Source organism: Tauraco erythrolophus, chromosome 5, assembly GCF_009769465.1.
Source record: "Tauraco erythrolophus isolate bTauEry1 chromosome 5, bTauEry1.pri, whole genome shotgun sequence".
Taxonomy (NCBI): Eukaryota; Metazoa; Chordata; class Aves; order Musophagiformes; family Musophagidae; genus Tauraco; species Tauraco erythrolophus.
Genome location: NC_141469.1, coordinates 85437662 through 85562082, shown reverse-complemented (window position 1 = coordinate 85562082; position 124421 = coordinate 85437662). Strand labels below are relative to the sequence as shown.

Here is a 124421-nt window from a genome sequence, read left to right as displayed (position 1 = left end):
TGGCCCAGCGCAGCCCATGGTCAGCCGGGCCAGGCGGCCCCAGCCCAGTAGCTCCCAGCCGCTGGCCGGGCCGGGGCCGTCCCCCAGCCACACGCTGGCCTCCTCGACCCACGGGCAGACGGCACGGACGGCAGCCAAGGCGGGCTCCTCCACCTCCTCCACCCGCCGCAGGGGCAGGGTGAGCCGGGGGCCCCCCGGGACAGCCCCCCGCTGCTGTGCCAGCTCCTCCAGCGAGGGGAAGCCCTCGGCGTCCCCCGTGCCATCCAGCTGCTGCTCGTGGAGGAGGCGAAGGGCGTCCGGCACGGCGCCGTGTGCCAGGAACTCCAGGCGCGGTAGCGCCAGCAGCAGGAAGGCCAGCGCCGCTGCCATGCCGCCAGCCCCCGCGGGGTCCAGGCCGCGGGCCAGCAGGACGCGGAGCGCGGGGCAGCAGAGGGACCGTGCCAGCGGGTCGTAGGCCAGGTGCCGCAGGGCGCGCGGGGACACCTTCTTGCAGCAGGACACGTCCAGCTCCTGCAGGTGCCGGCAGCAGGAGCCCACGGCCGAGAGCACCTGGACGTTGGCCTGTGTCTCCGCCAGCCCCAGGCGGCTCAGCCGCGGCAGCCCCTCCGCCAGGTCCACCAGCACGTCCGCCGACAGCCGGCTGCAGCCGTGCAGGTCCAGGGAGCTCAGGTTCTGCCACCAGCACACGGAGCCCCTTTAGCAGCGTGGGGCAAAGGGGACTCACCTGCCCCTCTGCCCCGCCTGTACCCACCTGTGGTGGATGGGCACCCGCTGCCCCGCTCCTGCAGCCCCATGGAGCGTGGGCACCCCCAGCCCCACTCTCCCAGCCCCACTCCTGCAGCCCTGCAGAGGGTGGGCACCCCCAGCCCTGCTCCCCCAGCCCCAAGGAGGGTGGGCACCCCCAGCCCCACTCCTGCAGCCCCGCGGAGGGTAGGCACCCCTTGCCCCACTCCTGCAGCCCTGTGAAGGGTGGGCACCCCCAGCCCCATGGAGAGTGGGCAACCCCAGCCCCGCTCCCGCAGCCCTGCTCCCCCACCCCTGCGGAGGGTGGGCACCCCAGCCTGCTGACCGTGCAGCGCAAGGCGACGAGCTGGCCGATGGCATTGCTGGCGAGGCCGGGGCAGGGGCGCAGGCTCAGCTCCTGCAGGTGTGGCAGCAGCAGCAGGTGCAGCGCTGCCCGCGTCAGGCGCCGGCTCTCGCCCAGCAGCCGGATCAGGTCCTGCACCAAGCTGCCAGCTGCGAGGGGAGCCGGGGTCAGCCAGAGAGCCCGGGCACCGCTCGCCCGTCCTCCTCCTCGCCGAGGGGGTCCCCGGGCCCCACGTCTCACCCAGGTCGTTAAAGGGGCCCATGACGAAGCGGAACTGGTACTCGTCCAGGTAGTGGTCGCTGTAGTCCTTCACCCAGACGCTCTGCATGTGCCGGGCCAGGCTCTGCAGGCACAGGCTGCCCAGCGCCGGCACCTCCTTCCTCCTGGGCATCCGGCTGCTGCGCGGGAAAGGGACGGTCGGGCACCGTGCGCCCGGCCAGCCGGGTCGGAGCTGCCCACGGGCCCCCGCGGCTTCATGCTGGTCCCACTTCAAGGATCTCTGCGAGTTGTCTAAGGAAGCCCTGCCTTGGCATGTGCGGCCTCAGCCCGCCCAGCTGTGCTGCGGCACGGCCCGCGGCCCGGCGCCTGCTCTGCCCGGGGCTTGCCCGGGGTGACTGAGCCGCGTGGCGCCGGTTTCGGCTCGGCCTGGCTTTGTGCAGCGGCACGGTGTTTGCCCCCAGAGGAAATCCCACCGTAACCGGCGAGGACGGACCAGCACGGTTCGCTGGGGCACAGCACACCCCGAACCCGCCGGCAGAGCGGAGCAGGGAGCGGCACAGGCTACCCCCAAAGTACCCCCTCGCCAGGGGGCACACCCTAAAACTCACCACCACACGCACCTCCCAGGAGGCGGGTCCGGCACTGGCAGCCAGCCGCGGCAGCGCCGGGGACAGGAGAGTGCGGCACTGGGCAGGGGGCAGCTGCTGGGGAGATTAATCACGTTGTTAATTGGGACTGGGAACACTGGTTAATGGCACTGCGTTAGTGGCCCCACCAGTGGACGAGAAGTGGTGACTGGATCTCTGCCAGACGACCAAAGCACCAGCTGGACTAACACTGAATCCCAGTTCGGCGGGAGAACTGGGAGACACCCCAGTGCAGCCAGTGCGCTGGGGAGAGGTTGACTGGGATGGGGAGGGCTTCAGGAGAAAGGCGGGGGGGCCGGGAATGGCGGGGACGTCAGATCCCGGGCACCGGGAGGAGACGCTCCGGGAAACCTCCAGGCACACAACGGGTGAAAACGTGGCAGCTGGCACGGACGGACCACGAGCACACCGTGCCCCTCCAGCCGGGCAGCTGCCCACCGTGAATCGAGCTCCGTGGGCACAGGGAGGGCAGGGGACGTGCCACCCGTCACTTCGGCACCGTCCGGGGCGCATCTCGGTGGGCAGCGGGGGTGGCAGACGGGCGGCGCTGCCGGGACCGCGGTGCCGTGAGAGCGGAGCCGGTGCCCGCCCGCCCGCCGCTGCTCCGCGCCCCCGGGCCGGCCCCGCCCAGACACCGCGCCCGGTTCCGGGGTCCGCGGGGCAGGGGGGGCCCTGCCCGAGGCAGAGACCCCCGAGGCGCTGCCTCACCGCGGGGGCCGCCTCCCGCCCGGCCCCCGGCCCCGCGCTGGGAACAGGGAGCCGCTCCCGGCCCCGCGCTGCCTCCGGGACCGGGATCGGGCCCGACCCGCCGTGGGGCGGGGGGGTGTGTGTGGGGGGTGGGGGGCGACAGCCCGTCTCCATAGCAACGGGCCCGGGCCGCTCCCGAGACCAGCCCCGCCCGTGCTGCTGCCGGGCCGGGAGCTCTTACCGGCGGCTCCACGTCCCGTCCCGTCCCGTCCCGCTTCCTCCTCCTCCTCCTCCCTCCCGGCCCCACCTCCCCGCGGGCGGGAACCAGCCCCCGCCCCGCCGCGCCCCGTTCTGCCGGGCACAGGGCGCCCGCCCCGCCAGGCGGCCCTGCTCGCCGCGGCCCAGCCCAGCCCGGTGCCCCCCGCCGGGCAGAGCGGCTCCGTCGCCCAGCGCCGGGGGCGCAAGCCCGGCCCCCGCCCTCCCGCCCCTGCTACCCGCCATAGCGGGCCCGCCCGGCCTCACTCCCCTCAGGGCGCATGCGCGCTTCCCGGAGGCCCCTTTCCGCCCTTCTGCCCCCTGAGAGCTGCCCCATGCCATGCCTGAAGCAAAGCTCGGCCGGCGGCGCGGCCGGGCAGTGCGGCGGAGCGGCGGGCAGCCCGAAGGGGCCCCGCTGGGGCCTCGCTGGCGGGCGGTGGCCTCCGGCTTCCGAGAGCAGGAGGCGGGGAGCGGCGCTGGGGAGCGGCAGGTACCGGGCGGGGGGGCCCGGTACGGGGCGGGGGCTGGGCTCGGGCTGCCGACACGGGGAGGGGGCTCCCCCCGCTGCAGAGCGCGTGTTTTGGGGGCGGGGGTGTGTGGGGTCGGCGCGGGGCGCGGGGGTCCCCGTGAGGGGCGGTCGGTGCCTGGGGGGCGGCGGGTGCTGCTCCCGCCGCGAGGTGGGGCGGTTGGGTGGGGGATGGCGGGGGGAGCGTTTCCTGCCGTGGGCTGGGGGCGCATTGTTGGGGGGGGGGCTCTTCCCTCGGCGGAGCAGAGGCCGAAGGTCAGTGAGGGGGGGGACACCCCCGCCCCGTGGGGTGTCTGGGGGGGGGGGGGAGGGGGGGGCAGTGCAGGGGGACCCCCGCCCCGAGGGGTGTCCGTCGGAGGGGCGCTGCCTGTGCCCGCGCTGCAGCCCCCTCCTCTGCCGCGGAGCCCCCCGGCCCCTCGGCGGCCTGCGGTGCTGGCGGGGAGGTTGGGCAGCCCTTTGGGGGGGCAATGAGCATCTACAGCCGTGTCCGCTTTGCCCGGCTGTGGGGGGCACTGGGGGCGGGAGGGAACCTCCCCACACCAGTGTCGTCTGTCGCTTCGGCCGCCGTTTGCGGTTGCAGGTTTGGGGGTTGTTCCCAGTGTGATTCGCCGCCTTCCCCAGCGCGGTGCTGGAAACCCTCAGTCCGTCCGAGACACGGAGCCGTGGCAGACCCGTACGGGACGGGGGAACCCGCGCCACGGGAAGGAAGGGAAGCGGTTGCTCCGGGTTGCCTGCGGAAAGCCCTCCGTGGGCGCAGCGAAGATGGAATTCGGTTTAACGTTAACTTCGAACGCGCCCTGAGCTGTAGCTTCTAGTTTGAGGAGCACGAGGAAATCTGGCTTCCAAGCGGAGTGTGGTGTCCGGCCCTTCCCGGCGGCACGCACCGCGCAGAGCTCGTCCGAGCTGTGGTGGTTCCCGTGATGGCAGCCGGGGCATGTGTGCACATAAACTGGGATGGAGTGATGGAATATCGGTTCGAAATTAGAGCTGGAGCCAGGACGTTGTTAGGAGCAAAGGGGAGATCTCAGAGGTGGCCTTTAAGAGTTGCACAAGCCAGACGGGTCAGCGTCTGGATCGGGAAATTCGGGGTTGGACGAGGGGCGGGAGTGGCTTGGCCGGGATAACCGAGAACGGGTGACCCGCTTGTGGCGCTGCGGCTGTTTGGTGGCCGAGAGCGGAGCAGGGTTGTTGTGACCGGGCGTTTCCTGCCGGAGGGTCTGGCACAGGTTCGGCGCCGCTCCTCTGGCGACGGGTTCTGGCTGCTGGTGTGTGGGAGCACAGGCTGGAGCCCTCGTTGGTGTGCCGGACGGTTGAGGAATTGGCTGATGGAATCAAGACGGGGCCACACGGCTCCGCTCGTAGTCCGTGCTGTGAAAAAAGGGACGAAAGGGCTGGTGTTGAAAGCGGCACAGCTGAGCACCGCCGTGTCTAATCCCTACCTCGAATTTTTCCAGTCAATATGTGAACTTTTGCGTCCGGAGGAATGAATTTCCCCTCCCCGTGCCGCGAGGGGCACAAGCCCTGCGTTCGGAGTGTGCGGCACTGCCACACTCTGCGCCGCCGGCGCTGCCGCGGTGTCACCCCACGCCTGCCGTGGCCTCATGCCGGGGTGCTGGGAGAGCCACTCTGTGCCCTGGCGGTGCCAAGAGGCAGATCCGCAAAGGAGAGAGCGGTGCCTGTGCTCCAGGGGCGCAGTGGCACTCCAGAGGATGTGAGCCCTCAGAGCAGAGCCCAGCTCTGGCACCGCTGTGTTCCTGTCTCAGAGACGCCAGCATAACCCCGCGTCCCTGCTCACCGGCACCGAATCTGTGGAACCTCTTCTCCATAGATTAAACCTTTCCATGGGGCTTTGCTGCCAATACAGTGTTTTGGTAAATCACGGTTGGTTTTCCGGACAGGAGAGGCCTCAAGCGAAACCTGTCTGTGCGTGGACTCGCCGTGTTCCGCAGCGTTGCAGGGCCGGGCATGGAACCCAGCACAGCGTTCCGTGGTTTCCCTTTTTGGCCGGGCACGGAACCCGGCACAGCACTCCGTGGTTTCCCTTTTGGACAGGCATGGAACCCGGCACAGCACTCTGTGGTTTCCCATTTCAGATGGGCACAGAACCTGGCACAGCGCTCCGTGGTTTCCCTTTTCGGACGGGCACGGAATCTGACACAGCGCTCCGTGGTTTCCCTTTCCATTACCAGCAGCTGCCAGTTGGTCCGTGCGTGGCACACCATTCCCTGGAGCTGCTGGTTCCACCGGGAAGTGCTGCCCTGTAAGTAGGGTGTGATGTTGGGGGTTTTTAAGATCCTGTCAAGGTTTTCCCGTGTGACCTTGGACCAATTTCTTCTTTCCAAGCGCCGAGCTGAGGCAGTGCCGGACTGACTTCCCGGGCACCCGGGGGGTGTTTCCCTGAACTAAACACAAGATGTTTTTAAGTTCTGTGGCAGTGTTGGAGGGGAGCAGCGGGCAGTTTCCGTGTGTTTGGAACGGGAGGCAGCCTTCGGGAGCCACGCTGGGTGCTGAGGCTTCCCCTGTGTTGCGTAATGCACCGTATGGCCCCGGATCCCGAATGGAGCTGCGGGGGTTTGCACCATTCCTAAAGAGTCCGCAAATCCGTCCTGTGCGTTAGAAAAACGGCTGAGGAATGCCAAACAGTAGGGAAGAAAACGAACCGTAAACACGCAGGGACTGTGGCAGCTTGGCACAGAGCTCTTCAGCTCCATCTTCGGCACTGGCACAGGTTGCCCAGAGAAGCTGTGGCTGCCCCATCCCTGGCAGTGTTCAAGGCCAGGCTGGATGAGGCTTTGGGCAACTTGGTGTAGCGGAGGGTGTCCCTGCGCATGGCAGGGGGGTTGGAACCGGATGGTCTCTGAGGTCCCTTCCAGCCCAAACCAGTCTGTGATTCTGTGATCTTCCTCGTGGCATGATGAGGAATGTTCTTCTGCCGGGTTTTTGATGGGTCGATTGTTTTTTATAGATTGTCAGACAAGTCGCAGCCCCAGATGATGCCCGTGCAGACTGGTGTGAGGTGGCGGTGTGCCACGCCGTGGGGACCCTCAGGCACCTGCCCTCTGCAGGGAGGGGGGCTGGCTGGCCAGGAATTCCATAACGAGCGGAGAAGTCCGTTAAGGATGGTAATTGCTCAGGAAAGAAAGCAGAGGCGATCGTATAAATGCTGGAACGCTCCAGCTGCTGGTCAAAGCCTCACAAGGAACAATCAGTTTGGTTGTTGGAGATCTTGGAGCGATGAAGCGGAGCCGGCGTGTGTTAGAATCGGCTTTTTGGGATGTAATTAAACCCGGCGAGGGGTAGATGGCACAGACACGCCGACGGCTGGGACGCGGTGGCTGCGGAGAGGTGCCGGGCTGTGGAACGACGACTGGGTGGTTTTGGTGGAGATGAGCTACGATGCACTGACCTCCTCCTGCAAGCGGGGAGCCACGGCCGGTCCGCAGCATCCTCGGCTTTTCCGCCCGTTGCCATGGTTACCGCCTCCCGGCAGTGCTGCTGGTGTCTCGATGGCGATCCTGGGAGCTTCAGCTTTTCGCCGAGAAGGTAATTGTTAAATTCGTGCCCGTAACAAACGCCAGCCGGAGCGTGCTCCCGCGTCCTTGAGCGGCGGCGCTGCCCGGCTGCGGCGCTGCCCGGCTGCGGCGATGCAGCGGTGCAGGGCGCAGGCTCGCAGCACCCGTCTGCCGGGTCCTAGTGCCTTGGAGCGATCCTCGCTTGGAAATCGGGGCGGGTGCCCTGCGGCGAGCGCAGCGCCAGGCTCAGGTGGCTGCCGCGTCCCCTCCTCTGTCAGTCTGGCTGTGCCAGGGGCCGGCGTGCCGTGCTGCTGCACCGGGCACCCTGTTCCGGTGGCTTGGTTTTAAATAAGGGAGGGGTCCCGAGTGCTTTCTGCTGGTGCCTGGGTGGCAGCGTGGCCTTCAGCGCCCAGCTGCTGTCGTGCCCGGTCACAGGTGTGTTAGGCGCGGGGGTTCTGGCTCTCTCCTTGCCTGTACCTGCCAGCGCCGTCCCTTCTCGCCTGGCGGTGGTGGCTCGGGCCCCAGAACGTGGTGGTCTGTGGTTTCTGGGTGACAGAAGGGCTTTGTGGTGGGTGGCGAACGCCTCTCGTGGAGGGAGCGCTGAGCGCCACGCTCTGCACCAGCCCAGAACCCTCCTGGGCCGCAGGTGTGCGGGGCCGGCCGAGCACTGCGCCGCGCTCCAAAGGGATCACAGAGGTGGAATTTGAAATGGGCTACGGGCTGCAGGGAGAGCCCCTGGGCAGCGCTGGTCGGTGTGGGGGGCTTCAGTCTCCCTCTGGCAGCACAGTGTCTGTCGGTTGTTACTGGCTGGCATCGCACAGGAGAGCTTTAATGAAGGTTTCTAACGGCTCCGCAGGATTTTCTCCGTGTTGTTGGCCTCCCGTGGGTGGCTCTGGGGAGGGAGGAATAAGATTGTGCTGATCCCACCAGCAGTGCTGGAGGAGGAGCTGGGGTTGAGATCCAGCTCTTGCACCAAGCACGGGGTTGGCATTTGCCTTTCGTGCACCCGCCCGTCGCGCTGAGCGGCGCTGACTTCCAGAACCGAGAGCAAACTGGGAGGAGGCGGGAGCTGGTGCAGGTATAACCGGGCAGACGGAGTTCTCCGTGTGACCGTTCCGCTTGTCAGGCAAGAACAGAACCCCGGGGGGTTCTCCTGCCCTGGGGGCGTCCGCGTCGCTCAGAGTTGACTTAGAAAAGTCGTAAACTCCGCAAACTCGCTCTGGATTTATCCCGCCACGGTACGGACAGGGCCCTGAGGTGCCGTTTTTAGGATTTATTTTGTGAAACGGAAGTTTGCTGGAAAGCTGAGCTGCTCCTGGAGCCAAGGAGCCTGCCGAAGGCGTCGGGGGGGAGATGTGTGCGAGGAGGCAGGGAGGTACACGATGGGGTGGGCTTCTGCTCTTCTGAAGAAAGAGCGGGGAGTTTTCGGAAGCTTCTCAACCTCCTGCTCAGTTTGCTTCAACCAAGCTGCCGGTGCTCAATTCCGCAGCCCGGATTTCAGCAGGAAACGGGCCGGTTTTACACGGACTGTTCCTTGCCCCGTTGGTGACGGTTCATCCGTGCTGAGGCGTGTGACGTCGGGAGTTTGAGCTACCAGGGAGTTGTTGTGGGGCCCAGTACAGCTGCCAGCGGCCCACGGGGTGCCCTGGGTCGGAGCCCTCCGCCAAGGGTGACGTGGGGAGGTGTGTCAGGTGTGCCCCGTTTGTTGCAGATGAATGAAGGTTGCCCCAAGCTCGGGCAGGAGCCACCCCGATGTGTGAATTATGCCCCAGGCTGCTCTAGCGCAGCCTCCCGTGCCAATCCACGTGTGCTGCTGAGATCCTTGGAGCAGACACACGGGCAGCCTTCACGGCACGTGGTGGTGTCTGGGCAACGCCGGAGTGCCGCGCAGGGGCTGTGCTGCAGCCGCCGCCGAGTGCCCTGGGGTTGGCGCTGGCTGTGCCAGTCCCTTCCCCGCGTGCCGGCCCTGCTCAGCGTGCCACCTGTGCCTCTCCTCGCCCTGGAGTCTTTGGTTTTCAGCACCAAGTCCCTGCCTGGCACGCGCAGTGCCCTTTTGTGCCAAGGCATTTTCCTGCCGATACTCTTAGAGGTGGGTTTGGGTCGGGAGGCAGGTGATCTGCTTGCCGTGGCAATGAACTACGCCGGTGGTTTATCATCTGCTGCCGTGAGGTGAACTGGGCAAGAGCTGCCTTGGGTGCAGTTGGGGGGATTGGGCAGTAAGAGGCAGGAACGGCCCCAGAAATCGGCCTTGCTCAGGAACGAGAGGGCAGCGAGCTGCTCCTCTGCCTCCTGGACCTCCCCGTCTGCTGCTGGGACATCCCCTGTCAGTGCCAGAGCGAACTGGGAGCTGGTGGGGTCTGGTGAGCAGTGTCCAGGTAACACCAGCTCAACCTGGGCTGTCTCTTCAGCGAGTGGCAGTGGTTTGTCACCCCTCTGGGCACCACCCGGTGCCAATCCGTTGCCCGTTGCAGCAGAAGCACCCTCAGGAGAAGCTGTGGCACTGCTGGGACGGTGAAAAGGGGGTTGTATCCGCTTCAGGTCTAAGTGAAGGACAAGATGTGCAAAGATTGCAGCGTTTTCAGGAGCATGTTTAAACTGGGAAATTGAACTGGGAACTCACAGTATCTGTTTCGGGTGCAGGGGGGTTCCGTTTCCTGGGTCTGTGTCTGCTGGGCAGCCAAGGTGTCAGCAGACGAGGGTAACAAATAAATAAATTTTAATGTTAGCTTAAAAAATACTGAAACCAAAGTCTTTATTAAGGCTCCCATTTAGCCCACGTGCTGAACTAAATTTATTAAAGGATGTTAAACCGGGAAATTGATTTCCATGCTTCATACGAATGAGAAAATTGGGTGTTTTTGTGGAAAAGGGGACGCTGAAGTTCCTGGTAGCCGCGGCAGCCTCTGGAAGTGCCAGGAAGATTTATTCATCTCAGATATTTTGTCTGGCCGAAACAGCTGTTCTTCCAAAAGTGGCAGTTGTCTGAGTTTGGAGAGAAATTTAAATTATTTGCCTCTCTGCAGAGCAGGTTTTGGGCCGAAATCTGCTGGTCCTGCCGTAAGTGACACGAAATTGGGGCTTCTTCCCCGTTCTTTGTTCGCAGCTTTTGTATGGACTGTGGAAGCTTAAAACTGCCGCGGACGTACTGTCCTTCCTGGGGTTAATCGCGGGCTTGTTTTCCGTGTGAAATGTTTTCAGGTTTTCCATAACTATTTGTAGCTTTCCAGTGAAACTGTAATGAGTCGCTGATCGGATATTGGGAATTCCGTGTGTGCTCTTAGAATCATAGAATCATAGAATGGTTAGGGCTGGAAGGGACCTTCAAAGGCCATCTAGTCCAACCCCCCTGCAAGGAACAGGGATATCTCCAACTAGATCAGGTTGCTCAGGGCCTCATCCAACCGGGCCTTGAACGTCTCCAGGGATGGAGCATCCACCACCTCTCTGGGCAACCTGTTCCAGTGTTCTACAACTCTCATGGTAAAAAATTTTTTCCTAATATCCAACCTGAATCTACCTCCCTCTATTTAAAACCATTACCCCTTGTCCTATCACAACAGGCCCTCCTGAACAGCCTCTCCCCATCTTTCCTGTAGGCCCCCTTGAGGTACTGGAAGACCGCTATAAGGTCACCCCGGAGCCTCCTCTTCTCCAGGCTGAAGAGCCCCAACTCTTTCAGCCTGTCCTCATAGGAAAGGTGCTCCAGCCCTCTTATCATCTTCGTGGCCCTCCTCTGGACCCTCTCCAACTGGTCCATGTCCTTCTTATGTTGGGGGCTCCAGAACTGGACGCAGTACTCCAGGTGAGGTCTCACGAGGGCAGAGTAGAGGGGGAGAATCACCTCCCTCAACCTGCTGGCCACGCTCCTCCTGATGCAGCCCAGGACGCGGTTGGCCTTCTGGGCCGCAAGAGCACATTGCCAGCTCATATTGAGCTTCTCGTCCACCAGTACTCCCAAGTCCTTCTCCTCAGGGCTGCTCTTGATCCATTCTCCGCCCAGTCTGTATTTGTGCCTGGGATTGCCACGACCCAGATGTAGGACCTTGCATTTGGCCTGGTTGAACTTCATGAGGTTGACACGGGCCCACCTCTCCAGCCTGTCGAGGTCCCTCTGGATGGCATCCCTCCCTTCCAGCGTGTCTTGCTGGAAGTGTCTTCCTTGTGTGCCCATCTGCGTTGCTTCATTCACCCGGGTTTGATTTCCAGCATGTGTGGGTGACGCTGTGGGGAAACTGGGCAATTTGATGTTAGTTGGTCTGATGCCAGCAGCGGGAGCCCGGGGTGCCCGCGGTGCCCTGCTGCCTGCCGGGCAACTGCTGGTCGTTAGGGTCCCTCCTGGCTGCCGAGCTGACCGGTGGAGCGGCTCCGTGGGGATGCTTCAGGGGGAAAAGCTGTCTGTGTGTGTGTGAAAATTCCCTTGTGCTCCAGGTTTAATGTGGAAAACTTGAGGACTGGGGAGGAGGGAGAACTTAGCCAGTGTAGCATTTGTGATTTTCTTTTTAAATGAAAAAATACTCTTCCAGCTGCAGCTGCGTGCAGGCTCTGTCGTCAGGCATGTGCCACGCTTCCAGTCTCCCGGAGACCTCGGAGCGTGCTGCTGCGTCTCCCAGTCCGAGGGAAGCGCTCAGGGCTTGCCTGGTTCTGCAGAGCTGCAGCCTGTGGGTAACTCCTTCGTTGACAAAACTCAGTGGACCTTGGCTAAAAATAGTAGAAAAAAAATGGAATGGATGTGGTTTGTGCTGGAGAAGAGCACGGCACGTTGTCTGTTCTGGGCCGGAGCGGAACTCCGTGTTGGCCAGGAGCCTGGCTGAGCGGTGGCTGCAGAGGAGAGGGATATCGGGAAAAGGTGACGTACGGTGATGGTTCCCCCAGTGTAACCTCCCGGGCTCCGGCAGTGGGTTGCTGGAGACTTCCGGAGCTGGAGGTGACACTTGTGTCTGTGGCTAAAAGCGCTCGATGGATTTTGTGAAAGGGAAGAATTCTGGTTGTTAGAGAGGAACTGGGAGAGCCCCAGTCTGGGAGCCTGGGCAGCGCAGGGAGCCCGAACGCGTCCACGGCCCTTGCAGAGGAACGGGGAAAGCTGCCAGGAGGAATGCTTCTGGTCTGGGGGTCTGTCTGTCCCACAACCCTTGAATTTGTCTGCAGAGCGACGGGAGACTCCCCCGTGCTCCGAAACCGTCCTCGCTGCCAGGGGGCTGCAGCAGCGATGCCTCCCACCGCTTCCCTCCGTTTGTGGATCGGCACGGGGGGGTTCCGTGCTCCTCCCCCCAAAGCTGTCGGCTTTGTTTGTGGCACGGGCGGTGGAGAAAGGCAGAGTGCCCCGCTGTGGGACAAACTCCCAGTCTCCGATGCGCCAGTGTGTCCCAGTCTGGGCTCTGCGGCTCTGCTGGGGTGTCACATCGCGTTCCTCCCTTCTGGCCACCGCGGCGGTGTGGCCCCTGCTCCATGGGCTGGAGGTGTCCGTGAAGAGCTTTGGGACCTTCACCCATCGGGTTGTGCAGATGCAAAAACATGTTGATTCCGCGTGGGAAGGCTGGAGCCAGGGTTCCTCCGGCTGCGCCGGCGCAGCCCGCGGGCGCAGGGCTGGCACAGCTGGTCTCACTTTCTCAGAATTTCATGGTGTTCAACTGGTTTTGGTTGTGTTTGACTTGGGTTTTGTTCAAATCACGTGGGTTTTGGCATCCGGTGTCCCGGATCTCTCCTAGAGCTGACGGAGTCGAGGGGAGCGGGAAGATACTCCTGCCTTTTCGTAACTCTTGGGAGCTTTGGGGTTGGATTTCTGTGTGTCCAACTGTTTCCTTTAGTACAGCATTATCGGAGGAGGGGAGAAAGGACAGCAGCTTGGCCACCGGTGCCCCTGCGGGAGCCTGCTCCGGGGGCGACCGGCAGGTTGTAACTTCCCCTTCGTGCCGACATCGTGGCAACACGGAGCGGGTTTGTCGGCTGCGACGTGGGTATCTAGTGGAGAATTGAGCCTGTGCTTTCCATGGGAAATACAGCTGTGCCTTGACCAAGCACCCTGCAGCCTTTCCAAGCGGTGCCGTGCAGCTCCGGCAGCAGCGGCAGGGTTTTCCTGCCCAGCGAGGAGTGCCTCTCCCGGTTCACCTGGCAGCTGCGGTGGTTTGTCTGCTCACTTGCCCTGGGCAGGTGTCTCTCTGGTGACCAGTGAGCGTCGGGGGTTGCTCTGGTTGAGTTCTTGGTTGCCCCTGCGATCGGTGAAGGCCCAACTTCTGCCGAAGTTCTCTGCCGTTCGTCCCCGGGCATGCGTCTTGAAAGTTCGTTCCCTCGGATGCGATCGCTGTGTCCTTGAAGGCCACCAGGTTCGTTCTGCAAGATGTTCCAGTCTGCGTCTCTCTGGACGTGCCACCCCTTGTTCAGGGCCATGCTCTGATTTTTTGGTGTGTATCTGTGATTTTTCAAGCGTTTCTGCCTGATTCTACCACTCAGAGGGTGCTGAGGCACTGGAACAGGTTGCCCAGAGAAGTTGGGGATGCCCCATCCCTGGCAGTGTTCCAGGCCAGGTTGGATGAGGCTTTGGGCAACCTGGTGTAGTGGAGGGTGTCCCTGCCCGTGGCAGGGGGGTTGGAACTGGATGATCTTTGAGGTCCTTTCCAACCCAAACCCTTCTGTGATTCTATGAAAAATCCAGCCCCCGTGTTGCCCTGTCAAGAACTTCCCTGCCAGGTTCCTCCTCACCCTTTCAAAGACCTCCTGGCGACGCTGGGTTTTGCCCTCAGACGGCTCGTTGCCCTCCTTCTGGTCACTGCCATCGGGTGCCGCAGGAGGATGCAGCTGGTCGGAAAAACCCGTGGTGTGCCCATTTTGGGTCACGGGCACTTTGGTGTCCCGGGGCAGGGGACGGCGGGGTCCTGGGCTGCCGGTGGGTGCCGTGGCTTGCCAGGCCCCTCCGTTAGTCCCGCTCGCCGTTTCGCAGGCAGCAATTAACGCCGCAGACAGCTCTGAGGAGAGGGGCTGATGACTTTAATTAGGCACCTCTTCAGATCAGCCAGGGAAAGAACAATTATTGATTTCAAAAAATGCCCCACGGTTAACCGTTCGGTGTCCGTGCCTCCCATCCGCCCCTGCCGCGGCTGTGTTACCTGGCGGTGCCGCACGCGGCTGCGGGGTGCTGGGGAGGGAATCTTTGGGGTCCCTTCCAACCCAAACCGTCCGATGGTTCTGGCGTTATCCTGGACGCGGTGCCAGGGGAGACGGGCAAAGCAAGGTATGGCTGATAGGGGGGTGAACCTTGGGGACAGGAGGCAGGGTGGGGGCATGCCAGGTGGGGGCATGCCAGGTGGGGGCACGCTGGGTCCCGCTATGGTGCTGTCCAGGGGCGCCTGGGGGTGGGCTCCAGGCAGGAGGAAACTGGGGCGGCCCCTGCGCTGTGCCCGGCGGTGGGTGCTGCCCGCGCATAGGATGGGCAGGAGGAGGCTTCGTCCCTCCCGGTGCCCCGGCGCGGGTGGGCGAGCGGTGGCCGTGCCAGTGGCCGTGCCGGTGGGCGAGGCGAGGCCGGCCGCTGCTCCTGCTGCGGCTGCACCGGGAGCCGGGAGCGTTAGGACCCAGCGCGCTGGCAGCGCGGTGACAAGTCTGGAGCAGCACTGGCGCAGAGTAGTCTCCATCAGCCGGGCTGGATCTCGGTGTGTCCCTGAATTAAAGAATCCTCCGTCGGAAAAGGGCTTTTTCCCCATTCGGTGTGACCCGGCAGGGCCCCGCTGGGGGGGCGCAGGGATGGGTACGTCGGCTGGCACGTGAGAAACCTCTGCTGAATGACTGCTGGCCGTGAACTGAGGCCGCTGCCGAAAAATAATAAATCTTTGGAATCGAGAGGACCGCCGGCGGCAGCATGGCCCAGAGCAAGAGGCACACGTACAGCCGGGTGAGTCGGGGGGGGAAACTTATTGACAAACTCCTGGCTGTGCTGCGGGATGCCATTGTACTGCACCCGCGTGCTGGCTGTCGCAGGGAAAAATGCATCTGTTTTTATGCCGGAACCGAGAGTGTGCTCCCTGCGCTTCCGTATTTCTGGAATTTGCTGTCCTCATCGCTAACGGTACCCGTTGTGATGCACGGTGGGTGGATAAGCAGCCGGAATTGTATCAGGGCCGTGCCCTTTGGATTTAAGTTAGCCTGCGCTCGCCGTTAATTATCGCTGGTAACGCCGCGAGGCGTCAGCGGAGCCGCCGGCGGTGGCAGGATCTTGCCAGGGCTTTTCAGCACAAAGATTCGGGGTTGTTTTCCTTTCCGCAGCGTGTTTTCTTCTCCCTCTTTGCTTGTTTTCCAGGTCGCACGGTGAGGCACTGAGCTTCCGAGTGCCTGGCAATCGTTTCCAGGTTTTACCGTATTGCAGTTAACCCTGGGCTGTGCGGTGGGCAGCGGAACCGGCGCTGGCACCGGCCCTACAGCCAGGCCTTTCTTTGGAGTTTTTCTTTGTCGTTCCGTTCTCCCTCGCCGGCGCGGTGACATTGTGTCCCAGGCGCTCGCCGTTTCGGGGACCGGGCAGCGCGTTTTCAGCATCTCTGTTGGCCGGTGCTTGCCAACTTGGCAGGGTGCTTTGTAACTCCGGGGGCGAGAGGGCTGTGCTCTGGCAGAGCCGGGGAGGGCAGACCCCTTCCCACCACCCTCCTCGTGCCGGGGCTGCCCCAAAAAGCGCCGTGGAGGAGCGTGGCCTGCGACTGCTCTGCCTGCCTGGCAAGGGCACCGAGCCCGCCGCCGGTGGGGCGGGCGTGCGTGGTTTGGTGTCTGGCCGAAAGGGTCTGCTCGCGTAGTCATGGGCTGCCGAACGGAGCAGCTGCCGTTCGGAAAGGAGCTCGGGGCTGCCGGCGGCAGCGCGCGGCTGGGAAGTTGCGGTACCCACCCTGCGCGGGGCAGAGCGCGTTGCCGTGCGGGGATGCGGCTGCGGAGCGCTCCCTGGGCTGGGGGGCGATGTCTGCGGGCATAGCGAGGCGGGCTGCTCCAGCGTCCCGGGCTGAGCGTTTGCCAAACGCTGCTGGTTTTAGTGGGAGGGAGTGGAGCGAAGGAGGTGAAATTCCAAACTGGGCCCGGATGGTTCTGTCCCGATAGCTGCACTGGGTTTCGGTGCGGCCGTGTCTCCTGGACACGAGCAGCCTTACCTGCGTTTCACTCGGATTGCGTTCTGAAACGGGCACCGCGGGCACCGGAGCTGCGCCAGCCCTGGGGCCAGGCTGGACCCGCGGGCTGTCCTGGCGCTGAGGGACGTGTGGTTGGATGCCAACGCCGCGGCCGGTGTCGTGGCATTCAGAAACAGCCGAACCATCTGCGTTTGGCTTCTTGCTTCCCAGCCTCGAGTCCAGTCCTTGAATCCAGTACCAGGGTGGGGTTACCATGGTGGGGCTTCATCCTGGCTCATCGGCAGACCCGCGCCGCTCCGGCTTCTGCGGGGTGAGACGGCAGCCAGCCGCACCGTGTCACCGGCTGACGGGTCTGCTCCTAATCCCGGGGTAATCCCCTCCTTTCAGTAGGGACGGGCTGGCAGTGCCACGCACTATTCAGTAATAACTAGACTTTACAGGAACTGGAATTATTTCCCAGCCTTTCCTTTTTCCAGCTGCGTTGGGTCACGTCTTGAATTTGAGGCGCAGAGTGTTGTATCCCGCGGCCGCGCGTCTCCTCACAGCAGCTTTCCGGAGGTGGCTGCTGCGTTCGAGCTTCGCCCGGAACTTTTGATCTGTACTTTGAGCGACAGTTTGAGGCTCAATTAGTCACATCCGTGCAGAGGGAGCATCCCTGTGTGTCGGCATAACGGTGCGGAGCTGGCTTCTGGGAGGAACACGATACATATTCCTCGGGTTGTCCGCTATAACGGAGCGGAACGCTGAAACCATCGTGCTGGGATGAACCACGGCAGTGACCCCAGTCATGCTCCAGTCGCAAGTCAAGTCACTTGGAATCGCCCCCGTTTTCCAGTGGCTGATAACCAGGGCCTTCGAGTGACCGAGGGAATGGTCTGTAAATGTGTGTAACTCTTTAAATGGGATAAAAGTGGGAGAACGCGGCGTTTCCGAGCGGTGCCGGGGGGGTAGTCGACACGCAGCCCGTGCAGCTCACTCCTTGCCTGGAGGAGGTTTCTCCTCCAGCCCTGTCCCTGCCTGCCCGGGGAGCGGGACGAGGAGCTCCTCCTGGGCTGGTGGCCTCCTCCGAGCCACCTGCCTAAGGACTGTCCTGCCGGAGCCTGGCCTGGTGCTGCACGGGCAGCGACGGCTGCTCCGGTGGGTCAGCGTTCCTGGTTGCTTCTCCAGCTGCCCGATCCCCGCCGTGTCCCCTGTGCCCCTTCTCGGGGCTCCCGAGTTGGCCGTGGGTTCCCTGCGGTAGTGGGAGCGGGGTTTGGGAGGGTGAGGAGCACTGCCTCCGCTGGCGGCCTGCGCTCGTTTCTCATTTAATGTAATTTAGCGGCTTATTTCACCCTTCGGACCATGATGATTGAGCTGTTACGAGTTGTCCACGCTGACCCGTGTGAGATCTCTGGAGGGCTCCGGCCTCCTTCAGAGCCTGGCAGTGGGTGAGTGGCCCTGGGGGTGGCTCTGGCCTCATGTGTGTGCCCCTTCGCTCCTCCCCTGGGCTGGCATCTGTGGGAGCTTCCGACAGCTCTCTGCTCCTCCATCCTCTGTGCTCACCATCTGAACCACCATCTTGCTGCCCGTGCCCGGAATTCGGGTATCCAGAGCACCGGGGTGGTGTGCTGGAAAGGTCGGCGTGACTAGAAGGGATGCTCACGCCTCCAGTGTTCCCTGGGCACTGGCAGGAGGAGACCTTTTGGTCACTGGTGGTGGGGGAAGAGTGCCCGAAACTCAGCCCCGCCTGCAGTTTTGTCCATCGGTTTTCCTGGAGACGGAGCCCACCAGAGCCGGGGGCAGACCTGGCAGCGTGCGAGGTGCAGCTCTTGAGACATGTTCTGCTTCTTGGGAAGAGATCAACGAGGAGCTGGCACGTCGTACCGTGTCCGAAGACCCAACCGAAGTTGTGGGTTGTGTCACCAGCTGCTGTGTCGGGCTGCTGTGCCCTGGTGTCCCCAAGTTGGCTGTCTCTCACCCCCACCTCCTTCCTCTGCAGATGGCAAGGGACCGTGCCCACAGCCAAGAGGAGCGGCTGCAGGTGGGCACCAACCTCCTTGGCCCACCACCGCCCTGGCTCTGCCCTTCTGCCTCCGCTTGGGAAGGTCATCGGGTCCCCAGCCCGCGGTCATCCGTCTGGGAAGGTAGATGAGAATGACCATCCCACTGGGTAGGGGCACACTATTTCCAGCTTGGACGATTTCTCCTCTTTTGAGATCTGAAATGGTGGTTTTCGCGTTGTTTTGGATGTTTGAGAGTACCAGCCGTGGGTTTAGCCGGGCGACTCGAGCCTGGCTCGCCTGGGAATGCTGGAGAGCTGGGGCAAGACAGTCGGACAGTCATCGGAGGAGCGAGCTTGATCCTTTCTGCGCTCTGACACATGGCCACGGTGACCTGCAACACGAGGGAAAGAAAATATGGATTCTGGTGCGTTGTCCTGAGGTCTGGGAAGCGGCGACCCTGGCTGGGGAGCCGGCCCGCGGCTGTCCTGGCTCTGCAGCTCCGGGCCCGAGCCGCTGCTGGCGGTTTGGTCGGAGCGAAGCTGTGTGTTACCCCAGCTGTGCTCCCGGCGCTGGGGCAGGAGCTGGTGAGCTCCTGAACTTCGGACCCTGGAGATGTCGGTGCGCGGCGTGCGCAGTCATCCTCGCGTTGGAGCAGAGCAACCGTCCCACAGTCTTATTTCCGATGAGTTGGGAACAAAGGTTGGAGACCCATCGCCTCGCCTTAAGGGCATGAACGTGTGAGGGGCTTATTCTGTGCTCTCCCTTCTTTCCTGAACGTTACGGATTTGGGAAACGTTCCTGTTAAAATTAGTTCTGATGGACAAACGGACCTGTGTCAGTTGGTATGGTTCTGCCCTGCGATGGATTTCTGCCCTGGCCAGGCTCACCTGTAGCACAAACAGCTCTGCCTGGGCATCATCTGTGCCCCTCTGAGCTGCGGTTTGGTGTTGGGTGGTGTTCCTGGGCATCGTCTGTGCCCCTCTGAGCTGCGGTTTGGTGTTGGGTGGTGTTCCTGGGCATCGTCTGTGCCCCTCTGAGCCACAGTTTGGTGTGGTTGGTGTTCCTGAGTTTGAGAACAGCTATCGCAGCCGTTACGTGCGTACGGAACGGGATACCTGTGTGGGGAAGCCGGAGTGAGATCCGCCTTGGTGCAGAGCAGCGTGGTGCTTCGCAGTGTGACCTGCAGCGAGCGGTGCCAGGGGAGGCAGGGCAGCCCCTGGTGCCACACTGGTGATCTCACGGGACGATGGTCAAGCTCCTGCTCTGAAAACAAGCTCATGAGCGGAGGCATGTGGCTGCTGCGTGGCAGCACGCTGCGACAGCGTGGTACTCGGTGGGCTCGGCCGTTCTGCGCGAGCTCTGTGGTCGTGCAGGGAGCCCTTCCCCGGAGCAGGAACACCTACTGCTCCGGCGTTGGCGTGAGCTGGGGGAAACGTTCCGTTTGTTCCCTTCATCGCGGCTGTGACTCTACGTGTTGCCCCACCACGGTGCCCGTTCCGAACCTCTCCGCTCCTAGACGGGCAGCAGTCTGTCCTTCCCTCTGAGAGATGGATGGGCTTCGGACAGTCCCGTTTCTGGAGGATCCCGGGAAGCTGCAGCCGTGGTGCAGAGCTCTGGGGTGGACCTCACCGAGCCCCTTGGAGTCCTTTCCTACCCCTCATGCTGTGCCGCGGCAGGCTCAGGGAGTACAGGGCACTTGGGTACCTTCACGGGTGTTGTAAAGGAGAGAAGCAGGACTTTTTGTGCCACTTCAGGAGGTGGGTGGCCGAGGTGCTCCGGCACGGGGGTCGCTCGCGCGCTTCGGGCTGCCCGACTGCCTGGGGGAGCTTGCTGGCTCCTGCTGAGGAGGAGGAGGAGGAGAAGATCATGGGCAGGTGCTGTGTGTTGCCCGGATCCTCTGAGCCCCATCTGCCCCCTGCCCAGCCCGGGGCTCGCACTGGCCCCCTGTGCGCCCCATCCACCCCTGGCAGCTTGGGGCTCACGCTGGCTGCCCGTGTGCCCCATCCAGCCCCTGCCCAGCCCGGGGCTCACGCTGGCCACCCGTGTGCCCACCGGGAGCTTTCTGCGGGGTGGAGGTGGGAGCGTGTTTGACCCGCAGATGTTTCCTGCAGACAGTTGTGGGGAGCTGCACCGATCCGTGTGGCACGTGCACGTGGCTTCATGGAAGCCGGACTGCGTGGCCGGCGCGTGCCCGGCGGGGAATTTCCTTCTCCCTGGCAGCGACTGTGCCTTGTTGTACAGGTGAGGCTCTGTGCTCGACCCCCGGGCAGCCCTGAACTTCTCTTCTCTGACTGTTCTTAGCAAAATTATTTTTTTGTTCTTTTTTTCTGACGCGGGGCTGAGCAGTCGCTTACGTTTGGGAGTCCTGGCTCGGAGTGCGGATGCAGCTTGTGAGTTTTCCTGTCGCATCAGTCTTATCCGTGCTGTTTTCTTCGGGATGGCTTTGGTGTTGGTAGAGGTTGTCTACTAGATTCCTCAAAATCACACTGTGCCAGCGGAGAAGAAGCTTCTGGACTTTGGAAGTGTGGTTTGTACCCTCTCAATTTTGTCGGTAGAGAGGTCCCAGTTAGGAAGAAGAACTGGAGAGCAGGGTTAGGGCAGGACACCCATCTGGGGCAGGACGCTGCTCCAGAAGTTCCTTGGTGAGACGCGGTGAGCAAAGTGCCTTGGGAAAAAGTTATTCTGAAATGCTTTTTTGCTGATGTTACAAATTCTGGACTTTCTTGGGAAGGGAGGACACTCAGCATGAGAATACCGTGGAATTAATAAATTTTCTATCGTTTTCTTAAAATGAAACCTTAATTGATAGATTGACGAAGCGATGATAATTTTGTTTGAGGCTGGAAACACGTGTAGCTACTTTTGCCGGATGTAACTGCACTGACTTCCGTCATCCGGCACGGTGAGGTCACAGGCGTGCGAGGAGCCGGGTAACGACTTGTGTTGCTTTCTTGTGGAGATAACCCACGTGTTATCAGCTGTTAATTGTAACATCTAATTAGTGACTGACCCTGTTCGCCCAGGCTGAGGGCAGTCAGGAGGCAGATGAAGACAACACTTTTTTGAGATGTCACTATCGTTAACGAGCTCCGTTATCTGGAGGATTTATTGTTAAATAAATCTGTTATTTGCGAGTCATCGCCCCTGGAGGGATTTAAGACGCGTGGATGTGGTGCTGAGGGACGCGGTTTAGGGATGGGCTTGGTGATCTTAAAGGTCTTTTCCAACCCGAAGGATCCTGTGGTGATTATCTCGTGGTTATCTGGAGGTGGAACGTGGCTTGTGGAGCGGTGCGGCGGCGCGGGCTCGCTCCAGCGACAGAGCAGCGGGTCCCGCAGCCTGCCCAAGCCTGGCAGCCAGCGCTCGGGTCGGGGTTTGGATTGCACGCTGACGTCTTCCTGGAGCACGGAAACACACGTGGATCCATCGGCTCCTCCTTGGCCGTGTGCTTGGGCTCGGCGCTTGCAGCCATCGCTCTGCTTGGACAAGGGCATGTGCCCATGCTGCTGGTGGGACTGTGGGTGCTGCTGGCTGTAAATCCCGTGAACGTGGGCACTGTTAGCAGCTGAGATCCCGGCTGGGCTTATGCAGAGACATGGAGCTGCTGGAGCGGGGCCAGAGGAGGCCACGAAGATGATCCGAGGGCTGGAGCACCTCTGCTATGGAGACAGGCTGAGAGAGTTGGGGCTGTTCAGCCTGGAGAAGAGAAGGCTCCGGGCAGACCTTCCAGCAGCCTGCCAGTGCCTAAAGGGGCTCCAAGAAAGCTGGAGAGGGGCTTTGGACAAGGGTGTGGAGTGACAGGACACAGGGAAATGGCTTTAAACTGAAAGAGGGGAGATTTTGATGGGATCTGAGGAAGAAATTCTTCCCCCGAGGGTGGTGAGGCACTGGCACAGGTTGCCCAGAGAAGCTGTGGCTGCCCCATCCCTGGCAGTGTTCCAGGCCAGGTTGGATGGGGCTTTGGGCAACCTGGTGTAGTGGAGGGTGTCCCTGCCCATGGCAGGGGGGTTGGAACTGGATGGTCTCTGAGGTCCCTTCCAACCCAAACCATCTGTGATTCCATGACTCAGGGAGGCCCTTGCTGTGCGGTTGTCGCCGCCGGAGCCGCGTGGGCAGGTGAGAGTGCGGCGTGGCCCTACACGGTGTTGGGGTACGGCAGTGTCTGCGGGACGATGCTCCCTTTGGGCTGCGCAGGGCTTCGCTGGGAGAGGAGGAGGTAAGTGAGGGAAAGGAGCTAAGGAATAGCTAGTGCCAGCTTGGCTGTTGGTTTTGGCTTCCGCAGTGTTTCAGCCCTGGAATATGTTCTTCAGCTTTTTTTTTTTTAAAAAATGGTTTAACAGTGCTTGGGAGGGTTTAGTTCTCTCCTTCTGAAGCGTGCGAGTGTTAGAGATGGGAACAGATGCCAGAGGCTGAATTTCCTCGGGTTTTTTGAGCAGCAGCTTTGGGTGAAGTTCTCTTGTTCCCAGCACAGCAAGGTACCCAAGCCAGCGGAAACGTCGCAGGAGCAGGCGGTACGATGGAGAAAGCATCCCTTGTCCGGGATCGGAGGCATCGTGCTGGTGGCATCTCAGTCCCTCTCGGGGTTTGTTGGGACTCAGGAGCTGTAACAACCATCTGTACACGCGTGGGGTTATTTTTTAGGCCAAAACCCCAGTAATTTACAGCCTGTTGGTGTTTAGGGCTTGGAGGCTTGGTCCGAAGCTCATGCTGCAGCGATGAGTTACCTGCCGGAGCGTACCGAAAGCCGTGGATTCACCCAGCTCGTGTCTCTGCTGGCAGAGACAACCCGCAGGGCTGAGCTCACCGGCGGGCACCGTGGTGCCCGTGTTCACCGGGGTACGGCACCACCGCCCTGGGGCGAGCAGGGGCTGCGTCGCCTGCGAGGGACGGACAGCACCCAAAATAAAGGGCAAAAATTGTCTCCAGCCCTGGCTCCTGGGCGCGCATGGGCGCCTCCGGAGAGAAAACGGAGGTTTTGTGGCTCCTTAGGGGATTTTCATTTTTTTGCCGTGTAAAAAGAAACCTTCAAGTGCTTCGCCTGTGTGGTACGAGAGAGGAAACGCAGAGCCTCTGGCTTATCGCTGGTGAAAGTGCCAGAACTCGTGTAAACCAGCGCTGAGAAGGGGAACGCTCCCTGAGTCGGCGCTTTTTTCAGACGACTCATCAAATTTATGGTGATTTGCATAACGTTGTGCTTTGCTGTGGGAATGTGCGTTGTTTTGGGCTTTCATGCTGCCAGGGAGAAAAATCCTGTGCTGGGCATCTACTCACGGTCGGGGAAATCGTGTGTCCTGGAGGCTTTTACCTGCATTTTGGTTTTTCCAGCTGCTCGAGTGCAGAGCAGAGGCTCCCTGGTGCTGGGACGGCTGCGGTGCCAGGGGCTCGCGCGGTGCCAGGGGCTCGCCAGGCACGGGTCTGCGCGAGGGCAGAGCTCTCCTTTTCAGTGAGGTCTGGTGTTGGTGCCCCTGCTGCAGGAACTGGGCAGGTCACAGCAGTCTCGGGGTGGCTCGAGGCAGGAGAAGGTCTTTTCTGTCTGTCCAAGGGCCGCTCGCCGCTCCGTAGGCGTGGAGAGGCGTCGCTGTGGCAGGAAATCGGTGCCGGAGTGAAATGTGGTGGAACGTCCGAAGAGGCTGATGGGAGGATTCACTCGTTCCACTGCTGCTGGTTCTGCGGGTCGCTCTCTGGAGAGGCTTTTGCCAGGAGCAAAGATGCGCTGCCTGCTTCACTGGGCATCTCTGCTTCCTCATTTGTGAATTGGGCCCTGAAGAGCTTTTGCGGTTTAAAAAAAACAGTCAGGAAATTCTTTTTCCATGTGAAGTCCCAGTTTTTCTTCCCTGGAGAATTTCAGTGATTGCTGAAGACGAGGAAGGCAGCCCTGAGAGGTGGTTTGTCCTTCTGCATGGCCTCAAACTGGCACCTCTGCTCTGGAGACAGGCTGGGAGAGTTGGGGCTGTTCAGCCTGGAGAAGAGAAGGCTCCGGGGAGACCTTCCAGCACCTCCCAGTACCTAACGGGGCTACAAGAAAGCTGGAGAGGGGCTTTGGACACAGGCGTGTAGTGGCAGGACAAGGGGCGGTGGCTTTAAACTGAAAGAGGGGAGATTTCGATGGGATCTGAGGAAGAAATTCTTCCCTCTGAGGGTGGTGAGGCACTGGCACAGGTTGCCCAGAGAAGCTGTGGCTGCCCCATCCCTGGCAGTGTTCAAGGCCAGGTTGGATGAGGCTTTGGGCAACCTGGTGTAGTGGAGGGTGTCCCTGCCTATGGCAGGGGGGTTGGAACTGGATGATCTTTGAGGTCCCTTCCAACCCAAACCATTCTGGGATTCCATGATTCTATGAAATCCGGCTTAGGAGGCTCCTTGCCCCCAGCTCTGCCGGCTCTCCCTTCCTTGTGGTGGGTGTCTGTCTGTGGCCACACCGAAACCCTGTCGTGCGACGGCTTTTTTAGTCGGCTGGGGCAGCGCAGGTGGCAGGTTGGTCATTCGTGATGGAGAATGGGTGAGCAGCTGGGGGAAGGATGTCATGAGCCTCCTAAACTTGCTCTTCTGACAGCAAAGCAGAAATGTGGAAACGTGCAGTATCCTGTGTCCGATTGCTTAAAAATCCAGGGGGTTTGGCTGCTGTTGATACATGCTTTTACTTGGATTGTGCTTCGGAAAGGGAGCAGGGAAGACAAACTCTCCTGCAGCTTCCTTGCGAGCACGCTGCAGAAAGCGCTCCCCGACGCCCACGTGCAGCCCACAGCACCAAATGTGATCTTGCTGCAGCAGGAACGGAGGAACACTCGGTTTTCCTGGCCAGTTTGTCTGCCTGCTCTGCAGGCTGGTGCTACAGGAAAAATAAAAATGAAGTCGTCGGTAAGGTGGAGGCCTGGCAGGGTTATCCCTCTGCTCCGAGGTGCTGGTCGTGTCCCACTGGGTGCAGCTGAGGTTGGCTCCCGCAAGTCCTGGAGCTCGGGCTCTGCTCCTGCTGAAACATCTCCCGGGGCTTTCGGCTGCCTGCGGGGAAGATGAGGACAAGTTTTTTAGCAGAGCCTGTTGCGACAGGAGAAGGGGTGATGGTTTTAAACTAAAAAAGGGGAGATTCAGACTAGATTGAAGGAAGGGATGTTGTATGCTGAGGGTGCTGAGACTGGCACAGGGTGCCCAGAGAGGTGGTCGATGCCCCATCCCTGGAAACACTCAAGGTCAGGTTGGACGGGGCTCTGAGCAGCCTGACCTGGTCAGGGATGTTCCCGCTTACGGCAGGGTGTCGGACTGGGTGGCCTTCGGAGGTCCCTTCCCACCCAAACCATGCCGTGGTTCTCGGGCAGTGTCACCTTTTCCCCCTCCCGATCCGCAGGGAAGCTGCCCGCTGGCTGTTGTCCAGGCACACCGCTTGTCCAACAGGCTGGAGACAACACTGTGGTGGTACCAGTCTGATACCTTCGGCTTACAGTCCTTCTTCTCTGGGCGCATTCTGTGCTTCAAAACCTTCCTAGTGACACGTGTTGAAGTTGTCTGTGAACGCTCCCAGTACGGATTTTCCACCGTCATTTCTGTGGGTACCAGTGTCAGACCCCTTACCCCAGGTGTGGCGTGTGCCCGGTGCCAGTGCCGGCTGTGCTCTGCTCCGGGCAGCTGCTACCCCCAGCGCTGCGGCTCCGATTTCCAGCTCGTGGCCTTTCCTGTGGATCACCTATGGATCTTCCCCGGACTGCAGCTGCCCATGGCCACCAGAAAGGTGAAATGGCAAACATGAACCAGGGCGGGGAAAAGGGAGCGATTGTTTTTGGGATCGCTGAGCAGGAAGCTTTCTGTTCAGATGGAACAGGTTGCCCAGAGAAGTTGTGGCTGCCCCATCCCTGGCAGTGTTCAAGGCCGGGTTGGATGAGGCTTTGGGCAACCTGGTGTAGTGGAGGGTGTCCCTGCCCATGGCAGGGGGGTTGGAACTGGATGATCTTTGAGGTCCCTTCCAACCCAAACCATTCTGTGATTCCATGGTGGCTCTGGCTTTTCCTTTAGGCTCTGGTTTTCCTAGAGTTTCACTCTAGCTCCAAGTAGCTGGAATGATTTAAAGCTCCAAGTGTTCTGCAGGATGGTGTTGCTCGTCCTTCTGACAGCTGAAACGAGAAACGATCCGATGTTTTGGTAGTTGTTTACTTGAGTTTCGAGTGTAAGTGTTTTTTGATTCGGGATCTTGTTTGTTTGCTAGAAAACGGTGATCGATTTTTGGGTTTTATGCAAAGATTATTTTGTGCCTTTGATTTCTGCCAGCTGTGTGTGGACGCAAAGCGGAACCCGGGTTTGTGTGGCAGACTGGCATCGCCGTTCTTGGTCGCGGAACCTCCTGAGCGTGACGGTGTCGCGCACCCCGAGGCGACGCACCAGCTGCGGCGGGCGGCGATGGCTCGTCGTGGCAGCGGTGGGCCGGGTTTCCGTGCGTGCCAGCCAGAAGCTGGCAAAACCCCTTCGGTTCTTCGTGGGGGCTGAAGCCCCCGTGCCGTGCCGGATTGCCCTGGGGTCTGGCTGCTGCCAGGATTTGCCTTCGCTTCCGTCGCTTGCTCGCGCCCTTCCTCGGCTGTGCTCTGTGCCGGGGTTGGGGCAGGGACAGCAGCTCTCCGTTCCCAGCTGGATAACGAGGATATTCTTTCCAGCGTTTGCCAGAGGAACTATCAGTGCAGCACCACTTAGAATCATAGAATCATAGAATGGTTAGGGCTGGAAGGGACCTTCAAAGGTCATCTAGTCCAACCCCCCTGCAAGGAACAGGGATATCTCCAACTAGATCAGGTTGCTCAGGGCCTCGTCCAACCTGGCCTTGAACGTCTCCAGGGATGGAGCATCCACCACCTCTCTGGGCAACCTGTGCCAGTGTTCTACAACTCTCACGGTAAAAAATTTTTTCCTAATATCCAACCTGAATCTACCTCCCTCTATTTTAAAACCATTACCCCTTGTCCTATCACAACTGGCCCTCCTGAACAGCCTCTCCCCATCTTTCCTGTAGGCCCCCTTGAGGTACTGGAAGACCGCTATAAGGTCACCCCGGAGCCTCCTCTTCTCCAGGCTGAACAGCCCCAACTCTTTCAGCCTGTCCTCATAGGAAAGGGTTAGGGTTAGGGTTCTTAAGCAATTAAAAATACCTGGTTAACATAGCGCTGCAGCAAGGCAGGAGGAACGGCGTTCATTTTCCTTGGGCTTATTTCAGAGGAGGCGGCGGCACTGGGGGCGGGGGGAAGGTCCCAGTGCCTCACTGGTCTGGCCCCCCCATACAAACTTCACCACTCTTACTGAAATTGCAGTGGTCTCCAGTGCCCTAACAGAGTTCCCCGCACCCGCCGCCTCACTGGTGCTCTGGGAGAGCTGGTCCATGTGTGACTGTTCCTAAACAGAGAGATGCGTTCTGGGGATGGCCAGCTTGGGACCCGGTGATGCACGCCGGAATTTGAACGTGGATTGACCTTTATGATGGTAACTCCTTGAAAGCTTGATGAATTTACCGCCAATATTGTCTGTCTGTCAGCATCCTGATAGGAAGCGCTGTTTCAGTCGGCACTGAGGGGTCCCAGGAGCACAGAGGGAAACTGGTGTGGGTGGGGTGTCTGATGGACTGGTGCTGGGCCACCAGGTCCTCGAACCCTGGTGATCAGAAGGGGCAGGAAAGTAAACTGGACCAGAAACAGGGTTTCTGTTCCTGAGCATGGGATGCAAGAGGCTGGAAAGCTGTAGGCAGCTTCTGATGTCAGGAAAAAAGGATGGAACAAGTGTGGGTTAAGGCAAATAGGACTGCGCTGACATCTGCTGCTTCACAGTTGTTTGTTGGGATTTTTTTCCCCAAAACTTATAAAAAACTTATAAACTGGGTTTGTGAGCCCAGTGTGTCTATGAAAAGCTGAAGAGTAGTAGTTAACGGTGTTTTTGCCGTTGTTTGTGATTCCTGTTTGGCAGCTATAATGGGAGGAATTACCTTTTGCTGGCTCTCGAGGCGAAGGGGCAGCGGAGGCGGAGGGGGGCCGACCCCTTGGGCTGCAGGTGACCCGCAGAGTGGGGGCTGACGGGTGCTGGAGGGGAACTGTGGGTCTGTCTGTCTGCACCAGCTGTGTTTGACTCCCTGTGCTTCTCCTCTCTGTCCTCAGGCATCCAGCGCCGGCACCAGGATGAGCGCGGAAGCGAGCAGCAAGCCCCTGAAGGTGGGCTCCAGAGTCGAAGTCATCGGCAAAGGGCACCGCGGGACCGTGGCGTATGTCGGTGCCACCCTGTTTGCCACGGGGAAGTGGGTCGGAGTCATCCTGGATGAAGCAAAGGGCAAGAACGACGGGACCGTGCAGGGCAGGAAGTACTTCACCTGTGAAGAAAACCACGGCATCTTCGTGCGGCAGTCCCAGGTACGCTCCCGCTGCGCCTGCCCGGCGGTGGCCGCTGCTTGCCGGGCTTGTCCCCGGCGTGTGGCTCGTGGGTTGCTTGGTGAGATAGAGGAGAATGGCCATTTGTGCCCCAGTGGGGGAGATAAAATAAGTTTCCTTCGTTCCCAGAGCCAGTGATGTTTCTGGGAGTCTCCATGTTCTGTCATACAAGGGAACAGAACAGCCCCAGGAGCACCTGCGGGCTGTGTCCCGCCGGAGCTGGGCTGTGTTCCAGCCTGGCATGTTCCGCTGAGCGTCTCGATTAGCCCAGTTTATGGGGGTCATTGTGAAATATTTTCAGGTGAATCGGGCAAAAAGAAGTTTGGTGAATTCCAGAGAGCATGGAGTGGTTTTATTTTACCTTCGAAAGGAAGACTAAAGCCTGCCTGCTGCCCCGGAGAGTTGTCGGCTGCATCGTCTGTAGGAGATGAAGTTTGGGACCAATATCTGGGTGTTTACCTGGCAGTAAAGTCATAGAATCATAATTAAATAATGTTTATTTTAAAGCATATAAAATGTGTGACTTGGGTTTAGATCAAGGCCAGGTCAGATGAGGCTTTGAGCACCCTGATGTAGTGGAGGGTGTCCCTGAGTCTTGAACCTCCTAGGTTCAAGATACAAATGGAAAATTTTGGGATGCCCTTTCAGCAGAGTTAGTACCTCGCTTGTGCTCTCCGCTGTGAATCTCGCTGCTGCTCCCTCCCATATTTCATTTCCAGGTCTCCCAGCATAGCAGGTGGCTTTCCTGTGGTCGCACACGATGTCAGACCGCTCAACGTCGGTAATAAATCGTCCTTCACAGGGGAAAAAGAACTTGGAAATGAGAAATGTTTTTCTCATTGCTTACGAAGCAGATCACCTGCATCGATACGAGCGCATCTTGTTCAACGCTTGTGAAGTGTTTTCAAGAATTCCTGAGATTAACTACGTTTCTCTTCTCCCCTCCACTTAAAAATACGTCTCAAAGAAGGAGCACCAGTTATACCAGCATCAACAAAGCCTGGCAGGATTCTCAGTCTTTTAAGTTATTGTAGAGTTTTGGCTTTAAAAACGTGCTGATGGGAAAACATCAAAAATTTTCAGTAAATTTTGATTCTGTTTCATGCAGTCATCCAAGAAGGTCCCATGCAGGATTCAGCGCTGTGCTTTATCTGTGTAGCAAAGTGCTTATCTCCTGGGGAAGGATGGAGCCCACGCGATGCGTCTGCTCCGGACCGCTGCGGTTATTGCCAGGCGCCGCGGAGGAGTGGGTCCTGGCGGTGCCGTGCCGGGCTCCGGGGGAAGGAGAGAGCCAAGAGAACCGAAATATCACCAAACTGTTCCTCACCGTCACCCCGTGCTTGAAGCCACGTCCTGTGGGGGAGCGGGGTGGGTGCCTCTGCCCGAGGGTCAGTGGGGAGTTTGGTGGTGGGGGCTCTGAGCTTGTTGGCTCTGGGGGTGTTAAGGTCTCCTGGCAGTGGCCATCCCGTGGCTGTGCCAGGCTGTCCCCCTGCCAGCAGCCTCCGGCTGTCCTGGCCAGCGACGCGGGATGGTGGCCGCAGGGAGCTCGGCAGAGCTGTGATGGAGCCACTTGCCGGTGCCGGGGGGTTTCGGCTCGCTGTGCGGAGGGTGGGTGCCACGCTGGGGTGGCCGCTGTCTCTGCTCCTGCCCGTCCCCCCCTGCCCGCTTCCCAGCGAGCGGAGGGCTGGAGCGCTGTTCTGAGCAGCTGTGTCAACACGGACAGCACTTCCCGCTGGAGTTTTTGCTCCTTATCTTTTGGCAACGTTAATGTTTGCCTGCCCGGGACTTGTGTCCGGGCGGTGATTGTGAACGGGAGTATCCTTCTACGGTGCATGGAAACATTGTCCTCGGTTTTGGCATCACGTGGAGCTGCGTTTCTGCTCCTGCTTGGCAGAGGAGCTCACCAGCTGCAGCCCGTTGCTGCAGCACGTCTCGTGTGCTCTGCACTTCCCAGCCTGACCCAAAGCAAGGCCAGCTCTGGTTCCCACCGCCTCCCTGTCGTCCATCTCCCAGCACGTCCAGTGCGGCCGCCAGAGTCGTACCTGGTGGGGAACCCCAGGGCCGCTGGAGATCCTGCCCTCGGTTGGGATAAATCCCTGTGTGTGACCCAGCGCAGCAGGAAAACGTGCAAAAATGCCCAACAAAGAGATGGCGCTGAGCCTTCAACCCTTGGGCAGCGTAGCGCGGCTCGGTCCTGAACGTGTTCCTGCCCGTGCCTCCCAGGGCTCCCCGGAGAGCCGGGCGGCTCGCGGGCTGCGTGGCATCGACTTGTGGCAGTTCTCTGCTCCAGAGAAAAACAGTTTTCCTTGTGAAGAGAAAGAAGAGTTTTTTTAAAACATTTTTGCTAATACAACGCACCAAAAAAATGAAAGTTGAGCTTTCTGCCAAGTGTCAGTAACTGCAAATAACTGTCAGACCAACGTCCCCGAGCTGAGCACTGCGTAGGGTGGTCGTGGAGCTGCTGAAGATGTTCTGGGCTGTTGGAGTCTGAGTCTTGACTTTATTTATCCCTTACGTGAATGTTCACTCCTCCTGTGAGTGAAGACCATGTGGCTGTCTTCAGGAAGGCTGTGGAAGGAGGACGGTCGGATAGCTGAGCCTGAAGGACTGAATTCAAAATCTGTGCCAAAAAAATGCAGCCTGCGCTGTTTAAATCTGCTACCAAAATGGATTGTTTTCTGAGCACGTTCTGTTTACATTCCATGCCTGGAAGTGTTCAAGGCCAGGTTGGATGGGGCTTTGAGCAGAATGGTGTAGAGGAGGGTGTCCCTGCCCATGGCAGGGGGTTGGAACTGGATGATCTTGAAGGTCCCTTCCAACCCAAACTGTTCTGTGATTCTATGGGTTTTTTTTGGTTGGTTGTTGGTTTTTTTTTGGTAATAATAGTTGTTATACTTTTTCCAGATCCAGGTCTTTGAAGATGGAGCTGATACAACATCCCCAGAAACACCAGAATCTGCTGCCTTGAAAGTCCCCAAAAGAGGTACGGCTGCTCCGTTTGGCCCCAAACCCTCATCTCTCCCTTGGCCTGGACCAGACAAGGTTCCACTGCTGGGCAGGCGTCAGGGTCCCTGCGCTGGCGAGGCGGGCGCCGGCTGCCAGGGGGTGACAGTGTGTATTCCAGGGCTCTGTCCCTGCTTTGGATACGTGCTCACCCCCCTCCAGCCCGTCCCCTGCTCCCATTGTCCTCTCTGCATGGTCATCCTCAGTTTTGGGGGATCACAGAAGGAAGCACCATGTGCAAAAGTTGCTCCAGGCTGCTCTGTCCTTACCATGAAAGTCTGTCTGGTGGGCAGCCCTTCCCGGAGGGGTGGGCAGCCCTTCCCGGAGGGGTGGGCGCGTGGAAGGCAGACTTGAACCGCTCTGAGGCTGTGGAATCGCAGCGTATGGGCTGCTTGAAGCTGTGCCTCGTTGCCACCTCTCCGGCAGCGAGCACTTTCCACTCGGAATTGAGCATTCCTTCCGCTTCCCCCTCGCCCGGCCGCGCTGCAGTGGCTCGCTCCGGTCGCTGCCTCGTGGGTTGCTCCTTTTCCCTCTGACAGGCTTGCCTCCCGTTGGGCTCTGGTTTGTTGAGTCATTATTTAGCCGTACGCTTAGGGATCCCAGGAGCTTGCGGAAAACGCTCGGATAGCTTCCTGTCCTGGCCGGTGTGTCGGCGGTGTGTGCCAAGCTGGGGCTTTCTGGTGTGCGGAGCGTTTGTTGAACACGTGCTTAACGGTTCGGAATAGGGTTGGATTCTTGTTGTTGTTTTTTCCCTCTCCCAGCCAGTAGCTACTAGAATTCCCTTTTATTTGGCAAAATGAAATCTTCCCTTCAGCTGCGCGAAACGTGCCCAGAGGCATCGCAAGGGGGGGCGATTGGCCCGAGAAGGGGTTTGTTCCCATGAGACGTTCGTTTGTCCGTCCCGTGAGTGGAATGGAGATGGGAATTGGCACTCGCATCCCTTGGCATTCTGCCGTCACCTCCTCCTGCCGGCAGCTCCGGGTGCCAGCAGCTCGCTGCCACCGCGGGGCTGGGCTTCGGAACAGCCCGAGCGCCTGGCTGCAGCTCTGCTTGGGATCGCCCGAGCAGCATGTGCAACTGGACAGGGAAACTTCTGAAGCAGCCGCTTTTGCTTTAGGGATGAGGGTTTCGTGCCAAAACATGGAAGTTTTTCTGCTTAGTGTACTAGTCCGAGCGTTTTTTTCTGGAATGCAAGAAAGCCCAGCCTTCCGCGTGCACCTCCAGCTGTTCTTTGGGGGCACTTGACGTTAACGGCCAGTGAAAATGTTCCGTAGTGTTTGGATGATCTTCTGCTGTTCTCAATTCCGACTTCCCAGCTGAAAGTTCAACAGTTCCGTGCTTGTTCAGGGTAAGGAGCTTGCGTGGAGCTGCGCGAGCGTTTTCTCCCCGGTGCTCCCGTCGGTCTGAGCTTTCTGACCGTGTGCCGGTGGACGTCGGCCCACGGAGCGCTGAACCTGCGCGAGAGCCACGGACAAACTGCCCGGCGCCGGGAGCCTGCCGCCGTGTTGCTCTCCCCTCGGTTGGGAGGAGCCGGGGAGAAGAGACGAGCGCTCTTTAGACCCTCACTTGGCATCCCGAGAATCCAGCAGCAGCTGGTTCTTCCTTGAGCCGGCAGGCGGGAACGTGGAGACCAGAAACACGTTAACTGCACGGAGACAGGGCAGCCTTGGAAAAGGCAACAAACTGCGCTCCGGGTGTCGCACGGCTCTTCAGCAAACGTTGCCGCCTTTTAGTTTCACTGCATCTGCGTGGGGCCACACGATGGATCTTCAAATCCTGCGCCAGCTCCCCTCTCGTTGTCTGGAAGCCTTCCCAAGGCTCTGACCTCCGCTGCCTACTGCAGAGTTGTCTCTGGTTCTTCTAAAACCTTTGTCTGGGGCGAGCAGCGGTGCCTGCGCACCGGCAGGATGTGGCTGCTTACCCACAGCCCACCGCCGTGATGGGTGTGGGACTGTCCCTCCTTTCTCGGTACGTGCTGAGGTTCGTCGTCGCTGCCGGCAGCGTTGGCTGAACTACGGTGGTGCTCAGGCCCCGGTTCTTCCGCTCAAATACAGGAGTGAGTAACCCACAAGCAGTTCAGGTCACCCCTCCTGGTGCGCAGCGTCAGCACCTCCGCTATGGAGACAGGCTGGGAGAGTTGGGGCTGTTCAGCCTGGAGAAGAGAAGGCTCCAGAGAGACCTTCCAGCACCTCCCAGTACCTAAAGGGGCTACAGGAAAGCTGGAGAGGGGCTTTGGACATGGGCATGTAGTGACAGGACACGGGGAAATGGCTTTAAACTGAAAGAGGGGAGATTTCGATGGGATCTAAGGAAGAAATTCTTCCCTCTGAGGGTGGTGAGGCACTGGCAAAGGTTGCCCAGAGAAGTTGTGGCTGCCCCATCCCTGGCAGTGTTCCAGGCCATGTTGGATGAGGCTTTGGGCAACCTGGTGTAGTGGAGGGTGTCCCTGCCCATGGCAGGGGAGTTGGGACTGTGTGTGTGGAACTTTGACATCCCTTCCAGCCCAAACCCTTCTGTGATTCCATGATTCCTCTGCCTCTGGCTGCTCAGAGCCCATTCCAGGGCAGGAGCCCGTGAGCGCCGTGCAGGAGGGGAAACGGGTGCGTTTAGCTCAGGTTTGGGCCTTGCAGGGTGGGTGCCACCAGCGTTTTCCACTGCTGTCTGCAGGCGGCAGCGTGGCTGACTCTGGCACCACAACGTGACACTGGTACCGTGCCAGGGGCATTGCCTGCGGGGTGGGACACACACATAGCTGGAGTCAGTTGGTGATGGTTGAACCGATGAACGAAGGGGCCGTGCCAGGGCAGTGCCAGGTTGGGACGGACAGTGGGGATATGGCGGGCGGCTGCTGGCCCGATCCCGGGGTGCCAGCCCCCTCGGGGTCCTGCGGCGGGAGGAGAGGCAGCCCGGGCGTGCAGGTGCGGTGTTGGCCGCGATGCTCCTGGGTAGGGATGCGGGCGCTGGGATGTGGCAGCTTGCCAGGAGTTTCCATGGGAACGGCAGCACCGGCTGCTGCAGTCTGACTGCAGTGGGTGATGCAGAGGTGGCTCTGCCCGGCGCGCCAGCCCCTTCCCCTCCCAGGCGAGCAGAGGTGCGGGGTACGCGGCGGAGGCGGCTCCGATCTTTTATTTATGAGACGCTTCTACAGCGTTTGCTGTCGAGGTGATCGGTGCCACGGTTGGAAACACTAAACCCTGGTGGAATGGCAGCTGGGAGAGGAGGGGGAGGAGCAGCCCCCGTGGCTGGGAGCCGCTCGCGGACCCCCCAGGCATCCGGAAATGGAGCAAAGGATGTCACTGAGCCAAACCTGCGGGGCTGCTTGCATTGCTGGTGCACATCAGCTGCGATCATGCAGTCTGGTTCCTCCATGCTCGTGTACGTGGCACGCGCCGTGCCATCCAACTGTGCTCACCGATAATCCAGAGAACGAGGGAGGATTCCTGGATTTGGGGGAGGTGGGTTGGTTTGGGCAGTGGGGTTTAGCCGGGGGCTGACATCTGGCATCCTGCCGTAACGGGGTGCCTCTTTGGTCCTCTGTGAGGATGATGGATCGGGAGCACCTCGTAACACCAAACAGAGTTTGGTGACCTGGGGAGGTCGGCGGCCGAATTATTGGCAGATGTTCCTGGTGGGCACCTATGTTGCGGGACGTTCGCTCTCCGAAAAGCGGGAAGCACTGGTCTGCTGAGCTTGGGACCTGCCAGGGCTGTGGGTGCCCTTCTTGGGGAGGTTCCCTGGGCTGAGGTGCAGAGCAGAGCGCAGAGCCGCAGCCGGTCGGTTCGGGAGAGTTTCCGAGCGGTCTCTTGTCCACCTGTGTCGCGTGTGCCCAGATTCCTGACCGCATATGGACCGGGAAGTCAGGCTTCTGTTTTGCTGTGTGAAGTAAAGGCTCTCTGGAGCTCTGTTGCTGTTGACACTGGCGTTACGTTCTCACCTGGGACCCAGCTGATGCCACGTGGCATACGGATGGCCAGGCTGCCCCGCGTGTCCCCCGGAGCGAGCGCTCCGGAGGCGGCCCGGGGTTCTCTGAGTTGCAGTAATTCCGCTCCAGAAAAGCAGCGTCGCCTGGCCCGGTTCTGGTGCCCGCGTCTGGATGTTTGGCTTTCTCAGACCGTACCAGCGGGTCCCATGAGGGAGTCCCTGTTCCTCCAAGCCCAGACCCCACTGTTCCACCTTTCCCGGTTTATCCTGGTCGCTGGTCCATGCCCACTTCCCTAAGAACACGCGTAAACGGTCCTTCGGAACGCCTTGACGTTATGTACCCTCAGTAAGTTTGCGGACGACACCAAGCTGGGAGGCTGTGTCGATCTGCTTGAGGGTAGGGAGGCCCTTCAGAGGGATTTGAACAGCCTGGATCGTTGGGCTGAGGCCAATGGCATGAGCTTTAATAAGGCCAAGTGCAGAGTCCTTCACTTGGGGTATAAAAACCCCAAGCATCGCTATAGGCTCGGGGAAGAGTGGCTGGAGAGCTGTCTGGCGGAGAAGGACCTGGGGGTGTTGGTTGACTACCGGCTTGATATGAACCAGCAGTGTGCCCAGGTGGCCAAAAAGGCCAATGGGATACTGGCGTGTATCAAGAACAGTGTGACCAGCAGGAGCAGGGAAGTGATCCTGCCCCTGTACTCGGCACTGGTGAGGCCGCACCTGGAATATTGTGTCCAGTTTCGGGCCCCTCGCTTTAAGAGAGATATTGAGCTCCTGGAGCGAGTCCAAAGAAGGGCAACTAAACTGGTCAAGGGGCTGGAAAATAAAACTTATGGGGAGCGGCTGAGGGAGTTGGGGCTGTTTAGCCTGGAGAAGAGGAGGCTGAGGGGAGACCTGATTACGGCCTATAAATACTTGAGAAAAGATGGTGGGGAGGTGGGGGAGGGGCTCTTTACATTAGTGATGGGTGATAGAACAAGAGGAAATGGGCATAAGCTTAGTCAGGGGAGATTCAGGTTGGATGTTAGGAAGTATTTCTTCTCTGAAAGGGTTGTCAGCCACTGGAACAGGCTGCCCAGGGAGGTGGTTGAGTCCCCATCCCTGGATGTGTTTAAGAATAGGGTGGATGAGCTACTTAGGGATATGGTTTAATGGGGATTAGGGACGGTTCGACTCGATGATCTCTAAGGTCTTTTCCAGCCTAGAAATCTGTGAATCTATGAATCTATGACGCTCGCTGCGCCGCAGAGATGCCTGGGCCGCGGGTTGGGGGCATCCTTTGGGCCAGAGCTCACGGTTCTCCCTCTGTTTTTCCTTTGCAGATTCCCTGGACGCCGCCAAAGGCAGCAAACTGGTGAGTGCTGAGCCCGCCTGAAACCGCTTCCCCGCGCAGCGCGCGCGGTGGCAGAGCCAGACGTGCCCGTGCCGCTCCGTCGGCGTTTCCGCACTCTCTTTTCTCACCTCTCTGCAAGCTCCAGGAAAAGCGCGCGGAGACACGCACGTGCACAAACCTGCGGAAGCACAGAGTTTTCCAGCCGGTCTCTCGCTTTTCCCTTTCCAGTTCGGTGCTCTGTGATAAAAATGCCGGTGGTAAAGCGCGTTTCTCCTGAAACCCGTGGGAAACAAGGCCGTATAAAAAGTAATTTTCAACTAATGACCGGAAATCCATAAGTTACTGAGGAATAAAACCCCGGCACGGTTTCCTGTATTACACGTTTTATCTGGGTTCAATCAGTCTTGCAGGCTCCACGCCCTGCGTGCCTCTTGGCCGGGTTCCTGCCGATAACGACCCTTTCCCGCGGGAATTGCTCCGTGGGATGTTGGAAACGCGCTTTCTCTGGCTCACACGCTGGGCTTACGGAGAAACGGTGCCTGTTCCCGAGTACCTTTATCCAGGAATCTTGGCGGCTCTCGAGGCACAAAGAGGTGCCTGTTGTGTCCACATGGGATGAGTGCTACCTAAGGAACAGAAAATTGGAGCAGATTCCTGTCTCCAAAGGCTTTTGACCCCCAGACAAGCACGGTTAGTAGATCCCTAAGGTTGGGAACACAGGAACGGCCACGTGTGTGCGCAGATACCGAGGGGTCTGCGGTGGTGCCAAGCGGCACGGCGAGTTGGCTTTGTGCGTGCTTCGGGATAGAAGCTGGATGTTCCTCAGGGACGGGCTGGTCCGTCTTGAGCATAGGCAGCTGTGGAGAAGAGCTGATCAGGAGATATGGGGCTTCTCCGCGTTGCCCTCTGGCGCGTGTGGCACCTGCGGTTCCGCGTGAGGGCGGCTGCGACCCCAGTCTCCTGCGTTGGCGTTACAGGTAGTTGCTGGGAGCAGGAAGCCTTTTCCCCACCCCGATGCGGAGCCGTGTGCAGGGCCAGCTCAGCCCGTGCAGCATCAAGGTCTGGCCACGGCTGAGGGACTGGCACTTCCAGGTGCTCCGGTGGGTTAATCGGGCTGGAACGCCCTGGGAGGTTGTGTCTTGTCGAGCTGACTGCCAGAGTAGAGGGCAGAGAAAAAATCCCCCGCCTCATATTAGAGGGATTTGGAGGACTCCCCCTGTGGGAGAGCACCACAGGTGGCTGCAGTCTTCTTGATCCTTTTTTTGCCTTATCCATATGTGTGTTGGCTCGACTACGTGGTGACCATTGTCGCAGTTTGTCTGCGGAAGAGCCACTGTTTTCAGGGAGTAAAACCTCAGCAGGTTGAGGGAGGGGATCCTGCCCCTCTACTCTGCTCTCTGAGACCCCACCTGGAATACTGTGTTCAGCTTTGGGGTCCCCAGCACAGGAAGGACGTGGAGCTGCTGGAGCCTGTCCAGAGGAGGCCACGAAGATGATGCGAGGGCTGGAGCACCTCTGCTCTGGAGACAGGCTGGGAGAGTTGGGGCTGTTCAGCCTGGAGAAGAGAAGGCTCCGGGCAGACCTTCCAGTACCTAAAGGGGCTCCAAGAAAGCTGGAGAGGGGCTTTGGACACGGGCGTCGAGTGACAGGACACGGGGCAATGGCTTTAAACTAGAAGAGGGGAGATTTCGATGGGATCTAAGGAAGAAATTCTTCCCTCTGAGGGTGGTGAGGCACTGGCACAGGTTGCCCAGAGAAGCTGTGGCTGCCCCATCCCTGGAAGTGTTCAAGGCCAGGTTGGATGGGCCTTTGGGCAACCTGATGTAGTAGAAGATGTTCCTGCCACTCTGGCACCAAGCGTAGCAGTCGGGACAGGAACGCTTTTCCTGTGCCTGTTTCCAGACCATCGTTCCTTGGCATCCTCTCCCCCTTCCTGCCACGTCCTGGAGATCCTGCCATTGGAATCCCAACTCCTTCGTGGCTGGACCCAAGAAGCTGTTACCGCTGCTCCACCCGCCTGTAGCACCGGCACTTCCAAAAATGGGGAAAAGAGCTTTTTTGCCCGTGGGTACAGGGGTCCTGAGTGGCAAGAAACTGGAGGAGATTTCTGGCATGCTTTGGATGAAATGGATGAAATGAAAAAATTTTTTTTTTTTTTCCCCATGTATAAACTCCCCACCACCACGGAAGAGCATCCGTAGGGCAGCAGCCGATGCAGGGCTTTGCCTTGGCGTGGTCAGGAATTGCGTTTTTCGAAGCCAAATTTCATGTTACTGTCAAGTCGTGAGGGGTCGTTGTGACCTGAGGCGTGGTGGAAGCGCACCCACAAAAAATGTAGGAAAAAACCCCACTCCTAGTCGGATGGTTGGATACAGCATCTTGTTCCCTTCGCGGTGTGCGGTCCCAGACGGGTCAGCGTGGGAGGTGAGCGAGGTGGGATCCCTCCTCCCCAGGGACCCCGCTCCACCAGGCACGTTGATTGGCTCTTCTTCATGACCGCTCATCGCTGCCATTCAGGGAATTTATTTTCCTTTGTGGTTTTTGATTTTCCCTTAATTTTATTGTCCCAGCACCTCAAAGATTCTGTGCTGGAGGAGCGGGAGGTGGGTCGAACAATAAACGAGGGGGCTGGGCACAAGCTCTGTTGCCTGCTGTCCTCTCTTAAGCCACTTAACGTTTGCTTAAATTTGCCTGAATGTCTTTCCCTTTCCGATGACGAGTGTTTTTGCAGCCCGGAGACGTCCCTGGGATGCATTCTCTCCCAGGAGTAGGTAGCTCCCAGGAACTCGCCGTGCCTGAACGGAAAGCGGATCGCTTCTTGCCGCCGCTGTCGATACGACGTGAGCTCTAACTTTCTACCTTTTGTTCCCTCCTCATGCAGCGTGGAGCGAAACCCAAAAAGGTGCTTTTTTTTTTTTAACGATTCATCCCTGTGTTGCCGCGTCTCCCGGCCGCATGGGACCGGGAGAGATCCGGTGCATGAAATCCGGTGCATCCCCGCTCATCGCCACCCATCGCCGCCTGCCTCCATCCCACCATTGCATGTCTGCTCGTTGCATGCGCTCCCCTCCGCCAGCCCCCGGCTCGCTCGGACGGCGGGAGGTAAACGCGGCCGATGCCATCGCCGCCGAGCCCGGCGGAGGGTTTGCGGCATCACCGCCGCGCCGAGGCCCGGCGGGTGCCAGCCTGGCATTACGCCCAGTCGGGAGGTTTGCCGCCGTTGCGGTTAGTGGCAGTCGGGCAGTCGAGTCGGCGCGCGGTGCCAGTGAGCGCGGTACCCGCGGGCTGTGCCCGGCATCGCTCCCGACGCGGCTGCGCAAAGTTTTTTTACATCAACTGACTGTAAGGTTTGGACACCGGAGAGCTGGCACTGGCACCCCTGCTGCCACCGGAGGACTGATGGACACACATCCATCCGGCTTTCGCTGCCTTCCGCCTTCTCTTTCCCGTAACTAACGTTGTAATGTGATGTCTGTTCCCCAACCTGTGGGTGTTGGCAGCACCACCACATGCCTGGCACGGTACGTGCTGTGGGAAGCGCCAGCTGTGCTCCCTGGCGCTCGCTGACACGGAGATGTTGAACACTCGGCGTTTGTTCTGGTAACTGGGTGCGTTATGGTCATCGAAGCTGTGGCTGCCCCATCCCTGGAGGTGTTCCAGGCCAGCTTGGATGAGGCTTTGGGCAACCTGGTGCAGTGGAGGGTGTCCCTGCCCATGGCAGGGGGGTTGGAACTGGATGGTCTCTGAGGTCCCTTCCAGCCCAAACCATTCCATGGTTCTATAAGTTGTCCCAGGGCCGCCATGCGCCCCATTATCAACCGATACATCCCAGTTTTCTAAACATGCCAGGGCAAGGCGACACCAGTCACTTCCTCCTGAGCAGTTTTAGTCTGTGGCGGGGCAGCGGGAGGACAGGGACTGATGGAGTGAAGGAACAAACCCCGGAGCGTGGAAAAAGGTACGGCGCTGCTGAGAAACGCGCCTCGGTGACCGGGGGGGGTCGGGGCTTTCGCTCATACGTGGTGCCCACCCTCTCCGGCGCCTCTCCCAAGGTAAGAACACCCCACAGCCAGCCAGTTTGTGGCGCCGACAAAGCCCAAACCCTTCAGTATTGCTCGTCACCAAAATCAACCAAAACTACAAAGGTCTCAGCAAAGACTCGCCGCTTCCTGTGGGCTGTTTGGGGAATATTTTTTTTTGCCATGGAAACCTTGCCAGGAGAAAAGCAGATCTGGAATGAGTACGAGTGCTAGAGAGAAAGTGACACGGTACCTGCAGGGTCCTGGGCGTGCGCGATGCCGGCCGGAGGTATCGGTGACGGATCTTTTCTTTCCATCCACATTCGTTTCGATTTTTTGGGTGGAGAGATGATCCACACGGCAGCATTCGTCCACAGAGAGTCCACAGGCGAGGAGCAGCGCGGGAGCATACAGAGAAGGTGCCGAGGTGCTGCAGAGGGGTGCCCCCCCTCTCCTGGCCCCCTCCAGACCCTGTATCCTGGGGTCTCCGCACGTCTCCAAGCCCTTACGGACGTGCAGGTGTTTGCCCCACGTCCCGGTCCCGCGGGCGCTCACCGCCACTGTTCCGCGTGCGGCACTGACCTGTGCCCGGCTGTTCGTCGTGGCGCGGTCGCCTCGATGGGGAGAACTCCTGTTGGTGCCTCTTCCATCGCCGTTGCTGGCAGTTTCCCGGCGCCAGGCTGCCGGCGGGTGCCGTACGCACGCTGCCGGCGGCTCGGAGCTTTTAAGAGAATCGGTTGTGCGACAGCAGCTGTCCCGGAGCCGTCCTGGCCAGCGATGTGCGGAGACGGGCTCCGACAGGTCCGTCACAACCCTTCCCAGAGGGACAGGCCGGTGCCCTGGTTTTGCTGGTGTCGCCTCAGAATTAACTTTTTTGGCCTTGAGTAGATGTCAGCGATTCCCCCCCCCCTTTGCAGCTCCCGGCCTCGCACAAGCGCGTGAAAACCGCAGCCCGGTTGGTACGGTCACGGAAAAACTGACGCCATGAGCGGGTCAATCCGTATTCACCAGGTGAAGGCAGCTCTTTGCGTGTTAAATATAGACCTTAATTGCATTAGAAGGTGCCACGTGCTGCTTTTGTGTGCCAGATGGTCCGTATGCTCCCGGCTGCCGTCCCGCTTGGTTTTGGAGCTCGCCGGCAGCGCCAGCACGTGGCCTCTGGCCGCTGAGGTCATGGCCGCTCTGGCCTTCGCTGCGGGTCTCGTGCGGACCGTGCTGTTCCCAGCGCCCGCCGGAGGGACGGACCCCAGCCGTGCCATCTCCGGGGCCACACAGAGCTGGGGGTCCTGTCCCTGAGGGGGTGTCCGGGGTGTCCGCGTTCCTCCCGCAGCCCTGGCTCAGGCTCTCCATGGGGTGCCGGCGGCTGCTCCGGAGCTGCGGTTCCAGGCTGTGCCCTGGCACGCGGGGAGGTCTCGGAAGGGTTTGCCAGCCCCTGCCTGGGCTGGGCTGCTGTGGTGTGCGGGTGGGTGGGAGGAACACCAGCTGTCCGTTCAAGAAGCAGTGGGAAGGTGTTTCTCCACTGACTTTCCCAGTGAAATGGGTTGTGTGCTCCTTTATCCCCCCTGTGCTACCTGGTCGACGTTCCTGCTGAAGCTCCTGGGATTGTGCTGGGCCACCAGCATCACCTCCCAGTGAGACAGAGCTGCTGGGTGTGCTGCCAGCACCAGTGTGACCTCTCAGTGGGACAGAGTTGCTGGGCGTGCTGCCAGCACCAGTGTCCCCTTCCAGTGAGACAGAGGTGCTGGGTGTGCTGCCAGTGCTGCGGTGGGAGCTGCCTCCCGGGGCTGAGAGCGGGCAGAGTTTGTCACCCTGTGTGAGATGAAGCTGTGCCACTCCTGGCCTGGGGTGCTGGGGGTGGTGAGGACTGTCGGGGTGCAGAGGGGGGCTGGACAGGTTCTCTAAAGGTAAATCTTAAGAAAATACAAAGTGCATGTACGTTGTGTTTGGCTCAGGGAGTCGTGGAGTGCAGGTGCTCGGAGCCTGGGAGAACAGCCAGAGCAGAGGGCTCCTGGGGTGTCCTTCCTGGGCATCCCGCTCTGCCCGGAGGTCATATGTGCCATGGCCGCTGTTCCGGTGCTGGCTGCCAGCCTTGGCCTGGATGCAGCAGCTCCAGGTGGCACCGTGGTGGCTGTTTGTTTGTGCGGGGGCTTCCAGCTCGGCCCCTGTGGGGTGGGCGCTGGTCCCTGTTAACCCACGGGCTGGTGGGACGCCGGCGGGAGCCAGCTCCCTTCTACCCGAAACTCGCGGCCGCGTCCCCTGTGTGATGGTCGTGCACCGTGAGCTCTGCCGCGCTGGGGGGGACATCGGGGGTCGGGTGGCAGTGTCTGAGACCACCCCACCCCATCGGTGGGTCGTGTCCTGTCTGTTGGCTTTGTCTGGGCTAGTCCCACCTTGCCCGTCTGGCGTAGCTGTGCCAGCTGCCTGCTTGTCCTCCACCGTCCCGTACGGACACAGTTTGGACAGTTGCTCCCCAGGTCCTGGTCCCACTGGGCAGCACCATCCTGCCCTGTCTGCAGCGATGGTCGAGCTGTGCAGAGCTCCAGGGGAAGCTCCATGCCCCACCGGCATGTCTGCAGCTCACAGGTTCTGCCGGGAGACCCTCGGAGACGCCGAGCACGGAGATTCCCCGGGCAGCCGGAGCGGGGAGCGAGTTCTTTGCTGGCGGCAGGAGGGAGAAGGTTGGTCCAGCAGACGGTTTGGTGGTTGTGTTTGCGGTGAGCTCAAGCGTGAGTGGCAGCCACAGCTTCACGGAGCCAGAGCACGTGTCCGGCGCCGTGCCCCCGCGCCTGGGCTGTGGGACCGTGACGGTGGCTCTCCTGTCCGAGGGTGCTGTCTCTCGGCACAGGGCACCTACCCTGTGACAGCACGAGATAAAGCCAGTTGGATGCCCGGTGTGGTTTTTTTCCCCCTCTAATGGATTGGCTTTGTCCCAGCTCCAGTGACGTTCCCGTTCCTTTCACCATCCCAACTGGCTTTCTGTGTGCCAGAGCTGGAGCTCAAGTGTTCTGAGCTCTGGAACCAGCGTGGCTTCATCTCCCTCTCTGTTGGGCACTTGTCCGTGCCCCGATTCTTGTCCTCCCCTTCGTTGTGCCCACTCGTTCGCCGCGCTCGGTGGCAGCATCTCGGTGCGGGGAGCAGATGGCCGCTTCCAGCCCGGTGAGGGCACGGGGCCATCTGGTTCCAGATGGTTTCTTTTTAAAGGAGAGGGGCCGACCCAAGCCCCGTTAATCCTTTAAAGGGAAGAGTGATCCGATTAGCTCGTAAAACGTGCCTGCCATCCGAACCGCCGAGCACGTGTCATGCCAAAGGGTCCGGATGAACCCGAGTGCCGGTTTTTGTGCGGCCGGCGTTCCCCTTGGCCGGCGGGCGAACCGTCCTGGCAGCTCTCCGTGCCAACGCTCCCGGGAAGTCGCGGCAAGGTCCGTGCTGCACAATCGAGGTTGTTTTGCTGCTAGTGAAGGGAAGAGCCCGCCAGCCGCCGGAGCTGGGAGCTGAGCAGCTTCTGGCGCCGCGGGCTGGTGGTTCCACGAAAACGAGCCGGAGTTAACCCCGGCAGCATCACGGCTGCTCCGGCGCCGAAGCCGGATGGGATTCAGCAATCTTCTTAGCTGTGCTGGTGCTAAAAGCTCCTTGTTGCTTCGCGGGGCTTTAAGATAACGAGCTTCTCTTGCACATCGCGGGAGGTTTTTAAGGGCAGCTCGGAGGCGCCAACTCCTGTTTTTTCCGTTGTTAAATTCCATTTTCTCATCCGCTGCTTCTGCTTAACAGGGCAGCTCGGGGAGGTGTGGCAGCCCCGCGTCGGTTTATTGAATCCTGGATGTGGAAAAGATTTATATATCTTGGATTTAGAAAACAGAGATGTGCATTGAGAGAGGAATTGGTTCGTTAGAGCAGGTACCGCCCCGCCCGCCTCGCTGTAATATCCGTAATTCTCTGAAGGATGTTAAATCCGCCTAAGCTTTCCCGTGGCTCCTTCAGCCACGCGGGTGGCACCGCGTTCACCGCGGGGCTCACGGCCACGAGTCAGCGCTGCTTTGTGGTCTGAGGGCGCTCAGTACGCGTGGGGGCCCTTTGCCCAGCGAGTTTGGGGGCGGCTGGTTGAAGCTGCGCGGTGGGGGAAAACCTGTGGCCATCCCCTGGGCCCACCCGGAGCTGCGGAGAGTTTCTGCTGGAGCTCTGGAATGCCTCCGGGTCACTTAAAAGCTGTCTCTGTATAGATCAGCTCTTGCCAGGCGTTACTGTGGCACCCTCAAACCGCCGAAACTCGGTGGTTCTTTGCTAACACCGGCCAGTAGAGCTTTTAAAAATGCACTTGGAAACCCTTTCCCTGCTGACGCCATCCGCAGGCAGCGGAAAAGCTGTGGGGGCAGAGGGGACACTGGTGGGGTCCAGACCTCAGCTCGGGAAGGGGTCCACGTCTGTTGGCTGCCGGTTACCGTCCGTGGAGGCTGTGCCTGAGTCGGAGCCGGTTACAAGGAACCAAAGGCACTGGGGTTTGCCCGCTGGATCTGTTTGTTTCATCCCAGAATTGTTTCTGTGGACGCAGCACTGTCCTGTCGGACGGTTACCAGGAGGGTGCGACGCAGCTCAGCGGAGCAGCTGGCCCGAGTGGGGAAGTGGCCAGAAGGCCGTTGCAGATCCCCAAAACTGAGCTCTGAACCACCGTGAGGAGCAGAATGGAGCCCACCGGTGAGCACATCCTGGCACGAGACTGTCACGGCCGCAGGTGCCCTGTGTGGCCGCATGGCCACGGCCTTGTGGTGTCGAGCTCTGCTTTTTCCGAGGACGAATCCAGCTGGACTCTGGGTTCAGTCTGTGCTTCCCGGCGTGGAAGTCGAGGCAGTGTGTCTGCAGGGGCCGTCGGCTCTGCCTGGAGGCGGGTGGTACATGGCAGAGCCCGCGGTGCGCCGTGGTGGGGAGCAGGGCTGTGCTGCAGGGTGCCTCTGCAGAAGGTCCTGCACCTCTTCAGATCCCTCTGGGGAAGCCTTGGCAAGCAGTGGCTTCCTTTGGGATCGCCCAGTGCCATTCTCCTTTGAACAGCAGAAAGTTGTTAGTTGCTTGAAAAGGAGAGATTTTAATCCAGGCTGATGGGAACGGCAGTGCCGTAAAAATCGGCTGACTCGGTACGTACAGCTGTCTGGGTAAGAGCAGTTCTGATCTTAATTAACTTTGCAAACGGGAGCCGTGTCCATTTGCCTGAGAAGATGCGTAGTTTGCTTCTGGAGACAGGCTGGGAGAGTTGGGGCTGTTCAGCCTGGAGAAGAGAAGGCTCTGGGGAGACCTTCCAGCACCTCCCAGTGCCTAAAGGGGCTACAGGAAAGCTGGAGAGGGGCTTTGGACAAGCGTGTGGAGTGACAGGACACGGGGCGATGGCTTTAAACTGAAAGAGGGCAGATTTTGATGGGATCTAAGGAAGAAATTCTTCCCTCTGAGGGTGGTGAGGCACTGGCACAGGTTGCCCAGAGAAGCTGTGGCTGCCCCATCCCTGGAAGTGTTCAAGGCCAGGTTGGATGGGGCTTTGGGCAACCTGGTGTAGTGGAGGGTGTCCCTGGCCATGGCAGGGGGTTTGGAACTGGATGATCTTTGAGGTCCCTTCCGACCCAAACCATTCTGTGATTCTATGAAGATACCGGTGATGGATCTTTGCTACTGGGAGAGAAGGTGCTGGAAGTACTGGAAGAAAACGGCATACCTTGCTTCGCACAGTAATGATCTTTCTCACTCTTTTGTGGGATAAACTATCGCTTAATCCAGTGGCACGAAAACCCACCCTCACAAGCTGCACCGCGGTCAGTGCTCGGCACCCAGCCGCGTGCCGCTCGAGCTGTCCCTTAACTGGCACTTCATGCTCTGGCAGGGCTCAGCTGGTTAAAAACAAAACAAAAACCAAAACGAAGGATTTGGAGGGTCTTAGAGGCAGGAAAGACCCCGACCGACCACCCCCGCCGTTCCGGCATTGCCTTTGCTGGAGCCTGGCACCACTTGTGTTCCGCCGGGCCTGGGCAGCGTTTCCCTGCGGTGCAGGTGAGCGAAACGAGGCCGTGTCTGACCTCTGGAGAAGGGCGCTGTGGGTCGGATGGTGTTTCGGCACGGGGAACCCTCAGCCCTTCTGTCAGCCGGGTCTGATCCCGCCAGCCGACAGCTTTCCCCCTGCTGCGCGGAGCAGCCGGCAGCGATCCGTCCCGGCGGGCTCGCGGCTGTGCCGGGGGCTCCAGGGGGTCGGCGTGCAGCCGGCTCCAGCAGCACTAATTGCTTTTAATGGATAATGGAACCCAGGCTCTGCCGTCCTCTTCGGTCGATCGATCGGAGCGCGTAACCCGCGCTCGGCACCGAGTGCTTTCCAGTTCCCCGAGGGCTTCGGATGGAGTCGGATAACGAAACGAGGACGTGGGCTGACGCCCGCGTGATTCGGCTCCCGGCTGCGCGCCATGTGCGGGGCCGCCACCGGCGGCTGCCTCGCTCCGACCTCACTGCGCACCGGAGCGGCCGTTTGGGCGAACGGCCCATAGTCAGCTCCCAAAAGCAGAGTGGGGTTTTTGGGAACTGGTGTGAAACTGGTGCGGATTCAGCCGAAGTCTGTGTTTCCGTGCACGGTCACAGCCCGCTTGCAGGGGGACCCCGCGGGGTGGGTTCGGGATGCAGCGCTCTGGGGTTGGGATGTGCCAGCTTTGCCGACAAGAATGGAAACAGCTCTCGGAGCAAAAGCACCGGGAGAGTTTTTAGCGTCTCCGACGGAACGCAGCCCTGATCCGCACGTGTCAGGTGTGAGCCTTACAGCCTAGGAAATTCCACGCGTGTGATTAATTACTGGATTTTGGGCTGTCTGAAGTGTCCCTTGAGTCTTTTATAAAGCATTCCTGATTTTTTTTGAACTTTGGCTGGAGGAAAAGGGCAGAAAAATCGGAGGGGAGCCCTGGTCTGCTTGGCCCTGTGCCCCCTCCCCAAACATCGCCCACTTGCGCTGCGACCGGGACGTGGCCGCGGCGCCCGGACCCCCGTGCTGCAGCCCCCCTTGTTGGCAGGTGCCCCAAGCTGGGGTGTCCCGGCCCCGCGGCCCCTCTTGGAACACTGTCTCCAAACTGTCCCGCTCTGCTGCCAAGCAATCTCCTAATTCCCAGCCCAATCACTCCTGGTCAGTTATTGCCCATGGTCCATGCCCCGAATTCCCCTTTGGCTTAAACAGCTTTCCCCTTGGCTCGTCCCTGCCCCGGGATGTCGTGCCAAAGCGATCGACCCGCCACCTCGCTGCCTTGGGCAGGGCGAGTGTTTTTCATCTCCTGCAGAGTCATCCAGGAGGTTCCAGGCAGCGCCAGGGGCAGGAGCTGCAGGGAGCTGCAGGGCTCCGCCGTGCCACCGCCGCACACCGAGCGAGGTGATGCTGTGCCCCGGGTGCTGCGGCTGCCGCCTTCCCCCTGCCCGGGTGCTGCTGGAGCCGGGGGTGCAGCCGGTCCCCGCATCCAAGGTCGCCTGGTGCACAAGGTGGCTTTTTTCCGTGGGCTGCGGGAGCTGCAGCCGTGGGGTGTTCAGGGGGGTCCTGCTGCAGCAGGGACACAGCCATACTGGGGGGAGGACGTGTGGCCGGCTGTGTCCCCTGGGTGGGCACAGCAGCGAGGCCAAGGGGAAGGGGCAGCCGCTGTGCCCGCCCCGACACCTCTCTGGAGCAGTGTGGGTCCGTTCGGGTCTGCTCAGCATCGGGTCCCCCTCCCACAGGAGCACTCCGTTGTTGAGGCGGGGGGCACTTTCCTCCTTTAGCTCTTCCCCACTGACTCCAGCATCTCGGTCCCAAACGAGTCTGGAACGTCCCATCCTCCATCTCTGGAGAAAATTAAGTTAATGGGTGGTGGGAGGGGGCGGCTTTTGTTTTCTTCGAAGGCTTTTAAGAGTCTCGTGGAAACACAGATTTTTATGTTTAGGATCCGTATTTACACAAGCACCCCTACGTACGCAGGCATCTCTAGACATATTTTAATGTTTGACTTCCAAAACCTCAGTCCAGGGAGAACATCTGTGCCAGGCACCGCAGATGTTCCTTCTCCGAATTCAGGAGTTACTGAAATGCAAACCCGCTGCAGATAACGGCTCTCCGTGGCACGGCAAACCGCGGGAACGCCACGACTCCCCAGGAAACGTTAACCTGCTGGGGGGAGTTGCCTTAAAGGACTTTTTCCAAGAGATTCTGAGTGTTGCAGGGGGTGACTGCAACTGCAGGTGCTAAAAACATGCGGTGTGCGTAGGTGCCCGCACGGTGACGTGCTATTTTTCCCTCTGAGGGTGGTGAGGCACTGGCACAGGTTGCCCAGAGAAGCTGTGGCTGCCCCATCCCTGGCAGTGTTCAAGGCCAGGTTGGATGAGGCTTTGGGCAACCTGGTGTAGTGGAGGGTGTCCCTGCCCATGGCAGGGGGGTTGGAACTGGGTGATCCAGGTCCCTTCCAACCCAAACCATTCTGGGATTCTATTTAAGGGACGGTTGTCGCCGTGGGTGAGCACGGGTCAGTGCGAGCTCCAGTCCCTCCGGGGGCCTTTGTGCGGAGGTATCAGAAAATAATGGAATTGAAATGGGAGTTGTCAGTATTGGAAAAGGTCCGTGTTCGCCCCGTTGAATATTGTGTACAGAATAAAAGCTGTGTGTGTCTGGGAAAGGAACTGGTATGGGAAGGGCCGGGCTCTCCGGCTTGCGGTGGGGTTCACAGGGTTTGCCAGGAGCTCTGGCTGGAGGCATCACCGGCTGCTTTGGCGTTGGCACCCCTGTGTCGCGGTTCGGACGGAGCGCTGGCCCGGGCACAGCGGGGATGCCACGCAGGGATGCGGGGCCGGAGCTCGGCGGCGTAGCCGGGCACGGACACGGCTGCCTGGGCGGCGCGCCGGAGGCGCGCGGGTGCTGGTGCTGGCCGGTTGGGGTGTCGTTAGGGCAGGGGCTCTCCGAGGCCGGTCCTGCCGCGGGGTTTCGCCGGTGTCCTTGGCCGTGCAGGGATGCACTGAGCTCCTCCAAAATAAATCCCCGGGTTGGCAGGAGGTGCAGGCTGGGTGGGAGCGGGGCTGGGCGGTGAAGGGCAGCGCCGCGAGATGGACGCGGCTCCGCGTAGACATCCGTCCGTCTGTCCGGGCTTAGCTCCGGCCATCTGTCCGGGCTCAGGGGATTTGCTGGCGAGGTGCCGGCCGCCCCTCGGGCCGGCGCGGCTGCGGTGGCGTGTAGGCGCGGGGCGGGCCGGGCGGCGGGCAGGGGGGGTTTGCGGGGTGCCGAGCAGAGGGACGGTGCCGGATCCGCCGGCGGGGCGGCCGAGCCGGGCTGTTGCTAAGCTACTGCAGACCCCTCACCCGAGAGGAGCATCCATCGCCGCCGCCGCCGGCTCGGTGCAGCATCCCCGGCGCACGGCGCGGGGAGGAGAGACCCACCGGTGATGTAATGAGCCGCCGGGGCGGTGGTTGGAGACACCGGCGGAGAGAAGACGAGCGGCCGCGGCGCCGGCGGCTGGCATGGGCCCCCCGCCGCCCTGGCACGCCGCAGCCCCGCTGAGCAGCCGCGGCCGTAGCAGCCGGCGCTTCGGGAGAGACGTTTGCCGGATCGATCGCCGGGGCGGATGGCGAGCGGATAGAGGGAAGCCGCGGCCATTTGCACGTGCTGCCGGGCAGCCCGTGCTCCCGAGGCAGCCGCCGAGAGCCGCATTGTTGTGCCGGAGCGCGCTAACCGTCTCTCTGCCTCCCTCTCTCCCTTTCTCTCCCGCTCTCCGTCTCTTTTCCGCAATGATGAGGCAGGCCCCGGCGACACGGAAGGTACAATCTGCTGCTGCATCCACCCCGGCATTGCTAACGCTGCTTCTGAACGTACCTTGCTTTGCTTTTTGTTTTGGTTTTTTTTTTTTTTCCTTTTTTTAAATTTTTTCCATACGTTAACGCCGCTGGGCTGTAATTGTGAGCTCACCGGGGTGGCGGGTGCCTGCGGGCAGGCGGGGCGGGAGGAGGGTGCCGAACGAGCGCGCAGCGGCGTTCCACGCCTGGCTTTGCCTTCCAAGTTTCCGTCGGAGCCGTTTCTCCATTGCACCTGCCCGTGCCTGCGTTGCATGCAGCATCCCTGCGGCTCGGCCGGGCTCCCCGCTGCTGCTTGCCTTCTTAATAGTTGCATGTTCCTAATAATAATAATAATAATAGTAATAACAACGTTTTTCCTGCCGTAGCGGTGCGAGCCGCGCTGCCAGCTCTGCCCGCGTTTCACGTTTCCAAATGTTTGCCGTGTCTGGATTCCCTGTCAGGCTGACGTTTCCGCAGGTTGCAGCACGGGCTGGGGTTTGTGCTCCGCTTCTGCCCGGCGTGTTTATTTTTAGCGTAAGCAGGACGGCCCTGTTCGGCCTAAAGAGGAACCCTGAGGATTTTTGCCTGATCTGGAAGAACAAGTGAGAGTGAAAATAACCAAAGGCACAAAGGTGCAGCTCGGCCGGCCGTGCCGTGTCAGCGGGAAGACTTTGCCGCGAGATGAACGGCGCAGTAAACGCTCTCCAGCTGCGGCCGAGCTGCCCTGGGCTCGCCGATGCGGTGAAACACTCCGTTACGTGGCGGTTACTTGAAGAACTCCTGCGTAATCCGCTTCCAAATGAAAAGTTTACAAATGCTCATTTTTTAAACTGAAACAGGGAGATTTCGATGGGATCTGAGGAAGAAATTCTTCCCTCTGAGGGTGGCGAGGCACTGGCACAGGTTGCCCAGAGAAGCTGTGGCTGCCCCATCCCTGGCAGTGTTCCAGGCCAGGTTGGATGGGGCTTTGGGCAACCTGGTGTAGTGGAGGGTGTCCCTGCCCATGGCAGGGGGTTGGAACTGGACGGTCTTTGAGGTCCCTTCCACCCAAACCAGCTGTTGTTTTTTTGGTTTCCTCTGCCTCCTGCCGCAGGGAGGAGCGGTGGGGCTGGGGCAGCCGCCCCATCTGCCAGGGAGCTCCACAGGTCTGACAGCGCTCGATTTAATCCTGCTTTTCCTGTGATTACTTCCCCGTGCACACGCTGTGTCTGCCCGGGATCATCCCTGCGATGAAGTGCGTGCACACGGTGTTCAAAACGCAGAATTCCCGTAGCTATGCCCAGCGGTAACGCGGGAAACGTCACCCCGGAGGAGCAGCCGAGGGGAGCTTGTCCGTCTGCCGCGGGGGCAGAGACGGCGTTAACGCCGACAGGATTTGTCTGGAGAGGGCTCGGTCCCTCCGAGAGGCCGAGTTCCCCGACGGTGAGCGGGATGGCATCCTGCAGCGCTGAGCTTGATTCGTGCCCGGGCATCAGCTTGGGCAGCTGCCGGCCCCGCGCAGGGGGTGCACGCCAGCCCCCCGCCTGCTCCTGGAAAACCTCATGGAAGCTACCTGGGAAATCTCTGCAGCAGCTGTTGTGGCCTGAGAAGTTCTGCTTTTCTGCATCAGAAGCCTTCAGACTTTTTGTCCAGGGGAAGAGTGTAGCAACGCAGCACCCGTCCTTCCGTACCCGTCCCGCCTGGTTAAGGTGACGTTGATGCAGGTGTGCTCATCCATGCCCGTCCGTGCTTGTGACCGTGCCAAAGCTGGGTGCTCCCGGCTCGGTCTGGGTCGAGACTCCTGCGCTGGGAGCGGAACTGAGCTCGGAGGGACCCGCGGGACCGGAGATCTGCAGCCCCACATTCCAGACGGGCGCTGCCGGCCCCGCTGCAGGCAGCTGTTGGCAGCCAGGAGGAGTTTTGCCAGGTTTCTTGCTGCTGGAAGCGCAGTTTGTGTCCGAGTGTGCCTGCTCTGAGCCCCAGATGCTCTCCTCGCCCCCGAGCAGCTGCCAAGGGAACAGAGGTTGGATCATGGCATCAAATATTTACGCAGCAGCGTTACGCAGCAGAGTTCACAGCTGCCGAATGGGACAGTAACGGCCACAGCTGGGCAGTGGGAGCATCCCGGCATCCAGGAGGGCCCAAAGTTTTTTGGATTAAGCTTCTACATAGCCTGGAGCCTGCTGGAGCTTCGAGCATCTGATCCCGGCTCCCGAGCAGGGCTCCCGGCTCCCCGTCACCGCGAAGAGCTTTGTCGGTGGAGCCCTGCTGCCTCCCTCCTGCACGCCGGCCCCTCTCCGGCTGGATGCCGCGCCTGGATGGCGAGGAGGGGGCGAAGGCAGCGTCCCGGTCCGAAGTGCTCCGCAGGGCACAGTGGGTGAATTGCGGACACGAGGCGAGCTGTGCGATGGCCGGATGGGGAATGGGACGGCCGGAGCAAAGGGGAGCCCAGTCACCCTCCTGCCCTGCCGGAGAGCAGCCGTTCCTCTGCCCACCGCTCACCGGCGGAGCTCGGAGCGTTTCGTGGTCTTCACACGGCGTTACGTGGAGGGGCACCAAAATGGCCTTACCCCTTACCCCAGAGGGGGTGTGAAACCAGGGTGAATCCCTGCCAGCTGGCATGGCTGGCTTTTAGAGAAGGTTTCCAAGAGGTTCCTCCCTTTTTGAAGGGTTTGGTGTGGTTTGAGTCGGGGAAGATGCTCAGCATCTCCCACCCACCGCCCGGTGAGGGAAGGGTCCAGCGGTCACTCGCTGGAGTCCAGCTGCTGTGATGGGCAGCGCTATCCCGGATTTCAAACACAGGGACTCGGCCCTCGGCCGCTCGTGTCCGCCACGCACCAGGCTGCTTTCGATGCCGACCGTGCGGAACAGTGGCGGGACGGTGGGGGGCACCGTGCCCGGCACTGCTGAGATCCCCCCTGCCCAAGCGCTGCATTGGGAGCCGCGGGCTCAGCAAGTGGTGGGAGCATCTCCCAGCGCGGGGCTTGCGCAGTCCCCAGGGAGGGTTTTTTTGGGTTTTTAGTGCCACTCGGTGTGATCTTTGTTTAGGAGGACTTTCCAAAGATGCTGGAGTGCTTCTGAAGAGCTTGTGCTGCCGCTCCTCAATCAGCCCAGTATTTGTCCGAGGGTTTTAAGCTTTTACTGTTGTCATTATGTGGGCAGCAGGTTGAGGGAGGTGATTCTGCCCCTCTACTCTGCTCCTGTGAGACCCCACCTGGAATACTGTGTTCAGCTGGAGTCCCCAGCACAAGAAGGACATGGAGCTGCTGGAGCGGGTGCAGAGGAGGCCACGAAGATGATTCGAGGGCTGGAGCACCTCTGCTATGGAGACAGGCTGGGAGAGTTGGGGCTGTTCAGCCTGGAGAAGAGAAGGCTCCGGGGTGATCTTATTGCAGCCTCCCAGTACCTAAAGGGGCTACAGGAAAGCTGGAGAGGGGCTTTTTACAAGGGTGTGTAGTGACAGGACACGGGGCAATGGATTTAAACTGAAAGAGGGGAGATTTCGATGGGATCTAAGGAAGAAATTCTTCCCTCTGAGGGTGGTGAGGCACTGGCACAGGTTGCCCAGAGAAGCTGTGGCTGCCCCATCCCTGGCAGTGTTCCAGGCCAGGTTGGATGAGGCTTTGGGCAACCTGGTGTAGTGGAGGGTGTCCCTGCCCATGGCGGGGGGGTTGGAACTGGATGGTCTCTGAGGTCCCTTCCGACCCAAACCATTCTGTGATTCTATGATTACATTTTCCTGGCTGATTCTGCCAAGCAGAAGATGTTCTGGAAGATGAGTCTCTTCCCGCAGTACTGAAATGTGCTTCCTGTCGAGCGCAGCCTTTTCGAAAAGCCTGCAAGTGAGCAAACCAGGATTGAGCCTAAGGAACGCCGTCGGTAATCGGAGATTTTGAAGGGATGACCTGTCCAGTTGTAATCTGTATTTAAAAAAAAACAAACCCAAATAGCTGTAAGATCTCCGGGCGAGTTTCTCCAGGCCTTGGGGGGAATACAGCCCCCGCTTCCGAACATCAGGGCGACGCTGCGGTGGGGGGCGCAACGCCGACGGCCCGGGACGGGTCTGCGTCCGCTCGCAGGGCCAGCAAAGGTCTCGCTGGTGGCTGCGTCCTCAGCTGGCATCACGTGGCAGCGCTTTTATTGATCTTTTCTCTTCTTGGTTACTTTAAACTGTGGATTAGGTAATGGAATAAAAAACGAAGCGGAATGTGGGAAGCTTTAAAACACGCTCCAGGGTTTTAAAGCCGCAGCGGGACAGCGGAGGTCCCGGTGCGGGACCTTCCACCGCCCGGGAGCTCGCTGCCCGTCCAGCCTCCCCCACCGCCCGCTTCCCTCTTCCCTCGTTGTGTCGGTCACGGCGGGTGTTCCTGGGAAGACCGCCCTGCCGACGTGGAAGTGTGCGGCAGGCACGTGGCCTCCGCACCCTTCGGCGTGAGAGCGCGGAGCCATCGACGGCCGCGGTGCCGCCACGCGGCGTGTGCGAACTGGGGGGGTGTTGGGGGGGCGGAGGGTCCTGCCTTGGAGTCGATGGGTGCGTTTCTTTCCAGAAATGAAAAGAAAGTCTGGAAGTGTTCGGGAAGAAGCTCCGTGTTGTCCTTTCGGTTTTATGACTAAAGAGAAACAGAGCCCGGGGGCTCCGGCGGCTCTGCGGGCGGCTGGCCTGGCGATGCGCTGGTCCCTTCAGAAAACAAAGCGGGAGGGGGGAAAAAAAAAATTAAAAATAGAAATCCCCTCAATCTCACACTCCGGTGGAATCTCTCGGAAAGGTGGGCTGAGCTAAAGCTGCTCCGTGTCAGCAGAGCCCGGTGACCCCCGAGCCGCTCTGCGGCACGCAGCGGGTGCCAGGCTGACCCGCCGCCTGGGCACAACATCCTGCAGAAGCGAGGGTGCCTCTCGCCTGCGGTGCCACCTGGGGCCCGGGGCTGGCTCCAGGCGCGGGGGTCAGGCGATCGGCCTTCTGCCCCTGCGCCGTGCGAAAGGGGATGCCCGGGGCCGGAGCCCGACGAGCCATCCCTGGTCCAGGCCAGGGACCCTGACCGGGGGGCCGGGCTGCCGCCGCGCTCTGTTTCTCCGTTTCCGTCGGAGCTCTGCTAGCGGGGTGCCACCCGGAGCTGCCCGGGGAGCGCGGGTTGATGATCGCACACCTGATGCCATGCACACTAATTGCCCTGATGTCTTTTGTTTCCTTTACCTTGTTCTCTGCTGCATCTGCTGCTGCGCTGCTGCGGTCTGTCCCTCTGCTCCTGTCTGTCCCTGTATGAATGTCTCTCCTCTTCTGCCCTTCGTGCCCGCTGCCCTCCAGAGCACCGTCCGGCGGCCCAAGGTGAGCAGCTGCGGTCGGGGGGCACCGAGCGTCCCCCGCGCGTTACCCACCACCTCGCTGAGCGCTGGCCCCAAAGCGCGTGTTCTCTTCTCCTTCCATTTCACCCTGCTGAGCCCGGAGGAGCCCGCAGGAGGGATGTGCTCCTCTGGAGCGTGTCTGAATCCCGGGGGACAGCCCACCTGGGGCTTTGTGCCCTTAGCCAGAGCTCATCTAAGGGAGCGGGGCATAAAAGCGGTGCAGCACTGCCCGGGCTGGCTGGCAGGGCACGCTGCCTGCTGTCCCCGCTACCGGCACTGGTGCTCCTCGCTGGCTGCCGTTCCCCAGTTCACGGGGGGTTCCTTTCGGCGGGGTCTGCTGGAGGAGCGAGGTAAGAGCCAAGAGGCGTGAGCACGGAGAGCTGCTCCCGTTCCGAGGCCTGTCCCCGGGACTTGCCTCGCGAAGGGGCACGTGGTTGGGGAGAGCAAACGGGGAGATAAATCCTCGAAGAACTCTCCGATAGCCCAGTTACGGTCGCAAACAGGAAACCATTCTCTTTGCCTTCCACGCAGGGCTGCACCGCGGGGAGGGCTTCATTTTCACTGCACTGTGCGAGAGACTCCAACCGAGGCAGCAGCGGATTCGTTCCGTCCCAGGGCAGCTGGGATGCCAGCTGCCAGGCACCCAGCTTTCCCCTCTGAACAGTATCGCGCTGACTCGTTTTGGCACTGCCAGGCCAGCGCCCAGGCTGGGGCAGGACCTCCCGGTGGAGAAGAAAGTGTGGCAGAGCGTGCGAGCGCAGCGTGAGGAGAGCCCGCTGCTGCTTCTGTAGGGTGAAATTTCCCCTGAAGCGTCTCCTCCCCGAAGGCGGGAGCCAGCGGGGTTTTGCTGTGAGCCCAGGGGAGGCATCGGCAGCGAGGCGGAGAAGGGAGCTCACGGGGAGCGGCGTTCGTGTGCTGGTGTGGGTTCTGAGCCAGTCTCCAAGCCCAGCTGGGAGCTTACCCCTTACCAGGGCAAGTCCTGGAGAGCTCTCGGTGCATCCCGTGCCATTGCCCTTGCCTGGAATGGTGTTCTTGTTCTCCGCAGCCTGTGCTGGAGAGGAGCCGTGACCTCCTCCAGCTCCTCTGGCCTCACTGGGCAGGAATTAGATGGGGTCCAAGACGCCCCTGGATGGGTGTCGCTCAGAGCTGGTGCCGGTGTCGGCCAGCTGCTGTGGCTCCCTGCAGCGGGCAAGGCCCCTCTCAAGCCATGTGTCCTGTTCTGGTTGGGCTCACAGATGTGCCCACATCAGGGTCAGCTGCCAGGCCACTTTGGCACCTTGAACCTTCCTGGCTTCCTGGGAATGGATTTTCCTTCGGCACCGTTAGCCAAGGCTGCCCAGTAGCGGTGCAGAGGGCTCCAGGAGATGCCGTGCTGCATTTTGGCCCTTTCTGGAAGAAGGTGGGTCCCTTGGACCTTCCCTGACCCCGACTGCCAAGGCCAAGTCATGGGTCTCCAAAGGTTTCCAGCTCTTTGGGTGCGATGAGCAGTGGAACCGTACCCGATGTGTCCCTGGCAATGCTGCCGTGTCTCGTTCTGTGAAGGGATTTTAATCCCTAAAGCAGCAGGAACACAAACAACGTCCTCGTTTCGAGTAGTGTGTTTCTTGGAGATGGCGTGTGTGCGGCTCGGTGCCGGGGAGACTGTTCCCAGGCCGGGGACTGTTCTCCCCGTCCCTGGGAGAGCCCGGATGCTCCTGGGAGGGGAAGGCTGAGCTGCCTGCCCGGCCGTGGGGCGTTTCAGTGATTGTGGTCGAGTTAGCTGGGGTTTGCCTGCAGCGAGCCAGGAGTCGGCAGAGGATCCGGCGACGGCACGGCGAGTGATCGCCTGTTTCTGCATCCCACTGCAGCAGGAGCGGGACGTGGGCGCTGCGGGACGTGGGTGCATGTCTCAGCTGCATCCCAGTCCGTACCCGGCCAGCCTGGGGCAAGCCGTGCGCCTTCCAAAACTTCAGTGTGCCAAAAAGCCAGTCTCAAGGAATGAAATGGGAAAGTAAGGAGATTGGCTTATGCAGCATTAGGTGGGGGAGTGCTCCAGAAATACAGGTCTGTGAGCAGAGCAACGGAGGTTTCTGATGGAGCTGGTGCTTTCCTCCAGACATCTTCCCTTGGTCACATCACCTGGGTGACACGCCAGGCTCCCAGCCAGCATGGCGACGCAGCACTCTGCTGCTCTGGCTCCTCCAGGCTGCACTGGTTTTTCCTGGATGCTGATCTTTCTTGCTGCTCTTTCATTTTCTTCTTCTGTTACCCTAAAGTTGGGTCCTTCCTCCCGCAGCTGCTGTAGTTGCAGATGGAGGGTGCAGACTCGGGTGCCTGCCGCAGCGTGTCCCCAGCAAGGTGCCAGTGGCACTGGTGCACGAGTGTGGGCACGTGGGCACAGCAGCACCTGACTCGGGCTCCTGCAAACGCTGAGCAGCAAATGTGCCCCGTCGTGTTTCCAGATGTGGAGGGTGGACAGGGATGCAACCTTTCCTGGTCCTCTCTCCGTGTGCTTTGAGGTTTTGCTGTCTCATCCTCTGGAGCTGGAACACCAAAACCTCTGAGTGTGTTTCCACTCTGCAGACACGACTGGGGACCCTCATCGGTCCCTTCCCTGATCCCCTCGACACGCTCGCCAGGACCGCGGGGGATGAGCTGGCCGTGCCGAGGAGAGCAGGGATGTGGGTCCGTACCTGCAGCAGCGGAGGTGGATATAGCAGCACGAGGAAATAAATGGGGCACGGTTTGTAGGGAGAGGCAATCTTTTCTTGTCCCTGCTGCCGCGGGAGGGAGGAGGCTCCTGTGCTCAGGGAAAGATCCCTTTTGGGTTTTTGACTAGTCAGTGGTGTAATAAAACTTCACCTTTCCCTTCAACAACTGGTCATCTGTGAGTTTTGGCTGAGTCAGCCTCCTCCTGGAGCGGCGTAAGATCACAGCATCTACGCTGCCGGGGGTCTCTGCTGTAGCGCCGATCCTCGGCACGCCGCAGGTCCGGGCACAGCGAGGGCATGGATGTGCTCCATCTGTCAACTCCCCGCTGTCACCGAGCTCTCTGCTGGAACAGGGGGTTGAGCCTGACAGCCTGCTCCCAAGGGAAGCGCTGCCGTTGGGGCTGGGCTGCGGTCAGTCCCAGCTCCTCTCCGTCCCTATCCCTGCCAACCATGTCTGAGAGCCTCAAACCTCCAAAGTTTTACTCTGGCTTTCATCTCTGCTGTGAATGTGAGTCTGGGAGACAGCGGTTGGCTTGGCCAAACACCCAGGTGAACGGAAAACGCGGTGGCTGCAGCGGTGTCGAAGGGCGCAGGGAGATGGACCAGCCGTGGAGGTGTCATCTCCCGTGAGACGCGCTCGTCTGACTTTCTCCCTTGACTGTGTTGTTTTTGCAGCCCACCCGGACCCCCAACTCCGCAGCATCCAGCGGCACGGCCGGGCCCTCGGGCTCAGCCTCCGCCTCCGGCGGGGAGATGAGCAGCAGCGAGCCCAGCACGCCCGCTCAGACGCCGCTGGTGGCCCCGGTCATTCCGACTCCCTCCCTGACCTCTCCAGTGGCACCTCCGGTTCCCTCGCCCACGAAGGTAAGCTGCGGCCGGGCTAAGCCGTGCGCTCTGCCCGCACGGAGCGGGGTGGCTGCTATGGGGAGGGGGAGGGAAAACCTGCCACCAGCACTGCGGGGAGGAGGAGGAGGAGGACGGAAAGGGGAACAAGAAACCCTCTGACAGGTCACGGTGGTGGTCGCTGTGTGACCGCCCGTCGGGGTCTGCCGGGTCAGGCACTGCAGGGGGAGCGGAGCAGTGAGGTGGCCCGGGGACAGGGAGCGTGCCCGGCGTGGCGGGGGCTCGCAGAGGCCGACAGCAAAGCTGGAAAGATGCTTCCGCAGAGAAGGCGCCGTGGCTTCACTCTGTTCCCAGTGCACGTTCTGCCGTCCCGGGTCCCCGCGGGACACACGTGGCATCGGAGCGGTTTGGCGGGTGAACGTGCCGGGGGGGGAGGCTCTGAGTCGCAGCCTGAACCTGCCGGTGAGGGGAGAGCGCGACCGCGTTAAATCCCGAGGATGACCCCAAAACTCACCCCCCCACTGCTGGGTGCACTTTGGGAAGGCTCCTGCCCCCCGATACGGAAACCGCTGAGAGGAGTCAAATGTTTCCCAAACCTGGGTGTGTCTAATAATTATTTCAGCGCAGTTATTCCAGTTTTGGTCTTTAAAATAGTTTTTCATTACTTCCGTCCCGCTTTGTATTAATTAGTTAAAACGAGCGCTCGTGAAAGATCTGGGGCACGAGGGCAAGGGATTAATAGCGTGAGGGGACGAAGAGCTCGCTCGGAGGTCGCGTGTCGAGGGAAAGGCTGGAAAAGCCACCACCCGATGGGAAGAAGGGGTGTCCCCAGAGGGCTCTGGTGACGAGTTTGTCTAACGGGTGCAAAAACTGTTCCCTTGATGGTGTTGGTGGCATCTGCGTGCCCAGGGTTGAGAAAGCAGCAGAGGAGAAAACCCTGTGGTTTTCCTGCGCTGCGTGGCATCGCGTAGGACTTTTTTCCTAGGCAGGAAAGTCAGGCAGCTCCATGATTTTAAGCTTTGGTCACGAGGCTGCGTTAGCCCCGTGCTGCTGCCAGAAGAGGGGACGCTTCCCCTTCTCCTGCCCTCACTTGCAGCCCCTTGCCCGGGCACGGCCATGCTGGCATCAGCCTTTCCCTGCTGTGAGAGCTGATCTGGCTGAAAAGGAACCAGGAAATACAGGATCGGTTTTCCCTGGCGGGAGCTCTCCAGGGATTATGTGATGCCGCTGTGGGATGGAGCGGGCGCTGGTGAAGAGCTCCGGGGGGGCTGTCTGGCTGCGGGCGATACCGGGATGGGTCTGGAGGGGCTGCAGGACCTTGTCCTTGGAGACAGCAGAGCTCGACCAGACGAGGCCCCTGATGCCCTCAGCGCAGGCAGGTGGATCAGAACCTCCGCTCGCCTCTCCGACCTCGGCTGTTGTCCCGTTGTGCAAAACACGAGTGTGCTTCAGCTGTGAGAGTTGGGTTTGGGACAGGCCAGCGTAACCGAAGGTGTTCTCTGTCTCCAGAACAGCTCGGCAGCATCTCAGAGTCTCCACGACGGCCAGGTGACCGCCGCGCCGAGGCTCGGCTTTGATAAGCGTGCATGTCGGCATCGCCCCGGCGCCTCCGTAACGGGGAGCTGAGGGCTTCGCTCTCCGGTAGCAGCTCACACGTGGCTGTGCCGTACCCTGGTGACTTTGTGCTGCCTGGCTGGCATTTCCCCTCCTGCGTGGGCAGTTCTCCACTCCCAGCGTAGCCCTTCAGAAGGACGGTGCCAACCGTGCCAGTGCTTCCAGGCGAGCCGGGTGTGCCTGTCCCCTCGGAGCGCAGGAGGCTCGTGCCAGGGAACCGTTCCAGCCAGGGGGATGTGACCCACGAGGGGGCTGCGTTTGCACCTTGTTGGAAACCTCTTTCCCACTCACCAGCTTTCATGTCACCCACCTTTGGCTTTGGTCTTGAGGTGACGCCGCAGGACCCCGCTGTGGTGCCACGGCACCGTGTGGTGCTCCCTGCACCACTGCGGGCTCCTGTCGGCATCCTCCGCGGGCGGGATCTGTTACTGGGGGTAAAGCTGGTTTCACGACACAGCCCGACTAACGCAGCCCAAACGCGCTCGGAGCAGAAGGGGGTGCAGCTGGAGGAGTGCTGGTCAGCTGGCAGCATGGCAGGGACGGCCAAGGCACCCGCCTCCGGGCGGGCGATGGGCTGGGAACGCCTGGGAGAAGGTCTTGGGCTGCCAGTGCGAGCTGATCCAGGGTGCCCGGCAGAGACTGGCTTCGGATTCCACCCACCGAGGCAGGAGGGCTCCCAGGTTTTAGGCTTGTGCCCAGCTCGCCCTCGTAGAGCTGCCCTGGCTCTGGCACAGCGTGGGTTACAGCACGCACCAGCCCCCCAGTGGGGAGACCCCCTGCCCTGTCCCAGTGCCTCCCAGTGCCTTGCTCTGCAGGGTGGGTGCTGGGAAAGGGCGGGAGGGGAGCTGTTTCCCCGGAGCGCAGCGAGCTCGTGGCATGAGTGCACGGTTTGGGGTGTGCCCTGTGTGTGTGTTGGCACGTTTCTGAGTGGCACGCTAACAACTAACACCACTGGCCGCGGGGGTCTGCACCGCCGTGCACGTTGTTTTGGTGGCACCTTTCTGTAAGATCCAGTTCTGCTTCCGAAAAACGTGTTTCCTGCTCGTCATCGCTCCGCTCCGAGCGCGAGCAGGAGAGTTGCCAAAGGGTGAACTTGGACGTGGTAGTGGGGGGGGCAGTTTTTTGGGGTTGTTTTTTTTAAAGGATTTAGGCATCCAGAGATCCCAGTGAAGTCAAAGGCAAGGTGCTCGGGGCCTTTTGCCAGCCAAAAGGTTCCATCCGTGTGTCAAGGAACGTTTGTCACACGTACGTAGGTAAAAATCGGCAGATTAAAGTGACAGACTCACTCTGCAGCCACAAGGCTCGCTCTGGAGAGCGACACGTTCCTCAAACTGGCCCAGTAACGACGCCAAAATACACATTAGCTGATGGGTCAGGTTCTGTGGGGGTTAAATTAAAGTATCTGGAGCTCTCTCCAAAGGATGTTGCTGCTCCTTTTGGTAATTCCTGGCTTGATGTTGTAGGAGGAGGAAAATTTGCGTTCTCAAGTCAGGGACCTGGAGGAGAAGTTGGAGACTCTGAAGATAAAGCGGAACGAAGACAAGGCGAAGCTTAAAGAGCTCGAGAAGTACAAGATCCAGCTGGAGCAGGTGCAGGAATGGAAGAGCAAAATGCAGGAACAACAGGCTGATCTCCAGAAGCGTTTAAAGGAGGCCAAAAAGGTGAGCATCCCCGGGGAGCTCCGGTGGAGAGGTGGTGCCAGGGCTAATTTAATCCCTGAAAACGCGGGGGGCGGGTTAATGAAATATCGGCGAGCGCTAAACCGTGTGCTGTCCTGGCTCCTGCCCTCCGAATACGTGCCAGTCCTAAACCAGCCTCTGACCTCACGTGCCGCCGCTCTCTCCGATGCAAACATGGGTCCAGGCACGGAGCTGCCGGCACGGATCCCCGGTGCAGTCGGCGCGCCCCGTGGCGTGCGGGCGGGGGTCCGGCGCGTGCCGGAGCTGAAGTCGCAGCTTCGTGCTCTGACCACCCGAGATGCCAGAGCAGACGGAGCCCTCGGGTGCACTTGGCACAGGCCTGTCAAGATACCGCCCGTTTTGTGTGTCCTGGCGTTTGCTCTGCCTGTCGCTGCCCGCCCGCCCCGTCTGCCGGGCAGCCTGGCCTTTGAGGCCGGAGCATCCGATCTGTCCGGGAGCCAAGTCCTCGAGCGGGGCGGTTCCAGTCCTGCGCAGGGCGAGGTGAGCTGATGGCAGAGGTGGTTTCCCGTAGTCGGTGGGGACGACGAGCGGAGGAGCAGGTCGCACATCCCCACCTGCGGGACAGGTGTCCGAGTGCGGCAGCAGCCACGTTCTCCGCTTTAATCTGCCGTTGCTGGTCTGCCAGTGCCGTGGGATGGGCACCGTTCAAATCCCAAACTGGCTGATAAACTGCCAGTCCCACCTTCGAAAGGTGAAGTAAGCTCCTGGAGGTCTTGCAGCTGATCCGGTCCTCTGGAGCTGCGTCCGAGCTGAGCAGCAATGGGGACCCAGGGGGGTGTGAGGGGTCCCCTCGGTGGGTGCAAACGCCTGATGGGGGGAGCAAAGAAGACGGAGCCAGACTCTTGTCCGTGGTGCCCACTGAGAGTGCAAGAAGAAAGGGGCACCAACCGAAATACGGGAAATTCAGTTTAAACACAAGAAAAAAAAACTTTTTCCTGCGATCAAACTGGATCAGGTTGCTCAGAGACGTCAGAGTCTCCATCCCTGGGAATGCGGGAGGCACAGCCGGAGCGGGCAGGGTCCTGGGCAGCTGGCTGAGCCGCCCCTGCCCAACTCAGCCCCTGCAAGTGCTGGGTGCCAGTCCCTGCTCTGGAGACAGGAGTGGGCTCCTCTCTCCGGTGGATTCCTGGGCAGTCCCGATCCTGACTGTCTGATGTAGATCTGACTTCGTTAAAGCTCCTCTCCCTGTAGCCAGACTAATAATGGTTTGAGCTCCTGCCCTGCAGCGCTGGTTGGTACCAGTCACCGCCAGTGAAAGGCACGGGGCTGTGGAGCTAACGGGAATCTGTGTCGCTCCTTGTGGAGCAGCGTTTCCCCAGCGGTGGCCCTGCTCTCGCTGAGCCCTGCCCTGGGGTGTCATCCCAAACAGCTGCTGCACGGTGGGGATTTCCCCATTTCCCTCTTTCCCCTCTCCCCAGGGACAGGCTTCCTGCCCTTGGCACCCGTGCCTGGTGCCCCCAGGCAGACGGTGGGACCTCGCCGTGCCGGCAGAGGAGCTCTTGCTTCTCTCTGCCCTGGTTTTCCGGGGCGGATTCTTGGTTTATTTCCCCAGTGATTTATTTGACTGTCTGCTCCAGCACAAGCCTCTGTATTTTGTGTCTTCATATCTGCGTCTCCTCACCTGCAGGTCGTTTCTCTGCTGGGCTCTGTCGTGGGTGGGAGAAGGTGCGAAGCAGGGGAAAAGCCTTGGGAAGGGGAGGTGGGCACCCTGGCGGGCTGGCAGTGGGCTTTCCCCTCCCAGCCCGGATAAGCTGTTGTTAATTGGACTTGATCCTCCTTTGGGAGAGAGTCACAATTGTCCAAGGCTCGTTGTTTGTGAGAAGGGTCTTTCCATCACTGGCCTCGGGCTTCCAGGGTCTTCTCACCTCTGTGTGCTTGGCCGCAGGAAGCCAAAGATGCGCTGGAAGCCAAGGAGCGCTACATGGAGGAGATGGCCGACACCGCCGACGCGATCGAAATGGCCACCCTGGACAAGGAGATGGCCGAGGAGCGAGCAGAGTCCCTGCAGCAGGAGGTGGACTCCCTGAAGGAGAAGGTGGAATATCTCACGATGGACCTGGAGATCCTGAAGCACGAGATCGAGGAGAAAGGTGAGAAGGGATCAGCTCTCGGGTGGTCCCAGCCGGGGTCCCACCGCACAGGGGAGCTCCTCGCTGGGGAGGGGAATGCTTGGCTGCCTCAGAAGGTGTTTGTCTGGTTCAGACTTTATGTGGGAGGTGACACAACTGCTTTTGTTGCTTGCTGATCCAACCTCCCAGCTTCGCACTGAGCACGGCTCCACACCCAGTGCGTTACCTCGTTGTGGTTCCCCTGGGGCCTTTTACCTCTGGGTGTTCAAGGTGAGCTCAAATCACACGCAGCGGGAAGCGAGCCAGCGCTAAACACTTGGAGTGTGTGTAAACCTGGAAAACATCAGACCTGTAGAAGCAGCAGAGGATGAGGCAGCGGAGGGGTGTGACAGAGGCAGGCGTAGCGAGGTGCTGGGAAGGGTGTTGGGAGGACAGGGGTGGTCTGCAGGGAGATGTGGAAATTACTGAGACAAGCCATGTCTTTGGTTTGGGTTTGCTTTCACGGAATTGGGAGGACTGGGAGCACCCACAGTATCAGGAACATGTTGCTCCACTGTAGCCCAGTGGCGGCTCGGCACGGTCTGCCGTTGGCACAGTGGTTCTTCATAGAGTCATAGAATCATGGAATGGTTTGGGTTGGAAGGGACCTCAAAGATCATCCAGTTCCAACCCCCTGCCATGGGCAGGGACACCCTCCACTGCACCAGGTTGCCCAAAGCCTCATCCTCTGCACTAACTGTCTTTGGTGGCACTGGGGGAATCTCCTCCTGCGAGCGCCGGTGTGGAGCACCAGGCTTTGGTTTTGCTCAGCTGCAGGAGAGGGACTGGTGCCTTTCCCCTCGGTGTGGCACAGCTGCCCTCTTGCCAGTGGTTGTAACGTCGCTCAGCGAGGAGAAGCGGATCTGCTCGGCAGCCGCTGTTGCTGCAGCACAAGCAGAACGATGCTTCCTTTCTGCTGCAGGCTCGGATGGAGCGGCGTCCAGTTACCAAGTCAAACAGCTGGAGGAGCAAAACGCCAGACTGAAGGAAGCTCTTGTAAGGTAGGAGACCACCCGTGCTCCCCATAGGCTGGGATGCTGCCGATGGAGCTCCTTCCTGCGAGAGCCCGTGCCAGCGTGGTCTGACGGCAGTTTGTTCCAAGCACTGATCCAAACGCTCCTCCGGAGCAGCCGATGTCACGCGCCCGAGCTGGCCGTGGGGTGTTCCTGAGCTCTGGTGCTCCTTGAAGCCTGCACCAGAGAAGGGAGGAGCTCTTGTCACTGGAGACCGATGTCTGTTGGGTGAAAATGAGCCGCTTCAGGAAGCTCCTGGGTTTATTTCTCCGTGGACGCTGTGCTCTGCTCCTCCGGTGCAGCTGCAGGTTGATTCCAGCAGCTGGTGGCTCTGCAGCCACCTCCTGCGCAGGTCCTGCTCGAGGCTGCTGGAGCCCGCTCAGCACCGGGCCCTGGCCGCTGCCTTTCCCTGGGCGAGCCCATCTGCAGGGCTTTGGGGCTTCTCTTCCTGGGAGCCACGTGTGCCTTAGCCCCGAGGCCCAGGTGGGGTTCCTGGGGCAGCCGCCCCACCACTCGCTGTCCCACCACGCTCCTCCCACGCGGCTGGGGCTGCACGCGGGGCGCTGCGCTGGCTCTGGTGCAGAGAGCAGCCCGTGCTTCAAGGCAGTTATTCCTGTAGGAAGAGGTAGAGGAGGTGGAAGTGTCCCCCTCCTGATGGGAAACACAAGAAACCGCCTTGCAAGGGCTTCCAAAGCGGTGCCTTTGGGGTGGGAGCCAGAAGGAAGGTCCGGGCAGAGGAGCTCCCAGCACTGGCGCTCCCGGGGCAGCGCCGCGTCGCGCTGTCGGCAGAGCTGTCGGCAGAGCCTCAGCACACACATAAGCAAAGCTCTGTTCTCGGCGCGGGACCGAGCGCCGGTCCCTCTCCGCGCTTTGTCCTTCTGCTGCTGCTGACCTCTCTCCCTCTGGGAATGGGACTTATTTTCCTGTGCTCACTGGGTTCTTCCTCGCCGTGCCTTCGCCTGTCCCATTTACAGCTATTCTTTCCTGCCTCTGGTGTCTGTTTTCCTACGTTCTCCTGTTCTCTCCATCCTTTCAAAGGACTTCAGAGCAACCTCGGGCACTGATTCACCCCCATCCCTCACTATTGAGCTGTTCTCCAGGGACACGAGCAGTGTCCCCGCCAAGGAGAGGCTGCCAGAGGCTCCAAAGGAGCTCTGCTCCTGCTGCCGATGGGCAGCCAGCGCCAGCAGGGGCAGGGGGTCTTGGCTCTGCTGGTGCCCACCAAGAGCAAAGTCTGGGAAGGGTACAGCTCCTCGTGCTCCGGTACCTGGGCCTCTGCCGGGCTTGTGACAGGGCTGCTTGCTCTCTCAAGGATGCGGGACTTGTCTGCGTCGGAGAAGCAGGAGCACGTGAAGCTTCAGAAGCAAATGGAGAAGAAAAACACGGAGCTGGAGTCCCTGCGTCAGCAGAGGGAGAAGCTTCAGGAGGAGGTGAAGCAGGCGGAGAAAACGGTCGACGAGCTGAAGGAGCAGGTGAGCTCACTGGGGGAGGACAGACGGGGAGGGGAAGTTTGGGGCCGTCTGGGGCACCGAGCACCTGCTGTCAGGCCGCTGGGGTCACCTCCCGGCACGGAGTGCTCTGTCCGTCGCTCGTGGAGGGCCACGCTTTTGGATGCCACTGCAGGGACCAATTGTTCTGGGTCCCTGAGCAAAAGCAAACCCTGTTCCAGCAGCGGAACTGTGCTGGGCTCTGCCTGGCCGTAGGGTGGCCCTCCAACACAGGACACGGCCGATGCGTCCTGCTTTCCGGGGCTGGTCTGTGCTCGGAGCCGATCTGTCATGTCCCCCTGGGTGATCTTTGTGAGGCTCGTTCCTGGCCCGGCTGAGATGTCGGTCAGGGTGTGGAGCAGCCCGTAGGAAGCCCCAGGAAGGATCTACATTCACAGCAGAGCAGCCTGTGCAGTTCCTCTGAACTGCTGCTCCGGAGGGACACTGGCCTTGGCCTCTCCGGGCATCAGCCTGGGTTACCTAGAAGGTGGGCTGTTGGCAGAAGTGCCACTTCTTAATGCAAAGAGATCCAAATGCCCATTCCTCTGTTAATATTGTAAGTGTTAACCGCTGGCCTGGGTCCTCAGAGAGCTTGGAAAGCACTGGCACAGTCTGCAAAGACTCATCCTGAAGGTCAGCATCATTTACGCTGGCCTGAAGCTGTTCAACCCTGTGCCCTCGTGCTGCAGCTGAAGAGCCAGTAACATAGAATCATGGAATCATGGAATCATAGAATGGTTTGGGCTGGAAAGGGCCTCAAAGACCACCCAGTTCCAACCCCCCTGCCATGGGCAGGGACACCCTCCACTACACCAGGTTGCTCCAAGCCCCATCCAACCTGGCCTGGAACACTGCCAGGGATGGGGCAGCCACAGCTTCTCTGGGCAACCTGTGCCAGTGCCTCACCACCCTCACAATGAAAAGTATCTTTCTTATATCCAAATTTCAAACAAAATTTTCTTTTTTATATCAAAATTTCTTTCTTAACATCCCTAAAAGCCAAAGCCAAGCCCCTCTTTTCACGTGCCCTTCCTTCTGGGGCTGCGGGCTGGGCTGGTTTGAGTTGTTTGCTCTCCTGAGGGACGCTCTCCTCTGCTACCAGGAGGGAGCTTATGCCCTGTCCGGCAAACCCTCACCCAGGATGGGGAGGTGGATTTAGCAGCCACATCCCACAGCTTGGCCGGGTCATCCCACAGTGGTGCCACAGCACTTTTGAGCTGCTCACTGCGGCGTGTTGAGCTCCAGGCTGCAGCGCGACGTGCTGTGTGCTTGCAGGTGGACGCAGCTTTGGGTGCTGAAGAGATGGTGGAGACTCTGACGGAGAGAAACTTGGACCTGGAGGAGAAGGTCCGGGAGCTGCGTGAGACTGTTGGGGACCTGGTAAGACGGACCACTCCGGAGTCGGTACTGGGGGGCTCGTGCTGCTTCCTTCGTCCCTGGTGTGTGGCTGGGCTGATGCGAGGGCTGGTCCAGCCGGCTGACGGGCAGTGAGGCTGCCCGGGGCACCGGGGACTGCCTGGCAGCAGTGCCGGAGGGCACTGGGGAACCCCTCTGTGGCATCGCGCTCGGTGCCACTTCGGAGCGGTGCGCCCTTCTGCTCAGCAGAATGTGCCCCTTACACCCCGGGCCGCCCCTCTGCCCTCCTGCCCTCGCTTGCTGAGCCGGGGCGTCACCGCGTCCCCCGCTGCCTCCCCCTTGCAGGAAGCCATGAACGAGATGAATGACGAGCTGCAGGAAAACGCCCGGGAGACAGAGCTGGAGTTACGGGAGCAGCTGGATATGGCGACGGCGCGGGTGCGGGAGGCAGAGAAGCGCGTGGAGGCGGCGCAGGAGACCGTGGCCGACTACCAGCAGACCATCAAAAAGTACAGAGAGCTGACTGCACACCTTCAGGTGCGGCTCTTCGGTGTCCCCCCGTGCCACAGTGGGGCAGGTCCTGCTGGAGCCGGGCTCCTCTGGGAGCCCACCTCGGTGACGAGGACACCGAGCGTCTGTAGGCAAGAGCATTCCCAGAGGATGGGGACGGGGATGGCACGCTGCCTCCTGCGCTCGTGGGAGATGGGCACGGCAGAACACGGATGGCTGATGCCTGGAGAGCGGGTTCCTAACTGAGCTTTCCTGGGGAGCTCCAGCGGTGCCAGGCTGCACGTGCTCCTCCTGACCTGGCAGCCCTGCCCAGCCTCCTGCCGTGTTCCGACGGGGCTGGTGGGCAGAGCCCCCGCTGAGGTCAGCGCTGTGGCACACTGCGGAGCACGTGGCTGCTTCAGCCCTTTGCTGCGCTGTGCTGCTCGTGCTCCAGGCTTGGGATCCAAGTCCTGGACGAGGGAGTGGCGCGGGGCTGTTCCAGGGCTGCGCTGGGTTCTCCTGGGCTTTGCTGGCAGTGGCAGGAGATGGGTAACGAGGCTGCGTGGATTCCTTGGCTGTAGTGCCGCGTGCTGTCAGCCGAGCGGTTGGAAAGCACTTGCATTCCTCTTCCGTGCTTTCATCCATCGCTGTGCATGGAATCATAGAATCATTCGGGTCGGAAGAGACCTGGAGATCATTGAGTCCAACTGTTAACCCGGCACTGCCCAGTTCACTGCTTAACTATATCCCTCAGCGCCACATCTACGTGACTTTTAAACCCCTCCAGGGGTGGTGACTCCACCACTGCCCTGGGCAGCCTGTTCCAGAGCCGGACAACCCTTTCGGGGAAGGCATTTTTCTTAATATCCAATCTAATATTTCTGCATTTCCTAATATCCAAATATCCAAGTTGTCCCTGGTGTAACTTGAGGCCTGTGCAGATCCCTCCGTAGAGCGATGGTGCACGTTGCACCATGAGCCCCCGGTGCCCCCTGCCCGCTCCCCGAGGAAGGGGGCATTGGGAGGTTGGGTGTGGGCACACCGCCGTGGCTGTGGGATCACGGATCCCCTCTGCGCCGGGTTCTTGTGCGCCTCATGGCAGCTTCTTCCCGTGCTCAGGACGTGAACCGGGAACTCATGAGTCAGCAAGAAGCATCTGCCGAGAAGCAGCAGCAGCCGCCTCCCGAGATGTTTGACTTCAAGATCAAGTTTGCGGAGACGAAAGCCCACGCTAAGGTAGGGCAGCCGGAGAGCCGCGCAGCGGGCACACGAGCTGACCGGGCACATGTGCCATGCGCGACGCTCCCGGCGCAGCGGCACCGCGGCACGGCGCCAGTGCGGGGTGATGGGCTTGGGGCGGGTGTTCCCCGCGTGGTGGAGCTGACCCTGCGGCACGGCGCTCGGAATCGGCCCGTGGTGCTCATGCCAGCCGTGGAAATGAGCTGAGGGATTGTCAGGAGTTGGGAGGAAGACAGGGCACAGGATAGAAGGGAGGAAGACACCAGCGTGTGACACTAGTGTGCACGGGGACGTGCAGGGAGGGCTTAAGCGGGAAAAGCAGCTTAATCAAGAGGAAAACCAGCTCTGCCTCCACCGCCGTGTGGTCTCTGTGCCAGGGGCTGGCGTGGGCTCTGCTCCTGGCCACGGTGCCACCAAAAGGCCCTGAGATCCTTCTGTTGCCACCGCTGCCCGTAGTGGAACCGGGCTCTTGCTGCCTGGCGCGGAGCTGGGGAGGTGAGTGCAGTGGGAAGCGGTGCAGGACCGTCAGCTGGTGGTGCTGGGCGACAGCAGCGCGCCGTTCTCCCAGGAGAAACATCAGAATCCAACACGACTGTGCGAAAAGGGACGTTCCCTTGTGGAAGAGCAGGCTCAGGGCTGACGTGTAGGCGTTGGTTTATCGCGCTGCTGGGAAAGAAAGGGTGCTTGGTGCTCCCTGTATCCCTGCTCGCCTGTACCCGGGGTCAGACCAGAGCTCCAGACTGGTCCCCGGGGACCTCTGCAGAGCCCTGGTTGGTAACGATGAGAAGTGGTTCCTGTGGCAGCCTGGCAGCGAGGTGCCCGCTGCATCCCAGGAGGAGAGAGGTTCCGGCTTTTTCAAACGCTGGAGGGGCTGGGGAGGGTCCGAGGGGCTGCCCTGACCGTGCGTCTCCTGCAGGCCATCGAGATGGAGCTGCGGCAGATGGAGGTGCAGCAGGCCAACCGCCACGTCTCCCTCCTCACCTCCTTCATGCCCGACAGCTTCCTGCGCCACGGAGGCGACCACGACTGCGTCCTGGTGCTGCTGCTCATCCCTCGGCTCATCTGCAAGGTGGGATGGGTGCTCGGCTCCCACCTCCCTGTGGGAGCTGGGCCTCGTCAAGAGCTTCCGTTGGTTCTTCTGCCGAAGTTTTGAGCCAGGGCTGTCTCCCGAGCTGGGCTGCCGGGGCTTGGATGTCCCCTCAAAGCCGGCGTGCCGTTCGGGCTGACCGGGAGTCGGTGGCCGCGCCACGGCTCTGCGGGAGATACATCTCCTCTTTCTGCCCCAGCTGAATTTGGGATTTGGGATGTTTACTAGTTTGAGAACTTTGGGAATTGTCTGGGAGGAGGGGGAAGCAGGAGCCCCTGCCCGCAGGTGGTGGTGGGTCACGCCTGGCAGCACTGCCGGGGGGTTATTCCTCTCCGGGACTCCAGCAGTCTTTCCCAGGAAAGCTTGCTCTCTGGGGAGGTGTTCGGCTGGCCCGTGGCTGGCAGAGCAGCTCGGAGCCAGCGCGGGAGGACTCAGGTTTGCCCGCTCCCCGACAGGCCGAGCTGATCAGCAAACAGGCTCAGGAGAAGTTCGATCTGAGCGAAAACTGCGCGGAGCGCGCCGGCCTGCGGGGTGCTGCCGGAGAGCAGCTGAGCTTCGCCGCCGGGCTGGTGTATTCCCTGAGCCTGCTGCAAGCCACGCTGCACAAATACGAACAGTGAGTGCCCAGCCCGTCCCCGCGCCCCTGGCTCCCACCCGCTGCGCCGTCGGGCGGCGCGCAGGGGCTCCGCGGCCTCGCAGCAGAGCCGGGTCCCCGCTGGAGGTACAGGAATTTTGGCAGTTGGCTGGAGGAGAGCTGAGCGATCCAGCTTGTTGCCTTGAGGCGGGATCACTTCCCTCGTAACTCCTCCCGTGCTCTCCTCCCAGGGATTGACACGTGAAGGGATCCAATTCTCTAGCACGAGCTGCTCCTTCTCCAGCTGGAACCGTGTCTGCAGGCCAGAAGTAGCCTGGATTTTCCGTCTGTCCTGCCAGGAGACGCATCACAGTCTCTTGCTGAGCTTGATTGTGTCTGGGGTTGACTGTGGGCTTCGGTTCCCAGGAGCGGGCTCCCCCTCCAGCCCAGAGCCCCCTTCCACGGGTGCCCAGGGCTTAGTCCTGTGCGGAAGGTTTCACGGAGCGTCAGCCTGGACGCTTGGTTAGGGTGAGCTGGGCAGTGCCCTAGCAGCACCGAGGAGCCCGGGCATTCCTGGGAGACTGGGAAATGCCTTCGGGCACCAAAACCGCTGTGGCTGGGGAGGGTCCTCGCCTTCAGGCTTGCTCTGCTCTGCTGCCAGGAAAGTGGCTGAGTTTGAACCGGAGCACGGAGAGATCCCTTTGCTCCCGCACCAGCGTGGCGAGGAGCTCATAGAGTCTCCTCCTGCCTCCGGCGCTGCCGTCTGCCTTGGAGCCTGGAACGTTTTCCTGGGCTGGGGCTCCCTTTCCTGCAGCTCCCAGGCAGCCCATTTCGTGCCCTGGTTTCCTACGGATGTTTTGACCTCTGTTAACCGCTCTGTAGCCACAGTGCTCCTGGGGGTCCGGCTGGTGGTCCCGGGGGGTTCCAGCGGTCCGAGGTTGGCACCCAGAAGCAGAGCGCTGTGTCGGTGCTGCCTGGAGCACGTGCCTGTCCCAGCTGAGCCGACTGTGGCTGCGTTCCCTTGCCAGGGCGCTGAACAAGTGCAGCGTGGAGGTGTATAAGAAGGTGGGGATGCTGTACCCCGAGATGAGCGTCCACGAGCGCTCGCTGGACTTCCTGATCGAGCTGCTGCACAAGGACCAGCTGGACGAGACGGTCAACGTGGAGCCGCTGACCAAAGCCATCAAGTACTACCAGGTGGGTCCGCAGAGCCGAGAGCGACGGGCGCTCGGCCGAGCTCGGGGTGTCTGTGACCCGCAGGGTGGGCACCCGGTGCGACCTCGGGCCACGGCTGGGAGTCGTGCCCTCGGGTACATCGTTCACGCGGCACATGGACAAGCTGTGAATAAGCTCCCGTTGGCAGCACTTTCCCTCCGATGTCTCTCCCCGCCGGAGCACGCAGGACTCGAGCTCGTGACTGTGTCACTCGGGGGCCGCGTTCTCCGTCCGTGGGAGGACGCGGAAAGGATGCGGTTCTCCCGTCCTGGGTTTCCGTGCCTCTGTGCTGCAGGCCAGCGTTGCTGGCCCTTTGGAATTAAGGGCTGCCGGCTCTTTGGGAGGGCACAGCGTTCACAGGGGCTCTGGTGGGGGTCACTGCAAGAGTTTTCGCTTCTGATTAAAAATTAGGCCAAACCCTGGCTGTTTGGGATTTTTTTTCTTACGTATTTACTCCTTGGGTTTGTTTGCTTGCACGTGTGGGAACGTTTGAGGGGTGCTGATCTCTGCTGGTCTCTCTCTCCCCACCCAGCACCTGTACAGCATCCACCTGGCTGACCAGGCTGAGGACTGCACCATGCAGCTGGCCGACCACATCAAGGTGAAACGGGGAAAAACAACCTGGCTCTCTCCTTGTGGCGTGTTTGCTGCCTCTGCCCTTTCCGACCCCCCCAAGACCACTTTGTGGGGTGGAGAGCCTCTTCTCCCCCTCTCCCCACTGCAGTCACTTTTCCCCAGCTCCAGCTGCCGGTGGTGGCACGGAGGTGATGTGGGCTCCCAGGTCAGGGAAAGGGGCAGCAGACGTGGGGCCGTTTGCCCTGCAGATATCTGGGTGGAAAGAGAGGAAGAGTGTGGAGAACGTGGTGTCTCGGAGGGAGTGTCGTTCTGCCCTGAGCTGCTCAGGGGAGTACTGATGTCCTGCGCCCCAGGGAGGAAATTGAAAATTAACTGGCTGCCTCAGCCTGTTTTCCTGCTCCTGTAAAGCCGGGAGTGGTGGCAGGGTGGTGCACAGAGGGTCTGATCCCGAGGATCCCCGGGTTGCCCTGGAGCTGCTCGCTGGCCCGGTCTCTGCTTTGCCCCAGCTGACGGTGGCGTGTCTGTGCTCCGCAGTTCACCCAGAGTGCCTTGGACTGCATGGGGGTGGAGGTGTGCCGGCTGCGAGCCTTCCTCCAGGTAGGACGTGCCCGGGATGGCTCTGCGGGCTTGTGGCGAGGGTCGTGCCAGGCTCCCCTCGCCGGCGATCCCTCTGTCAGTTTTCCTGAGGTCCTTTCTCTCGCCCTAGGCTGGGCAGGAGGCGTCCGACCTCGCCATCCTCCTCAAGGACCTGGAGACCTCGTGCAGTGACATTCGCCAGTTCTGCAAAAAGATCAGGCGCCGCATGCCCGGGACGGACGCGCCGGGAATCCCTGCGGCACTGGGCTTCGGGCAGCAGGTGAGCTGGCACCCTGGCACTGCCCCGCATCCAGCCGTCGCTGGGATGGGAGCCGTGGGCTGCGCTGTGACGGAGCGCTGCCGGCTCGCGGGAGGGAGCGTGCTGCTGCGCAGTGACCTGCTCCAGCCGGGCAGCGACCCCCCTGCTCCGGCGGCTGAGATGGGATGTAGCGTCTCTGGGCTCCGTGTTTCTAGTCGGGATGGAGACCTCGACTTTGTAACCGACTTTTCTCCAGCCTTCAGTTTCTTTCTGTCTTTCCTGGTGTTTCCCATCTCCCTAGTGAGGCTTCAGAAGCAAGTTAAAAACTCACTAATGGTCAGACTTGGGGTGAGGCGAGCGTTGTGCAGCCAGGAGCTTGCCCAGTGCCCGGGAAGCGAGCTGGAAGCAGCCCCTTTGCCTGCACCTTTCCCAACCATCCTGTTCCTGCCCGACTTTCAGGTGTCGGACACGCTGCTGGACTGCCGCAAGCACCTGACATGGGTGGTGGCCGTGCTGCAGGAGGTGGCTGCTGCTGGGGCGCAGATGATTGCCCCTCTGGCGGAGAACGAGGGGCTGCTGGCGGTGAAGCTGGAGGATCTGGCCTTCAAAGTGAGCGAGCAGGTGAGAAACCCCCTTCTCGACCGCAGTGCGGGGTCAAGTGGCGACTCGTCTCACTGCAGCGCTACGGACACGAGCAGCTCGGGATGGGAGAGCCTTGAGGAGGCTGGGAATGAATTTCCAGGGGTATCATGGAATGACAGAATAGTTTGGGTTGGAAGGGACCTTTGAAGGTCATCTAGTCCACCTCCTCTGCCATGAGGGCAGATTTAGATTGGATATAAGAAAAAAATTCTTCCCTCTGAGGGTGGCGAGGCACTGGCACAGGTTGCCCAGAGAAGCTGTGGCTGCCCCATCCCTGGCAGTGTTCCAGGCCAGGTTGGATGAGGCTTTGGGCAACCTGGTGCAGTGGAGGGTGTCCCTGCCCATGGCAGGGGGGTTGGAACTGGATGGTCTCTGAGATCCCTTCCAACCCAAACCATTCCGTGATTCTATGAGCAGGGAATGGCAGGGAATGCCAAAACACAGAAGGGTTGGCAGTCCTCTGCCCTGCGCCGTCCTTCCCCGCAGCCACACCGAAGGGACTGGGACCAGTGGCACACGGGGAGCGGGCAGGGGGCTGTGATTGTGGCTGTGAGCCCAGCCCAGGGGCACCCGCCACTGTCTTCCCGTCCTTCGCAGATCTATGGCACCCCGGGCATCAGCCCCTACGAGTGTCTGCGCCAGTCCTGCAGCATCCTCATCGCCACCATGAACAAGATGGCCACGGCCATGCAGGAGGGAGAGTACGACGCAGACAGGCCACAGACCAAGGTGGGCTTCGGCTGTGGCGGGGGCCTCGGGCAGAGCCGGAGCGTCTGAGCCGCATCGTGATCTCCCGCAGCCCTGCTGCCGCCCGTCCCGGCGGGAGGCTGTCCTCCGGGTGCGATACGGGGGCGGAGAGCTGGGGAGGTGCAGCAGCTGCCTGCAGGATTCCGGGACCGACAACGGTGCCCCTCTTGCCATGCGGCCCCAGCTGCAGGTACTGGAATTCCTTGTAAAATACCAATTCTGTACCTTGTTCCTCCGGTCTCCGTTGCAGCCCACCCCACCTGCTGACCTGCGGGCAGCGGCTCTTCGGGCGGAGATCACCGATGCTGAGGGACTGGGGCTTAAGCTGGAGGACAGGGAGACAGTCATCAAAGAGCTGAAAAAGTCCCTCAAGATCAAGGTGAGCCGTCCCTCCGTCCATCTCTGCCCCCCTGGCTGGTGGGTGAGGAGCTGTCGTGCTGCCGCCGCGGTCACACTGGTGCTCCAGGTGGCCTGTTGCCTGTGGAGCTGTGCCGAGTCCCAGCCAGATCTCCTCCTGGAAATATTCCTCCAGTTGTCGGGGGGCACTGCCTGCCTGGTGCCTCCCTGCCACACTCTCCTGGCCTTTCCCCCACCGTGTTCTGGGACGGGGTGAGCGTCGGTGACGGGTGCTGTGCTGGGTGCCAGGCGTACGTGCAGCGCGGGCAGAGGCTGTGATTTCTGGGCAGGCTGCCACCAGTCGCTGCCAGGAGCAGTTCCTGGTGCCCGCTGCTCCCAGGGCGCTGGAGCACTCTGATTGCTTTCCTGCCTCTCCAGGGCGAGGAGCTCAGCGAAGCAAACGTGCGGCTCAGCCTCCTGGAGAAGAAGCTGGACAGCGCGTCCAAGGATGCGGATGACCGCGTGGAAAAGATACAGACAAAGCTGGACGAGACCCAGACGCTGCTCAAAAAGAAAGAGAAGTGAGTGTGAGGTGGGGCTGCTGCCGGGGGGCTCTGGTGGGCGCTGGGCAGCCGGCGGTCCCTCGGGCTGCCTGGGAGCTTTGTGGACTGGTGGAGAGGGGTGGTACTGGAGGATCCGCAGGGAAACCAGCACGTTTCACTGGTGCACAGGATGGCAGAGGGGTCCCAGGAAAGGCCCTGGTCGAATGCTCTTGTGGAAAGGGCCGTTGTCTGGTGTGTTCTTACTGCTGCTGCGGTGCTCCGAGTGTCTCTTGCCACCCGTGATCCGCGGGCAGAGCTCTCGGGTCCTGGACTGCTCGCCTCTTTCCTTCGGTGGAGCGTCTCCGGCTACACCCCTGACCCTGCGTGCTCTTCCCAGGGAGTTTGAGGAGACCATGGATGCTCTTCAGGCAGATATCGACCAGCTGGAATCAGAGAAGGTGGAGCTGAAGCAGCGCTTGAACAACCAGTCGAAGCGAACCATCGAGGGCCTGCGCGGTGCCCCTGCCTCTGGAGTTGCCTCCATCGTGTCTGGCATCGCCGGAGGTGCGTAACCAGCGTCCCCAGAGCACTCCAACGCTTCTGCGGCTGGAAAGGGAGCCCGGGACGTCCTCCGGGCACAGGGTCCGGGAGCTGTGCAGGGGAGTGCCCTGCAGTGTCAGTGTGGTGCCCGCCCGGGAGGCGCTGCGGGAGCTCGGGCTCCCGGCAGGATCCAGCAGCACTTGGGAACGGTGCTTCGACAGTCCGCTGCTCTGCCCGCCCAGCGCTCCCGCAGCGAGCCAGAGCCCTGCCGTGGCTGGCAGGGGAGAGGGCAGGTTTATCCCCCGGTAATGATGACCGGGGAGCGCGGAGAGCCGGCAGTTCCATGCCCGGGCAGGCAGGGCAGTGGTGGCACCTCTGAGGAGCCAGCCTGGGGCATCCCTGCTCTGGCTGCTGTGGGCAGGCGAGTGCCAGTACCGCCCGGCCCAGCCCGCGGGCCTGTCCTCCCACCGGGATGCTCCTGTGGAGAGGCAGCGGTCTGTGCCTGCCTGCTGGCGTGTCCTCACTGCTGCTGGCAGTGCCCACCTCTGCTGCCATGCCTCTCCATGCACAGACGGGCTTTTCGGGCCCTGCCACTCCGATCTGGCCGGCTCGGTGAATGAGATCCGTCTCCATGATCTCTCCGTGCCTCCTGGCCTCTCCTGAAGCCCAGCAGCAAGGGGTGGCGATGGTGAGAGATGGGTTCTTGCTGGGGTGACAGGTCCTGGTGTTGGCTGGCAGGGGTGTTAACACCTCCCTCATCGCTCTGTTTGGAGGAGGTGTCCTGCAAGAGATGCCTGGTGGCAGGAGCCATGAGGAGCAGGGGTGGGGTGATGGGAGTGGTCCTGGCAGGAGCTCAGGTGCCCTTTAGGGCTGTGACCAGGGCAGCTGTGGAGGAGCCTGGCCATGACCCAGAGGGTCCAGGTTCCCAATCCTTTTGACCCCATCTGGGCTGGGTACCACCTGGATGCAGCAGCTCCTGGCCCTCGTGGGGCTGCAGCCTCTCCCCGTGTCACGGTGGCCACGAGCTCCGGGGTACGCAGCACGGCGAGCGCTGCCAGCACCAGCCTGCTCCCGAGCCCTGCATTTCGGAGCGGGGAGCCGGGGGCACAGGGAGCGCAGCCCGAAGGGACCCCGGCTCTCGGGACGCAGTGCTCACCGGGCGCCGCAGAGGTGTCCCACCCCTGCGCAGGGAGGCTCCGACGGAGCACCCCGGAGCAGGGCACAGATCACGGTGCCCTCAGACCCACGGCTGTGCCATGGGCGTGTGCATGCCCGGCTTGGGCTGCTCACAGCCGCGCACGCGGTCGGGGCTCGCTGGCTCCGGCAGCAGCGGCGCGGAGTCCGGCTGCACCGGCGAGGCCGCTGGGACAGTCGCTGCTCCCGGAGTCAGGGGCCGGGGGCCGGCACAGGACACAGCCGTGGGTGACCAGAGCTCCTCTGGCCACGGCTCTTCTCAGACTTGATCCTGGGCTTTAATTCTGCTTCTTCTTGTCTTTCCGCCGGCTCCTCTCCTCGTCCTGCAGAGGAACAGCCCCGAGGTACGGTACCGCACCCGCATGCCAGCGCTCCCGCCCGCCGGCACCCAGCACTGCATGCCGGGGGGGACTGGCATCCCAGGGCACCCAAGCATGGCCCTGGGACAAGGCTCGGTTTGGGAGCAGCGGGAAGGACGCAGGTCCTGCTCGCGGGCAGCGCTTGGCTCAGGCGCCGGGCAGCCCGTGGCGCAGGGCAGCTGGCGGCCGGTGCATTCCTGGGCAGCACCGGGAGAACGGGAAGGGAGCCATGAGCATGAAACCGCTGCAGGTGCGGAGCGGTGTGACTCCCGCAGCCGAGAGACAGGTCCCCGGAGTGCCCAGAGCCTGGCGCAGCCCCGCGTCTTCGGGAAGTGGGCACTGGGAGAGCCTGGTGCCAGGCTGCTGAGGAGGGAGTGGGGGGTGCTGCCCGTGGTGTCTCGTCCTTCTCCGCGGGAGCCGGGCAGGAGGTGCCACATGTTCGTCATGGCTCCATCGGTGCCCGGGTGCTGCTTCCCCCCGCCCTGCAGCCACGTGTCCCTTTGCCAAGCCCGTCCGCACGTCCGGTGCCCGTTGTGGCGCTCCTGCCCGCACTCGCGTGTGGCAGTGGCTGACGCTGACGCCACTCATGCCTGTCCGCAGGTGTGGGTGCCGGCCAGGTGACAGGAGGCGGCTCAGGGCCCGTCCAGGTGAAGGACTCGCCTCTTCTCCTCCAGCAAATCGATGCTCTGCAGCTTTCCATCAAGCAGCTCAAGAACGAGAACAACCGGCTCAAGGTGAGGTGCCCCATCCGCGGTGGGTCCCCGGGCACCCGCAGCGCTGAGCGGGCCCCGGTGGGTGCTGGCATGGTCCTGGCATGCCGGACCCCGGGGCTCAGACGGGTCCCGCATGCCAGGAGGGCGAGGAGGAGAGGAGGGAGGGCGAGGTGTGGGGTGGCTGGGGGAGTGCGGTGCCGTGGCACAGCGCCAGGCCATTGCCCTGGGGCTGGGCAGAGCGGCCTGAGGCCGCGGGCGGTGATGTGCTCCTTCCAATGCCACCGAGCAGCTCTGCCCTCTGCGCTGTGGGTTTCCTCGGGAAAAGAAACGAGAATGGCGAGAGGTGTGTAGGACTCAGCTTTACAGAGGGGCTCTGCAGAGAGCCCGGCCAGGCACGGCTGTGCCATGCCCGTTTCTGCGGCGGAAGGCTCAGGCTCTGCCCTGGGAGCATGGCAGCCCGAGGGAAGGGCCGTCCTGCGGTGCCACGGCACTGCTCGGGGCGTTCCCCTTCCACCAGCAGTGGCTCTGGGCTGGGGGCTTGCACCGCGTTGGTGCCCGCCTTCGGCTGAGGGTCTTGGACAAAGTTGTGTTCCAAGAGGGCGGGAAGGGTGGAGAGGGAGGTCCCCGTGGGATGCGGTGTGTGTGGGATGTGATCCCTGTGGGATGCGGTCCCCGTGGGATGTGATCCTTGTGGGATGCGGTCCCTGTGGGAGGTGGTCCCTGTGGGATGTGGTGTGCATGGGATGCAGTGTGTATAGGATGCGGTCCCCATGGGATGCGGTGTGCATGGGATGTGGGCCCCGTGGGATGTGGTCCCCATGGGATAAGCCAGAGGAAGGGCACTTGGTCCCCCACAGCTGGCGGCGGTCAGGAGCCCAGCTCTGCGGGGGCTGGCAGCGAGCTCCGCTGGAGATGAGCTTTGGCTCCCTTGGACCCGAGCGCGGGGTCAGCGGCTGGAGCCGGAGCGGCCGGCAGAGCCGGAGGTGCCGGTGGCGTCGCTGCCCAGCCTGGGTCCCCCCTTCCGACCGGAGACGGGCTGGTGCAGACTGATGGAGGCGTCTATTGATTAATGAACGGGCTGTGAGGGAACTGGCAAAGCAGTAAATAATCTGATTAACCGCGTGACGTTCCAGCACCGTTAGTTCTCAGACACGTAATTACGCAGATGACGGTGCACGAAGCTGTTAACGATCCCTCGTAAGTCCAACGAGTCACGTCGTGGCCACTGTTGAGTTCCGGGTCCGGAGGTGCTGAGGTGGCGAACGGTTTCCCCTCCTCGAGTCTCTCCTGTCCCCAGCACATTGTCCAAGAGCTTCCCCCCGGCGTCCCGGCGCGTCTGGGACATGGTCCGTGGGCGCCCGTGCTCCCACCCTTGGGAGATCCGCCCTCGGGCGGTTCTGGCTGCGGTTTTCTGCCCTTACCTCTGCGCTCGGGCTCTCCCGTTTGCTGCCTTCACGCCGCGTTTTCCCTGCTGGGATCCTGCCCCTAACGACCTTCTCGCCGCCGTCACAGGGAGCCCAGATGAAGATGGAGCTGGCCAGCCTGACGCCCCTGCAGGTGCCCAGGATCTCCCTGCCCAAGAACAGGCAGGGAGAAGGCCTGGCCACGCACACGCTGTACCGCAAGACCAGCCAGCTCCTGGAGACCCTCTACCAGATGAGTGCCAACGCCAAGGTCGTGCACATGAAGCAGACCAAGTCGGGTAGGTCCTACACAAACGCTCCTGGGCTGAAGCATCTGGGGGGGCCTGGTGCTGGCACAGGTTGCCCAGAGAAGCTGTGGCTGCCCCATCCCTGGCAGTGTTCAAGGCCAGGTTGGATGAGGCTTTGGGCAACCTGGTGTAGTGGAGGGTGTCCCTGCCCATGGCAGGGGGGTTGGAACTGGATGGTCTCTGAGGTCCCTTCCAACCTAAACCATTCCATGGTTCTATGGCACAGCCTCTTCCCTGCGGCGCTGCCGGCTGAGCCATGAGCCTCTTGTCCCCCCAAAACCTGCCCTGGTGACAGAGAACCTGTGCCAGCCAAGCAGCTGGCCAGACCAGGGCCCTGGGGAGGAAGGACACCTTCCTCCTGCTCCCTCCTGCAAACCTCCCTGTCCGCTGCGTTGGTCGGACGAGCGGCACGGCGCCGGTTGCCTTGCTCGTGCCACGGTGCTGCTCCGTGCCCGGCCACGGGCTCGTCCTCTGTCCGGGCTGGGCAAGATGGGTCCTGGTGCTCTGGTTGGAGGCGTTTGGGCAAAGAGTGCCGGGCGAGCGCTGGCGCTGCCGTGGCACTCACGCAGCCTTGTCCTCGTGCCGGGACGGACCGCGAGGCGCCGGCGTCCCTCACCTCCTGTCTCCCCCAGCGCGGAGCTCGTCGGCGCGGCTGCTGGAGCAGACGGCCCGCCTGTGGTCCCTCAAAAACGCCATCGATGCCCTGAAGGTGAGGCCAGTGCCTTCCGTGCCCACTGCGGGCAGCTTTCCGCGGGGGTGAGGTGCTGGTGCTGGAGGGTGGGTGCCCCGGTGGGTGCCCAGCCCGCCAGTGCCCCCAGCCCCAGGGGAGGGGTGGGGGGGGGTGGAAATGGAGGGCCACATCTCTATGTAGGCACCGCAGATGGTGCTGCCAGTCTCTCAGCGTGCCCTGGGGCACCGCTGGCCGCAGCAGTGGGGGGCAAAGTGCTGCCCCCTTCCCCTTCCAAAGCAAAGCCGGCTTCGGGCCCTCTGGCTTGTCCCCGGGGATGGGGGGCTCGGTGGGGTGGTGGGGGGGCTCTGCAGGGTGGCGGGGCGGTTCCGGGGGTGCCCGTGTCCCGTTGCCCCCCCAGGACGACACGATGCGGGAGATGGTGCAGCAGCAGTCTGGCGCCAGCGTCCCCACCAGCTTTGGCACCTTCCCCTCCGCCTCCTTCCTGAAGGTGAGACCCTCGCTCCCGGGGCGCGGGGGCGCCGGCGGAACGACGGGGTGGATCGGGACGCTCCATCCCGTTCGCTCCGGTACCACCCCCCCGCCCCCCCCCCGCCAACCGTGCGCGCTCCCGCAGGCGCGGCAGGAGCAGGAGGCGGGCACGGCGCGCTACGGCACAGTGACCTTCCCGTGCGCCGCGGGGCACGGCCAGACGCACCGGCTGCTGCTCACCCCGGAGCTGCTCCGCCATCTGCAGCGCCACTTCCTCTCCTGAGCCCGCGGAACCGGGGCCCCCCCCGCGCCGGCGGGCGCTCACCGACCCCCCACCCCCCTCGCCGTGTCCCGCCGCTCCCCGCCCGGGGCACGCGGCCGCTTTTCCCCCGGCCCCGCCGGGGCCGCCCCCGCTGTCAGACACTACGGCCGCCGGTCCGACCGCCGGGACCCCCCGGGAGCCCCGGGCCGGACCGCACCGGGGGGGCCGGAGCGCCTCCCTGCCCCCGCCGCGGGGGCGGCGCTCGCGCTCTCGAATAAAGCTGCTCTGAACCCGCCCGCGGCCCCGCGCCTTCCTGCGCCGGCACCGGGCACCGGGGGGGGAACCGGGGGGGGGGCGGCGGGAAACGGGCACCGAACCGCGCGGCGCGGGAAGGGGCGGGAGGCGCGCGGGCCGCCCCCATTGGCCTGAGGGCAGGAAGGGGCGGGAGGCTGCGGCGCTTCTTGCGTCCCATTGGCCGAGGTAGGGAAAGGGAGGCGGGACAGCCTGGCCCGCTACGTGATTGGCTGCAGGCGCGGCCGTCGGGGGCAGCCTGCGCTGATTGGCGAGGGCAGCGATGCGCTGTCGCTGATTGGCTGCGGGCGGGCGGGGGCGGGCTTCCGGCGAGGCGCCGTCAGTTCCGGGCGGCGGCGGCGGCGCGATGGTGAGTGTCGGGACGGCGGCGGCGGCGGCGGCGTCATCCGCCCGCATCGGGCCGGGCCGGGGCGCGCGGGGGCGGCGGGGGGGCGCGCGCGCGGGGGCGGCGCGAGCCGCGGCCCGGGGCGGCGGCTCCTGTACCGGGGCGGGAGCGGGGCCCGCGGCCGCCCCGGTAAGCGGTGCCCGGTGCAGGTGCTGCTCCACGTGCTGTTCGAACATGCCGCCGGGTACGCGCTGTTCGCCGTGCGGGAGGTGGAGGAGATCAGCCTGCTGCTGCCGCAGGTACGGGACCGGGGGGGGCCGGAACCGGGGCGGGGGCGCGGGTCTGTCCCGCCGCGCCGTGCTGTGCCCCGCCGGGGCCCATTCTCGCTGTCCGGTCCCTGCCGGTTCCCGGGGCCGTGACCGGGCCGTTGCCGCCCGCAGGTGGAGGAGAGCGTCCTGACCGTCGGCAAGTTCCACAACGTGGTGAAGCTCGTGGCCTTCGCGCCGTTCCGCTCGGCGCAGCGCGCGCTGGAGAACATGAACGCCGTGTCCGAGGGTGAGGGGGGGGCGGTGCCCCCGGGGGTGCCCGGGGAGGGGGGGCGGTTGGTGCCATCCAGGGAGGAGGGAGGGTCGATGCCCCTGGGGGAGATCAGTGCCGTCCGGGCGGGGTCGGTGCCCCGGGGGTGTCGGGGGGGGTTGATGCCATCCAGGGGTGCCCAGGGCAGGGGGGTGGTCGGTGCCCCCGGGGGGTCCGGGGAGGGGGGGGGTCGGTGCCCCCCGGGTGCCCCGCGCTCACCGTGCCCCCCCCAGGGGTGCTGCACGAGGACCTGCGGCTGCTGCTGGACACGGCCATGCCGGCCAAGAAGAAGAAGGCGCTGCTGGGAGTGGCCGACGCCAAGATCGGCGCCGCCATCCTGGAGGAGCTGGGCTACCAGTGCCAGACTGGAGGGGTCGTGGCCGAGATCCTGCGTGGTGCGTCCCACTGCTCGGGGGACGGAGGGGTCTTTGGGAACAGGATTGGGACGGGGGAGTTCAGGAGCACCCCACTCCTGCCGGGATTGAGCCAGGGGTGGGGTTCGGGACCAGGATTGGGATGGGGGGTTCAGGAGAGCCCCGCTCCCACTGGGATTGGGACGGGGTGCGTGCTCCTGCTGGGATTGGGACGGAGGGCGGGGTTCAGGAGCGCCCAGCTCCCACCAGGATTGGGCCAGGGGAGTTCAGGAGTACCCCACTCCCACTGGGATTGGACTGGGGCAGGGTTCGGGACTGGGATTGGGCCATGGGGGTTCAGGAGCACCCAGCTCCCACTGGGATTGGGCCGGGGGGGTTCGGGAGCAGGGGGCCCCTGCGCGGTGGGCAGTGACGGGCCGGTGGTGCCGCGCAGGGATCCGCCTGCACTTCCACGCGCTGGTGAAGGGCCTCACCGCCCAGTCGGCTTCCAAGGCCCAGCTGGGGCTCGGGCACAGCTACTCCCGCGCCAAGGTGAAGTTCAACGTCAACCGGGTGGACAACATGATCATCCAGTCCATCAGTCTGCTGGACCAGCTGGACAAGGACATCAACACCTTCTCCATGCGCGTGCGGTGAGCGGGCACTGGGGCAGGAGCAGGGCACGGGGTGGGAGCGGGGCACGGGTCCGTCTCCCCACGCTTACCACGGGCAGCCGCCACTCCGGCTGCCTGTACAGGACGGGGAGGGAGAGCAGCACCTCGGGCACAGCCCGGCCGGGGCGGTGGTGCCCAGCTGGAGTGTGCTCGGGGGCACACACGGGGCACACACACGGGGTCGGGCCGTGGCGCTGACACTGTGCCCGCAGGGAGTGGTACGGATACCACTTCCCGGAGCTGATCAAGATCGTCCCCGAGAACTATGCCTACTGCCGGCTGGCCAAGTTCATCGGGAACCGCAGGGAGCTGGGCGAGGAGAGCCTGGCGGGGCTGGAGGAGATCGTCATGGACGCTGCCAAGGCGCAGGCCATCCTGGAAGCCTCCCGCTCCTCCATGGGTGAGTGGGCACCGGCAGCGGCAGCTCCACCGGAGCGCTGCGCTCCCAAGGGGGTGAGGGGTGTGGTTGGCACCACTCAGCCGCCGGTGCCCGTCTCTCCAGGGATGGACATCTCTCCCCTCGACCTCATCAACATCGAGAGCTTCTCCAGCCGCGTCATCTCGCTCTCGGAGTACCGCCGGGGCCTGCAGGAATACCTGCGCTCCAAGATGAGCCAGGTGGCACCCAGCCTCTCGGCGCTCATCGGGGAGGTGGTAAGTGGCAGCGCGTGTGCCATGCGCCGTGTGCCGCGCCGGGCCGTGGAGATGATGTCCGAGCAAATCTGTCAATCCACTGAGCCTCCTGCTGACACCTCGCTGCTGATCCCGGCCCGGGCACCTGCGCGGCAGGAGCTGCGCCGCGGGCACGGGAGCAGCCGTAACGCCGCTCCCTTCCCTTCCAGGTGGGTGCCCGCCTCATCTCCCACGCCGGCAGCCTGACAAACCTGGCCAAGTACCCGGCCTCGACGGTGCAGATCCTGGGCGCCGAGAAAGCCCTCTTCAGGTACCGCCGCGGCGTGGTCGCCGTGATGGCGGACCCCCGGGCCGCCGGCCGCGATGCGCCGCGAGGCTGCATGTGATGGGCTGGCCCCGGTCTCTGAGCGACCACCGTGGGGGCTCCGTGTCTTGTCTGGTGGGGCCTCGCGGGTGCCCGATGGCAGGGCCGCTGTCCCGGGCACCCCGGAGGTTAGCGGGGAGGCAGCTGTGCCACGGGCAAGAGCCAGGGCAGGAGGGTGGTCCTGCAGGAGAGGAGGGCAGCCGGTGGTGGCACCGGCCCTGGGGTACCCTTGGCCCTGGGGTACCCTCAGCCCTGGCACCGGCCCTGGGGTACCCTCGTGCTGCCCCCAACCGTTCCGCTGGCCACTTCCAGGGCTCTGAAGACGCGCGGGAACACCCCCAAGTACGGGCTCATCTTCCACTCCACTTTCATCGGGCGAGCGGCTGCCAAGAACAAGGGGCGCATCTCCCGCTACTTGGCCAACAAGTGCACCATCGCCTCCCGCATCGACTGCTTCTCAGGTGCCCGCAGTGCCAGGGTGGGCGGGCAGGGGTGGGGTGGGCGGGGTGGGATCCTGGGCCGCTTCTGCCATGATGGGAATATTTTTCGTCAACAGCATTTCACTGCGTGAATGGTGACTCCTGTGGGCTGAGCAGAGCGGGCACTGGGGTGGGCAGCAGGGTGGGCACCAGGGCAGGCGCTGAGCCCCTCTCCTGTCCCCCGCAGAAGTCCCCACCAGTGTTTTCGGGGACAAGCTGCGGGAGCAGGTGGAGGAGCGCTTGGCCTTCTACGAGACGGGGGAGCCGCCCCGCAAGAACCTGGAGGTGATGAAGGAGGCGGTGGTGGAGGTGAGGCCGCGGCGAGATGAGGCCGCGGGGGCACGGGTGGGCAGAGCCGCGCGGTCGGGCGTGATGTCAAACTGCCATCCTGACCTGCCGTGGAGGCAAAAGACTGATTTAATGAGGCTGATCCGACCAGTGCTGCTGGGCGGGGAAGGGTCATGGAATCATGGAACGGTTTGGGTTGGAAGGGACTTCAGAGACCATCCAGTTCCAACCCCCTGCCGTGGGCAGGGACACCCTCCACTGCACCCAGGTGCCCACAGCCCCATCCAAGCTGGCCTGGAACACTGCCAGGGATGGGGCAGAGAGGGTCCTGGGCCCGGAACCTCCCGCGCTGACTGTGTCCCTCTCTCCTCCGTCAGGCGAGCGAGGTGGTGGCTGAGGTCAAGAGGAGGCAGGAGAAGAAGGAGAAGAAGAAGAAGAAGAGGGAGAAGCGGCGGCTGGAGGCCCTGGCTGCGGCCGCGGAGGAGGTGGAGAACGCGGTGCTGGCGCCGGAGGTGAAGGCAGGGAGGGCACTGCAGGGTGGGTGCCCTCCGCTGAGGGGGCTGCCGGAGCACCGGTCCCGGGTTATCCCTGCCCTGGCCTGGCCGCCCCGCAGCCGAGTGGGGTGTGTGGGATGGTGTGTGGGATGGTGCCAGGGCACCAGGAGGTGGGATGTGGGGGGGTGGTCCCCCAGCGCCCTGCGTCGGGCACGGCTCCTGCTGACCCTGGGCTTCCCCTCAGGAGAACAACCTCGAGCCCAAGAAGAAGAAGAAAAAGAAGAAGCAGGAGCTGGAGGCAGCCTCGGAGCCGGAGGAGAACGGGCTGGAGGAGGAGGAGGAGGCCGTGCCCAGGAAGAAAAGGAAACTGACGGTGGAGGCAGACCAGGAGGAGGAGGAGGAGAAGAAGAAGAAGAAAAAGAAGAAGAAGGAGAAGGTCAGGGACTCGGAGGAGGACTAGGGCGGGCAGCAGGCGGAGCTGGAGCCGGGCTGTGCTCCAGCACTACGGACTCCTGGACGGGCAGCTCAGCTTGGCGCAGCCTCGCCTGGCTGCCAGTGTTCCCTGGCAGCAGCGTGCCCGGCACGGCGACGCAGTGTGGCTGGGTGACTGCATGAAACGCGTTTTGGCGCCCTGTGGTGTGGGTGGGTCCGTTGGCCACGCCATGGCACCGGCAGCCCCCGGGCCTTGTTGTGCCTCTCGCAGCGTTGCCTCCGGCCGCCCCCCATGGCCCCAGCCCCGTGCCCGGGGGTGGCTGGAGCTGCACGTGGCACCAACCTGTGCCCGTGGCGTGAGGGGGCAGGAGATCCCCGAGTGTGACGGAACCTCAATAAAGGGCGGAGGTTGGTGTCAACCCTCTTGTGTCGGGTACTGGTGCGGCATGGGGGGCCCTGAGGTGGATTTGCCTCCCCTCCCCCGGGCAAGAGCTGGTGCCACCGTCCCCGCTCCTGGCACAGGAGCTGCCCCAGCCCTCCTTGCCCGGCTTGGCTGGGAAGAGACGGCGCCAGGTGTGTTGGGAGCCCCCCTGGCAGACCCCCTCGTGCTGCAGAGGCCACTTTATTGAGGGAAGCAATAAGTTACGGGGCAGGAGCAGGCAGGCCGGGCACCCTACGCGTCCAGGGCGGCTATTACGGCTTGGGTGAAATCCAGAGACGTGGCGTAGCCCCCCATGTCGGCCGTGCGCACCTGTAAGAGAGGGCAGCGTTAGCCAGGAGGGCAGGGGGCATGGCGGGGCCCCCTGGCCCCAGGACCGGGCTCCCCACAGCCCTTGGCAGCTCTGGAGAGGGTGCCCGAGGTGTCCCTGTGCCTCAGGGAGCTGGAGGTGCGATGGGGACCGGCTGCCCGCGTGGGGCAGCGGCAGGGCAGGAGCTGATGGCACACCCTGCCCAATGCCAGCCCTGCCCCACACCAGCCCGGAGGGGCATTGGCCACCCTGAGCTTTGGTGCACCCCAGCAGCACGTGGGCATGTGCCCGGCCTGTGCCCTGGGTTCCAGCCCCAGTGTGCCAGCCCCCTCAGCCCCACAGGGGGTCCCAGCAAACCCTCAGCCCCTCTGCCAGTGCCTGCACCCAGGCCGGCTTTGATGGGCAACTGCAGGGGGCAGAGGATTCCCTGGCAGCTCTTCCCTGGGCTCACCTACCCCGGGGGGCTGGAGGGGATGGCGACAGGCTGGCAGGACTCCCCCCTGGCTGAAGCCCTTTGCCCACCGCTGCTGGCACGGCCCCACCATGGCCCTGCACTCGCTGCCAGCCTGGCTTCTGGCCCCTGCCCTGCACCCTCAGCAGCTGCCCCACAAGCTGCCCGGGCTCCCCACAGGCCTCGGGGGGTAACACTGAGCTGTGCCAGTGCTGCGCCGCATCAGTGGGGTGGAGGGCAGGGGCACAACAGGGTGGGCAACAGCCCCTGGGCTGGGCAGGGATGTATTGGACCCTTTATTGGCAAACGGGAATACACGGCACAGCGGCAAACGCACATCCCGGTCGCTCCCAGGCACACAGCACCCTGCCCGGGATGGGGCAGAGCAGCTCTGTGCCCACCATGTGCTGGAGCCCAGCCCCACACCTGGCAGCCCAACCTGACAGCGCAGCCCCATGCCTGGCAGCCCCGTCCCACTCCTGGCAGCCCAGCTCCATGCCTGGCAGCCCAACCTGACACCTGGCAGCCCAGCCCCATGCCACTGCTGGTCCCCGGCCCCCCCGCAAGCCACATGGGCTCCGGGGGCTGACACTGCTGGGCAGCGTGTGGGGTGCTGCCGCGGAGGGCAGCAGTCTGGATGCTCCTGGGCCCTGCCCACCACAGGTCAAGCTGTGCCCAGAGGTGCTGCCTGCCTGGGGAGGGGGCTCAGCTCAGAGCCCTGCGTCCCCCCTGGCTCAGAAACCAGCCACGAACTCACAGCGGGGGCAGAGCTGCCCCTCAATCCCGCACTGGTTCCCGGCGGGCAGGAGGTGCCGACGCCTCACGCACTGTGCCAGTCAGGGCACCCCGATGCCGCGCCAGCACTTCCCTCGTGTATTCCCGGCTGTGGGGCCTCAGCCCCATGGTCCCGTTTATTGCTAAAGCCTCCGGGGGCCCGAGAAGGCTCCTCCGGTAACCGTGGCCCCACTGCCCACGGGTGCCGCTAGCCGTGTGGGCACTGCCCCTTCACCCCCCCCCCCCCAACATCCGCACGGACCCCCTCGCCCGGAGGAGACGCTGCCAGTGCAAACGAGTGACTTCGAACGCAGCCCCTGCATGCAGTCCCTCCAGCATCCCACTGGCCATGACGGGGGCATTACTGGGCTCTGGGGCAGGCAGGAGGGCAGCCACCCTCCTCCTCCTCTCCCAGGGTGGGGAGGAGGAAGGCCGCGGGTAGGCTGTGGGCAGCCGTGGCGGGGGGCAGGGGGATGCCCCCGTGCCCGGGGCAAGCGGGGGGCTCCTAGGCACCATAGTGGGGGTGCAGGTTGTCAATCACAGACTTGACGAAGTCAGAGGTGGTGGAGTAACCGCCCAAGTCCCGCGTCCGAACCTAAAAATCCAACAGGGAAGGGGAGAAACAAGGAAGAGACGTGATCGTGAAAGGAGCGACGGCACCGGGAGAAGAGTGAGGAGAGTGGCATCCCTCTACGCACCCTGCCAGGGTCCCCAGCGGGGCGGCACGCGAGGAAGGGGCCGCCTGCCGTCCCCCCAGCCCTGCCAGGCCTTCCCGCGGCAGCGGGAGCGACCCCCGGGACACGCAGCGGGGCGACCGCGGCCACACGCGGCTGTCTGAGCCGGAAAGGGGTGCGGAGGCCGGAGCCACTCGCGTGGCAACGGGCACGCGGCGCGGCCGGATGCCCAGCACTCACTTTTCCGCCTTTGATCACCTTCTTCACCGCATCCGCGATCAGATTGGAGTGAAATTCCAAGCTGGCGAGAGGAAAGGAGCAGTGGGTGAGGCCCGAGGCGGCGCTGCCCACCCCACCGCACCCCCACCCCGAAGGCACTTACTTGAGGTGCCGCAGCATGTTGGCAGCGGAGAGCAGCATGGCAGTGGGATTGGCAATGTTCCTGCCCACGGCCTGGGCGAAGGGGTGGCGGGCGCCCTGCAGGAGGAGAAGCCACAGGGATGGATCCTCTTCCACATTCCTGCCCCCAGCAGCCCCCCCGCCAACACCCCGGGGTGCTGCCAGGGCACCGCAGCCCCGCGGAGCCGCCACTCCTCACCATCTCGAAGACGGCGTACTCGGCGCTGTAGCTCTCCCCGGGCACCACACCGGCGCCCCCCACCAAGCCCGCTGCCAGGTTGTCGATGATGTTCCCGTAGAGGTTCGGCATGACCAGGACGTCAAACTGGTAGGGGTTCTGCACCAGCTGCACGGGGGGGTGGGAAAAGGGGCACATGAGGCCCTGCACACCCAGCACAGGCTGCAGGCACCGCCACAGCCCCCGGGACAGGGCGGGATACACGGACACGGTGGAGCAGCAGAACCCACCGCGTCTGAAAACATTCCCAAAGTGTGCCGGGAGCACAGGGAGCCCCGCTGGAACGGCTCAGGAGCCGCAGGCTGGAGTCACCCAGCAGCTCGGCAAGCCCAGGTGAGGCACAGTTGTGCCAGGGGAGGTTTGGATCGAGTCTGAGGACAAATTCCTTCACCAAAAGGGTTGTCCGGCACGTGGTGCCCAGGGACGTGGTGGAGTCACCACAAGATGCGTGGATGTGCTGAGGGATGCGGGTTAGGGGAGGACTGGGCAGTGTTGGTTGGGTTAATGGTTGGACTCGATGACCTCCAAGGTCTTCTCCAACCCCAACGATCCACTGATTCTCTAAGTGTCTCTGCCACCTGCGGCTCCCGCGGCTCCTGCTCTCCCTGGAGCGGAGCAGGGAGGAGGCTCCTGTCTCGTGTAAGGAGCAAACCTCGGGCCAGGGCCCAGACTGGCCGCCTGGACCCGCCACGCCGTCAGCGGCAGCAGCTCCTCCGGTGCCAGATCCTTGCACCGGCGCCCAGCAGCGGCAGGCGGAGCGGAGCAGCCCCGGAGCAGGGGAGCGGGACCCTCACCTGCATGCAGCAGTTGTCGATGATCATGGTGTCAAACTTGATCTTGGGGTACAGCTCTGCCACTTCTTCGCAGCACTGCAGGAAGAGCCCGTCGCCCAATTTCCTGCGAGGCAAGAACAGCATGGAAGGCTCTGCGGGATGGCAGTGCCACCGTCACCGCAACCGGCAGCCCGAGAGCAACTGGGGTGGGCACGGCCGGAGAAATCGGGGCCCAGGGAGCCAGGAGGGATCAGCTTTCCCTGCCGGAGCCTCTCCCATCCTCGGCCGACAACCCCCAGGCCGCAGCTGTCGGGCCTCGTGCTGGAGACGAGACCGCACGGAGAGGGAAAAACACTATTCCCGGGGCAAGCCCAGCCTCCCTGGCACCAGACTGGCACCGCTCTGCTCGGGATCGAAAGCGGAGAGCAACCAGGTCCCGGCCCGCGACGGCAGCCGCCGCCTGACAACCGGCCGGCGCCGACTCACATGATGTTGGCTTTGTGCACGGCCGTCACCTTGGAGCGCCCTTTCTTGGTGGCGTAGTCGAAGGCGAACTTGGCGATGCGCTGCGACTTGGCCCGCGTGATGATCTTCAGGCACTCGATCACCCCCTTGGCGCTCTGGGCAGGAACGGCAGCGTCGGTGCCCGCCGCACCACCTGGCACCCCACTGCGTCCCCCGCGTCATGCCAACACCCCCGGCACGTCGGGACACAGACCAGGAGCCTTGGCCTGACGCTGGGTCACCCCCCACCACGAGGTTCCTTAACACCCACGTCTCTTGTTCCTTTTCCTCCTTTTCCTCCTTTTCCTCCCTTTTCCTCCCTTTTCCTTTTCCTCCTTTTCCTTTTCCTCCCTTTTCCTCCTTTTCCCCCTTTTCCTTTTCCTCCTTTTCCTCCCTTTTCCTTTTCCTCCTTTTCCTCCTTTTCCTTTTCCTCCCTTTTCCTCCTTTTCCTTTTCCTCCCTTTTCCTCCTTTTCCTCCTCCTCCTCCTCCTCCTCCTTTTCCTCCTTTTCCCCCTTTTCCTTTTCCTCCTTTTCCTCCCTTTTCCTTTTCCTCCTTTTCCTCCTCCTCCTTTTCCTCCTTTTCCCCCTTTTCCTTTTCCTCCTTTTCCTCCCTTTTCCTTTTCCTCCTTTTCCTCCTCCTCCTTTTCCTCCTTTTCCCCCTTTTCCTTTTCCTCCTTTTTCTCCCTTTTCCTTTTCCTCCTTTTCCTCCTCCTCCTTTTCCTTTTCCTCCTTTTCCTCCTCCTCCTTTTCCTTTTCCTCCTTTTCCTCCTCCTCCTTTTCCTCCTCCTCCTCCTCCTTTTCCTCCTTTTCCCCCTTTTCCTTCCTTTTCCTTTTCCTCCTTTTCCTCCTTTTCCTTTTCCTCCCTTTTCCTTTTCCTCCCTTTTCCTCCTTTTCCTCCTCCTCCTTTTCCTCCTCCTCCTTTTCCTCCTTTTCCCCCTTTTCCTTTTCCTCCTTTTCCTCCCTTTTCCTTTTCCTCCTTTTCCTCCTCCTCCTTTTCCCCCTTTTCCTTTTCCTCCTTTTTCCTCCCTTTTCCTTTTCCTCCTTTTCCTCCTCCTCCTTTTCCTCCCTTTCCTCCTTTTCCTCCTTTTCCTTTTCCTCCTTTCCTCTTTCCTTTTTCTCCCTCCTGCAGCCACGACCGCCGCGGTGGGTCTGCGTGCACTCGCATCCCTAAATCCTCTCCCAATTACATCACTGCTGCTCCAAACAGTTCCTCAGCCACGCTGAGCAGCTCCGGGATGGAGAGCAGGAACGTGTCCCCAGCAGCACAGAAAGCCCCTCGCATCCCAGGACACCTTCGGCGTGGCCAGGAGCAGCCCCAAGCAGAGCACCCGCGCTGGAGGGAGGCTCCCGCACCTCGTGCTCCAGAGAGCTGTACTCCCCCTCCGTCTGCTCCCGGATGATGACGAGGTCCAGGTTGTTGTGGCGTGTCTGGTAGCCTGGTAAGCTCTTCACGTGGACCACGTTGGCGAACAAGTCCAGCTTGCGCCTGCGGGAGAAGCAGCGGCAGAGGCAGCGTGTCACCACGAGCCAACAGCTGCCCACCTCCTAAGATGCCTTCCCGTGGCTATCCATCTACATATCCATCCGTCCATCCATCCATCTTCCTCCTCACGGATCAGGAGCCAGCCATACCTCAGCATGGCATGGCTCCGACCACCCCTGCCAAGCCACCCACCCCCTCCCCTCCTCCCAGGATGCCCTGGGAAGCAGGATCACACGCAGCACCTGGCCACAGACAGGCCCTCCGGATCTTTCGCTTCCTGATGGTGTTTTCATCTCCCACCTGGCCCGGACTGGCCTCCCGCAGCCCCCAGTTCGGTGGCACAACACCACAACTGAACACCACCGGGTTTTCCCAGCACGCCGTTCCCAGCCCTGGCAGCCAGCAGGGCACCGCGCTCACCTGAGCCGCATGTCGTAGGATGCCAGCTCTCCCTTGTACTCCATGGGCGTGTGGATCTTGCCTGCGGGACAACGCGGAGCGGGAGTAAGAACACGGAGCACGGGGCGCAGCGACGGCTGCTACGGACATCGCCCGAAGCCGGCGGCGAGGGCCGGGGCAGGGGGTGCTTCCGGAGAGCCTCGGCCAGGCGTGGGGACGGATCTCGCCGTACGGGACCCTGAGGAGGCCTTTGGCTTCTCCGGGTCCTACCAGATCTCGTGTCCAGAGCTGAAGCTGGATAAAACCTCCCCTTTGGTAAGACAGTCCTTCTCTAGGACCTGACCACGGGAATTCCTGCCCTCTGAAAGCACCTTCCTTGTCCAGAGAGGGACAACGGAGCCGGTGAAGGGTCTGGAGCACACGTGTGATGGGGAGTGGCTGAGGGAGCTGGGGGTGTCCAGCCTGGAGAGAAGGGGGCTCAGGGGAGACCTTCTCACCCTCTGCAACTCCCTGGAAGGAGGTTGTAGCAACAGGGGGGTCGGTCCCTTCTCCCAAGTGATAGGATGAGAAGAAATGGCCTCAAGTTGCACCAGGGACAACTTGGATATTTGGATATTAGGAAATACAGAAATATTAGATTGGATATTAAGAAAAATGCCTTCCCCGAAAGGGTTGTCCGGCTCTGGAACAGGCTGCCCAGGGCAGTGGTGGAGTCACCACCCCTGGAGGGCTTTAAAAGCCGCGTAGATGTGGCGCTGAGGGACACGGATTAGTGGTGGACTGGGCAGTGCCGGGTTAATGGTTGGACTCGATCATCTCCAGGTCTCTTCCAACCTAAAGGATCCGATGATTCTAACGGCACTGGAGATGAAGCAACCAACGCCGAGCCCTCCCTGCCGGACAGACCGCAGCGCCCACCCTTACCTATCAGGGCCACTTTACTTTCCTTCATGGAGTCAACCACCTGATCCAGTTTCTCTTCCGACGCCATGTTCTGCACCTCGCTCAGGTGATGCTCGTCAAAGACCACGGGCACGCTGGCAGCCTGGGCGAGGGACAAAGAGAAAGAGCCGCTGCCCCGTCAGACCCGGGGCTCGGCCGGGAGGTTATGCCACACGTCACCATATTCCCGACAGGAGCAGTGAGGAACGGCCTGTGGCCTCCTCGTCACTGGCCCGACAGCATCAGCGCTCGTGCACCAAGCGGGTCATGGGCCCAGACTGCTGGCTCCAGGACATGGGCCCAGGCTGGCAACCCTGCTGGGGCTGTTCAGCCTGGAGAAGAGAAGGCTCCGGGGAGACCTTCCAGCACCTTCCAGTGCCTGAAGGGGCTACAGGAAAGCTGGAGAGGGGCTTTGGACAAGGGTGTGGAGTGACAAGACACGGGGCGATGGCTTTAAACTGGAAGAGGGCAGATTTTGATGGGATCTAAGGAAGAAATTCTTCCCTCTGAGGGTGGTGAGGCACTGGCACAGGTTGCCCAGAGAAGCTGTGGCTGCCCCATCCCTGGAAGTGTTCAAGGCCAGGTTGGATGGGGCTTTGAGCAACCTGGTGTAGTGGAGGGTGTCCCTGCCCATGGCAGGGGGGCTGGAACTGGGTGGTCTCTGAGGTCCCTTCCAGCCCAAACCGTTCCATGGTTCTAACCATACTTTCACACCGAAGAATGAGACAGTGTGCAGGACTGCTGCTCCAGCTGAACCTATCTGTGGAAAGGGTGAGATCCCAGGGTTTTCACAACCGGCTCGCTTCTGCACTGGAGGACACAGGGACATTGGGCTTGCAGGCTCCTGGACCAGCAGCATCTTTAAGCAGCTCTGCCCCTCCCAGCTCTGACCACCTGCCCCAGCGAGGAGCAGGAGCTCTCACCTTGAACACCTCCTTGACGGCGTGCATGAGCTCCGGGCCCACGCCGTCGCCGGGCAGCATGGTGACCTGGAACGCGCCTTCCGCCTTGGCGTTCTCCGACTGCAGAAAGCAAAGGAGAGTCCGATCTGCCGCTGCACCCGGAGCCTCATCCAAACGGGACCCGAGGCCGCCACCTCGTTCCTATTTCACACCCCCAGGGGCTCCGGAGCCCTCCTGCTGCCTTCTCATTGTGTCACAGCTTTTTGTGGAGAACGCTTTTTTGGTCCTGAACGTGAAACCAGCCTCCAAGATAATTCCTGAGATGTTCCACACTTGCTCCACCTCCAAACCAGTGCTGCCTGCTCCCCCACCGAGCCACCTCCTATTTTTACACAATCCTTTTGCTAATCCCACCTTCTTTAGCCGGTAATTCCCTGCACGGAGCCGACCTCCGGATGTCCCATCGGCCTGAGCATGCCGAATTCCCTGCCTGGCACAGGGGTTGCTCCTTCCACCCTCGGTTCCGCAGGAAACCGCTTGGCTCTGTGCTGCAGCTCGTATTCCCTGACCGCAGGGTCCGGATAACGCCGGCACATGCCACGCCACGACTGGCTCTCACCGTATTTCCTCTCTAACCGTTACCGCGTTATTCCACGTTATCCGCCACAGCCAGGCACGGTGAATTTAGGGTTAAACGACACGGACTGGACCTAAACAACTTTCACCCAGACCCTGCTGCGCTCCAGCTGGTGGTTTCCGCTCCACCAGCAGAGAAACGCTCGTGACCACAGCCCTGCCAGTGCCGGGCGAGGCCGAACGGGCCAGAGGAGGAGAACCCCTGGGGAAGGAGAGAGCGAGGCCGGAGAACGTGCCGCTCCGAGGGCACGGAATGCCGCTTCCGCCAGGCAGAGCCAGCCGGGGGGCAGGGGGATCCGGGGGCTCCCTGGGCACGCCGAAGCAGAGACCCTCTCCTGAGCAATGCGAGCCCAGTTCCGCCTGCAGCAACCATCCCACACCTCCCAGTGCTGACGGGGTCCTGCGACGCTTTCTGCATCCTCCGGCTGCGGAAAAGTCTTCCTCAGGAGACCCCCCCCCCTCGTGTGCCCAGCCCTGCAGGCCACGAGCACCCCCAAACCCAGCCTGGACACAGCAGGAGCATCCCCCCCGCCCAGGGGCTGCCGCTGCCCACTGCCCACTGCCCACTCCCTCTCCCCCGTCTCCCGGCTCCCCACGGCAGCTCCCAGCCCTGCCCGCGCTCGGGGGGGGGGATGGCCAGGGGCTCCGCTCTCACCTTGGCGCGCGGGATCTGCTGGAGGGCGGCGGGGGCATGCAGACCCCTCCATGCCCCAAGGCTCTGGGCGCGCAGGAGGCCCTGGGTGGGAGGCAGCAGGAAGGTGAGGCGCAGGGAGCCCACCCCCTCCGGAGCCCACCCCTCACCCGGCCCGTTCTTCAGCACCCCAGTTCGGACTGAGCCCCCACGTGGGGGCTTATCCTCCAGCCCTCCGGATTCCCCCCCCACCCAAACCAACCCCCACGGCCCAGCCTGGCACAGCAACCCCCTGCCCAGACCCCCCACCCTCAGACCCACTCCCAGACTGACCCCCCACCCTGGATCCACTCCCAGACTGACCCCCTGCTCCCAGACCGAACCCCACCCCTGGACCCGCTCCCAGACTGACCCCCCCACCCCTGGACCCGCTCCCAGACTGACCCCCCCACCCCGGACCCGCTCCCAGACTGACCCCCCACCCCGGGACCTGCTCCCAGACTGACCCCCCCACCCCGGACCCGCTCCCAGACTGACCCCCCCACCCCGGGACCCGCTCCCAGACTGACCCCCCCACCCCGGACCCGCTCCCAGACTGACCCCCCCACCCCGGGACCCGCTCCCAGACTGACCCCCGCTCCCCGGGACCCGCTCCCAGACTGACCCCCCCCCCACCCCGGACCCGCTCCCAGACTGACCCCCCCCCCACCCCGGACCCGCTCCCAGACTGACCCCCCCACCCCGGACCCGCTCCCTACGCCCGGTCTCAGACTGACCCCCCCCAGTTCGGGCCGACCCGCCTCCCGGCCTACACCGACCGCTCGCCCCCGACGTCAGACCCCCCCCCCCGGGTCTGTCCCCCCCCATCCCGGACCGACCCCCCCCCCCGCCCACCCCCTCCTTTCCCCCTCCCCCCCGGCCTGACCCCCTCCCCGCTGTGACCTCCCTCACCCCGGCAGCCGCCCGTCCCACGCTGAGCGCCGCCATCACGCCGCCCCACAATGCACCGCGGCTGCGGCGCGCGCGGCGGAAGAGCCGGGACCGCCCCCCCCCCCCCCCCCGCCCCGGCCCCCCGGGCCCCCCCGGGTCCCAGTGCCCCCGGGCAGCCCCCGCGGCCCCGCGCTGAGCCCAGGGGGTGCCCAGGGGTGCCGAGCGTTTCTCACCAAGAGACAGGAGAGTGACCGCTTCTCTTTATTGAACAAGGAGGGGGGGGGGATGCCCCCCCGCCCCCAGCGGGTGGGGGGTGCCCAGGCACTGGAGGGGCCGCTGCCAGCCCGGGGTGAGGCCGGCCCCGGTGCGGTACACGGACCCCATCCTGCCAGGCAGCCCCCGGGCACGGGCACCCCGGCGAGGGGCACACATGGAGGGTGGGGGGGCACGTGTGGGGGCCGGGGGGCAGCAGCCCGAGCTGGGGGGGACAGGGCTGAGAAGTGCGGAGCGGCCGCAGTGGCAGGATGGGGGTCTGGAGCCCCCCCAGGAGTGAGCAGGGGGCACGCAGGGTGGGCAGGGGGCACACAGGGCCCCCCCCCCCCCCCCCAAGGGGCTCACTTCTTCAGGAGCTGGGCTCGCGCCCGGTTCAGCTTCTCCGCCACGGCGGCGTCGGTGCTGGCACCGCACTTGGACAGGACGAAGTTCATCTCCGTCTCGTTCTTGTGCTCGATGGCGGCGTCGGCCGCCTGGTCCAGGTCCCTGCGGCAGAGCGGGGGGGCTGGGGGCGGCGTGGGGGCAGGACGGGGGCACTGGGGGCAGGACGGGGGCACTGGGGGCAGAACAGGGGCACTGGGGGCGGCGTGGGGCCAGGACGGGAGCACTGGGGGCAGGACGGGGGCACTGGGGGCAGAACAGGGGCACTGGGGGTGGCGTAGGGGCAGACAGGGGCACTGGGGGCAGAATAGGGGCACTGGGGGCAGTGTGGGGGCAGGACGGGGACACTGGGGCAGGGCGGGGGCAGAACAGGGGCACTGGGGGCGGCGTGGGGGCAGGACAGGGGCACTGGGGGCAGGACAGGGGCACTGGGGGCAGAACAGGGGCACTGGGGGTGGCGTAGGGGCAGGACAGGGGCACTGGGGGCAGAATAGGGGCACTGGGGGCAGTGTGGGGGCAGGACGGGGACACTGGGGCAGGACAGGGGCACTGGGGGTGGCGTAGGGGCAGGACAGGGGCACTGGGGGCAGAATAGGGGCACTGGGGGCGGCGTGGGGGCAGGACAGGGGCACTGGGGGCAGGACAGGGGCACTGGGGGTGGCGTGGGGGCAGGACGGGGGCACTGGGGGCAGGACAGGGGCACTGGGGGCGGCGTGGGGGCAGGACAGGGGCATTGGAGCAGGATGGGGCAGCTGGAGCCACCGTTCCCCCACGTGCCAGCACACTAGCGAGGGCTCGTACCCCATGCAGCCCCCCCCCGGCTGCAGAGGACGAGGCTCAGGGTGCCCCTCCAGCACTGCCCCCGTGTTCCCGGGGGTCTCATCCCCCCCTGGTTCCCCCGGAGCCCCTTCAGCCACACTGCGTGAGGACCCAGCTGCTCCCACGGGCTCCGATCCTGCCCCACGCCCCCCCTGCTGCCCCCCGGCCGCCCCCCCCACCGTGGCCGAGCTGACGCACCCCACCAGGACGAAGGCCTTGACGCGCTGCTCGGGGGTGACGCGGGGCGCGTACTTCTTGGCCTCGTAGCGGTTGTGGTGCTTCACCGAGATCTCCACGAAGGGCTGGAGAGGAGAGGAGAGGAGGGAAGCGGGAGAGCGTGGTGGGGGGGTGCCCATGGGGCAGGGCTGGTGCCCCTCCAGCAGAGAAAGTTCTTACCAGGTACCCAATGGGTGACTTCTTGCTCTTGGAGAACTTCTCCATCTCCTCCCAGTCCCCACGGTTGGCCAGGGCGCTGATCTTCAGCCACCAGTACCTGGGGACACAGGTCCAGCCACCCCCTCCAGCCCCACAGCACGGCTCCCACCCCGGAGCCCCCCGGGACCGCGCAGAGGAGCCCCCCAGGACCGACCTCTTGTCGGGGATCTTGAACTCCCGGTAGAGCTGCTCGGCGCGCTTGTGGTGGCCGTCCAGGATGAGGTTGGAGACAGTGTCGTGCAGCGAGAGGTCGAGATAGGGCTTGTCCAAGTCCTCCTGGAGGTGCCGCTGGAGCCGCAGGAGCTTGATCTGATCCTCCGTGGCCTGGGGAGCAACGTGCCAGCCTGAGGGGGCCCGTCCCCGCTCTGCCCAGGGTGCCCACAGGGGCCCTGCCCCAGCGAGCGCTGGCAGCTGCCCGCCTGGCCTCGGCCGCAGAGCGGGGCAGGGAGACCTGCGGTGCCACATCAAGCAGAGGTGGCCCAGCCGAAGCCTCAGTGCCCGCCAGCAATGCCTGGCTCTGCTCCTGCCCAGCCCTGGAGCTGCCCCTGCAGCACCTTCCCGGCCGTGCTCACCTTGGCAGCAAACTCATTCTTGGCTTTGTAGTACTCGTCCACGGCGTTCTGCAGAGCTCCTACTCGCCCTTCGATGCGCTGGGGACAGAGAGCACAGCCACCTCACCCACTGCCAGCGTGGATGCCATGCTGCAGGGACGGGGCATGGCCGGCAGCACCCTCAGAGCCCCCTAGCTGGGGCAGGAGGGGTGCCCGGTACTGAGACATGGCCAAGGCAACGCTCCGGCTCCACGACACTTCGCTTTGACCCCTGGATTCAGGTGGAGGGCTGGGCCCTGCCTCGATCCTGACCCCCTGGCACGTGCCAGCCCAGTGCCCGCCAACCGTCCTCCCCCCTCCTCCTGCCGCTGCTGGGCACAGACCTTCTCCGAGTAGCTGGAGTGGACGTGGAAGTTGCCGAGCTCCTGGTGATTGTCGTCCTGGTTATACAGGTCCTTCAGCGTCTCCCGCTCCTGGTGCTTGCAGAACTGGGGAGCGATGCGGGGGTGAGGGCACGCGGGGCCGGGGAGCTGTGCCCATCGCACCGCGGCGGCAGCCCCTACCTGGCGGTACAGGCTCAGGGCCACCGGCTGGTTCTGCAGCGTCATGAAGAAGGTGCCACGGTTCAGCTCGTTCTTCAGGTGGAGCACGACGGTGTAGACTGGGGCAGGGAGTGCAGCTCAGGACGGGGGGGACGGGCCCCTGCCCCTGGCATGGCCGGCCCCGGGGAGCAGCACTGGGAGGGCAGCGGGTGCTGCCCCACAGGGACCCAGCAGCTCCCCCCACCCTCATCGCAGGAGGCACAAAGCCACAAACAGGCTCCCCCAGACCCAAATCACTCCCGACGGAGATGTGCTGCTCGGAGGCTGCCCAGACCCCCCAGTGCCAGGGTCCCAGAGGGTCCCACCCCTGCCCAACCCAGCCCTTACCCAGGTCGGTGTCCCCGCTCTCGATGGCTTTGCTGAGGGCCAGCTTGCTCCGCTTCATCTTCAGCAGCAGCGGCACCTGCTCCCCGGAGCGCGGCTCATACTCCAGCAGCTGCAGGTGGCAGAGGGGTTGCCAGTGTGTGACCACCACGCGTGACCCCCCCACCCACCCAGCCATCCCACCGCCCAGCTGGACACGCCACAGCCCCGGCCAAGAGACCTTGATGGCCAGCTCCGTCCTGCCGCAGTCGTACGCCCGGGCGGCGATCTCGGAGTAGGAGATGCCCGGCGTGTCGCCCAGCTTCTGGTTGATGGCGTGGGCCACCTCCTCGTCAGACTTGTCCTTCTGCTGCACCTGGAAGGCAGCGAGCGGAGAGGTCTTGGCACGGCGCCAGGCGGGCAGAGCCCCCCGAGCTGCCCCCTTACCTTGTAGCATGCCCAGTGTGCCAGGATGCGGCTGACGCCCTGGATCTCGGAGAGGCGCAGGTACTCGCAGATCCTGATGGCCAGGGGGTAGAGGCGCCGCAGGACCAGCCTGGTGCGGCACACGGGGGGTCAGCGGGTCCGAGGAGCTGAGCAGCTCCGCCGGCCTCGTGGGGGGCCCCAAACACTCGGAGCCCGCTCGGCCCCCGGCCGGGGGACAGGGAGCACGGGCACAGGGACCGCAGCGCGGCCGGCCACTGCCTCAGGCCAGGCTGCTCAGGGACGGGGCTGTGGTGCCCAGCTCGTGGGGACCCCCACCTGTCCAGCAGGACCTCGATGGTGAGCCGCTTGTATCTGCAGGGGCAGTCAAGGGACGTCTGGGACCGCAAAACCCCACGGAGCGTGGGCAACGTGTGCCAGGCACCTGCCCCGCTCCTGGCAGCATCTCTGCCCAGCACCTCCGGCCAGCCCCGGCACGCTCGGCTCTGCAGGAGCCACAGCCAGCTCTGCAGCGTGTGATGAGCATAGAGGTCTCAGCTGGTGACCCACCCCTGCCAGGGGCCCAGGGCACAGCGGGTGCCCAAACCCCCTGGGGCTGGCAGCTAAGCGGTTCTGCAGCTCTCTCCACCCCTACGAGGTGGCCATCCCAGCAGGGCCCGGAGCCCCAAACAGCCCAAATCCTGCCCAGGCCAGACCCTGCACCCACCCCAGGGCCACCGCTTGCACACCATGCCAGGGAGGATACTGGGTGAAGGTGAGGGGGATGCCAATCTGGTAGTCCCGGATGGCGTTGAGCACCCGCAGGTCCTGGCACATGCGCACGAAGCTCTCGGCGGGGAACTTGTCGAGGAAGCACTTCCCGAAGGAGGCTGCCTGCGGGAAGAAGCGTGCGGTACTGGGGCCGTGCCGGCCGTGGTGTTGAGGCCGTGCCAGCCACGGCGCAGCTGCCAGCGGGAAGGAGGTGCCTTCGGCCACACAGCCAAAGCCTCCTGGCACCTTGCTCACCCTCAGCAGCGACTTCTGGGTGTCCGGCTCATGCTCGTAGCCGGCCGCCTCGATGCACTGGCTCACCGCCTCCGGGAGCAGCTTCTGGTCCTTGATCTCCCGCAGGTACTCGTCTGCCTTCTGGCTCTCCTTCTGCGGGGGCACGGCCCGTGGGGAGAGCGGCAGGGAGCCCACCCCGGGAGCCCCAGCACCACTGGGACCAGTGGCTGGAGCCCACCCCGGGAGCCCCAGCACCCCTGGGACCAGCAGCACAGCCCACCCTGGGAGCCCCAGCACCCCTGGGACCAGCGGTGGGGAGCCCACCCTGGGAGCCCCAGCACCCCTGGGACCAGCGGTGGGGAGCCCACCCTGGGACCAGGGGCCAAGGAGCCCTCGCCCGGCACCTCGGCCCCAGCAGGGACCTCCGGGATCACCCCCTTCCCACCACTGCGGGGCACGGCCGGCAACACTTTGCCCCAGAGCCACCCTGGCCTCCGCAGGGTGGGATGGGCAGTGGGGCAGCGTACCTCATACTCCTTCTGCGCCTCCAGCAGCAGTGCCCCCGGTGCCATGGAGGCGATCTTGAAGATCTCCTGGCTGGCCTCTGCAGAGCCAGGGAAAATGAGACATGTGAGAGGCTGCCCAGCCCAGGAGCGTCACCTGCACCCGCTGCCACCTGCTCCCCCACCGCCCCTGCCCACAGCTCTGGGACCCTAGGAGAGCCCGTGCTGGCACCGTCCTTCATCAGCATGGCCAACGCCGTCCACAGGAGCTGGGCAGAGCCGTGGCAATGGACATCTCAGGGTGTTCTTCCACCCCTTGTGACCACCCCTCCCCAGTACACACCACCAGGGGTCCCAGCGGAGATGGAGGCAGGGGCAGCTGCCAGGACACGTGTGTCCCAGGGAGCTATTACCCCCACTGGGGCCATGGCAGCTCCTGGGCAGCTCTGCTCTGGAAGCAGGAGAGTGCCAGCAGCACGGGAGGTGAGGAACAGGTGTGCCAAGCTGTGCCAGGCTTCGGCTCAAAGCACGGGAGAGGGGGTGGGGGGCAGCCTGCGGGACCCTGCTCAGCACAAAGGGGCTCGGCACTGTGCTGGGGAAGGAGGGAGCCCAGGGCCAGGTAAGGGACTGGGCAGGGAGCCCAGGGCCAGGCAAGGGACTGGGCAGGGAGCCTTGCACTAGACCTTGGTGGGGCTCGCGGCACGGCACGGCTTGGCTGCGGGGCTCGTGCCACCTCCTGAGCTCCCCGAAAGGGCTGCTCAGGCCGGACCCCCACACGGGCACGTCCTGGGCACCGACCAGTGCAGCAGAGACCTGCCTGCCTGGGCACAGGGGGTCCCGCTTGGCCTCGCCACCCGGCGCCAGCTCACCTGGGATCTCGTGCAGGAGCTCATGGGAGGTGCGAGACAAGATCCGGACCCCGTCCAGCTCGGGCACCAGGTAGGAGTCCTCATCCAGGACAAACCTGCGCTCCCCGCTAAGGGCTCGTGGGGAGAAAGCGGCTCTGGGTACCGAGGGCAGCCCCAGCGATGCCATGGAGCGACCCCCTGGAGCCCTTGTCCCCCCTGGCTCATGGCCCCCCTTTCCATGGAGAGGCGGTGGGGCGCAGGATCAGCGCTTCGGAGGGATGGGAACCCCCCCCCCCGCCACCCACGGCAGTCCTCACGCTTGGGACTGCCACACAGGGCTGGGCTGGCCAGGGTCGGGCAGGGGAGATGATGGCACAACTGCAGAGGGGAGGGAGAAGTTCAGCCTCCTCCGACTGTCCTGGGGGGCCGCTGACACCACTGGTGTTCCCGGAGCCCCCCACTTGCCCATGACAGAGACGGCGGCGGCACAAGGAGGGCTCGTGGATGCCCTTCGGAACGAACACCTCTTCCCCAAAGGATACTGGATGCACTCCGTGGAGTTCCCCACCACCATCAGCTGCCGGTCCCAGGCCACCACCACGGCACGCTGCCGGCTCCGGGGCCGCATGCACCTGCCGGGGAGCCCCAGCCCTGGCTTACCCTCGGCCCTGCTGCAGCCCCCCGTACCTGACGCAGGGATGCCACAGGGTGCCACTCGTGCCAGGGAGGCAGCAGGCAGGCACAGAGCCGAGCAGACCCCAGCAAAGGCTCAGGGTACCAGAGGAGCACGGGTGGGCAGAGCCGTGGGCAGAGCCGCGGGCAGAGGGGGAGATCACTCACCAAACCATCTGCTTGGGCGGAGATCGGATGCTGCTGTTGAACTCGCAAAGCTTCTCCTGCGGTGGGAGAGAGCTGGGTGAGGGGGATGGCAGCGCCGGCACGGGTGGCATCGCACATGCCGCAGGGATGGGCAGCATGGAGCAAAAGAGGGTGGATCTCCCGAGGGCAGGAGTGCTGACACCCACGTGCACCAGTGAGGCTGACCCGCAGCCCCGAGTCCATGGGCACCCGAGGGCACCTGCCGGGACACCCCACCCTGCCGGGTCCGTCTGCCATACCAGGAGAGGAGGGGTGGACTGACACCCTAACGCCCCGCACCGGGGAGGGATGGCAGGGAGACGCTCACCTTCAGCGTGGCCAGCCCCATCCAGATGTAGCCGGTGTCGGTGAAGAGCGCCAGGCAGCGGTAGTTGAAGGACACGGCCATCTGCAGATAGGCGCCGGCGGAGGGGCTCATGCCAGGGGGGGTCTGGGACAGGGAAAGGGAGAGGGTCACACCTGGGGTCACACCTGGGAACACGGGACCTGCCGGACACCAGCACTGATGCCGCACAAGGGGCTGAGGACTGGTCAGAGCCGGAGCGTCCCTTACCACCCTGTGCCCGCTCAACCCTCACCCCTTTGCCCTCGGCCAGGATGGGGACGGACGTCCCTGCTGTACACGCCTGTCCGTGGGACAGGGGTGAGGGACCTGCCAGCGAGTGCCGGAGGCTGGAGAGCAGCCCATGGGACAGCGAGGGGACAAGGGAAGGACCTGCCAACGAGCGCAGGGGGCTGCAGACCGCCCTGCTCCCCACGGACACCCGCGGCGGCTCGCTCACCACTACGGAGCAGGAGGTGTTGTCCAGGAGGTAGAGGTCCTGTCCGACCGCCAGCAGGACGATGGTGACTCTGTCCTGGGACAGCACGGCCCAGCAAGCCGGCGGCTTCTGCAGACCTGCCGGGCACCAGCATCAGGTCCCGTGCCCAGCCGGAGTCGCGGGGCAGCGGGGAGGGGACGCACCGGGAACCTCGGGCATCCTGCGCAGCTTCAGGTCGTCGATGTTGGTGGCCAGGGAGAAGCGGTGTGCCCCGGTGAGGATGGCCACGCCGGTGCCGTACTCTGTGTGGAAGACCTTCGCCTCCAGCACGTGGTTCTGCAGCACCTCCTGCACCGCAGGGACAGAGCTGGGCCCGGGCCGGGGCTCAGCACCGCGCTGCCACGGCTCTGGGAACAAAACCACCCCGGGAAGGAGCGAGCCCAGCCCCGTGCCACGTGGGAGCAGGCGACCCAGCCCAGACAGCCCTCGCTCCCGCAGCAAAGAGGAGATCATTCCGGCCCTGGGGCCACCAGGATGGCACTTCTGGAGCTCCCGGTCCTGCCCCACTCACGTTGCCCATGCTGAAGTGGCGCTTGAACTCGCAGAAGAGGTTGTAGATGAGAACGGTGCCGTCCTCCTGGATGCACAGCAGGTCCTCGCTGGCCGTCCAGCCCAGCTGCACCAGCTGGCCGCTCTTCCACTGCGGACAGGAGACATGTGAGTGTGCCATGGGGCTGCACGTCTCCCAGCCAAGCCAGCCAGCCCAGCCGCAGAGACATCCCACCCGGAGATGTACGTGTAGCCAACAGGCACGGTTGGGCATCCGGAGGTCTGATGCCCCTGGCTGCCCTGGCTCTGCAGGGTCCTGCAGTCATGGCAGCTTTCCCTGTCCCTCCACATCCCCACTGCCCTGCGACCGCCCCAGCCCCGGACAGCAGGAAGGGAGGATACTCCTGTGGCGCCAACTCTGCGGCTCCCATGCCCACCCCATCCTCTTCTCTCCGGGCTGGGCAGCCTCCTTCTCCTTACAAGCTTCCCCCTTGCACACATCACCATGTCTGAGCAGCTTCTCCCGCAGCGGGCTGCACGGAGCCATCGCCCCGAAGAGCTGAAGGTGCTGAGGACATGTGGTAGCACCCAGCTTCCCCACGGAGAGACCGGAGGAGCTGCCCAGGAGCACGCAAGCGAGCAGAGCAGGCAGAGGCAACTGCCAGTCTCATGGACCAGCGATTCACCTGCAGCAGCAGCTGGTAGCCCAGCCACAGCCTCCGGTGCCACCGGCCAGCCCTGCCACAGCCCCCGTGCCCACGGGCTTAGTGCTGCGGGGGGCAGAGTGACAGCCTCTGGCATTCTCTGAGCGGCACCCAGGGCTGTGCCAAGCTCCCTGGCACACGGCAGAGCTCCACGGAGCACCCGGGGCGCGGGTGAAGGAGGGGGCGGCCGTGGCCGGGGCGGCTCACCGGGATGCTGGCCAGGAGCAGCCCGGAGGCCGAGTAGACCTCCAGCAGCGGGCGGGCACCGGGGGGCTTCTCCTTCCGCGCGTTGTTCTTCAGCAGAGCTGTGGGTGGCACGGGACAGCGGGTCTGTCCGGGACCACCGGGGGTCCGGGACCTCCCCGTGCCGTGCACCGGGGGCGCTGCCCCGCGCAGCCCGGGGGTCCGGGCTCGCCCTACCTATGGGCCCCCCGTACGGGGCGGCCGCCACCAGGCAGTCCCGCAGATCCTCCTTCAGGCCCCACTCCATGGCGTACAGCTCGGACCTCCTGCGGGCGGGCGGACGGACGGACGGACGGATGGACGGACGGACGGGCGGCAGAGGGATGGAGGGGGTCGGGATGGTGCCCCCCCCACACCGGCCGCGGGACCCCCCCCAGCCGCCCCGAGACCCGCGGCCGCTCCAGGACCCCCCGCCCTGCCCCGGGACGCCCCAGCCCGACCCGAGCTCCGTGCCCAGCGCCGAGCACCCTCCGGGCAGCCCTGCGGCCGGCCCCGGGGACGGGGACGGGCTGCGTCTGGCCGGTACCGGGCCCGGGCCGCCCCCTGCCGCCCCTCACCGGTAGAAGGTCTCCTCGCCCAGTGGGTTCCAGTTGGCCGTGTAACAGTCCATGGTGCCGGGACGGGACGGGACGAGCCGGGCGACGCCGGCGACACGGCCCCCACCCGCGCTTCCGCCCGCCCCGCCCCGCCCCGCCCCCGCCGCCAGCTCGGCCGCCGCCATCTTCAGTGAGGGCACCGGGAGAAGGGGGAAAAGGGACCCGCCGCCATCTTCAGTGAGGGCACCGGGAGAAGGGGGAAAGGGCCCCGCCGCCATCTTCAGTGAGGGCAGGGCCGCACTGCCGCGTCCTGGGGGTCCCCTGTCCCCGGGGTGACCCCCCCCACCACCACCACCCCGGGGGTCCCTGGTCCCCCGTGTCCCAGCCCGGGGGTCCTCCTGCCCCGGGCACCCGGGACGGCCGTGCCCCCGGGACAGCTCCGCGGCGGCCCTGTGCCCATCCCGGGGGACGGGGACCGGCGGGCAGGGACGGGGCTGGCGGGCGTGTGCGGCTCACGCGGAGCCACGGGCACACTGACACGCACAAACGCGCTGGCACGCACGGACACGCGTGCACGCACGGATAGGCGTGCACACACGGCTGTGCAGCACACGCACACGGCTGTGCCCGCGGCCCCGTGCACGGGCACAGGCAACACGCCGACTTGCACATGCTTGCACACGCGTACCCTCGTAGGCAGCCCACGCGGCGTTCCCACAGGTGTCTCTTTATTTCTGACTGCAAGAAAACAATGAAAGGCCCTGGCAGCCTGGCTGGGCACCGCCGCTGTCCCCCACTGCTGATGCCATGCGGGTGCCGCGGCAGTGCCTACGCGCAGAGGTCAGGTCTGCTGCACCAGTGCCTTGCGGGCCGGGGCTGGGATCAGGGATGCTGCAGCGGTGCCTCACATGGCATGGCTGGGGTCAGGGATGCCACGGCAGTGCTCCACGTGCCGGGGTCAGGGTGCCATGGCAATGCCTAGTGCGGCGGGGCTGCAGCGTGGCCGGGCAGGTCACAGCGGTAACGGAAGATCTGGAAGCAGAGGAGGCTGGCGAGCAGCGAGGGGCTGTAGGTGCCCACCTTCCTGAAGCCCTGGCCCTCGTAGAGCCGCTGAGCCGCCACCTGCACCATGGAGGTGGAGAGGACCACCGCCTCGTACCCCCGTGCCCGGGCAAAGCGCAGCACCTCCCTGCAGAGCGCTTTAGAGAGGCCCTGGCCCCGGTAGTCCTTGCTGACCGACATTCGCTTCAGCTCCAGGGCCACCCCCCTCTCGGCTGGATCCTCCGGCTGTGTCGCAGCCACTATGCCCACCACAGCCCCCCCGGCCTCTGCCACCCAGAAGCAGGAGTCGGGTGCCCGCATGTAGCTGGCAGAGATGTCATAGAGGTCAGTGCTCAGCGCATCCTGCACGTAGGAGATGCTGAGGGAACGGACCAGGGGCCAGGTGGCCGCCAGCGCCAGTGCCACGGACCCCAGCCCCAGCACCCAGTAGCCGGCAGCTGCCCGTACTGCTGCGAAGAGGACCAGCAGCCCCAGCTGTGCCCGTGCCGAGCGCAGGACGTGGCGGTAGACGGCTGGCGCGTGCTCCAAGATGCCGCGGGCAAAGAGGGTCCGCACGGTCTCGTAGTCCTGCTCCCGGTACTGCCGGATGCGGTAGGACGCCATGGGCTGGCACCTGTCGTGTGCCACAGGGGTGTCAGAGTGGTGCCCATCTCAGATGGGGACCCCCAGACCCCATCGCCGGGATGGCACAGCCGGTGAACGGGCAGGAATTGCTCCCTGAGCACCGTGCAGCCGCGTTAGCTCCCGTCAGCTGGGCACCAGCCTGCGCTCTGCATCTTCCCTGTAAAAATCTCCATCACCAGCCTTGCCCAGGGTGGGTGACCGGGATCCCCGCGGGGTTCTTGCCCACTGCCCGCTCCCCTCTTTCTCTCCGGGGATCCCACGGAGCCCTCCGAGCATCACTCGTCTCATCCCGGTTTTCCCACTTCCCCCAGCGCTGGAGCAGCGGCCGTGCCGGGGGCCGGTCCCGCACGGGGACCCCCCAAAGGCGGGGGTGAAGTGGGTTGGGGGCTCCCGCTCCCCGCTGGGGGAAGCTCGGAGATGCGCGTCCCACCCGCCCCGGCTGCGGGGAGCGGGCTGGGGCTGGGGCACCCAGGGGCGGGGAGCGGGGCCCGGGGGGGCGCAGGGAGGACCGGGAGGATCCGTGTGTCCCCCCCGCCCCCGGCACTCACCGGCCGTGCTGGCTCCCCGGGAGCCGTGGCACAACGAAACCCGGGCGGAGGCGGGCACCCGCCTGTCCTTTGCCCCCGGTGCCACGACCGGAGCTGGATGCACAAAGGGACACGGCGGGGGGGCGACGGGCACAGAAACCCCCCGGGGCTGCTCGGGACGCACCGTGGGTTTGGGGGCAGACCGTGGCCGGGAATGGCTGCCCCTGCCCCGGGCAGGGGTAGGGGGCCCCGAGCTGCCGAAAACCCCTCGGGGGTTTCTGTGCACTGGTCTCGTTACCGGGGGGGTAACGGGGAGCGCTGGCCTCAGCCCCCCCGCCGGAGCCCCGGCACCCCGCACCCCCCCCCCCGCTGCTACCGTCCGCGCCGCTCCTCAAACCGGGGCGCTGCGGGTCCTCCGAGCAAACCAGGGGGGTCCCTCGCTACACCCTGGGGGCCCAGGACTCCCCCCGTGCAGGGGGTGGTGGTGGAGGGGGGGGCTTTGCCTCCCGCCCCCCAGCGCTGGCCTGGGCCGGCGGCTCCCACCGCCGCCGCGGAAGATGCCGGCTCCGTTCAGGCCATCGTTCCGCAGCCCCCGGGGGCCTCACCCAGCTTGGGGGGGTGAAGGGGGGGGGGAAGGGGGGGTCTGTACCCCCAGCTCGGCCCTTACCCAGAGTGACGGCGGCTCCGGGAACGCGGCGAGCGCAGGCGCCGACAGGGAAGTGCCGCCCCCGCCGCTGCCGGGACGCGGCCATAAACCGATCCGGTTCGGGATCGCGCTCGCCTTGTTGGGGTGACCGGGGGGGGGTCCGCTTCTGTGGGGACGGGGGACCCGGGCAGGAGCGGGGGACAGGCTCTGCCCGGGACCCCCATGCCCAGGAAATGCTTCGGCGTTTCGGCACTGGACCCCCATGGTGGTGGAAGCCTCTTGGGGGGGGGGTGTCCAGCCTCACTTAACCCCTTTACCAACCCCCACAGGCTGCTGCAGATCCCATAATTTTTTGGAGGGGGCTGAGCCCCTCTGGGGACTTTGCCCAGACTCTGCCGCTGGCAGCAGCGGTGCCCAGTGCTGCCAGGCTCTGTGCCAGGAGAGGCTGGGGCTCATTTAACGGCCAATTCACCTTTCATCCCTCAAGCAAAGGCTGCCAGGGTCCAAAGCGGGGGCACACGGAGCCCTTGGAGCCCCCCGGAGCGGATGTCTTCACCCCAGGGGACTGGTTGGCCACCGTCCCCCACCCAGGAACCCCTGCTGGCACAGCGGGTCTGGGGTAAACGTGGCAGGAGTTGTCACCGTGGGCATACGGTGATGCCCCGTGGATCCAGTTTGGTGCCATCCCCCATGCCTGTGCTGGACCCTTCCCGTGGGGATGCCGCGGGAGTCCTCACAGTGCTGGGGACCCCCATCATCCTGCTGGCATGGCCACCCCAAAACCCTGTGCCAGCACGGTAAGAACAGCCCAGTCCAGGGCTGTGGACAGTCCTTTATTTCCTCACCCCATGCAGGGGCAGTGCCCAACCTGCGGGCACCACGCAGCAGCCGGAGGGGAACATGGGCTGTGGGGGACACGGATGGGTGTCTCCCTGGGGCAGCCACGTGCTGCCCGGAGGTGTCAGGGGCAGGCGGGGCACAGCCTCTCCCCAGGAACCCCACCATGGACAAGGCTTGGTGGGGAGCAGCGTGACACCTCCACCTCCTGGCGGGGTGGGGACAGCCGCCCTAGCCCTTCGTGCCCCACAGACCCCCCACCGCGCATGGCTCGAGGGTCCCTACCCCCCGTGCCACCCCCGTGCCAGCGTGCAGCACACTCCCTGAGAAGCACCACTGGCATGGCTCCACGGCAAGGCACACACCAGGGTAGGGGGACACCGAGCACCCCATGGCAGCGCCACATCCAGCAGGCACGGTCACAAACAGCAGCCCATGGCACAGCCAGTGTGGTGGGGCTCCGGCACGGGCTCCCCCCGCGCCCCATGGCCCCACGCACGGCTCATGCCGTGCCGTGCTGGTGCCGGGCACGATGCCCGCTCTCCCCAGGGCTGTAGCAGGGCTCATGGCGCGGCGGCCAGGTCGTAGTGGTAGGTGGTGATGGTGCAGTTGGCCAGACGGCCGTAGACGGTGGGCAGGACGTAGCGGCGGTGCCGGCGGAAGCCCAGGTGCTCGTAGAGGGCACGAGCCTCGTGCTGCAGCATCAGCGTGTTGAGCACCACGGCCCAGCAGCCACGCTGCCGCGCGAAGGCCAGCGCGGTGCGGCCCAGCGCCGTGGCGATGCCACGGTCCCGGTAATCCTTCCGCACCGCCATCCTCTTCAACGCCAGTTCGTCGTCAGCACTGGCCGGCTGCACACCCACTGTGCCCACCACACAGACACAGACACCTGTGCAGACTGGCATGCACAGACACGCGGTCACGCGCACACGGCTGTGCCCGCGGCCCCGTGCATGGGCACAGGCAACATGCCAATTTGCACACGCTTGCACACACGTGCACACACACGTACCCACATACACAGCCCACACGGCGTTCCCACAGGTGTCTCTTTATTTCTGGTTGCGAGAAAACGATTAAAGGCCCTGGCAGCCTGGCTGGGCACCACCGCTGTTCCTGGCTGCTGATGCCATGCAGGTGCCGCGGCAGTGCCTGTGTGCCGGTGTGCCACACCGGTGCCTCAAATGTCAGGGCCAGGGTCAGGGATGCCACGGCGGTGCCTCACATGTGCCAGGGTCAGGGTGCCAAGGCAATGCCTAGTGCAGCGGGGCTGTGGGGCGGCTGGGCAGGTCACAGCGGTAATGCAAAAACTGGACGGAGAGGAGGCTGGTGAGCAGCGAGGGGCTGTAGGTGCCCACCTTCCTGAAGCCCTGGCCCTCGTAGAGCTGCTGAGCCGCCACCTGCACGACAGTGGTGGAGAGGACCACCGCCTCGTACCCCCGTGCCCGGGCAAAGCGCAGCACCTCCCTGCAGAGCGCTTTAGAGAGGCCCCGGCCCCGGTAGTCCTTGCTGACCGACATTCGCTTCAGCTCCAGGGCCACCCCCCTCTCGGCTGGATTGTCTGGCTGTACCACGGCAACTGTGCCCACCACAGCCCCCCCGGCCTCTGCCACCCAGAAGCAGGAGTCGGGTGCCCGCATGTAGCTGGCGGAGATGTCGTAGAGGTCAGTGCTCAGTGCGTCCTGCACGTAGGACATGGTGAAGGTGCGGGCCAGGAGCCAGGTGGCCGCCAGGGCCAGTGCCACGGACCCCAGCCCCAGCACCCAGTAGCCGGCAGCTGCCCACACCGCTGCGAAGAGGACCAGCAGCCCCAGCTGTGCCCGTGCCGAGCGCAGGACATGGCGGTAGACGGCCGGCGTGTGCTCCAAGATGCCGCAGGCAAAGAGGGTCCGCACGGTCTCGTAGTCCTGCTCCCGGTACTGCCGGATGTGGTAGGACGCCATGGGCTGGCACCTGTGGTGTGCCACAGGGGTGTCGGAGTGGTGCCCATCTCAGATGGGGACCCCCAGACCCCATTGCCGGGATGGCACAGCCGGTGAACGGGCAGGAATTGCTCCCTGAGCACCGTGCAGCCACGTTAGCTCCCGTCAGCTGGGCACCAGCCTGCGCTCTGCATCTTCCCAGTAAAAATCTCCATCACCAGCCTTGCCCAGGGTGGGTGTCCTGGACCCCCGCGGGGTTCTTGCCCACTGCCCGCTCCCCTCTTTCTCTCCGGGGATCCCACGGAGCCCTCCGAGCATCACTCGTCTCATCCCGGTTTTCCCACTTCCCCCAGCGCTGGAGCAGCGGCCGTGCCGGGGGCCGGTCCCGCACGGGGACCCCCCAAAGGCGGGGGCGAAGTGGGTTGGGGGCTCCCGCTCCCCGCTGGGGGAAGCTCGGAGATGCGCGTCCCACCCGCCCCGGCTGCGGGGAGCGGGCTGGGGCTGGGGCACCCAGGGGCGGGAAGCGGGGCCCGGGGGGGTGCAGGGAGGACCGGGAGGATCCGTGTGTCCCCCTCCCCTTCCCTGGGTAGCCCCGGAGCCCTGGCACTCACCGGCCGTGCTGGCTCCCCGGGAGCCGTGGCACAATGAAACCCGGGAGGAGGCGGGCACCCGCCTGTCCTTTGCCCCCGGTGCCACGACCGGAGCTGGATGCACAAAGGGACACGGCGGGGGGGCGACGGGCACAGAAACCCCCCGGGGCTGCTCGGGACGCACCGTGGGTTTGGGGGGGGACCCTGGCCGGGAACGGCTGCCCCTGCCCCGGGCAGGGGTAGGGGGCCCCGAGCTGCCGAAAACCCCTCGGGGGTTTCTGTGCACTGGTCTCGTTACCGGGGGGGTAACGGGGAGCGCTGGCCTCAGCCCCCCCGCCGGAGCCCCGGCACCCCGCACCCCTCCCGCTGCTACCGGCCGCGCCGCTCCTCAAACCGGGGCGCTGCGGGTCCTCCGAGCAAACCAGGGGGGTCCCTCGCTACACCCTGGGGGCCCAGGACTCCCCCCGTGCAGGGGGTGGTGGTGGAGGGGGGGGCTTTGCCTCCCGCCCCCCAGCGCTGGCCTGTGCCGGCGGCTCCCAGCCCATCGTTCCGCAACCCCCGGGGGGTCTCATCCAGCTTGGGGGGGTGGGTCCGCTTCTGCGTGGGCACCCCCATCCCCAAGAGATGCTTTGGCACTTCAGAAGCCTGATGGCGGGGGGGGTGGGGGGCGGGTCCAGCCTCACTTAACCCCTTTACCAGCCCCCACAGGCTGCTGCAGATCCCATATTTTTTGGTGGGGGCTGAGCCCCTCTGGGGACTTTGCCCGGACTCTGCCGCTGGCAGCAGCGGTGCCCAGTGCTGCCAGGCTCCGTGCCAGGAGAGGCTGGGGCGTGCTTTACAGCCAAGTCACCTTTCATCCCTCGAGCGAAGGCCACCAGGATCCAAAGCGGGGGCACACGGAGCCCTTGGAGCCCCCCAGAGCAGGTGTCTTCACCCCAGGGGACTGGCTGGCCACCGTCCCCCACCCAGCGACCCCCGCTGGCACAGCGGGTCTGGGGTAAACGTGGCAGGAGTTGTCACCATGGGCGTACGGTGATGCCCCGTGGATCCAGTTTGGTGCCATCCCCCAGCCCTGTGCTGGACCCTTCCCATGGGGATTCTGCAGTGCCGGGGACCCCCATCATCCTGCTGGGGTGGCCACCCCAAAACCCTGTGCCAGTGCGGTAAGAACTACCCAGCCCAGGGCTGTGGACAGTCCTTTATTTCCCCACCCCATGCAAGGGCAGTGCCCAACCTGCGGGCACCACATAGCAGCCGAGGGGAACACAGCTGTGAGGGACACGGCCAGGGGTCTCCCTGGGGCAGAAGCATGGCACCTCCACCTCCTGGCGGGGTGGGGATGGCTGCCCTGGCCCCTCGTGCCCCACAGACCCCCCACTGCACGTGGCTCGAGGGTCCCTAACCCCCGTGCCACCCCCGTGCTGGCGTTCAGCACACTCCCTGAGAAGCACCACTGGCACAGCTCCACGGCAAGGCACACGCCGGGGCAAGGGGACACCAAGCACCCAACGGCACCGCCATGTCCAGCGGGCACGGTCACGAGCAGCAGCCCATGGCACAGCCAGTGTGGTGGGGCTCCAGCACGGGCTCCCCCCACACCCCTTGGCCCCACGCACGGCTCATGCCGTGCCGTGCTGGTGCCGGGCACGATGCCCGCTCTCCCCAGGGCTGTAGCAGGGCTCATGGCACGTCAGCCAGGTCGTAGCGGTAGGTGGTGATGATGCAGTTGGCCAGACGGCCGTAGACGGTGGGCAGGACGTAGCGGCGGTGCCGGCGGAAGCCCAGGTGCTCGTAGAGGGCACGAGCCTCGTGCTGCAGCATCAGCGTGTTGAGCACCACGGCCCGGCAGCCACGCTGCCGCGCGAAGGCCAGCGCGGTGCGGCCCAGCGCCGTGGCGATGCCGCGGCCCCGGTAATCCTTCCGCACCGCCATCCTCTTCAACGCCAGTTCGTCGTCAGCACTGGCCGGCTGCACGCCCACTGTGCCCACCACGCAGACACAGACACCTGTGCAGACTGGCATGCACAGACACGCGGTCACGCGCACACGGCTGTGCCCGCGGCCCCGTGCATGGGCACAGGCAACATGCCAATTTGCACACGCTTGCACACACGTGCACACACACGTACCCACATACACAGCCCACACGGCGTTCCCACAGGTGTGTCTTTATTTCTGGTTGCGAGAAAACGATTAAAGGCCCTGGCAGCCTGGCTGGGCACCACCGCTGTTCCTGGCTGCTGATGCCATGCAGGTGCCGCGGCAGTGCCTATGTGCCGGTGTGCCACACCGGTGCCTCAAATGTCAGGGCCAGGGTCAGGGATGCCACGGCGGTGCCTCACATGTGCCAGGGTCAGGGTGCCAAGGCAATGCCTAGTGCAGCGGGGCTGTGGGGCGGCTGGGCAGGTCACAGTGGTAATGCAAAAACTGGACGGAGAGGAGGCTGGTGAGCAGCGAGGGGCTGTAGGTGCCCACCTTCCTGAAGCCCTGGCCCTCGTAGAGCTGCTGAGCCGCCACCTGCACGACAGTGGTGGAGAGGACCACCGCCTCGTACCCCCGTGCCCGGGCAAAGCGCAGCACCTCCCTGCAGAGCGCTTTAGAGAGGCCCCGGCCCCGGTAGTCCTTGCTGACCGACATTCGCTTCAGCTCCAGGGCCACCCCCCTCTCGGCCGGATTGTCTGGCTGTACCACGGCAACTGTGCCCACCACAGCCCCCCCGGCCTCTGCCACCCAGAAGCAGGAGTCGGGTGCCCCCATGTAGCTGGCAGAGATGTCGTAGAGGTCAGTGCTCAGTGCGTCCTGCACGTAGGACATGGTGAAGGTGCGGGCCAGGAGCCAGGTGGCCGCCAGGGCCAGTGCCACGGACCCCAGCCCCAGCACCCAGTAGCCGGCAGCTGCCCACACCGCTGCGAAGAGGACCAGCAGCCCCAGCTGTGCCCGTGCCGAGCGCAGGACGTGGTGGTAGACGGCCGGCGTGTGCTCCAAGATGCCGCGGGCAAAGAGGGTCCGCACGGTCTCGTAGTCCTGCTCCCGGTACTGCCGGATGCGGTAGGACGCCATGGGCTGGCACCTGTGGTGTGCCACAGGGGTGTCAGAGTGGTGCCCATCTCAGATGGGGACCCCCAGACCCCATTGCCGGGATGGCACAGCCGGTGAACGGGCAGGAATTGCTCCCTGAGCACCGTGCAGCCACGTTAGCTCCCGTCAGCTGGGCACCAGCCTGCGCTCTGCATCTTCCCAGTAAAAATCTCCATCACCAGCCTTGCCCGGGGTGGGTGTCCTGGACCCCCGCGGGATTCTTGCCCACTGCCCGCTCCCCTCTTTCTCTACGGGGATCCCACGGAGCCCTCCGAGCATCACTCGTCTCATCCCGGTTTTCCCACTTCCCCCAGCGCTGGAGCAGCGGCCGTGCCGGGGGCCGGTCCCGCACGGGCACCCCCCAAAGGCGGGGGCGAAGTGGGCTGCGGGCTCCCGCTCCCCGCTGGGGGAAGCTCGGAGATGCGCGTCCCACCCGCCCCGGCTGCGGGGAGCGGGCTGGGGCTGGGGCACCCAGGGGCGGGGAGCGGGGCCCGGGGGGGTGCAGGGAGGACCGGGAGGATCCGTGTGTCCCCCTCCCCTTCCCTGGGTAGCCCCGGAGCCCTGGCACTCACCGGCCGTGCTGGCTCCCCGGGAGCCGTGGCACAATGAAACCCGGGAGGAGGCGGGCACCCGCCTGTCCTTTGCCCCCGGTGCCACGACCGGAGCTGGATGCACAAAGGGACACGGCGGGGGGGCGACGGGCACAGAAACCCCCCGGGGCTGCTCGGGACGCACCGTGGGTTTGGGGGGGGACCCTGGCCGGGAACGGCTGCCCCTGACCCGGGCAGGGGTAGGGGGCCCCGAGCTGCCGAAAACCCCTCGGGGGTTTCTGTGCACTGGTCTCGTTACCGGGGGGGTAACGGGGAGCGCTGGCCTCAGCCCCCCCGCCGGAGCCCCGGCACCCCGCACCCCTCCCGCTGCTACCGGCCGCGCCGCTCCTCAAACCGGGGCGCTGCGGGTCCTCCGAGCAAACCAGGGGGGTCCCTCGCTACACCCTGGGGGCCCAGGACTCCCCCCGTGCAGGGGGTGGTGGTGGAGGGGGGGGCTTTGCCTCCCGCCCCCCAGCGCTGGCCTGTGCCGGCGGCTCCCAGCCCATCGTTCCGCAACCCCCGGGGGGTCTCACCCAGCTTGGGGGGGTGGGTCCGCTTCTGCGTGGGCACCCCCATCCCCAAGAGATGCTTTGGCACTTCAGAAGCCTGATGGCGGGGGGGTGGGGGGCGGGTCCAGCCTCACTTAACCCCTTTACCAGCCCCCACAGGCTGCTGCAGATCCCATATTTTTTGGTGGGGGCTGAGCCCCTCTGGGGACTTTGCCCGCACTCTGCCGCTGGCAGCAGCGGTGCCCAGTGCTGCCAGGCTCTGTGCCAGGAGAGTCTGGGGCGTGCTTTACAGCCAAGTCACCTTTCATCCCTCGAGCGAAGGCCACCAGGATCCAAAGCGGGGGCACACGGAGCCCTTGGAGCCCCCCAGAGCAGGTGTCTTCACCCCAGGGGACTGGCTGGCCACCGTCCTCCACCCAGCGACCCCCGCTGGCACAGCGGGTCTGGGGTAAACGTGGCAGGAGTTGTCACCATGGGCGTACGGTGATGCCCCGTGGATCCAGTTTGGTGCCATCCCCCAGCCCTGTGCTGGACCCTTCCCATGGGGATTCTGCAGTGCCGGGGACCCCCATCATCCTGCTGGGGTGGCCACCCCAAAACCCTGTGCCAGTGCGGTAAGAACTACCCAGCCCAGGGCTGTGGACAGTCCTTTATTTCCTCACCCCATGCAAGGGCAGTGCCCAACCTGCGGGCACCACATAGCAGCCGAGGGGAACACAGCTGTGAGGGACACGGCCAGGGGTCTCCCTGGGGCAGAAGCATGGCACCTCCACCTCCTGGCGGGGTGGGGATGGCTGCCCTGGCCCCTCGTGCCCCACAGACCCCCCACTGCACGTGGCTCGAGGGTCCCTAACCCCCGTGCCACCCCCGTGCTGGCGTTCAGCACACTCCCTGAGAAGCACCACTGGCACAGCTCCACGGCAAGGCACACGCCGGGGCAGGGGGGACACCAAGCACCCAACGGCACCGCCATGTCCAGCGGGCACGGTCATGAGCAGCAGCCCATGGCACAGCCAGTGTGGTGGGGCTCCAGCACGGGCTCCCCCCACACCCCATGGCCCCACGCACGGCTCATGCCGTGCCGTGCTGGTGCCGGGCACGATGCCCGCTCTCCCCAGGGCTGTAGCAGGGCTCATGGCGCGGCGGCCAGGTCGTAGCGGTAGGTGGTGATGGTGCAGTTGGCCAGACGGCCGTAGACGGTGGGCAGGACGTAGCGGCGGTGCCGGCGGAAGCCCAGGCGCTCGTAGAGGGCACGAGCCTCGTGCTGCAGCATCAGCGTGTTGAGCACCACGGCCCGGCAGCCACGCTGCCGCGCGAAGGCCAGCGCGGTGCGGCCCAGCGCCGTGGCGATGCCGCGGCCCCGGTAATCCTTCCGCACCGCCATCCTCTTCAACGCCAGTTCACCTTCGGCGCCGGCTGGCCGCACGCCCACCGTGCCCACCACCTGCTCGTCCGCCTCCGCCACCCAGAACCGCGCGCCGGCGCTCTCGGCGTAGGCGGCCCCGATGTCCCGCAGGTCGTCCCCGAGGCAGCGGTCGATGTAGGCGCTCCAGGCGCAGCCCAGGAGGTGCCGTGCCAGGGCCAGCAGCAGGGTGAGCGCCAGGACGGGCAGCAGCAGGGAGCGGGCACTGGCCAGCAGCAGGCAGAAGGTGCAGCCCAGCACCAGCAGCACCCACGGCTGCCGCAGCACGTGCAGGCACAGCGCCGGTGCGTACTCGCTCATGCCGGTGGCGAAGACCTCGCGCGCCGCCTCGTAGTCTTCGTCGCGGTAGGGCCGGATCCGGTACTCCGCCATGGCGCGTGCTGGGGTGGCAACGGGGGGCTCAGCCCCGGTGGGTGCCCCCTTACTCCGGGGTGGGCCCAGGGGGGTGGCACAGCGCCGGTGGGTGCCCACTGCCAGCGGAGCCGTGCCGGTGCGGGTCGGGGAGCGGCTGCCCCCAGCCCCACTGACCCCCCCCCCCCCCATCCCACAGACCCCCCCCCCTGCGCCCCACGGGCCTGCCCTGCCCCCGTCCATCTCCCAAGGGACCCTTCCCCGCCACCCCCACGAGTGATCCCACCCCCCCCCAGCGGACCCACCCCCGTCGCACCCCGCGGGGACCCTCCCAGCACCCCCCGCCCTTAGACCCCTCATGGCACCGGTACCCCCCGCCCCCCTCCCCCTCCATGGCCCCAGCACCCCTCGGGCCCCCCCCCCCCCCCCCCCGGTGCCCCCGCGCCCCGCCCCGCTCACCGCGCCGCCGCCCTCACCCACGCCGCCGCCAGCGCCCGCCCGACGTTGACAAGGCTCGCGACCAATTGGGCGCCGCGCCTCCCGGGGGCACGCCCCCTCCCGCCGCCGCGAGCCAATAAGCGCCCCGGGAGGGCCGGCGGGGGCGGAGCCGCGGCGGGGACGGGGTGACGCCGGCGGGCGTCACGTGGGTTGGACCTCGGGAGAGGGGCAAGGGGGGCGGGGCCAGGTCGTGGGGGCGGAGCCTCCGCCTGCGGACGGGCTATTGGCCGCCAGGGCGGGGGGCGGGGCCTCCCGCGGGGAATGGGCGGGGCCTCCCGCGGGGGCGGGGCTTGCTGGAGCCCCCGGGCCGGGCGGCGGCGCGATCGGGCGCCGGTCCCATCGTTGCCCCCCGCCGCCCCCGGGCCGGGGCCCCGCGACAGAGGCGCGGCGGCAGGCGCAGGGGCGGCACAGCCAACTTTACTGGGAGGCGCCCCGCACAGCGGCGGCGCCGGGAGCACCCGCTCCGGGTCCGGCCCCCCCGCGGCTCCCCGCGCCTTCCCGGCCCCGCCGCCGGTCCCCGCGCCGAGCCCGCGGCGGGGCGCTTCTCCCGGTCACGGTGCGCGGCGCTGGGCGCGCAGGCGGCGCAGGCGCTGGCGCCGCAGCCGCAGCAGCAGGTCGGGGGGCAGGCGGGTGCCCCCGGGCAGCCGCCCCCGCAGCCGCTGCCGCCGCGCCCGGGCCAGGCGGAAGCTGCAGGGGGTGGGCACGTTCTCGAAGGAGACGCGGCACGGCTGCGTGGCCGCCTCGTAGCCCTCGGCCCGCGCCGTCACCTCGTACTCGCCCGGGTTCAGCAGCCGCCAGTAGTCCCCGTCGAAGGCTGCAACAGCGGGCGGGGGTCAGGTGCCCGTGAGCAGCGGCGCTGCCACGCGCCCCCTGCCCCTTGTCCTCATGCCCGTTCCCGTTCCTGTCCCCATCCCATCCCATTCCCATCCCCAGTCCCATTCCTGTCCCCATTGCCATCCCCGATCCCATTTCTGTCCCCATCCTGTCCCATTCCCATCCCCAATCCTATTGTCATCCCCATCCCCATTCCACCCCCATTCCATCCCCATCACTGATCCCATTCCTGTCCCCATCCCATCCCCAATCCTATTCCTGTCCCCATTCCCATTCCATCCGCATCCCTGATCCCATTGCTGTCCTCATCCCGTCCCATTCCCATCCCAAATCCTATTCCTGTCCCCATTCCCATTCCATCCGCATCCCTGATCCCATTGCTGTCCTCATCCCGTCCCATTCCCATCCCCAATCCTATTCCTGTCCCCGTCCCATTCCATTGCAATCCTTGATCCCATTCCTCTCCCCGTCCCATCCCCATTCCCAGCTGAATCCTATTTCCATCCTCATCCCCACGTCCCATCCCATTCCCACCCCTGTCCCACCATACCCGTCCGGACGTCGTGGTTGATGCCATCCACAGAGATGATGGCGTTGGCGATTCCCTGCTCTGTGTCACTGTCCCGAACCACCCCCTTAATCCCACGGTGCACCTGGAGGGGGAGCATGGGGGGACATGGAGCCTCAGGAGTGTTTGGGGACCCCCGAGCCATGTCCTGCTGCCATCGCGTGGCCCCTGCTCCCTCGGTGCCCACCCTCAGTGCCCACGTCCCCCGCGGCACCTTGCAGCGCGTCCCCCCTCCACGACCACGGAGCCACCCGGAGGGGGTCCCCGTCCCCCACCTGCTCCATGTAGAGCAGCAGGGACTCCCGGTTGTTCTCCCACTCGGCCGGCAGCTCGGAGGCGTGCGGGAACTTGTCGCAGGAGAGCTCCACCGTGATCTCGAAGCAGTTGGTGTGCAGGTAGCTGAAGTCGTTCATGCCTGCGCAGGACGCAGTTCGGTGCGGCAGGCGGGTCCCCAGCCATCCCAACCCCCCCCAGCCACCCCGGCCCCCCACTCACTGCCGGGCACCGTGTGCCAGTTTGCCCCGTTGATGATGTTGCCGACGCGGGCGAAGTCATCGTAGTGGCAGAGGCGCCGCTCTTCGCTGGCCATGGCCAGGTTGGAGGTGGCGTAGACGGTGGCCAGCCAGCGGAAGACCCCGTCGTCGGCGGTGGGGGTCAGCTCCTGCGCCTTCCAGTAGGTGCGGGTCATGTCGAAGGGGTAGGTGACCACCAGCTCCCCCCCGTGCAGGTTGGCGCTCAGCACGAAGGGGTACCGCTGCATCCAGTCGATCACCGCCCGCGTCTCAGGGGCCACCTGCGGGCACCCCGCGTCAGAGGGGGATGTGGCGGGGTCCGATGGTGAACCCCCGCACCAGGAGGGAGGAGGGAAAAGGCTCCCGTCACCCCCTCCTCGGGGCACACAGCTGAGACCCTGCAGGTCCGTCTGTGGCGCAGACCCCCCTCGGGTGGGCATCAGCCAGGCGCGCTGCGGCAGGAGGAGGGGTGGGTTTCGAGGTGCCCGCGGGGCCGGGCTCACCGTGGCGTTGGCGAAGGTGTAGTACTCGGGGATGGGGATGTAGTGGTTGGGGAACTCGTGGGGCACCAGGTCGTTGTCCTCAGCGTCCCACAGCGCCGTGTTGAGGTCGGCGAAGTTGTGGTTGAGGTCGATGCCCTCATAGGTCCAGCGGCCCATGGCCCAGCCCGACAGCTCCGAGCCCTGCCAGGGGACCCTGGTCACCGGGGACCAGCACCGGGATGGCCCCGCGGCGGGTTGGCACTCAGCAACCCGGGGCCGGGTGGCCCGACCCTACCAGCTTGTAGGCAGTCTCGTAGCCATCGGGGTTCATGGAGGGCAGGAGGTGGATGCGGGTCTCGGTGACCAGCTGCACCACGCGGGGGTTGCCCAGCCGAAACTCCCGGCACAGGTATTCCATCAGGTTGAGCAGCAGCTCCCGGCCCAGCACCTCGTTGCCGTGCATCCCCGCCACGTAGCGGAACTCCGGCTCGCCTGCCGGGCACAGCGCGCGCTGGCAGCAGGGACCCCGGCCGCCCTGGTCCCCTATGCCCCATGCCAGCCTGGGAATCCCTGGTGACTCTGTCCCCATCCATGTCCCTGGCCACCCCAGCAGCCACCCCCCCCTCCCTGCTCTGGAGCTGCAGGGCACCTACCCACTTCGTGCTGCCCGGGGTTGTCCGAGATCTCCATGACGTACATCTTGAGCCCCAGGTAGCTCTTCCCGATGCTGTAGACACGGGTGATGTCGGGGCACTCGTCGTTCACCCGCTTCATCAGCTGAGGAGGGCACGGCGCTCTGGGTCAGGGTCCGGGGGCACCCCGAGGGTCTGGAGACCCCCTGCCCCACACCCAGGGTTGCGGAGACCCCCCGCCCCACGGCACGGCTGCGGGGCAGGCACCTTTCTCATCTCCTTGTAGTTGTGATGGCGGAAATCCAGCTTGTCGGTGGGGGGGGGCTCGCTGTGCCAGGCGTAGATGTTGTTGGGGTCTGCGAGGAGCCGGGTGGGCACAAAGGGGACAAGGGGGAGGACACGGTCAGAGATCCCGGGATGCGGGAACAGCCCAGATCAATCCCAGGGACGATCTCAGCAGAATGTGCCCGTCCCAGGTGCTCACGAGTCAGGGCAGGGGACGGTGTGCAGCGGGCACCCACCTGGCAGCGGGCAGCCCAGGACCTCTGCCCGTAGGCAGATGGTGCCGTTCTGGAACCAGGTCTGGGGGTTGATGCGCAGGTAACGTGCCACCACCGGCGAGGGCAGCAGGTTGAGCACCGGCGTCTCGGGGTCCTTGTTCCCGGGGAAGACCTGGGGGGACCATGGACGCAGCCCCTGTGG

The 124421-nt window shown here is 63.6% G+C and overlaps 10 protein-coding genes, 2 non-coding genes and 2 pseudogenes across 16 annotated transcripts in view; 4 read left to right on the top strand and 10 right to left on the bottom strand.

Annotated features, from left to right (window-relative positions):
• Window positions 1-9: 9 nt before the first annotated feature.
• On the bottom strand, window positions 10-1478 carry LOC147528791 (uncharacterized; the record flags this gene model as incomplete). The annotated part of the gene is made up of 3 exons (XM_086612453.1): window positions 1328-1478; window positions 1070-1236; window positions 10-672 (listed from the first exon to the last, which is right to left on the bottom strand). Coding segments are annotated over exons 1-3 (981 nt in total), but the record flags the coding sequence as incomplete, so codon positions are not given.
• Window positions 1479-3367: 1889 nt separating this feature from the next.
• DCTN1 (dynactin subunit 1) lies at window positions 3368-82825 on the top strand. The gene is made up of 32 exons (XM_086612561.1): window positions 3368-3385; window positions 28123-28371; window positions 31294-31372; window positions 36639-36670; window positions 39531-39551; window positions 50422-50439; window positions 55736-55756; window positions 59139-59327; window positions 62384-62581; window positions 64506-64710; window positions 65651-65729; window positions 67054-67213; window positions 68504-68608; window positions 68930-69121; window positions 70193-70309; window positions 71229-71381; window positions 71855-72015; window positions 73002-73170; window positions 73721-73789; window positions 74299-74361; window positions 74471-74620; window positions 75059-75220; window positions 75839-75970; window positions 76239-76367; window positions 76763-76905; window positions 77264-77430; window positions 78930-78944; window positions 79560-79693; window positions 81185-81374; window positions 82016-82092; window positions 82472-82561; window positions 82688-82825. Exons 2-32 carry the CDS (start codon window positions 28144-28146, stop codon window positions 82823-82825), a joined length of 3786 nt encoding a protein of 1261 aa, XP_086468687.1. The 5' UTR covers window positions 3368-3385; window positions 28123-28143.
• A 630-nt stretch (window positions 82826-83455) lies between these two features.
• NOP56 (NOP56 ribonucleoprotein) lies at window positions 83456-87831 on the top strand. Its single transcript, XM_086611965.1, has 12 exons — window positions 83456-83465; window positions 83651-83740; window positions 83882-83996; window positions 84251-84412; window positions 84825-85023; window positions 85257-85444; window positions 85547-85698; window positions 85887-85987; window positions 86354-86502; window positions 86708-86829; window positions 87186-87320; window positions 87547-87831. Exons 1-12 carry the CDS (start codon window positions 83463-83465, stop codon window positions 87760-87762), a joined length of 1632 nt encoding a protein of 543 aa, XP_086468091.1. The 5' UTR covers window positions 83456-83462; the 3' UTR covers window positions 87763-87831.
• LOC147528790 (small nucleolar RNA SNORD56) lies at window positions 86567-86637 on the top strand. Its single transcript, XR_015222188.1, has one exon. It is a non-coding gene; the product is annotated as a small nucleolar RNA SNORD56 (small nucleolar RNA).
• LOC147528789 (small nucleolar RNA SNORD57) lies at window positions 86885-86953 on the top strand. The gene has a single exon (XR_015222187.1). It is a non-coding gene; the product is annotated as a small nucleolar RNA SNORD57 (small nucleolar RNA).
• A 538-nt stretch (window positions 87832-88369) lies between the features above and the next one.
• On the bottom strand, window positions 88370-98276 carry IDH3B (isocitrate dehydrogenase (NAD(+)) 3 non-catalytic subunit beta). 4 transcript variants are annotated; one of them, XM_086611368.1, is made up of 13 exons: window positions 98247-98276; window positions 97314-97394; window positions 96044-96142; window positions 95103-95223; window positions 94200-94260; window positions 93650-93782; window positions 92279-92412; window positions 91814-91916; window positions 90981-91127; window positions 90765-90859; window positions 90623-90683; window positions 90254-90303; window positions 88414-88485 (listed from the first exon to the last, which is right to left on the bottom strand). In XM_086611368.1, exons 1-13 carry the CDS (start codon window positions 98274-98276, stop codon window positions 88428-88430), a joined length of 1173 nt encoding a protein of 390 aa, XP_086467494.1. In that variant the 3' UTR covers window positions 88414-88427. The 4 variants fall into 4 exon arrangements, with proteins under 4 accessions (XP_086467497.1, XP_086467494.1, XP_086467493.1 ...); XM_086611367.1 differs by lacking the exon at window positions 88414-88485 and having other exon boundaries at window positions 90195-90303; window positions 98241-98276; XM_086611370.1 differs by lacking the exon at window positions 88414-88485 and having other exon boundaries at window positions 90195-90303; window positions 96044-96136; window positions 98241-98276.
• A 557-nt stretch (window positions 98277-98833) lies between these two features.
• VPS16 (VPS16 core subunit of CORVET and HOPS complexes) lies at window positions 98834-108140 on the bottom strand. 2 transcript variants are annotated; one of them, XM_086611623.1, is made up of 24 exons: window positions 108056-108140; window positions 107676-107764; window positions 107463-107560; window positions 106574-106702; window positions 106206-106350; window positions 106024-106139; window positions 105549-105671; window positions 105203-105258; window positions 104905-104994; window positions 104384-104478; window positions 103539-103615; window positions 103033-103164; window positions 102773-102900; window positions 102346-102381; window positions 102031-102139; window positions 101825-101959; window positions 101608-101716; window positions 101242-101339; window positions 101062-101166; window positions 100700-100777; window positions 100282-100451; window positions 100089-100185; window positions 99891-99994; window positions 98834-98978 (listed from the first exon to the last, which is right to left on the bottom strand). In XM_086611623.1, exons 1-24 carry the CDS (start codon window positions 108106-108108, stop codon window positions 98834-98836), a joined length of 2517 nt encoding a protein of 838 aa, XP_086467749.1. In that variant the 5' UTR covers window positions 108109-108140. The 2 variants fall into 2 exon arrangements, with proteins under 2 accessions (XP_086467749.1, XP_086467750.1); XM_086611624.1 differs by lacking the exons at window positions 102773-102900; window positions 103033-103164; window positions 103539-103615; window positions 104384-104478.
• An 872-nt stretch (window positions 108141-109012) lies between these two features.
• On the bottom strand, window positions 109013-109699 carry LOC147528785 (N-acetyltransferase 8-like). Its single transcript, XM_086612422.1, has one exon. It carries the CDS (start codon window positions 109697-109699, stop codon window positions 109013-109015), a length of 687 nt encoding a protein of 228 aa, XP_086468548.1.
• A 2594-nt stretch (window positions 109700-112293) lies between these two features.
• Window positions 112294-112635, bottom strand: LOC147528784 (putative N-acetyltransferase camello pseudogene; annotated as a pseudogene).
• A 351-nt stretch (window positions 112636-112986) lies between these two features.
• Window positions 112987-113673, bottom strand: LOC147528783 (N-acetyltransferase 8-like). Its single transcript, XM_086612356.1, has one exon. It carries the CDS (start codon window positions 113671-113673, stop codon window positions 112987-112989), a length of 687 nt encoding a protein of 228 aa, XP_086468482.1.
• Window positions 113674-115922: 2249 nt separating this feature from the next.
• On the bottom strand, window positions 115923-116264 carry LOC147528782 (putative N-acetyltransferase camello). The gene has a single exon (XM_086612522.1). The coding sequence runs from the start codon at window positions 116262-116264 to the stop codon at window positions 115923-115925; it is 342 nt and encodes a 113-aa protein (XP_086468648.1).
• Window positions 116265-116615: 351 nt separating this feature from the next.
• On the bottom strand, window positions 116616-117302 carry LOC104382294 (N-acetyltransferase 8). The gene has a single exon (XM_009990210.2). It carries the CDS (start codon window positions 117300-117302, stop codon window positions 116616-116618), a length of 687 nt encoding a protein of 228 aa, XP_009988512.2.
• Window positions 117303-119551: 2249 nt separating this feature from the next.
• Window positions 119552-120214, bottom strand: LOC147528781 (putative N-acetyltransferase camello pseudogene; annotated as a pseudogene).
• A 1028-nt stretch (window positions 120215-121242) lies between these two features.
• Window positions 121243-124421, bottom strand: part of CPXM1 (carboxypeptidase X, M14 family member 1) — a 7420-nt gene continuing 4241 nt past the window's right edge. The window contains exons 6-14 of the mRNA XM_086611536.1: window positions 124241-124391; window positions 123987-124075; window positions 123741-123864; window positions 123383-123579; window positions 123109-123288; window positions 122589-122886; window positions 122369-122508; window positions 122076-122178; window positions 121243-121505 (exon numbers count right to left, since the gene is read on the bottom strand). Coding sequence (XP_086467662.1) covers window positions 121243-121505; window positions 122076-122178; window positions 122369-122508; window positions 122589-122886; window positions 123109-123288; window positions 123383-123579; window positions 123741-123864; window positions 123987-124075; window positions 124241-124391 — 1545 coding nt within the window. The remainder of the gene's footprint in view (window positions 121506-122075; window positions 122179-122368; window positions 122509-122588; window positions 122887-123108; window positions 123289-123382; window positions 123580-123740; window positions 123865-123986; window positions 124076-124240; window positions 124392-124421) is intronic.

Bases quoted from the DNA above. Each gene is read 5' to 3' on its own strand.
- LOC147528782 (XM_086612522.1), bottom strand. From the start codon at position 116,264: ATGCCAGTCTGCACAGGTGTCTGTGTCTGCGTGGTGGGCACAGTGGGC.
- DCTN1 (XM_086612561.1), top strand. From the start codon at position 28,144: ATGAGCGCGGAAGCGAGCAGCAAGCCCCTGAAGGTGGGCTCCAGAGTC. The intron at 36,671-39,530 runs GTGAGTGCTGAG...CTCCTCATGCAG, and splicing joins CCGCCAAAGGCAGCAAACTG to CGTGGAGCGAAACCCAAAAA. The intron at 76,368-76,762 runs GTGAGCCGTCCC...CTGCCTCTCCAG, and splicing joins AAAAGTCCCTCAAGATCAAG to GGCGAGGAGCTCAGCGAAGC.
- IDH3B (XM_086611368.1), bottom strand. From the start codon at position 98,276: ATGGCGGCGCTCAGCGTGGGACGGGCGGCT. The intron at 96,143-97,313 runs GTGAGAGCGGAG...TGCTTTCTGCAG, and splicing joins AGCAGATCCCGCGCGCCAAG to TCGGAGAACGCCAAGGCGGA. The intron at 90,304-90,622 runs GTGAGTGCTGGG...TTGGATTTTTAG, and splicing joins AGGTGATCAAAGGCGGAAAA to GTTCGGACGCGGGACTTGGG.
- LOC147528785 (XM_086612422.1), bottom strand. From the start codon at position 109,699: ATGGCGTCCTACCGCATCCGGCAGTACCGGGAGCAGGACTACGAGACC.
- LOC104382294 (XM_009990210.2), bottom strand. From the start codon at position 117,302: ATGGCGTCCTACCGCATCCGGCAGTACCGGGAGCAGGACTACGAGACC.
- VPS16 (XM_086611623.1), bottom strand. From the start codon at position 108,108: ATGGACTGTTACACGGCCAACTGGAACCCACTGGGCGAGGAGACCTTC. The intron at 105,259-105,548 runs GTGAGCGTCTCC...CTCCCACCGCAG, and splicing joins TGGGGCTGGCCACGCTGAAG to GAGAAGCTTTGCGAGTTCAA. The intron at 104,479-104,904 runs GTATCCTTTGGG...CGGGGAGCGCAG, and splicing joins AACTCCACGGAGTGCATCCA to GTTTGTCCTGGATGAGGACT.
- NOP56 (XM_086611965.1), top strand. The intron at 83,741-83,881 runs GTACGGGACCGG...TGCCGCCCGCAG, and splicing joins TCAGCCTGCTGCTGCCGCAG to GTGGAGGAGAGCGTCCTGAC. The intron at 84,413-84,824 runs GTGCGTCCCACT...GGTGCCGCGCAG, and splicing joins CGTGGCCGAGATCCTGCGTG to GGATCCGCCTGCACTTCCAC.
- LOC147528783 (XM_086612356.1), bottom strand. From the start codon at position 113,673: ATGGCGTCCTACCACATCCGGCAGTACCGGGAGCAGGACTACGAGACC.